General features: G+C 33.2%; 13 protein-coding genes across 18 annotated transcripts in view; 4 read left to right on the plus strand and 9 right to left on the minus strand.

Moving 5' to 3' along the window:
- LOC140825777 (ubiquitin C-terminal hydrolase 12-like) overlaps positions 1-6,405 on the minus strand; it is an 11,472-nt gene extending 5,067 nt beyond the window's left edge. Inside the window, exons 1-15 of one of the 3 annotated variants that reach the window (XM_073187731.1) lie at positions 6,244-6,405; positions 5,776-5,863; positions 5,407-5,554; positions 5,060-5,217; positions 4,278-4,543; positions 3,951-4,169; positions 3,747-3,855; positions 3,553-3,668; positions 2,960-3,058; positions 1,944-2,053; positions 1,500-1,574; positions 1,127-1,205; positions 903-1,049; positions 728-808; positions 524-643 (exon numbers count right to left, since the gene is read on the minus strand). In XM_073187731.1, the coding sequence (XP_073043832.1) occupies positions 524-643; positions 728-808; positions 903-1,049; positions 1,127-1,205; positions 1,500-1,574; positions 1,944-2,053; positions 2,960-3,058; positions 3,553-3,668; positions 3,747-3,855; positions 3,951-4,169; positions 4,278-4,543; positions 5,060-5,217; positions 5,407-5,554; positions 5,776-5,863; positions 6,244-6,273 (1,845 nt within the window). In that variant the 5' untranslated portion in view covers positions 6,274-6,405. Of the gene's footprint in view, positions 1-523; positions 644-727; positions 809-897; positions 1,050-1,126; positions 1,206-1,499; positions 1,575-1,943; positions 2,054-2,959; positions 3,059-3,552; positions 3,669-3,746; positions 3,856-3,950; positions 4,170-4,277; positions 4,544-5,059; positions 5,218-5,406; positions 5,555-5,775; positions 5,864-6,243 lie in introns of all 3 variants that reach the window. The other 2 variants (XM_073187732.1, XM_073187733.1) reach the window with 2 other exon arrangements.
- A 1,122-nt stretch (positions 6,406-7,527) lies between these two features.
- LOC140825779 (uncharacterized) lies at positions 7,528-10,712 on the minus strand. The gene is made up of 10 exons (XM_073187735.1): positions 10,569-10,712; positions 10,240-10,475; positions 9,795-9,999; positions 9,639-9,729; positions 9,418-9,563; positions 9,055-9,298; positions 8,858-8,962; positions 8,580-8,762; positions 8,262-8,463; positions 7,528-8,158 (listed from the first exon to the last, which is right to left on the minus strand). The coding sequence occupies exons 1-10, from the start codon at positions 10,640-10,642 to the stop codon at positions 7,668-7,670; spliced, it is 1,977 nt and encodes a 658-aa protein (XP_073043836.1). The 5' UTR covers positions 10,643-10,712; the 3' UTR covers positions 7,528-7,667.
- A 4,293-nt stretch (positions 10,713-15,005) lies between these two features.
- LOC140825778 (5-methyltetrahydropteroyltriglutamate--homocysteine methyltransferase) lies at positions 15,006-19,771 on the minus strand. Its single transcript, XM_073187734.1, has 12 exons — positions 19,623-19,771; positions 18,209-18,561; positions 18,036-18,123; positions 17,721-17,848; positions 17,227-17,618; positions 16,989-17,152; positions 16,740-16,820; positions 16,483-16,649; positions 16,301-16,406; positions 15,927-16,177; positions 15,654-15,855; positions 15,006-15,570 (listed from the first exon to the last, which is right to left on the minus strand). The coding sequence occupies exons 2-12, from the start codon at positions 18,556-18,558 to the stop codon at positions 15,202-15,204; spliced, it is 2,298 nt and encodes a 765-aa protein (XP_073043835.1). The 5' UTR covers positions 18,559-18,561; positions 19,623-19,771; the 3' UTR covers positions 15,006-15,201.
- Positions 19,772-23,531: 3,760 nt separating this feature from the next.
- Positions 23,532-26,482, plus strand: LOC140825781 (sm-like protein LSM8). The gene is made up of 6 exons (XM_073187736.1): positions 23,532-23,621; positions 24,407-24,509; positions 25,158-25,198; positions 25,283-25,357; positions 25,644-25,696; positions 26,088-26,482. Exons 2-6 carry the CDS (start codon positions 24,473-24,475, stop codon positions 26,176-26,178), a joined length of 297 nt encoding a protein of 98 aa, XP_073043837.1. The 5' UTR covers positions 23,532-23,621; positions 24,407-24,472; the 3' UTR covers positions 26,179-26,482.
- A 6,674-nt stretch (positions 26,483-33,156) lies between these two features.
- Positions 33,157-34,084, minus strand: LOC140825782 (uncharacterized). The gene is made up of 2 exons (XM_073187737.1): positions 33,548-34,084; positions 33,157-33,405 (listed from the first exon to the last, which is right to left on the minus strand). The coding sequence occupies exon 1, from the start codon at positions 34,019-34,021 to the stop codon at positions 33,578-33,580; it is 444 nt and encodes a 147-aa protein (XP_073043838.1). The 5' UTR covers positions 34,022-34,084; the 3' UTR covers positions 33,157-33,405; positions 33,548-33,577.
- Positions 34,085-37,021: 2,937 nt separating this feature from the next.
- LOC140825783 (plant intracellular Ras-group-related LRR protein 6-like) lies at positions 37,022-40,054 on the minus strand. The gene is made up of 3 exons (XM_073187738.1): positions 39,644-40,054; positions 38,921-39,090; positions 37,022-37,898 (listed from the first exon to the last, which is right to left on the minus strand). The coding sequence occupies exons 1-3, from the start codon at positions 39,863-39,865 to the stop codon at positions 37,226-37,228; spliced, it is 1,065 nt and encodes a 354-aa protein (XP_073043839.1). The 5' UTR covers positions 39,866-40,054; the 3' UTR covers positions 37,022-37,225.
- An 8,377-nt stretch (positions 40,055-48,431) lies between these two features.
- LOC140828118 (protein MANNAN SYNTHESIS-RELATED 2-like) lies at positions 48,432-51,491 on the plus strand. The gene is made up of 6 exons (XM_073191100.1): positions 48,432-49,001; positions 49,530-49,668; positions 49,798-49,868; positions 49,961-50,049; positions 50,348-50,927; positions 51,066-51,491. Exons 1-6 carry the CDS (start codon positions 48,897-48,899, stop codon positions 51,345-51,347), a joined length of 1,266 nt encoding a protein of 421 aa, XP_073047201.1. The 5' UTR covers positions 48,432-48,896; the 3' UTR covers positions 51,348-51,491.
- A 4,004-nt stretch (positions 51,492-55,495) lies between these two features.
- Positions 55,496-58,332, plus strand: LOC140825785 (protein MANNAN SYNTHESIS-RELATED 1-like). The gene is made up of 6 exons (XM_073187741.1): positions 55,496-55,702; positions 56,268-56,409; positions 56,525-56,595; positions 56,761-56,846; positions 57,148-57,727; positions 57,852-58,332. The coding sequence occupies exons 1-6, from the start codon at positions 55,598-55,600 to the stop codon at positions 58,131-58,133; spliced, it is 1,266 nt and encodes a 421-aa protein (XP_073043842.1). The 5' UTR covers positions 55,496-55,597; the 3' UTR covers positions 58,134-58,332.
- A 2,043-nt stretch (positions 58,333-60,375) lies between these two features.
- Positions 60,376-63,524, plus strand: LOC140825784 (wall-associated receptor kinase-like 8). The gene is given in 3 exon segments (XM_073187740.1): positions 60,376-60,657; positions 61,053-62,836; positions 62,838-63,524. Coding segments are annotated over 2 exon segments (2,178 nt in total). The 5' UTR covers positions 60,376-60,657; positions 61,053-61,123; the 3' UTR covers positions 63,303-63,524.
- Positions 63,525-65,047: 1,523 nt separating this feature from the next.
- LOC140825786 (calcium-transporting ATPase 8, plasma membrane-type) lies at positions 65,048-95,107 on the minus strand. Of its 4 annotated transcripts, none has more exons than XM_073187744.1 (35): positions 94,964-95,107; positions 87,624-87,805; positions 83,578-83,694; positions 83,461-83,500; positions 82,989-83,110; positions 82,735-82,866; positions 82,555-82,644; positions 81,118-81,187; positions 76,854-76,924; positions 76,682-76,765; positions 76,477-76,554; positions 75,700-75,774; positions 74,787-74,870; positions 74,620-74,702; positions 74,415-74,523; positions 74,276-74,331; positions 73,912-73,954; positions 73,727-73,810; positions 73,481-73,618; positions 72,748-72,813; positions 72,566-72,664; positions 72,346-72,456; positions 71,895-72,065; positions 71,212-71,271; positions 70,200-70,364; positions 69,982-70,098; positions 69,418-69,516; positions 68,587-68,724; positions 68,357-68,457; positions 66,628-66,673; positions 66,379-66,513; positions 65,837-65,944; positions 65,654-65,745; positions 65,402-65,502; positions 65,048-65,320 (listed from the first exon to the last, which is right to left on the minus strand). In XM_073187744.1, exons 2-35 carry the CDS (start codon positions 87,777-87,779, stop codon positions 65,316-65,318), a joined length of 3,246 nt encoding a protein of 1,081 aa, XP_073043845.1. In that variant the 5' UTR covers positions 87,780-87,805; positions 94,964-95,107; the 3' UTR covers positions 65,048-65,315. The 4 variants fall into 4 exon arrangements, with proteins under 4 accessions (XP_073043845.1, XP_073043844.1, XP_073043843.1 ...); XM_073187743.1 differs by lacking the exon at positions 94,964-95,107 and adding an exon at positions 88,004-88,141; XM_073187742.1 differs by lacking the exon at positions 94,964-95,107 and having other exon boundaries at positions 87,624-87,991.
- Positions 95,108-98,631: 3,524 nt separating this feature from the next.
- LOC140828119 (uncharacterized) lies at positions 98,632-99,083 on the minus strand. Its single transcript, XM_073191101.1, has one exon. The coding sequence runs from the start codon at positions 98,988-98,990 to the stop codon at positions 98,775-98,777; it is 216 nt and encodes a 71-aa protein (XP_073047202.1). The 5' UTR covers positions 98,991-99,083; the 3' UTR covers positions 98,632-98,774.
- A 9,119-nt stretch (positions 99,084-108,202) lies between these two features.
- LOC140828120 (scarecrow-like protein 32) lies at positions 108,203-109,738 on the minus strand. The gene has a single exon (XM_073191102.1). It carries the CDS (start codon positions 109,610-109,612, stop codon positions 108,230-108,232), a length of 1,383 nt encoding a protein of 460 aa, XP_073047203.1. The 5' UTR covers positions 109,613-109,738; the 3' UTR covers positions 108,203-108,229.
- Positions 109,739-111,915: 2,177 nt separating this feature from the next.
- On the minus strand, positions 111,916-114,554 carry LOC140825787 (probable inactive purple acid phosphatase 28). The gene is made up of 4 exons (XM_073187746.1): positions 114,318-114,554; positions 114,079-114,226; positions 112,870-113,300; positions 111,916-112,625 (listed from the first exon to the last, which is right to left on the minus strand). The coding sequence occupies exons 1-4, from the start codon at positions 114,504-114,506 to the stop codon at positions 112,149-112,151; spliced, it is 1,245 nt and encodes a 414-aa protein (XP_073043847.1). The 5' UTR covers positions 114,507-114,554; the 3' UTR covers positions 111,916-112,148.
- Positions 114,555-119,335: the final 4,781 nt, after the last annotated feature.

Here is a 119,335-nt window from a genome sequence, read left to right on the forward strand (position 1 = left end):
TCACAAATTTAAGTAGCATTAAACAAGAATAAGAAAAAGGAATAGAAATGCCTTAGTTTGTTATGATAAATAAAGTAAACAAGGACAATTGTGTAGTAAATCCTAAATACATGTGATGAAAGAAGGAAAAAACTTAAAAAACGAATTAATATTTTTTCAACCCCCTGTGCAGTGTCAGAAAATTTTGAAGCATTATAGAATACATATATTAACATTTTATGTAAGGATGCAACATTAGAAGTTAGAACAAAGATGCCTACATTAGAAGTAAGAACAAAATGCGTGAAGGCCCTAATACTCTATGCAGTTGCCTAAATAGAAATATCATTCAAAATATGGTGTTTTAACTATTGATTGACTGACTAGCCAAAATCACTTAAATTGTACTTTTGGTGAACCTAGAGGGTATTTATTGAACTGGGCAACAGGCTAACTTTCCCCCAAACACCAATATTTCAGTCATTGAAGAACTCATATCTCTCTAATTCTTTAATCAAAATAAATAAATGGGACAAGACAGTACCTTGAAAAGGTTGAAAGACATTTGTTTCCGAATTCGAAAGTTACGAACTTTATCGTGATCAACAAGATCAAAATATATATCCTTTCCAATCTGTTCCCTCAAGTCCTCATCTCGAGCAACCTGCAAACATCAATGCATACTCCTTCGGTGATCAATTTCAAGAAATGTGGTAATCAATTTTAAATGAGGGTAAGAAACAATAACCTTGATAATAGTATAAAGGTGAGCCTGAGCTTTATATCTTCGCTTGTCTTCTTTTTCTTCTTGTTCCTTTTTCAGTCTTATCTGAAATGAGCAGGTTCGTGATATTTAATGCCAAAATTATGTATAAAATAATATGTTTAGTGATGAGATCTGTAAGTACAAATGCAAACTTTACCCGAAGATGTTCTGCAATGTCCTTTTCATCCACATTGCAAATTATCTTATCCTTGTCACTCACACGTATATAGACAAGCATGTATGCATTTGAGTACTTGGTAAATTTAAATGGAGTGTTATTGTAGCCAGGATTTGTCTGTGGCAACTGCAGGATAAAGTGAAGGTGAGAAAACATACAAATTGAGGAATGCAGGAATGAAAATCGAAAGGCAAGAATATCACCTCTTCCTCGCCACCATACTGCTCCTCTAATGCCCTTTTCACGTCTTCTTTTGTGACCCTCTCATCATCAAATTTATACCTGTAAACGGAACCATAAAAAGATAAAATGACCCTCGAGCAGGTTTGTAAAGGTTCTAAGCAAACATAAAAGCACAATCTCATGATACAGCATATAAAGGTAGACAGATATATAGAATGGTGAAAAGGTGATTGGTCGCTGAGGAACCAAAAACAAGTGAACTGATAGATGATTTTCAAAAACAGCATATCTATTACTCTACAATGATTGAAATGGAAAATTCAATTAGATCAATCACATTCTCACAAGTAAAAGCATGTGTAAGTCAGTGCTCCGTGAAGAATTGACACATACCACTGATCAGAAAGCGTCGGCCTGATGAAAGCATAATAATGTCCACCATGCACACCACCACTATGAACCAAAACGCTGTTGGGATGAAAAGCACAAAGGTTAAGTAAAAGAACCGTGAAAAAGAAATACAGAGAAAGGGTTTACAGATTTCTAGTCTTCAAAGATCAATGAGCAGAAAACCTTCTGTCATCTCGATCTTGCTACTAGGATAGTGATATTTCACTCCAAACAATCAATCATGATATACCAGGATCACAACTCAAATATCATTGCAACTCGTACGTAACGTTAACCATCAACATCACGAAAATAATTGACAACGTGCTCATTGATAAATTAATCACAAGCAAGAAAAAAATGGTTTTAAGCACATAAATATTTTCACAAACCAAAATAGCTGAGAGAGAGAGAGAGAGATAGGTATGACCCAGGAGGTATAATAACCTGTGAAGCATGTAAATGTTTCGTACACTCTTATCTGCTTCTGGTGACAAATACTTGCCATTGTCTCTATCAAGATCAAGTTCCAAAGGAAATTCATATCGGTCATTTATCTGCAACCATGAATCACTTTTCAAATGATGCGCCAAAGGTAGACACCAAATTTTTTAAATATAATCAAGCTCCAAAGCTTTATAAAATCATCAGTAAAAAAGCATAAGCATATCACATCAGCACAACAATATTAAATGAATTCTAAGCAGCTTTTTCTCGAAGCAATCCAATTCAAAAGAAGGTATAAAAATGAAAATAATGAACACATGCTAAATCAACTTTCAAGTGGGAATTGGAGAAACATGAAATTCGACAGAATAAGAATTTAGACAGCATCATCAACAACAGATGTCAAAAGTGTCGGAGAAACATATTCTCACTATAAATTACTTTTAGGAGCTCCAGTAAACAAGAGCAACCAGCACAACAAAAAAATTGAAGGTAGAATGGAAATCAATTATTCTATTAAAAAAATACAGTGAGAACAGAATCAGGATTAGAGCACTACACTTATTGCTGAAAAAGACCAAGGGGATTTAATGAAAGACTAATAGATCAAAAGTCTCTCCAACAGAAGCACATAAGCAAAACCTAGAAAATACCTAGAAAGATATCTGTAAGTGTAACAGAAAAATATTAGAATAAGATAAACTTGAAAGAAGAACTAAAATCTGATGCTGTTATGAGTTCATTAATAGTGGCGAGCAAATTAATAAATAAACAAGTAAAAAAAATTACTACAAAACAGGAATTGACTCAAAATTGTCTGTAGCACTACAGAATTCATCAAATGGTTGCTGAAAATACCAAAAAGGGGCAAAGAGAATGTTAACGTGAGAAGAAAAAAAATACCAGTACATATTACCACTAAAACCATCAAACGTTGACCAAAATCGAGTAATAGCTACTAACTAGTGAACAGATCGACAGGGAGAGGAGAATAAAATGCATGCTATACATCTAACCTTAACCATTGTATCTCTCATAAAATCATACTCAAACCGCTTTAACTGCAGCTGGAGAACTGGAGGGAAGTCAATGAACAAGACACCCTTCTTGGCATCCTAAGATTCACACAATAATTTTCAGTAAAATGTCCATCAAAATAAAAGGTCATTCAGCATTAAGACAAATAAAATGTAAATTAAATTATTAATCAAGACAAGAATTATCATGAAACAAAAAGTGACAGTCATCTACAACTCTACAAGTAGTTCAAAACCTATGAATAGATCGCAACATAGGGAATTTTCTCTAAAAATATTAAGGGAGTGTTTGCAAACACTTTTTTTACGAGGTTGCAAACACTCCCAAAGTCAACAAATTCGATACATTTTATTAGAGTGTAGAAGTAATTGGCAAGCTATTGCTAGGCTTGTTCTGTTGATTTTACGATTTAGGGGTTCAGTTCTCAAAATACCAAACTTTGGACCCTGTGTGTCTTAATATCCTTCAGCTTCGCACATTTTTAATCATCATTAACCTACAGAGTACAGAAAGCATAAGCATTTGGCAACACTTGTGAATTAAATGGTTATCAATAAAAGTAGCAATATACCTGCAAACCATGGTCTTCAGCATGGTATTTGTTGTCTCCTTCAAGGCGTTCAACTTCCACATACTTGTCAAAGGAAGCGTAAACATCCTTACAGCCTTTCACATCAAGCTGAAGATCTGCCACATGGACACTTGTAAAAGATAAATTTCTCTTCCGATACTGAGAATTTAACTAGTCTGTGAAACAGCAAATACCGTAAAATGATTCTTTTCGCGTTGATTTAAAATCTACATTGATGCATTCAATGTAATTCATATGGTGCCCCTCAAACAGCTGTTGTATAGTCCCTTCAACAACAGTTCCCTGTCCAATAACACAAATGTCACTATTTTGCAAATTAAGTTGTATAACAACATCAACAACAAGAATATCAAAAGAAGGCAGGTCAGACGCATTACCTTCATCTTGTCTTCAAGCTTTTCACATAAAACTCTGTTAAGTTCTTGCACATCATGTTGCATAAAGGAATCATATGTGTCCCATCCAAATGATTTCGTCAATTCTTTTGTAGCTACGCTGGTGTCATTATATTGGAGCTTATAAAATAAACTTTGTAAAGCTAAAGGTATGCTCCCCGTTGGGTTATCGTTCTCAGTTGTTGGCATATGATATACAGCCTGATTCAACATTTTTCAACTGAGGCTACTTAGTTTACCCTTCTACAATAGCATATATTAAAAAACTTGATAAAAGGTGCAACTTATTTGACGAAAACCTACTGCTACCTTTCGGAAGTAAGGAATATGATATAAAGTTTGGAGAAGAGAGTTCATGTAACAAGTTGCTCCCTGGTTCTTAAGTCCAACATAGCCAGTCTCCTTCTTTGAGTCATACGCCCAATAATCAACAACCTTACGTACAGCAACATCAGCTTCCACAATACAAGTGTCGTTCACGAGGTACCCCTTGTTGGGGTCATAAAGCTCACTAAGGGGCATGAACGATGTGAAACCCCAATCACTCTCCCTTTGATTGAACTGGTGCTGTGTATCTGCGATACCCACAAACAGGATTAAAATCCTGACATCATGCTATTCGCAGCAAGTCATGCAATTGATGGTTCGTTCAAAAGGAGAAACAAATCATTTTGCTTTCCAGTAAGTAACTACCTAGTTTATAGTACAAAGTGAAAATCCAACCAACTTGTCAGTAATTACGCTACATTCTTCACATGAGAGGAAGTCCAACCCAAGTGGGGAATTCAACTAGTTTTTTGTCAAAAACAAAGGGATGAATCTAATGAAACAATAGAGAATCAGCAGAAAGAAATCTTTGGGAAGTTCGGCTTGTTTTCCATTTCCTTTTAAGACGGAACCTCATGTATTGTCAATCAGAACATCCGATCAACTAAAAAGTAAGCCTCATTAAATCGGTTAACAATCACGAAACATCAACACCCTTCCCACTGAAAGGCACAGACACATTTAAAGGCACCTGTCTGCGCGTAATCATAAACAGGGGCGGGCATACATGAGAGGAGAGCACACAGGTCAGCTCGAAGAGATACCTTTTTTAACTGTATACTTGTTATGCACATGATTAACTATAGCCAGGCTAAACTGTGCGTATCTATTCCACCCATATGGCAAGTTTGCTGAATCAGCAACATCTAAATACATCGACAAATAATCCACATTATTTCCCTTTGGGAAAATAAGTACACGCCTGCAAAGATCAATAAAGGTCAATAAGGAGTCAGGTCAATTTTTTAAACACGTGGCATAATAAAAACGAATCTAGTTTTCTAAAGAATGATTATTGTCCGATTAAGTTAAATTAACATGATAATTTCTCATAGGAAAAAACGCCAATCTAAATGAAAGGCATAAAGATACAGTTAGAACTCTCAATTACCATTTATAACCCCCAACAACAAAGATGTCAGAATAAAGCTTCTTCGTATTCATTCGGGAAAAGTTCTCTATGGCCCACGTGAAGCGTGATGCCTGAGGCTCATCACTCGCCTGGTTTTCCAAAGTTCCAGCATTGTCTGCTGTTGCCACTGGGAAATTGAAACCACTAAAGAAACTCAATACAGATACAGTAAAAGTTCAGAAAGTCAGTTATTTCCATCAAACCTATATTGCACCGAATTAGAAAAACCTAAAATATTGAGTGCCAAACGCAATGAATTGACGTGGAGAACTATAGTAGGTACAAAACACTCTCTGCCAAAGAAAAAAAAATAGAAAAAACTTCAAGCAATAGAGTACACAGGATCACCTTCCATTGGCTGAGGTCCTTCAACTAAAGGCTGAGGACCCTCTACTACATCCGAGTGTGGCACCAGCATCTCTTCATCTTCCCGCTGCTACAATTTCATGAGCCAAAAAAAATACATATAAAAAACCGATCTTGATCCAATAACACCCAATCTCAAACCTCAAACTTCAACAAGCACATTAAACTTGCACAATTACACTTGATAAAACCGAATTCAGTAACTTAAACCCCCCCTCGCAATCACTCAAAAACCCTAGTCGATCACAGACGGATCAGCTCAAACACACTTATACACGCCCCCACCAAGACAAAAATATTCTCAGCATCAAACACAATAAAGGGCAAAATTTACAACATATTACAGATTGAAACATGGAAGTATAACATAGATACACACGGCACAATAGTGAAAGGTGACAATGGGAGCAAAATGCGAGAAAGTGGCGAAGAAGGATAAAGTGGAGTTACATCCAACGGCTGAGGAGTCATCATCGTCATGGCTGGAGAGATTGCTATTGTCCGATCGATAAATCAGAGAAGAATTTATGGTATTTGAGAGAGAAAAGGGAGGAGAATAGAGGGAGAGTAAAGTAGAGAGAGAAGAATCCTGGGTTTTTATTAGAGGATTCATTGGGAAATTAAAAAAAGTTTAGGGGTGAAAGTAGGATTTCAATAAATAAAATGAAGTGTTCAACTAATTAACTAACTAGGTGCTGACACGTATTCTTAAATCGCTATGGCGTTTTTTCATATTTAGCCCTCGCTAATAATAATAGTAATAACTATATGTTAAAAAAATTTCAGATGAAGAGCATTCTAAAATTTGATTTAAATAAAAATGCTAAGATCGGTTTGTGAGTTTTAAAAGTGTATTACCGTTGGGTCAGCAACTAATTAACTATCTTTTGATGTGGATATTTGACAAAATTTATGAGGAGTAAATGATAAACACAAATCTTATACAGATTTTAGATATTTTATTTTGTCTTATTCGTGTTTACGTGGAGTTTTTAGTTCATATTTTTGCACTTATTTGATCTATTTTATATTATTTGTAGATGTGTCCAAAAAGTAAAACACTATCAAGAATCTCGATAATTTAGAAATGAATGGGTGAATTTTCTTTATATTTCAAAGTGATTTTACAAGACTATAAAGAGAACAAATTATTAAAGAAGGAAATAAAAAGAAAAATAATTGGAAAGGAGTTTTGGAAAAATTGTGTCCCAAGAATTTGAGAACGAGGAAGAAGGCGACTTCAAAAGAGAGTCGCAATTTCTTCCTATAGTTTTTTTTATGAATTAAAACATTGTTTTTATGAACATCTAAGCAAAAACTTGTGCGAGACGGTCTCACGGGTTGTAGTGAGACGGATCTTTTATTTGGACCACCCATGAAAAATATTACTTTTTATGCTAAGAATATTAAATTTTATTGTGAATATAAGTAGGATTGACCCGTCTCACAGATTATAATCCATGAGACGGTCTCACATGAGACTCACTCTTCTTTTTATATATCGCTCATATATGATGATATGTTGAACAAGGATATATGATACTGTCAACAAGCTAAGTAACACATATCTTCTAACTTGATGGAGATTCTTGCATTGCTGAAATATGACCCTCGATGATTATCAAGATGTACAATATTTGCAGGACCTCAAATTAAGCTAAAGATTACAATTCCAAATACTAGCCCAACATTAGATTTTCCAATATAGCAACTAATAGTTAAGAGCAGCAAGAGAATCAATTTATATAAAATAAACGTGGACATTTTATTACTTTTTTTCTCATTTCATCATCAATGAAATTAAATCAACAAATTAGCTCAACAACAATCCACACCAAATCATGTTCAAAAAAAGAATCCCACAGTACATCTATTCACTTCACGTTTATTATAGGTTCTGTGACAAGCCCGAATCCAAAAGGAAATAATGGATCATAATGTTCATCGCCAATGTTTATCGGAAGCTGGTCGACGGTTTTGAACCACGTACGAGGTAGTTTTCCTGTAAAACCAAATTCACCATATAAAACATCAGCAACACCTTGTCCTTCAGAGCCCGGAATCCATGCAGCTACAAGTGCGTCAATTTGATCAAGATATGGTTGAATCACTACCGGACGACCAGTTATCAGAATAACAACACATTTCACAGCAGCACAAACGTTTTTAATTATTCTTGGCCCCGGCTCAGGAAGTGTCAAGTTGAAGCTATCTCCAACTACCTCTGAATATGGTAGTTCTCCGACTACAACAATAGCGTATGAGAACTTATGCCTTTTCATGTAACCGGTATGAGGTTTTTCTTTGAAGATTATCTCGGTATCAGGATCAATAGTTTTCTTTATTGCTGAGAGAATTGTGGTTCCTGATCCATGTAAGCGATGGTTACACAATTTTGAAAATGATCCTAATCTCTGTTTCAGACACTGATACAAGTATGGTAGACTGAAGTTGAATTCCAGACTTACCAGTTGTTAGGTTGCCACTTTTTCCTTGCCATTTGATAGTCCAACCACCACATTGGTATCCAAGATTGTTGGCATGAGTTCCTGCAACAATTATCTTCGATGCCTTTTTAGGAAGTGGTATTAAAGGTTTGCCTGCAGATTCACCATTCTTTAGCAGCACAAGAGATTTCCTCACGGCTTCTCTTGCTAGTTCTCTATGCTCCTATTGAAGTTAGGCAACAATGAATGTACTCGAGTTATTATCTTGTATTAAAAGCTATAGACACAAGACCATGTGCTGCTTGTTCAGAATCCGGCTAAAATAAGTTTTGAACTAACCCGGCATCCCAAGTACTTGGCCATGCTATAATCGGCCAGTGGGTTTTCGAACAAACCCAGCGTAAACTTTACCCTTAAAATCCGTTTCACGGCATCATCTATTCGAGGGATGGGAATAAAGTTATTTTTAACCAAATATGTTACTCCATCAATGAATTCTGTATAATTAAATGGAACCATAACCTGTAAATGCCACCACCAAAAAAATTTCAGAATGGGGAATTAGTAGATTTATATGAAATTATTCATAAATAAATAAATAAATAAGCTCAACAAACCATGTCAATGCCAGCACCAACTCCTTCAAGAATTGAATATGTATAATTTGCATGAGGTGGAGAAGTAATTTGGTCAATACCCATATAATCAGATATCACAAATCCCTGAAATTTGCTTTCATGAAATCAAAACAAAAGGTACAAAAACCAGAAAAAAAATCTCGTTGAATCTTGAAGAAGAACATATTCATACTTACTCTGAAGTTTAGGGTATTCTTAAGAAATCCAGTGATAAGATCGCGGTTAGCGTGCATCTTTACCCCGTTCAAACTCGAGTAGGAAACCATAATAGTTGCCACTCCTTTAATAATTGAATCATAATACGGTGGCATATGAATGCTAAGCATTCCATGATTGCTAATCTCCGTATTGTTACCGTTTATGCCTTTAGTTGTTCCACCATCACCAACATAGTGTTTTGCACATGCTGCGACCTTTGCTCTATACCAAATACAAAGTTCCTTTACCGAGTATAAAAACTTATCCAATGAAACTATATTAGTGCATCAGCCGATCATGTAAAAAATTAATACTATCTACAGAAAATGTGGGGCACTTACTTTTCAGCAACATATGGAACACCCTTCCTAGAATTAGCCGGTATATCTCCTTGAAGTCCCGGTATAATCTCAGTCATTTCTCGAACAATCTTAGGATCCTCACTATAGCTCTCATAACACCTGCCCCATCTTGGATCTCTGCATACCTACTAGCATAAACCAGATAATTTTCCAAATTCAAAAGTTATTTTAGCTAAAATATATGCAAATACGCTTGTTACCGCAATGCAAGGAGCAAAAGTGTAAGGAATTCCTGTTGCTCTCATTTCAAGGGCAGTTGCAGCACCAATTTTCTTGACCAGTTCAGGATCTCTGTGAAGAAAGAAACAGATGATTTAGCAATTTTAATAAATTGAATCTAAGTTACATTCACTTGCCTGGTGGCTCCAAGGCCAACATTATGTGGGAAAATTGTGGCTTTATAGGCAGTGTTGTGGCCATGAACTGCATCAATCCCATAAATCATCGGTATTCTAAGGCGTGTTGACAACGATCCTTTCTGGATCTCGTTGACCATATCCACCCATCTTTCAGGAGATGCGCGTGGAGCTGGGGCGCTACCTCCACCACTTAACACACTCCCTGTTGCCAAATATAGACAAGGTATTAAACAATCATGAAACAACATAATTAATGAAATGTAAGCTAGAAATAACCGAGAATGTGGAATTAAAATAATCCAGGTGTTCTAGTAGGGCAGAGCAAGTTGAACAATTCTAACATTTTACATGCAACGTTTACAAAAATTCAAACTTTATCCATCTTGTCCCGTCTCGACTCCTCGACTAAATTTCCTATGTCCGCCTCTCGATTGATGCATACCTATGAAGTAATTCTTCATAACCTTAGCCGACGCCACGGTAAGTTCGATTTGCACCATTTGGCCAATCTTCTCCTCTAGGGTCATTCTTCCCAACAAATCCTCGATTCTTCGATTCAGAGGCCTTTTCGGGTCGGTGTATAATTCGTATTCTGCATCTACGATGATCCCCAAGCAATAAAAGACCAGAAGCAGAATCAAGAACACAGAGCTCTTCTTCATCTTGCCTCGATTCTGCCTAAATCGAGGAAATTTGCGAATGAGAAATTTATTCAAGTCCAGTTTCCACGTAAAATGTGAAGGAGCGTTACATAAATCAAGAAAAGCATACAAATTATTAAATGCAACCAATTTCAACAACTGCCCACAATTCACATGAACCATTAAACATTTAAATCTCCACATATGTTATGAACAACCCAAAAAAAAATACAACACTTCTTGCAAAAGCTAAAAAAACTGCTGGATTCCTTATCCAGTACTATACTAACATGTGGTGGGATTAATCAAAATCTTTGGCCCAAGAAAACACTATAGTGTTTATCCAAGATTGACCAAAAGTGGAGTTCACGCATCTAGGGTGGTTCTCCAAAATTTGAAGGAAACAACACTGAGGGAAGGCAGCATAATTTATCTGAAATGTCCTGAAAATGAAGAATTTAGAACGAGAAATTGGGAGGGGAAAGTTTAGTTAATTTGTTGTTTAGCTTCTACAATTTTTGTCTTGGTAATCGGTATTCGGTAGGCTCTGGATTCGCAACAAGTGGAAAGAATGTCATGTTTCGTATGTGGGAAAATGCACTTACTACAGCTAAACAACGGTCCATTCCAAAAATAACACATGGAAGTAATGTCCATTTAAAAAATGTTCGAGATTTTATATGGATGGATTTGCCTCAAAATCAAACTTACTTTTACATTCCATGTCTCTGCTTTTTTTAAAAAATAAAAATAAAAATTTGTTCACCTTAGTCATGTTTTTCATAGATAAAAAATGGATAAAAAATATTGAAAATATGATATTAATATATAAATATTATTATCAGTTGTTTTAGATCTAGTATACAATATAAGTTTTAAGTATAAAATTGTAACAAATTTATTGATATCAACAATTGCTACACATGTTTGAGTTTTCAAAAATCATATATCTATACTTCTATATTATATATTATTAAGCAAAAGACATCTAGAGTAACTACCTTTTGGTGTCATGGTCTGTTTTTCTAATTATATATGTTAATAAAGTGTTAAAAAATTAATACAAGTTACATGTAGTTTAGTGGATAAAGTCTATGTTTTTTAGATATGGTGTTGTAGGTTCAATTCCTACTTGGGTATTTTTTATTTTATTTTTATTTTTTTAGTTCATATATCAAAATTACATTGTAGCAACTCAATATTTTTTATTAATATATTTTGATCCTCATTCAATTATAAAAAAATATCGTACAAGCACGCAACGCGTGCGTCGGTGTACTAGTTAATATTATAATTGAAATATTTAGTATTCACATATCATATATGAGTACTATAATTTCAATTTTCTGTACCGATTTTCATCCGGAAAAACAAATATGTCATCAATATCAATATTTTCTGCACATGTTTGAGTACTCATTAATCATATATTATTATTAGATCTGATGGAGATTTAATACAAATTTAAGTTTGGATGTGGTTGTAATCTCATTTAAATTATTTAAGTTGGTAATAACCCATTTGATTTATCTAATTCACTCAATTAGATATAGGTCTTTTGTGATACGGTTTAACGAATCTTTATCTGTGAGATGGGACAACCCTACCGATATCACAATAAAAAGTAATATTTTTTCATGGGTGCCCCAAATAAGAGATTTGTCACACAAAATACGACTCGTGATACCGTTTCACACAAGTTTTTGTCGATTACTAAGCCCGACAAATACCACACATTATAAAAGCCCGACTAACTTTTCCTAACCTCTATAAATACGTAGCAAATCTTCATTACAAAACGTTATGTTCTCACATAATGCATATTTGGTGATTGATTTTCTAAAGATTAAAAAGTTATCTATGTAAATGAATCGACAAGTTCCCGCCGGATCACTAGGAGAGTAGTTGAGTCGATCGAGCTCTTCACATTCTGCCTACCATTTCGAAAACAATTGAAGTACCCATAATTATTACAACCACCACATTTATCACTACATCCTTAATGGAAGAATAATTGTGCCCGTCCAATATACAGTGACAATAATTAGATATTGTCGGTGACTTGTAACCCAATTTGATCAAGGTTTTGAGTTTGGAATTAAGTCTTGTGTTCAAGATCTAGTTAAAACAAACCATCAATTCTATTTTGAAATTAATACAATTTACATAATTTCAGGGATGACCTAATTCTTTATTTGCGTTGAAAACATCTTCTCACCCCACTTTCTTATGTACATCAAATACACCCAGAGACGAAGAAGAGCGTAGTAATCGACGAAATGCTTCGGGGATTCAGACAAAAAAATTAAATAAGAGAATGAATATATACTGTACATCTATCTATTCTATTTCACTAAGCCATAACACCCTATAAAAACTACCTTGGTGTGTATGATTACACTTCAATTTCGTTGTTTTTGTTTATGCGAATGTGTTGTGTTGCCAATTTCATAAATCCCGATTCTCCTTTTTGATGCGGTCATTTCAATCGATTGCCCCGAATTTCTCTTTTGATTGTAATGGGTGGTGACATTTGTGAGGTTGTTGGGTTATTTGCTGAATTGTGTTGGTTTTTTAGGTCGTTTTATGGTTAAATATTGATTCGTTGTTTTTTTCTTTTATATACAAACTATTATTTATTTATTGTATAGATGTTGCACGTGGATTCGAGTGACACAAAAACTCCTGTGAGATCATTTCACTGATTAATATTGCATCGTCCTGCTTTCTATTTCCAGATCTCATTGTAATTGTATTGTGAGTACAATTACAATGGGTGCTTAGAAATAGAAGATTTTTTTGTAGAATATTGAAGCTTAGATAAATTGTGGTTGTAACAAGTTTGATAAAATCCCTGCAGATTAATATAGGATTAGTCGCTCTTTTATCGCTTCTTTATGGCGATCTAAGTTTTGGGGTGGTTGAATTTTATTATGTTTTCAATAAAAATTGACAATTTTTCCTCATGCAGGGTCTTCGACCATCCCCATGTAACCTATAAGCAATCCAATATTTTAGCTTTCGATGTTCTTATTTTTGGTGCATCGAATTTGGCATAATACTAAAAACAAATGTGAGTGCTTCTATTTTCTTTGGGAAGATAAACCCAAGTTTTCAAATTCATATAGTTAATCATTTTATTTTTTATTTTTTTCATGGGCAAAAGGTGTTAATGGAGCGATTTCAATATGACAAATTATGTATATATAGCAATGTATTGAAATTTTTGTTTTTTTGATTGCTTAATTTTTGATTGCTTAATTGAGTACAAGTAATCATTTTTCCTTGTTTGGAAATATTTTTTTCCACCATCTTAAAACGCAAGACAGACATAAATTACCTACTTCATATCTTTTACTATTTATTAAGTTTAAGCATATTAGAATAACTGTTTTTGGTGTCTTTGGTCTGTTTTTTGGTTTCTCTATTTTGCCCTTATTTGATATCAAAATTATATTTTTGTTTTTTTTTTTAATTTCAAAAAACATTTTGTTTTTATTTTTTTTATTACAATTATTCAAATAGCACTTTAGTATCTCGATAATTTGTCAAATTTCATTTTAGTCCATAAATAATTATAAAAAAAATTGTACACACATGCACCGCGTGTGCAGAGTAACTAGTATGTTATAGAAAATGTGCCGATGTTATTCGCGAAATCTCACCAACAATTACCATTCGCTTTTTGCATTAAAGAATGCTGCTCCCGAAGTTTTAAAGTAATTATAGCAAAAAAAAAAAAAAAAAATATATATATATATATATATATATATATATATATATATATATATATAGTTATAGTAATTGATATGTATGCATAAAATAAAAATTATTACTGTACTGCATATATATTTTAATAAAAATATAATTAAAAATAATATTGTGATAAAATGATGATTAAAAAAGCAACAGAAATTGTGTATAATCACAATTTATTACTTAGTTATTATGTTTAGTTTTTTTAAAAAAAATTTGGTCGACGTTTTTCTGAAATTCAAGCTCGTCATAATTGTGTAAATACTGAAATTTAATTATTTTCTTTTTAAATATATATTAGTAACTATATATTTTCATAATATTAATATAAATAATATGTGAAATGTGGTATTCGGAATTTCATAAAACTAAAGGTAAATGATTAACTGGGTTAAATAAATTATCATTATCATTATTATTTTTATTAAAAGAGTTTTTATGGAAAAATTATGGGTGACACAAAAATTGGGTAGGCATATGATGGGATTTTGGGGTTAGTGGTTGAGGTCCTGAGGAGTGGGGTCGGGGGTTGGTTTAAGCTGATGGATTTTTAAAATAAATATAAGACCATCATACATCTTTAGTGAAATGGAGATAATCTTTTTAAATTTGAATTTGACCACGGTTACTCAGTTTAAGGCAGAAAATACCACTGGAGAAAATTGTCGATTTAAGACCAGAAACATCACAAAACGAAAATGAATATCGATGAGTTGGTGAATTAAAGCAATTTTTAAAATTTAATTCAAAAAGTTTTTATTTCAAAAATATGAAATTCGCTAAGGGTGATAAAAAAAAAACACCAAAAGAGTAGACTATAGAGAATATAATATAGAGTTCAATGACGTGAAAATTAAAAACAAAAATAAGAACAAGAAAATTTCCCAATGAGCGGGCTACAACTGCTAAACAATTTTTCATGGCATACAACAATTATTCAATGATTAGAAAGCATTTCCTTAAATTTAACAAAGAACGCATTCGAGAAGCGTGACACATCAAACACCTCATTTCGCGCTAGCAAGCTGAGTTCGGAGGAGCTTGGCAGCAGAAACCATATTTTCCAATGCAGGCTTCACTTCCCCGTACTTGCGAGTTTTGAGTCCACAATCAGGGTTCACCCACAAGATGTTGGTCTCGAGGACAGCAAGCATCTTGTTAATCCTGTCAGCAATTTCTTCGGTTGATGGTATCCTGGGGGAGTGAATGTCATACACGCCCGGTCCAATTCCAGCACCATATTTCACGCCTTCGCGGAAAACTGACAACAGCTTCTCATCAGATCGAGAGTTTTCGATGGTGATCACATCTGCATCCATGTCAATGATGGAGTGGATGATGTCGTTGAAGTTGGAGTAGCACATGTGGGTGTGGATCTGTTGATGAAACATTAGAAAACGGAATGTAGGAGCAAATTTTTATCGCTGACACAATGAATTGCAAAGACTAAAGAAAATACCTGGGTAGTGTCCTCAACACCACAGTTGGTGATTCTGAAAGAGTGGACGGCCCAATCCAAGTAGAAGGCATGCTCAGCCTTCCTTAGAGGTAAACCTTCTCTCAATGCTGCTTCATCAATCTGAATGACAGTGATGCCAGCTTTCTCAAGATCCTCGACTTCGTCTTTAATAGCCAAAGCAATCTGATAGCAGGTTTCAAACCTGAAACGTGGAATGTTAGTTAGAGTACATCTATTCTGATAAATTTGAGGGTCAGTTATTTATGTATATACCTCGGTTGGTCGTTTCGTACAAAAGACCAGTTGAGAATGGTTACAGGGCCAGTAAGCATTCCTTTCATTGGACGCTTGGTCATACTCTGGGCAGCAGTGGACCAGAAGACTGTCATTGGCTTGGGGCGACTCACATCACCATAAATGATCGGTGGCTTAACACAGCGAGATCCATAAGATTGTACCCATCCATTAGCGGTGAAGGCAAAACCAGACAATTGTTCTCCAAAGTACTCAACCATATCGTTCCTCTGGAATTTAAATAGTGAAAAAACATTAAAGGCAATATTAAAACAAATATTTCATCACAGATTCACTTGTTAAAAAGTGTGACATGACATTTAATTTACTTGTTACATTTCTATGGGGTTTACCTCTGGCTCTCCGTGAACAAGAACGTCAATGTCAAGATCTTCCTGAAGCTTGACAACTTTGTTGATCTCCTCTTTGATTGATTTAACATACTCCTCCTCCGAGATCCTAGAATGAAGAATTTTCACCTTTAAAATATGGGCCTTCAGAAAAAGCAGAATCACATAACCGAAAAATCACTCACTTCTTGGCTTTGTATTCTCGGCGGACTCTTCTGAGTTCTATGGTCTGAGGGAAAGAACCAATTGTGGTGGTTGGGAGGATCGGAAGGTTGAGCTTCTTCTGTTGAGCATCAAGCCTAGAACTGACATTTGTAGCACGGCGATGATCAGAACCTTTCAGAGCAGCAGCCTGGTAGACAACAAAGAGATTCCACAGGTAAGTGCAAACAATTTAGGAACACATCGAATCAAATAAAAAGTATGCAGATCAATCTCTTACAGCCTTTTGGACAGCTTCATTGGTGACCCTGGGGGATGATTTTCTGGAAGCCTGAGCTTCAGAATTTGCTGCGAAGAATGCCTGAAGGGTAAATAACAGCCAAATGTGCACATTAGTACTAGCATAGCCATTTTTAAAACCGACCTACCAAAAATGGCAAAAACTCGTATAGAAATATTGATGATGTAACATTTATACGAAATTAAAAACAACAGCCTCAATTTAAAGGATAGCAGTTATGACATAGACCTCATCCTTCTTTCCAGCCAATGCCTTCGCCAGAGCATCTACTTCAACCACTTTTTGTGCAGCAAATGCGAGCCAGGACTTAATTTCTTTATCCAGCTTAGATTCATTCACAAGATCAACAGCCGTGTGGAGAAGCGAGCAGGAGGTGGACACAATAAGCTTGTCTACAGCCAGAATTGAAAAAAATTGTTTATCACAGAAAATTTGTTACCTAATACACAGGAGTTAGTCAACATACCCTTTCCGACAATGCTTTCAAGAGATTGCAGGGTGATGAGAGACGCATTGAGATCATTAGCCCAAATGTTCCTTCCATCAACCGCCCCAGCAAAGAGGAATTTTCCATAAGGGAATCCACTCTTTATCAAATCAATTGTCTTGGTTCCACGTACCAAGTCAAAACCAAAACCTGCGACTCCGCTAAGTGAGGTAAGGGTTTTGAATGCAGCCGCAGGGACATCAGCAAAATACGTCTCCACTAGAACACTTAGTCCAGCTAAGCTTGATTCTAGTTCAGCATATGCTTTTGTGAATGCTTCCAATTGGTGAGCCTCGAGATCCAAAACAAGGGTAGGCTCATCAAATTGAACCCATGAAGCACCTGCTGCCTTCAACTCAGCAATAACTTCTCTGCAGGACGAGATACATATGAAAACCAGAAACGATCGGATAAAGTGAATAAGGAGAGACATCTTCTTGAGGTGACTTAAAATCTAAATATAGTTTTCTCACTTGTATATTGGAAGAATTTTGTCGAGCAGAGAAAGAAGAGGGAAAGTTTTTTCAACACCCTTGGCTGGCTTAGAAAGCAACAAGTAAGTAACAGGGCCAATAAGCACTGGAACAGTATCAATACCAAGCTGCATGAAAGTGAAGTTCATCAAGATGCAGAACGAAGCAAACCCATGATTAAGAAACAACAGACATCAATAGTTCAACTACATTTAGAGCACTAATGCACAAGACACAAAGACTTTAATTGTCATCATTTAGAAGAAAAGACACATATTCTATTCTATTCTAAAATTGGGGGAATCTATCTCATACCCCTTTAGCCTCTTTGTATTCATTCACTGCCTTGTGAGAAGCATAAGAAAATTTCACATCAGGTCCCAATTCTGGGACAATGAAGTGGCTGCATTAACATGCCGTCAGAATTAGTTAGATAATCAGTAGCAGGGGAAAAAAAGAAACCATTGGAAACTTGATCCATCACTTACTAGTTGGTGTCGAACCACTTGGTCATTTCCATGGCAGGAACAGAGGCATTTCCTCTAGCCATAGAAAAGTAGGTGGAGAAACCAATCTCACCACCATTCCAGTTGTATCTTGGAGGGACAGCACCAAGCATTGCAGTTGTATCAAGCACCTGATCATAGTAAGAGAATGTGTTGCTGGGAATGTACTTGATCCCAGCTTCAGACATCTGCTTCCAGATGGATGATCTGAGATCAGCAGCTACCTTCTCCAAATCCTCAGCACTGCTCTTGCCATCCCAGAAAGATTCTAGAGCAAACTTCAACTCTCTCTTAGGACCCATACGGGGATATCCAACAATGTGAGACGCCATGTTCTGGTTTAAAAAAATTCAATCAGATCGAAAATTATATTTTAGATGTAAATACACCAGTACGAAGGATTTGCAATGGACCACAAGCAAACTAGTCAATTCATACATTAATTCTGAAAGTAATCAACATCAAATGCTTTCAATAACCTTTTATATATTATTTTCATGATAGCGCCACATCAGATACTAATAACAAAAACGTTCTTGCAGCTCATTAGGCATGCCATCTATGTGCTAGTTTGCTGTCATTATCTCACAACTACGATGTAACAAATAAACAAATACAGCATTTACATGTACTACACTACTGATTGAAACCAAAATTATACAGAAGGAAAGGTTCTTAAGGTTAGCTTATGCATGCTTACAGCTTTTAACAGAATCTAGATCAATGAAAAAAGATAAAACAAGAAATGCAAACTACAATATAAGCCTCGTAACTGATAGTCATAAATAGTAAGATCAAATGCTATAAATTCTTAGATCCTCCAAGTGCCAAAAGGAAATTTTCCAGATCCAGTAACAGGATTCCAGTAATTGCTCGAAACTCGAGAGCCAGACACAATGCCGACGAATTTGATTGAACTATAGACACTCATTAACCACTTCGTGTGAGATCTAATCGGGAGGAAAAACTTCCAATCCAGATCTACAACTTCCACATCCCCCAAGACAAACAACAACCATTTATAGCATATCCACACAATTCTCATCACAAGTCCTCCCCCATGCCACGTCGCAACACATTCACCGCATCGCGATTTCATCATACACAAACCCGAGATCAAAACCAAACAATTCAACTCAATCACAACACAATCAAACGAAGATTAAAACATCGTAATCCATCACCAGATCACACAAAAACAATGACAACAAACTCTCACCGGTATCAGATCCAACCAAAAGTTCCAAATGCAGAAAACTATCCGAAAACAGGAAAACTACAAAATCAAATGCAGCAAACTATTCCTAGCCGGGAATTAGAAGAAAAATAAACGAAAAAGTGAAATATAAACATGAAATGAGTGGCGCGAACACCGCGAGGGACATAGAATTCGTACCTAATGCACAAGAAATGGATGGATACGGGCAACGGTTCCTTTGAATCGACGGGTGAGACTTGAGAGAGAGAAGGGGGCAAGACGCGAGTGTAGGGAGGGGAATGGCGGGGTTATTTATAGTAAAATATTTATCTGCTATGGTAGATCTAAGAAAGTGATATCTGCCCGTTTTCCGTGTAGCCAATCAATTAGTCTTTTTATTGGTTTTATTTTATGTAAAACTTTGACTGGGACGGATATAATGACGCGCGCTTTGAGCACGTGTTTCGCACCCGTGTCTTCCTCCGATAATTGCCAAACTCGTAGTTTGTACTCATGATTTCAAGTTTTAAGTTTTCAATGTTAAAAAAATTATAAAATTTAAGAATTCTAAATAGTAACGCAATTTCAATTATATTTATAGTAAATTTCAGTAAATTCAAGATGATTGTCATTTGAATTCCTCAAATCCTTATATAATAATGATCCAAAAATAACATATTTCCTTTGAATTTCAATTCAAATACTTTGATTCTTATCTTAAATTTACTCCGGGAAAAAAATGGATGTTCTAACAAAAAAAAAAATTAGTTGCACGCGCGTCATTGATGCGTGAACAAATTACGAATCGAGGAAGGGTAAAAGTTTCGGTTGAATTTATCTCAAGAGTTGGTGGCTGCGGTTGGTGGCTAACCAGTAACCATCTGGGACATTTCTATATTTCGGCCCTGTTGATTGCCGAAAATAGCCTCCGAGTTACTACAGGCGACTTAGATGTATGTGTCTAAAGAGTAGGTATTATGGTAACTGCGCCACCCTAGTTGCAATTTTTTTAGATTTATAATTATAATTAATACTACGGATTTTATATATATGTGTATACTAATTTGATTCAAAGATATACTTCAAATATTTTATCGTTACCACGACTCGGAAAATTATCTAAATATATTAATCATACTTTTATTTTTAATAGTTTAACGTCTTTAATACTCAAGTAATTATTCATTTTTAAAAACATAATCAAGTACTTATTATTATCAACAAAATATGTAACCAGTGTGCTTTTTTTTAAAAAAAAAACCCTAACCGGACTTAAAAAAATATTTTTTATAATTGAGTTTTGAATCCGTAATTCATATAAAATTTAAGATTTTATACAATAGGTGTATGAGTCATTTGTTTGAAAATATCATTTTACTTTTTATTGTATACATGAGCAGAACTGACGCGTCTCACGAATAAAGATCCGTCAGACCGTTTTATAAAAGACCTATTATTTTATTTATTATTGTAAAACTGTTGAAAATATGAGTTTTTTAGCAGTTGAGAAAAAAAAACTATATCTTTAATCGAATGGGAAAAAATAACTATGTCAAAATCTTCGAACATGCATGATATATAGAGACGGAGCCAATGAGACACAGGTGAACATGACTGCCCCTTAATTTTTACTTTTTTTTAACTAAAAATTTAAAAATAATTATATTTTTTCACTTTCTTCTATAATATTAGTTTTTGCCCCCTAAATTTTTTTAAAGTGAGTTTCTTGTGAGATACTATCACGAATCTTTATATATGAGACGGATCAACCTTTTTATCTGTGAGACGGGTCAATATATCGATATTCACAATAAAATGTAATATTCTTTCTTTGATTACCCAAATAAGATATTCGTCTCACAAATACGATCCGTGTGACCGTTTCACACGAGTTTTTGTCATTTTTTTAATCTTCGACCTCTATTTTATCGCTCCATCCTATATGTGTGTGACATGTCATATTTGACGAGAAACTGCGACCTAGCTTATGATAGACAAACAAAAATGTGGGTTGATTCGTATAGGAAAATAATCGGAAGTCGATAAAATATAAATTTTCTTTAAACAGACATAAATTTTGCATTAAATAGATAACAGACGCACACCTAAGCAAGTGAGGAAATTCAACCATGATTTATGCTGCTTTTAATTGATGTGATTAAGATATGATTATTAATCCTAACTCATTCAATGTTCACTTAAAAAAAAAGAACATTTTCTTAAACTGGCCCATTAATAAATAAATTTGCACATGGTTTTTATTTCTTAATTCGAGTAAAAATAATACCATTCTTTAACAATATTTGGTCTGAATAAAAGACAAGAAAATGATAAAATTGTGATTTTTCATTTAATTGAAAACTTAATCAATCAAATATAACATTTTATTATTTATCCATAATCATTCTATATCTATTTTAATAATCACATTACAAGTTAATCCCAAAAGTAAACGCAACCATAGAAAATTATTTTATTTAATTACTTTCTAAAAACACGGATAGAGTACCGACGGTTTTATGTAAACCGTCGCTATTAAATTACGCGACGGTTCAAAAACTGTCGCTACAATGGCGACGTGAATACGTAAACCGTCGCTAATTAAATTACGCGACGGTTCAAAAACTCTCGCTACAATTGCGACGGTCGGTGACTGTTTGGCAGAAACCGTCGCCCAAAATAAATCGGCGACGGTTATGCCAAAACTGTCGCCCATTGGTGACGATTGTGGTAAACCGTCGTAAATTCCGTCGCTATTTGCGACGGGTTAATTATGGCCGTCGCCATTAGCGATTGTATTTTCAAAGACCGTCGCTAGTATTCTATATATACCGAGATTCGCGAACATTTTCCGTCGGTATATTAATCGACGGATTTTTGAAAAAAACCGTCGATTAATAATAATTTAATACGTGGCATTCGAGTGTAAAGGAGTATTTACAACATCTTCTACTTTTAAATAAGTGATTAAATCTATAGATTACGAAGAAATGAAGAAAAATCTTAAATTCGTAATGTAATTTGAAAACAAAAGTGAAGAAATGGAAATTGAGTAGTGTTTGTCAAATAATTGATTCTACCAGAAACTTGTTAGTATAATCATTTTTATTGAAACATAATCAGCGTAACACAAGATTATGAATTTTAATTAAATTAATCTGAAGCAACTAATAATCTGAGTTTTAAATAAATAGAAAACCAATATTTTTTTAGCCAAAAACTAATAATAAATTTTTAGTGCAAACTGTCCCTAAATTTATTTTATGGATGAAAATTATCTATTATACAAACTAATAGTTGTAGGCATGATCGACTCTTATGTGAAATATATTTTCATTGAAATATTGTGAAAGTATGTATATGATGATTAATGTTTAATGTTCTCTCATTTAGATATCTGTCTATTCGTGCACATCTCTCGATCTATCTTCACGTATAGATCCAAAAACCTTGATCTCATATAAAAAAAATTTACTACCGTATAAACCTATTAAACAATACAATACGTACAACCTCGTCGAAATCCACTTGGTTTTACATCACGCACATTGGTTCCAAGACCCTCCTTTACATCATCTGACATTCTATGTGTACCTCGAACAATATTTTGTGCATTATGTATTTTATCTCAAACTTAAATAAAAATTCGGTAATGCAAAATTTGTATATCCCAATTTTTTTTTATATTTTTGTGAAAAAAATGATCAATATACTAAGCATATCCATGATATAAATAAATGAGTGAGTCTCATGTAAGACCGTCTCACGAATCTTAATCTGTGAGACGGATCAACCCTATCCATATTCACAATAAAAAGTAATATTCTTAGCGTAAAAAGTGATACTTTTTTATGGATGACTCAAATAAGAGATCCGTCTCACAGATACGACCCATGAGACCGTCTCACACAAATTTTTGCCTAAATAATATTATATGATCAATATAGCGAAATGAAAGGATGATTTACTTTGGGTGGATTTTTTTATTTGAAAATGGAATTATTATTATTATTATTATTATTTTTTTTTTATTCTTGTATGGAGTTATTTGTTTATTTCCGATTATATTTTATTTTATTTGTTTTAATACTTAAATTGACGTTTTTCTACCAGGAGAAGGCCGCGGACTCGCCTTTCGTAAAACCCTAATCGGCCATTTATCTGCTACCACTCTTCCGCAATACCGGTTTGATTACGGTAATCCGTGATGAAATTTTCTCAAATCTTCCATTTAGTACTCATGTTGCGCATTTTATTTCATTTTGGTTCTGTGGATGTATTATTTAGTTTTGCTGGTAAAAATGCTAACATACCGGATGTATGTATCAAGGGGCTGTTTCAGATGGCTAAATATTAACTTGTAGTTCTTGTTTATTTTGTTTTGGGGTGCAATTTGATATGAACCGTCAGAAAAATGTACAGCTTGTTTAAGAGGACAAAATTGTCGAATGTACTTATTTAGCTCATATTTGAGGTTGCATAATTATGAAGTCTGATGATGTAGAAAGATCATTGAATTTGTATTGAGCTAATGTCAAGAATAATTGCAAATATGTTAAATTTAACCTGTCTCTAAGTTTTCTGTGGTTTGAGTTAAAAAAAGGCAGTCATTTTTTTTTAACTGGCATATTACAGTGGTGCCGTTTGTAAAACTTTACGGTTCAAAATTTATGCGTAACGATACCCGTGGTCTGATAACTGAGTAGAAACACTCTGGAAGGGTATGGTATGGAACTGGGAATGAAAACTTGGTTTTTTAGCTTTTTTAAAAATTATATTTACTGCTGCTTTTAAAATTGTGATACTGTATTTCCTCCCTGTCGTGCAGCATCAGCATCTTAATCATACTGCAAAATAAAGGGGAATCTTGAGTTTTGTGTTTTCAATTTTTAAGTGGTCGATTTAGAAATACTTGTGCATGTTTTTTTCCTGGTAATATGTCTGGATGGCGGTTTAACTAAACCTTATTTAATTTGAAGCAGAATCTGGTGAAGATCCTGGTAGCAGTGGTGCAAAACGCCGAATTCCTTATTTATATCGGAGATAAGATGTCTCTTGGCCTCGGACTTGAGTCTCTTGTTGATCGTAAAACTTTTGAACCTTTTATTGGATAAAAAATAATTTTAATTATTTTGTGCTTAGTTTATGTGTATTGCGTTAGTAATTTCAGTATAATGATGCTGTATGATTGGAGTAAGTTTTTCTTCCCCTTTTTTGTCGTTGGAGCCCTTGTGCCAATTGTTTGACCTAGTATTGTTTCTATGGCATCTTGTCACCGAGTTCTATGAGTCAATTTATTAACCAAAAAAAGAAAAACAAATTATTGAATTGATTCTTGATATGATTGATGTGGTCTCTATAATTGATTCTAGATAATTCATATTTTTTTTGAAACAGTTCTATCAACTACCTACCCCATAGGCTAACATTTTTCTATAGGCTGCATTGGTTTTATCATCCGATCGAAGTTGAGAATAAGTGGTTGTGTTTTTTTTCCTGGGCATTAATCTTATCATTTTGTTGCAATGAATAGAATGGGACCTCTCTGCTTTTGATGAGTTTGTTTGGCTGTTCCTCTATCCTACTAGAAAAAGAAAGAACTTAATTATAGTTGTATTCTTCTCATAATTACCCAGAATATGTATTTTTCTCGTCATCATTCAAGTTCTGGACATTCTTGGGTTGCCTAATTTTATATTCATAACATCTTTTCCTTGTTCATTTTATTGTCAGAATTAATTTCGGTAATCACAAATGATGGGAGAAATATCGTGGTGAGTTCATGTTTAGAACTTAGAAGTGAGACACCTGCAGTGAAGGTTATATTATTTTATCAAATTTATGTATCCTTCATGCAGGGAATTTTAAAAGGTTTTGATCAAGCTACCAACATGATTCTTGATGAGTCTCATGAACGAGTATACTCGACCAAGGTTTGACATCTTGCGAACATTTTAACATGCAAGTGATAGCTTCTTTGACAACTAGTTGAATTTTTTTTCCAATGCATGTTGGAATCATGTGAATACAATTTTCACCATTTTCTATCTGTTTATTACTTAATTTGTTCTACCTGTTAATTTACTTACCCGAATTGCAAAAATACTCGAGTTTATATGGTCATTTTTACTCTACATTTTGTTTTGTTTTGTTTACCATCAACTCCAAAAGCTTTAATGGATTCTGACTTTTTTGATCTGCTGATCCTCTCATTTTTAGGAAGGTGTGCAGCAAATTGTGCTGGGTCTCTACATTATAAGGGGTGATAACATGTAAGTTCTTATTTTACAGTTATCATTTTAACATCATTATGTTTGGATAAAAGATTTGGTAAATAAAATGAGTGACTACACAGACAAATATTTTCCTTTTAACGAGATTATTAATGAAGAAAACTCAAGGAAATGCTTGTACCTCTATCGTTTATGATTTAGCTTAGGTGATTACGTTGTGAGTTATCCCTTTTTTAGTTACTAACAAAAAAAAAAATCAAAATATCTCAGTAAGTGGAATTGATTTTCTTGAAAGAACGATGAAATGGATATCAGTTTCATCACTTTTCCTTTTGCTCCACAAAATCCCAGATCCTGACCATCTTTTACATCTAATATCTGGGTCTTTTTTTCATTCACCAGTCCTTTTGTTTTTTATTGTACTCCATAGAAGCGTCGTTGGAGAATTAGACGAAGATCTGGAGGCTCGATTGGACTTGACGGAACTACGAGCTCATCCTCTTAAGCCGGTTGTCCATTAATTCTCTTGCAAGCATATGGAATGTTTGCTAGAATTAGTGGTGGAAGCAGCAAAACTTACCGGTTAAAAAGTGGGGAAGTCATGAGAACTTCTGGAACGTGTGTCTATGTTGCGATTCTCTGCTACCTAGTACAGTAGTACCTACTTTAGCCTGCCCCTGGCACGTTTCTTATCCTATGAGCAGTGATTAATTTGGTTTCCTTTATTTATCGTTGCCAGTGACTTGAACATGGCTACGATAGCTTGTGGGTGTCAGTCGTTTATCGACATGCTATATTTCGTTCTACACAGTTTATCGATCACAATTCTATTGCGACAGTTTCTAATATTTGATATGGTATGGATGGTGTAACCGTGTAAAGTGTGAATCATCGCTGCATTTTTTTGTCGGGTATCAGGTACACCCGATTGGGTCGGGTATTTTTTTGATAAATTCGGGTTCGGGTTAACTTGTAAAGTCGGGTCCTTGTTACGGTTCATCCTCCCCAACTGAATTAGTGCTTTAAAGTCGACCTTATTTGGCGTACCCTGAGTGCATATCCATTTTAATATTCGATGGAAGCGATTAATTTTGATTTAATCCATTGAATCATATTAATACCCAAAGCAACTCCTAGACAAAATCTGATGCCGAAGATTCTTAATTTAAAAGAAAATAAATTATTTGGAAATATGTGTGATGAATTTTGCACACTTAAATGTAGCAGGCAATAAAATATCTGGCATCATCGCAAATTCCATCGAACTTGTAAGTGGATTATTCGATGAAAAACTACTTGGGGTGGCTTGGGGAAAGCTTGCCTTTTTCTGAGGATTCTCATTTTAGGCTCGATCTTGCCTTTAGTATTACATAAAATATTCATTTATCTTTATTTTTAACAAGTTAAACAAAATTTATAAATATGAACAAAAACGTCTTTGTGAATATATATGTTGTCAAAGGTGACTATCTATTCTCAAAGATTGGAGATTACATCTTAGTTCAGCTAAGTTGGAGCAGCTCGAGTAACAAATCATTTAGGTTATAAACTCGAATTGATTGGAGCTCTAATGTATCGAAGTTGGAAGAATGGATGTTCAGAAATCAGAATAAATTAACGCACCATTTGCTTGTCCTTCAATGGAAATACACAAACAAACACCGAATCGCCTGAAAAATAAAATTTTAATCTTCTTTTTTATGCAACGGGCATATATCCTGGGAATGTGACACTCGTCTCAGAATGAAAGGGATTCTAAAATTGTGCAAATATGAGACTGTACAATTGAAGGAGACTTAAAAGATATCATTCATATCAATAAGATGCGTCTTCTTTTCGTGAGCTCATCATTTAAGAACTTCAAATTTAAGCGTTCTTAACTTGGATCTATGGAATGGATAACCTCATGGCAAGTTTCTTAGAATGTGTGTGAGTGAGGACACAAGATATGTGAAAAAAGCTGAGTTGGTATAGTAAAGACAATCATCGAATCGGAACGTACAAAGAAATACTTAGGTCATTACATAAACAAATAAAACGCATTCTAAGGTCTCGGTAAGCCATTTTTTTCCCCTCATAAGTCAAACCACATCAAATCTGTGAACCAATCCTTTAGTAGATTTAAGTTCACATAAAGTTTGACGAAAAATACAAGACCCAGTCATATGTTGCATCCCCATTTACATGAGTCCATATTTTATAAATTTGTAAATATTCTGAGTACTAATGCATTTCATCTATTCAACCCCTGAAGCATGGCTGCATAATAACCGGTGGGCAAATTTAAGAAAAAAAAGCAAGAACCATCCTTTACAGATTTCAAGCATCTTCTGGTATATCCCAATTGATTAATTCGAAATAGACAGCTACTCCATCCCGTATCCAAAGAGCTAGACGGGTCTCATATGATAATCTAAGGCCATCTCCAACTATAAAATCTATTTTGGTGCAAATTTCACACTAAAATAGTGCGATTTCTACACCAAATACAACATTCATCTCCAACCCATTTACTTCAAATCTTACACCAAAAAAATATTCTCGAAATATTCCTTTTATTTTATATATATTAATTATTATATTTTATTTAATATATTTTTAATTTTTTATTTGTATTCAATTATATTAATTAAAATCATAAATAATTAGTTTTTAAATATTATAATTAAAGTAAATAAATAAATATTTTAAAAAATGAACTATTATTATTTTATAATAGTTATAATTTCCCTGCGCCAAATTGGCGCAGGGGTCTCCTCCTGCGCCAAATTTGGCGCAGGAGGAAGGGGCTGCGCTATTTTGGATAAATACCGCAGCCCCGGTTGGAGATGTAATGCTGCACCAAAATGGTGCAAGCCTTGGAGATGGTCTAAGGAAAGAAAAATGACGATAAGACATTTTTTTTATATTCTGATATTTATGCTTGTGTGACACAAAAAAATAATGATATGACATTAAAAATACTGACTTATTAGATGTTACGTCAACAATTAGAACAAAACAGCTGAAAAGTAAAAATTAATGAATCAAAAACCAAACTATGAAAATATAATAAACAAAAACTCAAAATTGGACAAATCAATAGACTTAAAAAAATCAATTTTCTCCAAATGTAAATTACCCAATATTGGATAATTATATTTACACTTTACTCTCTATTTTTCATGAATTTTTTTAATAGATTTGTATTTTTATAAGATACCTATTATGTTTACTAGCGGAAGACGCATACACGTTGCATATATAAAATAACGATCACAATACACATAAATTAAATGATAATATAAACACAATTTTTTGTAATGTCATTATTTTTTAAGCTGATCAAATAATATTAAAAATTTAATACGAAATTGTGTCAAATTCAAAAGAGTTGTGTTCAATTTAGAAGAGAAGTTTATTTTAATATGTAAAATGCAGAGTGATTCGAGAAGAATTTTTTATTGGGACGTTGGATTTAAAGGATAATTATAAAATAAAATATTTTGACGTCCTCGAATAGTTTTTACTATGGTCTCGTTTTTATAAAATAGAATAGATATAGATGATTATTATGAACAATGGAGTCTACTTGTATCCCAAGAAGAAAGATCGAAAACACGCACACTTTGTATGAACAATAATAACTTTATTTCATCTCTGATAACGAATGGTAAAATATTAAATATTAAAACGTATTTCTGAGAACTAAATTTCTAGCGAAGACAAAACCTCAGACAAAACCTCCAGTATGCCACCACCAACTTCTGCCAAGTCCTCCAACGCACCGCCACCCTCCTCCGCTGCAGCGGCACCTTCTCCGGCCAAAAACGTCTCCAATACCCCACCGGATTCTCCTTCTTCTCCCACTTCTATGTCTTCACCTTCTTATTCCTCCTCTTCGCACTCTTCTTCACCATGATGATTTCCGCCATGCCCGCCTCCCAATAGCATCTTCTTCATTTTATGCATGAAATCCGTCAAAAGGCCGCTGCCATGCTCTTCTTTACTCTCGCTGCCGGAGTATTCTTCAGGTTTGCGGTCATCGGACTCCTCCTTGTGGCCATGGTGGAAGACATCCTCTACTTTGTCTTTAATTTTTGACTTGATCTTCTCTCGCATCCCCGACATTTTTTTCTTTTTAATTCACAGTAATATGTATACACTATATATATATATATATATATATATATATATATATATATATATATATATATATATATATATATATATATATATATATATATATATATATATATATATATACGATTTTGTTACCCTGCACACTCTGTGTAAGGTATAATGTGCACCACCTACGTGGCAGTGCATGATTAGTCAGCCATTTTTTAAAAAACAAAACAAAAAATTTTGTGTGGTTGTGGGTGTGCCACGTAGACAGACGCCCACAGGTGTGCAGGAGAAAAATGTACATGATATCAATTGGTTGGGAAAATAATATAATTCCTCCTAATTCCTCCCAATTTTATGGATAATTATTTGATTAATAAAATTGGATCTTAAACCGGGTCAAAATGATTATTAAAACAACTTAAAATTTTAACGATAAATATTGGACTATTAATCTATCCTTATTTAATCCACTCAACCAAACACACCCTATGGCTATAATTGTGTTTGGTTCATTTTTTATTTAGTCTTCAAGTTCTTGATTATGCTTGAAAGTCCTCACTAATCATATTATTTGTGTGATTAAATATCCCTCCTCAAAGGTGTGATAATCTTGAATAATGATCATGATAAGATTGTATATTGATCATAATACACTCGAATTGTCTTCTTCAATGTAATATGAAAATAAAATTAGTGAAAATTTAATAATTAGTATAATATTTAAATTTTTATTATATTTTTTTTATAAATTAATTTCATATATTTTTATTATTTTCAATTATTTAAAAAAACAATAATATTGTAATTATCACTAAAATTTATTTAACAAAAAAATTAATATTTAAAATATTATTACTATTTTAATTATTAAAGTAAATGCATATTTATACATTTATTTCTAATGAATATATTTAAATTAATTTTAATAAATATAAATTATAATTATAAATATTAATTATCTATCTAATTATTTTAAGAATATATATTTAATTAGCGTTTGGGACATTTTGGTCATTACAATAAAATTTATAAAATTAATCCATCATTTTAAAAATCATACCAAACACAATGTTATTTATCCCACCATACTATTAATCTATATATCTCATTTTTAAATCACTCTAGTTGGGTATGTATCATCTCAATTTTAACCCATTGAATTAATCGATCTAAAAAATAAATTTAAAAACATATTAATGGTTAAACTTTTCAAATTGTCTATAAGATACAAAAATTCGTGAAAAACCAGTCTATTTTATTATTAAATTTAGTTTTTACAATTCAAAAGCAAATGCGTTTTAAATCAGAACATACTAAATATATAACAATTAAACTTTTTGAAGCCACGACAACATCATTCATATTTTATCAACTTCTATCCCGCCTTCCACGTTAGTATATTCCAATATCACATCAGTGTTTTTCATTGTTACACAAACAAATAGACCAAAATAGCCGAAAAATCAAAGTTAGTATACTAAACTAAACATTGAAAATTTAGTGAACAAAAAAATTTATTTTATCTCTTAGAATATATATAATTTTAATTAAATAGGAAATGTCAAAAGAACAAAGCGTACAAAACCATTAATCAAAACAAAATATGATAAAAAAAATATAAACTCTATAATCGAAAAATATGCATGAATTCATTCTTGATCGCAAAAAGATACAATTCAATGGAATGATCGAAGAACAATGAATGCAAACAAACATTAAATCTGAAAAAATTCTGAATTTTGTAGAGAAAAGATGAAACAACAGATAATGAGATATGCAATATTAAAAAAATAAAAATTTTAAAACTCTTGATCTAAAAATTGTAATATATATTATATACACACACTTAATTTTCTAGTGTGGGCAAGTGCCAACACTGGGCCTTAGCTGGTCCCCCATGTGTATTATGAGAAAAATGGTCTTCTGATAGGTTGAACTCGACCGTCGATGTGAACGAGAGGCTGGAGACACGGCACGGGAATTCCAAGTGGAAAGAGACGTTAATATGGCAGTTGGGGGTACTGGACCATTATTTAAAGCCATGATCTTCTGAGGCATTCCGCATTCTTTCGAATTGTAAAAGCACTCGATCTCTAAACTTAGCTTGTTGACAGACTAGAGAATAATTACATGTTTTTTCACGTGACAACTCCCAACTATTTAGTTCCTAATTGGTTACTTGTATTCTTATTGCAATATTCTTGATCATCTCACCCAAGAATTGAATCGATAGTCTTCGAGACGAGGGAAGAAAACCAGAGCAGATCATCCCAACCAATGAAATACTTGCTTTCACAAATATCTCCTATGTAAAAAAATCAAATAACAAATATCTCCTATGTTATGTTTGTATATTAATCTTTTAACTTATAACTTCCCATCTTTTGGTTTGTTGTTTTTTTTAGTACCACTGTCACCAATAATTGTAAAAAAAAAACTAATATTATATATTAATTTATAAATATCTAGATGTAATTTATTTTCTAAAATTATATTTTATTTTAATAATAATAAATTACAATTTACTATTTAAAATTTATCAATAGTTATGCGTATATTGATATAGATAACGTGTATTAGTAGTATTTTAAAATACAAGTTTAGACATAAAATAGACCAAATCTGTACATCATTAGGTACCAATTCCAAATAAACATAAATGAAAGAAATGAAATAATTACCTTCAAATTACAATTAGAAAAAGGGACGGGTCCCCAATTACGACAATAAGATTATTGAAAAGTAACTGAGAATCTATGGAGTGCACACCGAATAAAACAAAAATTTGTTTAATTCCTAATTTTTTTTAATAAAAAAAATCTAATAAAAATAAATATGTCATCGGACCCATAGGAATAAGGGCTGACCCAGCTTTCATAAAATTTACACATAAATAGTTGGAGCCCCTAAATATACGTGTTGCCAGTACCCAAAATTTGGTTTTGTTATGTTAATTTGTATCAAAATAATAGTAAACTAAAAATTTTAATAACGAGATCAAAATTAACTTGGTCCATTATCTTGTATTTAAATAATTAAATTCGAAAAGTTTTAAGCATACGCCACATATATTCAACTCATTTTTTTAAAGTAGTTGTATAAGGAGTCATACAAACCTATATATATATATATATATATATATATATATATATATATATATATATATATATATATATATATATATATATATATGACCTATGAAGGAAAATCGTTTTATTACAATGGGAAATATAATCTCCGTTTCACTATGATTTTGACCTGCTATTCTATTTTTAATTTTATATATGTTTTTATAAGATGTGGGAAGGTTAATAGAAAAAAAAACAGAGAGAAAAAACTATTATCAAAATATTTATGTCATCTATATTTTGTTTCAGATTAACCCAATATAGTATAAAATTATAATATTTATGATTAATTAAGACGGAATCCCAAATTTAGCATAACAAAATCCAAAGCAAATACAACACCACAAATACCATATTAAAAGTTCAAATCACCAATACATTTACATAAAGTAAAGCGATACAATTTTTCACTTTTCTCGATTTCTTCATATGTTGTTCTTCAGTCTCCATTTATTTGCAACCATATATATAGTAGAAAAAGCCTCTGGACCACACCGATGACTCCACATCCTACATAGAAAATAAACCAAAAATGTAAAATAAAAGTTAGATTTTAATAAAGGGTACAAAGATCAAATAAGTGATAATATTATTCAAATTACAAGTTTATCAGTAAGTAAAATTAATTTAAATTTTCTAAGGAAGAGAATACCTTCATATATTGTGTAGCTGAAGATTTCATCTAATCGCTGTCGCTGCTGCTGCTGTCACCGTGTTCGTGTCCGTCCTCGTGTTTCTTCCTCTCTTTCTTCTTCTTCTTCTCCTCTCCCTTCTCATCATGGCCGCCCTCGCCATGGAACTTGTCCTTGATCTTATCAACCAAACCCTCCTTGTGCTCGCCGTACCCATGTTCGGGCTTGTGCTCGCCGTAACCATGTTCCGGCTTGAGCTCGCCGTACCCATGCTCGGGCCTGTGCTCGCCGTATCCGTGGTCGAGCTTGGGCTCGCCGTACCCATGTTCCGGCTTGAGCTCGCCGTACCCATGCTCCGGCTTGTGCTCGCCGTATCCGTGGTCGAGCTTGTGCTCCACTTCACATACACCAGCCTTGTGATCATCGTGTTTCTCTCCTTCCTTGTGGCCTCCCATGCCAAGTTTCTCCTCGATCTTGTGAATGATTCCTGCCATTTTCTTCCTTTGGTTTGCTTAACAAAATATCGTATGGACTGTATTTGGATCGATGAAGGATGGGTGTTAAATAAGGGACTCAAAACTATTTTAATTTTATTTTTATTGGAACTTTAATATATATAATATCAAGCTATGATTTGATTCGTTTATGCGCATGGACCCCCGCCGGAATGCACGCGGCGTTAGTGTACTCATGCCACCTACACTAGGATTAAAGACTTCCATCGAACAATAGAATAGGAAATTTCTTAGTAACCACGCTAACTCAATAATCTATTGTCTTTTATGGATTTTAGAATGATTTGTTTGATATATATTCTTGTTTTAAATGTTAAATAATTCCATTCCTTTGATTTATATAATCTTTTTAAAATTTTATTTTTTGACTTAAACGTTGAATAAAAAGGGTAAACAAAATTTAATAATTAAAAGAGTACGTAGTTGAAGTCCTAAAGACGGATGGTTATAGTGAAACGCTAAATACTATGATGGTTAATTAAAGCGTATATTTATAGCATTTATTGAGAGAGGTGCATGTCTATCTGTTAGTATTTTCACATATATCTTATATATTAGTTTTACAATTTCCTTACGGTCGGTATTGTGTACAACATATATAATATTATTTGTTAATATCTGATATTACTCTTTCATGATTCATCTAACAACAATATCAAGAAAAACGACGTGATATCAATAATTTAACACATGAAAACTTCTTAATATGTTAAATATCTCAGTATTATTCCACTAATGTCCCCATATTTAATTTTTTTTTATAAAAAAAAATTTCGTTATAGTAAAGAGAGCGACAGGGAGCGGTTGAACCGATGATGCCGACAATGCAATAATTTAATTGAGGCCCCGAAAGATTTATGAAACCAAGATGGAGCTTCCACGTGAATACTAAATGTGTCATAATATGATTCGATGAAAATATAATTTAATATTCAACATCGACACATCGTTGAATAGTCTTGAGCCATTCACGGAAATCGGAATCAAATGTTCTGTTACTTTAATAAATCAGTAAAGCGAAATTGTAATGTTTTTCCTAAAAACTTTGCTTTTGTTGGAAGGTTTTAACGAGATTAATTTAAGCTTAAGTGTAAAAAAAACACACATTTAATTTAAACTATAATTATAATTATCTGAAACATATAAATTGAATAATAATACACAAATATAATGCATTCATTATTTTTCGGATTATAATTAAATATATTATATTTTCATTTTTCATATAATCAAATACAAACTCAATTTAATTTAATTGGACAGCTCTAATATATTAGCATTAAAATCTTTTATACATTGTAAAATGTCAATATCTACCACATATTTACTTCAACATCGCTACACTTAATTATCTATTATTGTAAATTGCTAAAATTATGATTCAATTTTTTAAATCAATCTTATAATTTTACAAAAAGTAGCACTAAAACGTTATTAAACACGATTTTACATTGTTAACATCGTTAATTTGTGTTCTCTCGTCTACTTATTCATCATTTTTTTAAAAGTCTCACTTAAGGGTATTTAGTGAAGCTTAATGTGGTCAATCTATGTTTGAACGTTTTGGACAAAGAAAAGCATTTCAGGGAAATTTCACGCATAAACCCGATTAAGCCGAGCTTAGTTAATATTTTTAAACACTGATTGTATGATATATAATTTATATTTTATCCCCCACCCATTTATTTTAAATTATTAATGACCATTTATATCCAATTTATATAATCAAAATATTTTAAATTATTGATGACCATTTAAATCTTTTGAGAAGAATAAAGAGTTAACAATCTTTTGTCAGTGATAAAAGTCGAACGAATCGCCTTTTATAACAAGATATGAATGCAGTGGGTGTAATAGTAATATATCTTTAATTAAAGAGTCGGTAGCTTGTCGACAACTTGTAATATCTCAAAAATATAAAAGAATAAATAATATTAAAAGATTTCAAACCACATTATTTTTTAAATAGTAGTTATGATTGTTTCTTCTCACATTTTACTTGATCAGCCTCGGGAAAATTTAAAAATGGATGGTTAACCGACTGAATAAATTGAATTTAATAATCTTTTTTTAACCCATAACTTGGTGTAATTATTTTGGATAATTAAGCCATTTCTTGTACAAATTGGCTCAAATAGTTCATCCTACTTATTCAGTTCAAAAATAAATTTAATACGTTAAATATCTTTATAAGGGAAAATCAGCGAAACCAAAATCTTTTGACTGAAAACCAAAATCTTTTGACTGAAAGCCTTTGAGCAAGTAGCTAGAGCCACAACATTACCAGCAAAACTACCCTCACCGATTTAAAATATATGTTTGCTGTAATTTATAAGATATGGATAAAGTATAGATGCAGTAACAGGATGTGATGCTATGTTTTATATTTGGCGTGGATTATTAAAATGATGTGATAATATGTATTGTGTGGTGTAACCTGCATTATCCTTACAATTCCTTAACTATCGCTTGGTGCAATTGGTATCGGCATGGACTACGACTTATGTTGGACCAACTTAAAGATCTATAACAAATAGTTGTGCATGAGCATAGACTGAAGCTCATGTTGGGTCAGCACCATGGTCGTTACAAAATAGTTATAATCGAATAATGTAAAAGACCTATCATACTTGTACCTTAAAAATAATGAAAATCATGGAAGACTTTTCTCCAACTACGCAAATCAGGACATTTAACAATCTTGTGTGTGTGTGTCTAGGGGCTTATAATATTTTTGTTTCTGCTATTTTTTGAAATATTGCCACATGAAATGTTATATTGACGATGTTACTGAGAAATATTATGTGTTTAATTTCCTCCTAATAATTAGGTTGCAAATCGTTGATTGTAAACTCGTTATGAATGATATTTTGATTTTTTTGTGAAATATATAGTGTGAATTATGAATTTGAATCCTTATCTTCAAATCCATTCATCCAAATTCAACCTTAAATAAATAAAGTTATCGAAATTTGTGATAAAAATAATATTCTTACGGATCTCCTTTCATAAATTCCATACAGCACAAATATTTGGTTCTTATATGCATTTGGAAATTCGTTCATATAGTCTCACACTGTACATGAACAACTATTTTACATAAATAACATGAAAAACAATGATCTATATATGAAACCTTCGAAGGTTGAAAAATAACAACATAAACATTCAAACTTACGAAATTCATCTCGAAAAATAGGACTTAGGCGAGAAGAGACGTCTAGGAGAAAACATCCCCATGTATCTAGGTGAAGCGAGTCCATCAATGGACCTGTAATTAGGCATGATGTATCCTTGTCTATCCACATCCCTTACATTCACACCATCAAAAGTAGTACACTTGCCCAACTTTCTGAACCACCCTTTTTTCTTTGGAGAAGTTTTGTCCGACCCGTTAATTTTATCGCATAAATACTGCTTCACAACATGTAACCCTTGCTCGAAAAGCTCTATAGGGGGCGACACCAATGGATTGCCTTCAACGCTTAGTTTTTGAAGCTTCTTTAGACAGCCAATGGACTCGGGTAAGGTCGTTATCTTGTTGTAGCTAACGTCTAATTCGATTAAAGACAGTAGAAGGCCTATGGAGTATGGGATATCTGACAAGTATTGAAAGTTTTGGCTAACATTGAGGACTTGTAGATTAATTAGGTTTTCGAGGTCTTGTGGGAGCGAACGGAGACAGTTGAGACGTGCATCGAGGACTCGAAGATTGGTTAAATGGGATGTGGAGTGAGGGAGGAATATAAGCTTGTTGGAGTTGACGGAAAGCTTTTTAAGGTTAAGTAGCTCGAATCCAATGGTGTCTGGCAGTTGGCTCAACTTGTTGAAGTTTGCATTTAACTCTTCCAGAGATCTGAAAGTTTTATACATCAAACATGTGAATACATATATAGAAGAAAAATATAAAGAACGAAAACTTGAATGATCGACACACACACACACACACACACACACACTATATTTTTCGGGCTAAACTTTTGTACAATTTATATATCTCGAATATTTACTTGTCCTAGAAAATAATCAGTACGATGGATAATTTGTTTTTTCTACACCATTTGCACTACGATTTTTATTGTATTTCAGAATAAAAAATATATCTCGGTTTCAAAATTTGATATATAGAGTTTTCTAAATATAGCGATAATGTTCATAGTATATATTTTAATTTTGTTCAGTTAGAATGATGTGTGAACATTGTGACAAATACATAATTGAGTAAGGATCAAGACTTCGTAGGCCTCACGCAAATTGGCCCAACAAATTAAGGAGCGGTGGATAGAGTTTGCTAGAAAGGGTGACGATTCCGGATTTTTTTTTTTTGTTTTACGAATAAATAATTTCTGTCTTCTATATCATCATATATATTTTAATTTGGAACGCAACTCGAAGTTATCCCAAGGAAGAACCTCTCATGATCATGGTCCTTTCAAGAGCCCCCGTTTTGTAGCCTACGGTGCAGGGATTTCAGTAATTGAATAGATCTCTCATGATAAGATAAAACATCTATACTATTAACTCATAGCTCTAACTCTTAGCTACAGGAAAGGAAGATCATGTACTCGTAGGACTCGTTCAATTTGGTACGCAAACTAAAAAAAAAGTTTGTTATTAAATATATGTGAATTCTATTTTTCTCCTATATTACAAATTATATTAGACTAACGCATAAAGACACATGCGTCGCATGTGTACATAGAATTTTTTGCGATAAAATTAGATATAGTATTCTATATACTTCTTGATATATAATTATTTTTTCTAAATAAAATTTGCATCACAGAAATGATAAATTAACTAAAACAAGAAATGGCATAAACGGACCAAAAAAAAGTAAAATTTAAAATTGGTACTCCTGATATATATATGACAAACCTGCAATTCTCTATAGTTTTGGGAAGTGATTGAAGAAGATTGCCGGATACATTCAAAATCTTGAGCTTTGACAAACATCCAATTGAATTTGGAAGGAATTTGATCTGATTTGAATGCACGTCTAATACCACAACATTCAGCAGTCTTGCTGTCAGAGATTCTGGAATAATCTGTCCAAAAAGGAAAAAATTATAAAATTAAATTCCTATGTTAAATCTAAATATAAATTTCTTCAATTTTGAGATTATGATGCTTGGACAACCTTAAACTTGGGAGGCCATATCCATTTTTTCTCAACCATTTGTTAAAAGCTCAATCATTTCAAAGATTTTCTTTGGTATATTTGTCACGTAGTTTATAGATATAATACTTTTCTATATCTAAATATAACGTTTTATAGATCAAAATATGTTAGCTACATACCTTCATTACACGTAGTGTAATCTAAACCAAAAGTTGGAATTAGACTATCATAGGTTTAACTATATATATATATATATATATATATATATATATATATATATATATATATATATATATATCTGTGTGTGTGTGTGTGTGTGAGCTTCACAAATATTTTTTCAAACAAAAAATTTGTCACCCTTCAATCGAATCCAGTTTTCTTTCATTTTTTTCCCCGAAAAAAATAGTAAAAGTAACATAAAACTATTTCATCAAAGTTGTCAAAGTCGAGGCCGAGAAAAAACAGAAAGCAAAAAAAACCTGGAGATTGTTATTTGAGATGTCTAATTTGCAGATGGCAGCTAGATTAATGGTTGGATTAACAGGAAAAGAGTCCAAATTCATCCCTCTCAAATCCACTATTTCAAGCTTATCCATGGCTTCATCCTCTTCCTCCTTCACCATTCTCTGATTCCTTCTCATGTTCATCTTTCTGCTATTTCTGATATCACACCTCACCTGCTGCAGCTCTTCACACATCATCTTTGTATAATTTCACGCACAAACACACACTCCAATCTGTATGTATCTATATAATTCCGAGTAGTGTAAGAATGATACCTAGAGAACAAGTGTACGCAGAGCTATATATATATAGAGAGAGAGAGAGACGGATAAGATACGTGCATGAGGAAGAAAGTGGAGAGGACGTGAGTGCGGAAGAAGTGGGAGGCGCGTGGGGATGACGAATGGCAAGTCCAAGTTTCCGTGTACTGCGTATTAACGTTACCAGCTCCGAAAAAGTCAACTTTTCGGTTTTCTGTGCTTGGCCACCAGCTTGCCCGAGAAAACCGCTGGTCTTACCATTTATTATTCAACAATTATAATCATCATTATTTTTTTCATTAATAATGTTTTAAATGTAGAAGAGTCTGGCTTGATCCAACTAATATAGTAAATTAACTTAACGCATAGGAATTCAAAGGCATAAATCGGTTTAAATAAGATTTTGTTTATCTAATGACTCGGAAATTTGATCCTAATTATCCCGCCCCGCGAAAGCTAGTTGTGTTTCGCTTCTAAATAAAAAATTCAGAAAAAACAAATCTCGTGGTATATAAATAAATGAATTAAACACTGTATTATTCTATAAAAAGGAAGTTTGTTCTAACAACCAGAAATTGAAACATAAATGGTGCAAATATGTTCTAATAAAATACATCAGCTCAAGCCAAAAAATGTAAATAACAACATCAGCAGCAACGTCACCATCCCCAAAACTGCGTGTTTATTATGTCATATTTAATTTTCGAAAAAGCAATTTATTTAGGTGAATTTTTTTTAGTCCTATATATTTGTCATTTTGCGATTTTGATCTTTTATGTTGTTAAATTTCAATCTTAGTTATGTGTCTTCCGAATTTCGAAAAGTTCAGTCATTTTCATCAAGAATATTAATGTGACACTTAACACGTCAACGCCACATCGATATTACAATGACGCCACATCGGAAAAAGACAAAAATTGCTCAAAAAAACAAAGATAAAGGACTAAAGCTCAAACATTGAGAACCAAAATGACAAAGAGACAATCACAACTAACCAAACAAACAATTTCCCATTATTAGTTTAGAGTATGATACACCTCGAATTGAAATTCATGAATTTTGAAGTTACCAACCTGAATGAGATGACCCAATCGTATTGTTTATATCAAAGGACCACCATTAGGTCAATTACGTAAGATCCAATCTGATGTCATGAAAAGAAAATTTGAAATTTGTGATGGTTGTTTAATCTACTGTTAGAACAGGGTAACAACAGTCGAAAAGAAATGTATTTCAACGATAATAAATTACCAACGAGGTGGATGAAAAGGACAAAAGAGCAAAACTTAAGAAGTCAAAGGCAGTGGCAAATAATTTCTTTATATGCGACAAAAAAATTAATTTCTTTTTGTGTGTGGAATTTTATTTCCTTGTGATTCGTAAGGAATTGGATAAAGACTAGTATGATATATTAATATGATCACCATTTGGACTTTCTGTGTTGTTTTTAATTATTATTATCACATGTCCACATTTTATGTGCTACGTGTTCTTTTTATGAAGTCGACGTCTAAGCATCGCGGGGACGCCTTCCAACCGGGTTTCTGGAGGTTAAATAAATATCTAATTTTGGTCTTTTTTTTATTTGGTTCATTAAGTTTTTTTTTATATATGTCTTAAATTCACATATATTATATCCGCATTACTTAAAAGCCATAATAGAGACAAAATAGTGTAGACATATATTCTTTTTGGGTCACTCATAAAAAAAAGAGTGAATCGCTTGTGAGACGGTCTAACGAATCTTTATTTGTGAGTCGGGTCAACCTTACCGATATTCACAATAAAAAGTAATAATCTTAGAATAAAAAGTAATATTTTTTCGTGGATGACCCAAATAAGAGATCTGTCTCACAAAATACGACCAATAAGACCGTCTCACATAAATTTTTGTCTAAAAAAAATTATTATTTTTTATGCCAAAAATATTATTCTTATCGTAAATATTTCAAATAAGTTGGTTTAAGGGTGTGTAATCACTTATCCAAAAGTATTCACTATTTAAATATAATCAGCAGAGAAATAGGTGTACTTCGATGTAACGAATGATAACAATTGAATGGTACATTTATTTAATTTGAGATAATCCATAAAATATTTTCAACATGCAATTAAAATAAGAAGAACCAAAAATTCAAACAAGAGAGATATGGTGTGGGACATGCAATTGATTGTTTTTGAATTAAAAATGGGAAGTGATTCTTGCATGCATGTGATTATGAGTCATCAAATTCTTTAATGGCTTTTTAATTAGTTTTCAACCGCTCTGAATAATTCGGCAGCATGTGGTCACTTGCAAGACTACGTATAACTTAATTCCCTTTCCTTCAACGTATTTTAATTTTCCCCCCGCTTTGAATATAATACTGCAGCCACCATTGTATGCCCGTACAGTATCTTTGTCAATTATCTACGTAATGCATTATTGACATCCAGTCTCGACATTCTTAATGTTCGTTTTGAATCGGGGAATGGGTTTCATATCAAGTTTGAATATAATTTGTAATTAATTACCATCGAATTCGAGTGATTTATTAAATTCAATTTATTTCTGATTTATGGGCATCTCCAACATATATGATATTGTAACTTTAATCGAATTGAGTTACATTTGATGATAACAGACCGAGTTAAATATATATGGAGTCTATCTGATTTCTTTGATGGACAAAATTAAATCAAACAATTGAATTAGGTGAAGCAAATGATTTGGAGCGATTCGTTTGGTTGAAGATATACTTTTTTTTTTTTTTTTTAAATATATACCTATGATCTTATCTATATTTTATTTTAGATAAAAACTTGTGTGAGACGGTCTTATGTGTCGTATTTGTGAGACAGATATCTTATTTGGGTCACCCATGAAAAATTATTATTTTTTATGCTAAGAGTATTACTTTTTATTGTGAATATGGGTAGGGTTGACCCGTCTCACAGATTATGATCCGTGAGACGGTCTCACATGAGACTCACTCTTTATTTTATTACGATATAATCCACGACCGCATGTTCTAAATATGAATAAACTATCTTTCAAAAATTATTACGACATCATTAATTAAACAAATTGAAGTAATTATTCAGCAGTTATTTCAGAACTACCACATATCAGTATGAAACCACCAGACAGTTCAGTGTTTCCAATCCTAATTACGGTTGAGGTGTCGACTCGAGCTTCCGGCCGAACTCAAGAACGGATCCTCCAATCTCCATCGTCCGATGACGTGTCAAAACGAGCATGACAAGTAATCACAAAAATACTCCAGAGCCTCCGAACTACTCCTATAAATAAGTCATTCTGACTTCATTTTAAGACACATCGTAATCTATATATATAATATTCTATCTAATAGGACAAAAATTACTTAAGTATGTACTATTAAAATATTGTTGTACTTATGGTGTACCCGCATGATAACAATTCAACGATAAATTTATATATTTTCAATATCAACTTGTAATTAAAATATGAAGAACCGAAATTTTAGACGTAAGATGTGGAAATTTTAACCGATCACTTTATAGAATAAATAAATTTCCTAAAAAATAGAATTAATGACTTCTTGTTTAGCACTTGTACCGTTGTACGACTTAGGTACATATTTCCTTCTCGTTCAATGCATTTGAATTTTACCCTTGGAATAAAGCCACCGTATCATGTCCGTACATTTATTTTATCAATCAGTGGTCTACTATTTTCTTACCCGACTTTAAGATTTTTTTTATATATAAAATATACATTCGAATATTATATTTTTATTGGGGAATATCCCATTTAACATATTTTATTTAGTTTAAATTATCATTTAACGAACTGATTAATTTGGAGCCGTGTAATCACTTTAACTACTACGTCTATATGTCCCTGTCTCGTGGAACAACAACACAATCATCCCAAAAATAAGACGAGATATTAAATTTGAGACCCAACTTTATAAATACGAGAGCGAAAGTTTTCAAAACAAAACGTAACAAAAAATTGAGTGTGTTTCTTTATATCTAATCTAGCTACGGATTCTTAATGATCATTTTGAATTATATGAATTTAATTATACATGAAATATTGAGTGTGTTACTTTTTTCTTGACGCTTAACGTAACAAAAAATATCTCCACATATTAATCAGGCCAGATGGAGATACTGGTTGTAGGGGGTTAAAGGGAACAGTACTTATTTGAAAAATTATAAACCATAGTTCAAAATTGTAGAGATCATTTAGCAAAAAAAAAAAAACACACACACATAGTGAAAGACTTTAGATGCATTACTTGAATAAATAACCACATTTTATCTAATCTACAGAGACCATGAAAACCATCAGTTCATCAAACAAATTTTTTTTTTCGAAAAATAAGTGGTACCGTCTCCTTTGAAAAAAAAAACATTAAGTAAAAAAGCATCATCAACTGTATTTCCTGCTCAAATTTGATGTAGCCAAGTTGAAAATTCGAAGCTATGTGCTTCGAATAATTAGTAATCAAGATGAAATTCCACTCGTACTTCGTCATATTCACCTCAGGTTCATTTTAAAGCAAGAAGTGTGGGGTCCGTGCTCCTGATTAATATTTAATGATCAAACAACCATGATTTATTTATGTAAACAGCGAAAGCGATTAAAATTTTCTATTTTGGGCCTACAGAAATTTCGGCATTACCTATTCGTAAATGAGACATCCCAAAAATTTCCAAACAACACAAATATTTATATACTCGAAATAAAGTCATAACATCAATTCACAACCTATAGCCGCACTGGCCAGGACTAAACACATGCAGAGTCGGCAAGGCTCGATCACACAACTATCAATTCAAAACATCGTAAAAATAACAGTACAGCTACACGGGGCATCTCCCCGGTAAATGTATGACTCCATAATATAGTATATATGGGAACTCTCAACCATGACTCGACGACTGGGCACCACTACCTGACGCTCCACCAGACGCGTCAAATCCTCCTGGATAACCTGCTATGGCATAAAAAACAACCACATCATAAAAAGAAACGAGGGGTAAGGCCCCACTAAGACGAACTAGTAATATTACGACAAATATAACTGACATGAAATAAAACCAAGTAAAATGCGATGCAATGCAATGCGTGAAAGGTAACAACTGATAACGGAGTCCAAATGAATCGCATCAACAAACAGTAACAGTGGCCCCCCATGCCAGGAACGTAGCAACGTAACATCAAGTCGCCACCCATCCATGCACGTATCATCGAGGGTACGTGAGCTACCCGCTCAGCCCTCATGTAAGTTATCAGGAGTGCTAATCCTATCCATCCGCTCAATCGATGAGGCAACAACTTGATAGATCAATATCAATATCAATAGCAATCAAAGGAGTCAAGGATCGAAATGCTATGCACTAATAGTATCAACTAATAAAGAATGAATGCAACACGGATTCACAGAAGCACCATAAAGCACGCCACAATTCATACCACAATATTCAACGTCATCTCACGGTCAATAATAGACATCGTAATGAAAAACAGTCGTCGTACCTCAAATGACTTTAATTTATCACAAAATATCTTAAAATTTCTCGAAACTCCCATCATGTGGACAACAATTATTATGCACAATCAATTCCTATCTTAATTAAATAATAAAGGAATTTCAAAGTTAATTCCAAAATTCACACTAAATTTCTACGAATATAATTTCAATTCATAACATATTAACGGTGTCCGATTAGTGCATGTACAGCTCAAAAGTCAAAATATCCCAATTTATAAATCTGAAAATTCGAAATTCAGAAACTAATTCTGAAAAAATCGATAAATACCTCGAATCGACTCAATAATTCACCTAAAATCAATAATACAACATATATCAATTGTTGGAATTCGAAATTATTCAAAATACCCAAATTTCGAAACCCTAAATACGTCAAGGCTTCGAATTAAAGCCTAGGAAACTTAAACCGAGAGTTTCCTCACAAATTCCGGCGAAAACGAGCGATGGTTTCCGACTGGCTCAAAAATTATCGTGAGATTTCTGTGCAAAATGGATATCAATACGTAGCTCATGCATTATCTATGGAGTTCTGTATCATTGATATAGACTTGATATTGGTCAAATATTTACTCAAACTCAAGGCTCTAATCCAGCCCTCATTATTTTTAAATTTTCTTTCACTCAATCATAATTTTTTACCTTTATTTTGTCAACTACGTACTAGTTTTTACGACCAAGTTTAAAGAGAAAATACAAATTGGTTATGTTAACTGGCCTAAAATAGTGACTTTGGTTATCTAGTTAGTAACATTTAAGTCTTGGCATAATAACTTTTCTTTCTTTAATGGTACCGATACGATATTGGATATTGCTGATATGACATGAATAATTTTTGACATGGCGTTTGATGCTACTAAGGTGTCTTACTATGAAAAAGTTAAATTTACAGAAGAAAAACATTATTTCACGAAAAATGAAACTTAACTAATTAGCTAGAGGACGAAAACAACCATTTGGCCAACTTACAGGACCAATTTCACAATTTTCCCAAATATTAAATGATATTTTTCATCTTTGTACTAACAAGTAGTTCAAGCTCAAGCTCGACCGACGCTCCGGAAAATAGATTTGAGCTAAAATTACAGTCATTAGATTATTAATTTTTCGTTAGTCGTTACATTATATCATAGATTCATAGTTTGGGCCAGGTTGGACATATATTTGGAAAGTCATACAGTATATTTTCTGACTTGGAAGTTGATAGGTCATGTGCATCGGAGCAAGTTCATCTAGAAAAATGGTGGATGGAAGCAAGTTTATTTAGCTTTATGTATTTATTTATCTAAGCTCGTGAGCTTATTATAAGTTGTGGTTACTGCTTTTTTCCAAAAGGATTTTGGAAAACAAGCATTTAAGATAATACATGTTGCTTTTGCTAGTAAAGTTTGACATATATAGCTCATTTAATTGCTCTGAAAAATATCTGCGAACTGAATTATTAGGGAACAATAGACGCTTCACCACTGTTATATCAGGGTATTCCTTCTTGTAATGACCACAACGAAAGCATTTGTACTTTGGTTGACTTCTAGAGTTTGATATATACAGTATACTTATTACCTTTCTCTGCATCCAACTTGATTTCAATGTTCTATAGGTCATCCGAGATTTTAATCTCTCTCCGATCTTGAATGAGTACTGTTGTTGTTTCATACGGTGCCTATTGGCCAAGGATTTTGTCATGTGTAGATTTTCAAGTTTAAGCCAAATAACAGCAATTACTAGCTAGGATTGTTAATTAAACGATTTAAACAGGAAAACCGAACTGGACAGTAAATTTTGGTTTATATGGTTTGGTTTAAATAGTTTATCGATCGATTTCTATTTTGGTTTTTGATAATTTCAGTTTGATTTTCGGTTTTGATTGTTTGTACGTACCTCAAATTTAATCTAATTTTGAAGGTTTATTGTTTCCTTACGAATGTCTGTGTTGGTGGTGTAAAATATCGTTAAAAATAAATTATTATTTCTTTCTATTGTACATATTGCCAATAAATTTTTTATTAAAATATAATGATTTTTTTTCTTCATATATGCAGCATGATAATTTTGTTAAAAAAACTCATAACTGTATTTTTAAATCTTACGTAATTTCAAGATTGGAAATTATAAAATAAGAAAATAGTTTTAAACATGTTTTTTTAAAAACAAGTTCTTTTTTCAATTATATCATTAATTTTGGGTGCAATAATTATTCTTGTTCAATAAAGTAATCGAAACTTGATGCCATATTTCTTGCGTGTCTGTTCAACTATTTAAAAATAAAATGGTATCCAGCTTTTTCGATTTTTTATTATAATAATCGAATATTACAATTAGTTCTATATATAAATCATATATTAAAAATCATGAAATCAATTTCAAAATTCCCATTGCCAAAATTCTAAAAATTCAAATCTATGACTTTTTAAAATATCGCTTTTGATTAAAATTGTGAAAAGCTAATTAATCACCGAATTAGAACATATTTCTATCTGAATCGAATAAGAAACGATAAAAATGAAGAAGAAAAGAAACATTAACTAATATGTATATAGAAATTTGATTTGAAGGGAGAAGCGTACCTAAGTTGAAGGTAATGGATAGGGAGAAGAGTGGGAGACACATGATAAAGGGTTTAAAAGTCCACCCATTTTTTAGGTTAAACTATTGATAATTTTTGATATTTTATAATTGTAGCTTATGTTTTAATGTTTGGATTTTAAAGAATTTCATGGACCAATTAAAAGTCAATGGAAATATTGAATATCTTTTATAAAGTTTTCAAAAGTTAAGGTTGAAGTACTTGATTTTTGAAAATACCGTAAAATTTTATTTTAGATATCAATAGACTTCTGTAGAGATTATAAAAATCTAAACTGAATATATATTAACTTTTAAACTCCACACAACTCTATAAAAGTATTTAATTCTCCAACGTTGAATGGGAAATCCATTTTCATATATCTCTTTCTTATTATTAAGAACACTTTAAATTCAATTCTTTTAGTAATTTCTTAGATTGATCGAAATCAAAATTTCAGAAACCTAAAGAAAAGAGCAGCTGACAGAGTTCTTTATGAGCAGGAAAAGTAAGAAAGAAGGGAAAAAAAAGAAAAGTTTATTTATATGATTTGGATTTTATTTCCTTTGCTTGCATCATTGCATGCATTCTGCGAGCTGTCTCTTGGCTGTCTTCTCCACCCTAAATTTAAGCATTTTCTGGTGGTTTCTGCCTTTCGAAACTACTCTCAATCGGTGCAACTCGTGCGACTGTCACGTGTAGACGTCCCTCGACTATATTCCTCCATCCGTCCTACAAACTTCTTTAATTGATCAAACACACGCAGGCAAATTCATACAGATCCCTACTCTAACCCTGAGGTTCTTGTGTGTATTTAGAATTTATATATAAAGAGTTGTGTGTTTTAAGCAAGGGATTGCATAGAAAAAGAGAGAAAATGGTGATAATTGATTTGAGGCAAGTGATGGCTGCAATCCTTACGTTTTCAATGTTCATAATGCTGGGAAACATGATCAAGAGGGACCATATCGATCCACTTTTTGTAAGTTAAAGAAAACCTTTCCTAATCTGTTTTATCAATTAAATGTAGAGTTTATCATTGATATATATAGTTTGAGCTATATTGGTAAGTATAAAAGAATTTTAAACAATAATTTGGGCATGTATAATTTCCCTTTTTTGCATCTCCACTTTTGACTAAACCGCTTGAACACATATATATAAGTGGTAAAAGATCAGTTGACTTTTTGAAAAATAGTTTTGAGTTAATTTTTAAGGGCAGTTTTTTCATCATCAACAAGATTATCATGCTTAATTGAATTTTCTTTTCTTTTAATTCATATATCAAAGATTTTGTTGGTGTTGCCTTTTTTGAAAGTGATCTATGCATGAAACGGAAATATATTTACTAATTTCTGAAATTAATGACTTTCCAATTCATAGAAATTAAAATTAAGGAATTTTTTCATAGATTTTTAAAGATTGATAAGATGAGATAAAAATTTAGAAGTTGTCACGGTAAAAATTGCATGTATATGATGAATTAATCAATTTTCTACTATTTGTTAAGGAAACCGTGCAACCCAGAGCCTCCAATAACAAGTTCCAAGTTTCGAAAGCCACTGATGTTAGACTTGTTGAAGAGAGTTACGGCCCCTGGCAGGAACACTACAAACCCGCCAAACATTGCTGGAAAAAACCTGCAATCAGTAAGTTTGATCTCGGAATGTAGATATATTTATTCAGAAAACCAATTTTATGTAGAATCTGAGTTATATTTTCTTTAATAAGAGATTACTATTAAATTTTTAAAATAATTTTTTGTTTGTTATATGCAGAAGGAAAAGATCAGTCAAATTGCTATATCTTTTTCTCGTTGACTCAGGGCCCTGAATTTCATGCTTCTCAGGTTTTTCCTAAAATTCTTTTGCCCGTCTTTAAGAAATACATACTTAAATACACATACAAATATTAAAAAACATTATGTTGCTTGTATCTCAGGTTGCTAACGTTGTGGAAGTAGCAAGGCGTGTTGGTACTGCAACACTTGCACTTCCTGATATAAAAGGAACCAAATTCGGAGAAAAAAAGTGAGTCTCAACATGAAAATTATTCTAATCATAACTTCGATCAGATTTGTAAATACAAGGAAAACTTTCAAAAAGCATCCAATAAGTTGATCTAGATTAGGTTTGATAATTAGTCAAAATTTAATCTTAGGGTAATATATTGGCGTTTTTTCAATTTTTGGTTCGATTTCATAATAATACTGATGTATCAGCAATGATGTCAGTATGTGCTAATTTACAAAATTCTACAGCCACCTCTGGCGTATTGCATTAATTTTTTGTTGTCATAATAAACCTACTGCATGTAAGGTATTTTCAGGTCTTTTGGAGATGTCTACGATGTCAACAACTTCGTTACAACCTTGAAGGGATTAGTTCGAGTTGACAAGAATCCACCCATTGACCTATCAAACTCGAGCCTGCCCATTGTGAGGATCCCTGAAAGTGTTTCTGAAGATTTAATCGACTCAGAAATTGTCCCCATCTTTCGTGTCAAAAGAAACTTGAGGATTGTCACTAGCTTCGAGTCTTCACCAAGGACAAAGGCGAAAGAAAACAATTTAGCAAGTTCATACAGGTGCACTGCTATGTTTGAAAGCCTTAAACTTCAGGTGGAGTTGCAAGAACTTGTTGATTCTACTGTGGCATCGTTGCGGAGCCTGAGCCAGAAGTCTAAGGGACGTTTTGTTGCGGTCGACTTGAGGGCTGAAATGATGCAGAAAAAGGCTTGCCAGGAGGCTGATGCATCGAGTAAACGGTGCTATGATGGGAATGAAATGGCGGAGTTTTTGACGAGGATTGGATTTAAAGAACAGGTGATTGTGTATTTAACTCAGACAGGATGGCAGGGTGACTTTCTCAAAGAATTCAGGAATGCTTTTCCCAACACTTTTACTAAGGTCTGGTAACATAAGATAATCGAACTTCATATTTTCTTTTTTTAAAATAATTTTTTAGAAGATAATATATTATAGTTATTTTCAAATGTACAAATTAAACCTAAAATATTGACGACTATTAGTACTTTGCCATTCTAGGATGTAATAATGCCGGCTTATGCAAAGGCCAAGTTCTTGAATTCAGAAATACCTGAATATGAAAGATTCATCGACTTTCATATTTGCTCGCAAGGCGATGTGTTTGTGCCAGCGGTCATGGGAAGATTCTATGCCAGCGTCGTGGGGCAAAGGGTCGCCTCCGGCAGGACACAAGTGTTTGTTCCGGCCAAGAAAGTTGGTGCCTCCAATGATTCTGCCGATGATTACCTATCCCTTTACCTTCAGAAAAAGAACCATGACGCGCACTCATGTTTCTGCTGAAGTTATGTATGACACATGTCTGTCGTATCATCGTGCATAACTATAAATATTTGGTGTGTTCGGAACTTCATAAAGATCAGTTGTAACGTTTACATTGTAAAGTCGCTCGCAACTCATAATGAGTTGTGACTAAACATAATTAAATGTCGTATAATGTATGCTGAAGTTGTGTTGTTATTTTATTTTATAACTTAGCATGATCAAATAATGATGACGACGACGATGACATACTGATAAACACACTAGGGCTGCTGGAGATTTTTCTTCCATAACCTCTTCTATGCAATTAAGTTAGATATCACAATTACAAATAGCTGAAAAGTATTTTAGACAGGAAGAAGATCGTATCTCGACGATGTATGTCTTCCTTTGTTTATTGTGGAAGAATGCTAAAGTACATGAAATTCGAGTTTTACAAGGAAAGGCTCAATGTTAATTCACTACAAAAAAATGGGCATTAGGAGTGGTTTTTTTTACCATCAGGAGCAGTTTGTAGCAGCTTCGACGCTTTTACCATTCGTTTTGGGACCGGTCCTGTTGCCGGCGCTCCTGAAGTCCTATAGAGGCGGTATTAGTACTTGGAGAGATTATTAATACCGCTCTTAAAGCTAATGAATAGAACTGGTTTTCCTATTTAGTACAATTTTATAAACGGGTTATAGAACAGTTTCCAAAACCCTATTTTTTTAGTGTGGTTGCATGCATTACATGAAATTAAGGATTAATCATACTGTTAGTCGTGTTGTTGTGTCTAAATAAGAGATGCCGGCAGCTCATTAGAAATTTGTGTCATCTTTTGCATTGTAAGGCGTGGGACTAAACTTAGTATTCTTCAAATATTATAATAGTAACCACGACACTTATAATTTGTTATTATGATTAGAAAAAAGCATGTGCACTACACGTGCAACATGGCAAATTTTTTTAATTATTTGAAAGAGCACGTGAGGAGCACGTGCATAGCACGGAGGAAACCGTTGCAGTCGAACCATTGAATAATACATTTTATTATTCAATCTTTGAATAATGTACTTTGTTATCGTTCAAAATTTAACTCTCTGGTTTTTGCAATGACTTTTTAATATTAAGTACTTCCACATAGTTTTTTTTTCTAGATTATATTCGCTTAGGCAGTCAATATTTTTTTTATTATGGTTAACATTATATTGAAAAAAAAACCAACATAATTCGTGCAGTTATTCGATGATAATTATATAAAAAATTACATAACGTGTATTTACCATACCAAAATATGAAAAATTAATCGACTTCTACATGTGTGTGCAAGGCGACGTGTTTGAGCTAGCTGTCATGGGACAAATGATCGCCTCAGGCAGGACACAAGTGTTCGTTCCGGCAAAGAAAAGTGGCGCTGCTTCTAATGATTCTGCCACTGATCAGTGATTATATTACCTATCTCTTTATACACAAAAGAAGAACCATATGATGTGAACTGTTTTTGCTGAAATTTAGGATTAAGCATGTCTGTTTGTCGCGTTGTTGCGTCTAAATAAGAGATGCTCGTGGCTCATTAGGAGTTGTGAATTTTGTAAATGCTGCCTATTTTCTATCAATAACAATGACAATTATTATTTATTATTACTACTAGAAAAGAGCACGCGCTAAGCACGTGCGTTACACGTGTAGAACCCGTTGCAGTTGAATCACTAAATTATCTATATTATTGTCAAATCTTTGAATAATCTATTCTGTTTCAATTCCAAATTTGAAGCAAGTAGGTTCTGCATTAACTTCTTAATATCAGGTTCTTACACAGTTTCTTTTCCAGATTATATTCTCTTTGGCAATCAATATTAATTTTCTATTCGCTGGCATTCTTAGCACTTCATAGAAAGAAACCATCATAGTAACTGATTTAGATCCGTGTAATAATCGTGCATGTATTCCATGATATAATTTAATTTTTATAAATCCCTGATTTTTTTTTGTTTGTGAAAATGGCAAAAATATAGAAATGACGCAGTCATTTTATACAAGAGAAGTACCAATGCATGCAATCTTCTTTCATGCATATGATTAGTTTCTTTTATTATGAACACTATATTCGACAAATCGACGGAATTTTTTTTTTCTTTTTTAGAAAAGAGTTGATATTTTTTGTATTGGTACATTTTACCATCATACATTTATGATAATGATTTATTAGAAAATTTGTACATGTATCCTTTTTTTAATAAAAAAATTGGCTCGTCATTTAATTTTTTGATTTTTTTTTAAATATATCTGATTTTGTAATCGATTGGGTTTGTCACGTTTTTTTAAAAAACATCGTTCTATTCAGCTTTTTATAATAAGATTAATAGATCAGTTTGGTTAATAATTAACCCAATTTTTGCAAGGGGCAATTCTTCTTCTTTAAACATCGAGGAGGAGCGACATCAATGCCTCAGTTGACTGAATATACATATCCGTGTCTAGTCCTTTCTTTAAAGACTCATAGTTAGACCAAAAGAAATCCTTAAACTTTTTCCTAAAATTGGGATAACATAAGTGTAAATTCAAGAGAATATAAAAACGACACGATTACAGGCATTTTTCATACAACCATATATTCTTTATTAATAATGGTTGGAAACAACATCAAACAAAAACGATAATAAATGAGTTCAACGATGGATGAAAACCCAGATCGCCTCTTTACAATTTCCGTCTGCGAGTGTAATTTATCATCAATGTGTATATATATGGTTAAATTTAATTTAATGTGTTATACTCCGTTAAATTCTCTTCATGGGCATGTTTTCCGGTTCAGTCGACCCTACCCCTGCGGGCACTGCCCGCAAGGGTCGATCCAAGGACTCGGATTTTTCCGAGTCAATTTTTTTTTTTTACATGGAGGTGGGCCCGGAACACTCATGTGGAGTGATCTGGACCGTTCATTGTCTGTGCAGGCAGTAGGTTGAAACAAACCATGTTTTCCTGCCTTTTGTCATCTTTCACATTGAAGAATTTGCAATTATTTCTCTAAAGGATATGCTTCATTTTTGTCATGTAATTTGCAATTCTACCACTTTTGGTCATGTTACGGTTAATTTTAAATTAAAATCATGTAACATGTGTATTTTTTTTTTATATTTATGGTACTTTAACTTGTATGTTATTTTCATTTTTGCTCATTTTTTCTAGCACACACGATGAATTCTGATAAAAAAATGATAAAAAATGAAAAAAAAAAAACATACAAGTTATAAGACTAAAAATGAACATCCACCGTAATAGGACCAAAAATGGAAAAAATGCAAGTTAAATAACTAAAAACATAAATTCATTGTTAACACGATCAAAAGTGAAAAAAAAATTACAAGACCAAAAAGTAATGCTACTTTTGATTAATGTAATCAGTTGTGAGTCATCCATGACATGATAAAGAGACACAATAATAGATTATAATACGACACAATAGTGCTTTAATTGATATTCGAAAAAAACTTTCATTTTTTTTATTAAATCTTTTTTTTAATACAATTGCCTTGACAAATTTTAAAAAAGATAGTACAATAAATTATAGATAAATTTTATAAACAAAAATAATTGACATTAAATATTATCTATAAGAAGTATTAACCTACAATATTATTATATTATGATTATTGTAAAAATTATTAAAGTAAATTAATCACGATATTAACCAGTTCAACCTTACAAAAATAGCTTCATTTAATCATAATCGAATAATAGGATGAAAGTCACTATTTTCTTTTACTAAGACACTGCTAATTATTGTAAAAATCATAATTTAATTGTTGTAAAAATTATAAAGTAAATTATTTTCTTTTATATATAAGACACTGCCAATTAAATTTTTCCCCTAATTTCTTAGAGGATGAAAGTCAAAACTTCCTTTACCAGGGTTCTTTTTGAGTCCGAAGGCAAAAAAATAATAATAATAATAATAATTTATTCCTATAATTTGGATTTTATTTCCTTTGCTCACATCATTGCATGCATTGTGCGAGCTGTCTCTCTTGGCTGTCTTCTCTACTCTAAATTTAAGCGATTTTCTGGTGTTTTCTGCCTTTCGAAACTACTCTATATCGGTGCAACTCGTGCGACTGTCACGTGTAGACGTCCCTCGACTAATTTCATCCATCCGTCCTACCAACTTCTTTAATTGCTCAATACATGCAGACAAATTCATACAGATCCCTACTCTAACCCTGAGGTTCTTGTGTGTATTTAGCATTTATATATAAAGGGGTGTGTGTTTTAGGCAAGGAATTGCAGAGAAAATGGTGATAATTGATTTGAGGCAAGTGATGGCTGCAATCCTTACATTTTCCATGTTCATAATGCTGGGAAACATGATCAAGAGGGACCATATTGATCCATTTTTTGTAAGTTCAAAAAACCTTTCCTAATCTGTTGTATCGATTAACTAATATAATACAGCTTATTATTTAAGTATAGAAGAATTTAAAACGATGATTTGGGCGTGGTTTTATTTTCAAAGCAGCTTGAAGATCAACTAATGAGTGTATTGGTAAATCAGTTGATTTATTGAAAAATAGTTTTAAGTTAGTGTCACTTTGCATGCTTCACAAAAAAAGGAAAAAATTTAGTATATAGTTTAGAGTTATTTTTTTTGGGGGGGGGGGGGGGCACATTTTTCTTGATCATCAAGGTTATCATGCTTGATTTTTTTCTTTTTTCTTTTAGTTGAGACATGAAAATTTTATTTGGTGTCTCCTACTTTGAAGTGATCTATGTATGAAATGTAAATCTTTTACTATTTTCAGAATTTTTTCACACACATTTCATAGAAAAAATTTATGCCATTTTTTTCATAAATTTCCAAATAATTGTTAGAGCAGAAGAGATAGATAAAATTTCAACAATTGTAACTGCAATAAGTGCATATATAATTATGGATTCAAAAAAAGTTTCAATTGTTTAATGAAGGAAACCGCGCAAGAATCGCCCACAGTCGCTGAAAATGAGTTCAAAGTTTCGAAAACCGCCGAGGTTATTCTGGTTGAAGAGAGTTACGGCCCTTGGCAGGAACATTACAAACCCACCAAACGTTGTTGGAAACCAACATTCAGTAAGTTAGGTTTCCAGATATAAATATATTTTATTAGAAATCCAATTGTGTGTAGAATCTCAATTTTTAATAAGATTTATTATTAATATTTGTTACTAATTTGTTTGTTATGCAGAAGGAAAAGATCAGTCAAATGGTTACATCCTTTTCTCTTTGACTCATGGCCCTGAATTTCATGCTTCTCAGGTTTTAATAAATTTTAGGGTTAATTATATCTCTCTTCTAAAGTTTGTCAAATTAACAAAAACACCCAATTATATTTAAATATTGCTCATATACCTCTCTTAAGGTTTGTGAAAAATAACAATTAAATCCAATAACTTGTAAAACATTGTGTTTGTTGTATCTCAGGTAGCAAATGCCGTGGAAGTAGCAAGGCGTCTTGGTGCAACACTTGCACTTCCTGACATAAAAGGAACCAAATCTGCAGAAAAAAAGTAAGTCTCATCATGAAAAATCTTCTAGTCATAATTTTGATCAAAGTACGAAATACTATGAATAATTCCAAAAATCATCGATTAAATTGGTCTAGATGAGGTTTTTATAATCTAATTCGCCAAAAATTAATCTCCCTATAATAATTATGACCAAATTATAACTAGGCCATATTATAAATCCAATTTAGTGATTTTCCATAAATAGCTCTTTCGTGCTAATTTACAAAATTCTACCGCCACTTGAGGCGCATTTCAAGTTTTGTTTTCGTAATATACAAACTTGATACAACTTCTTTTCCAGGTCTTTCGGAGACATCTACGATGTCAAAAACTTCGTTAAAACCTTGAAGGTAGTAGTCCGAGTTGACGAGGATCCACCCATTGAACTATCCAACTCGAGGCTCCCCATCGTGAGGATCCCTGAAAGAGTTTCGGAGGGTTTCATCAGCTCAGAAATCGAGCCCGTTTTTCGTGCCAAAAGAAACTTGAGGATTGTCACTCACTTCAATTCTTCACCGATGACAGAGGCAAAAGAAAACAAGTTAGCAAGTACACACCAATGCCTGGCTATGTTTGAAAGCCTTAAACTTCAACCTGAGTTGCAAGGACTCGTCGATTCGATGGTGGGAGCAATGCGAAGCCTGAGCCAGAAATCTAAGGGACGTTTTGTCGCTGTCGACTTAAGGTCGGAAATGTTGCAGAAAAAGACCTGTCAGGAGTCTGATGCATGGGGTAAACGGTGCTACGACGAGGAGGAGATGGCGGAGTTCTTGACGAGGATTGGGTTTAAAGAACAGGCAACTGTGTATTTAACTCAGACAGGATGGCAGGGTGGTGGTCTCAAAAAATTCAGGAATGCTTTTCCCAACACTTTCACTAAGGTCTGGTAACATTATATAATTAAACTTCATAATATCTTTAAAAAAAATTGAAGATATTTTGATCTCATTTTCAAAACCACAAAATAAACCTCTAATCTTGACTATTAATACTTTGCCATACCAGGATGTAATAATGCCGGCTTATGGAAAGGCAAAGTTCTTAAACTCAGAAATTCCTGAATACGAAAGATTAATCGACTACTTCATATGCGTGCAAGGAGACGTGTTCGTTCCATCAGTCATCGGCAGGTTCTATTCCAGCGTCTTGGGGCAAAGGATTGCTTCCGGCAGGACACGAGTATTCGTTCCGACCAAGAGAGTTGGTGCCTCTAATGACTCTGTCGTCGATCACCTATCCCTCTACATACAAAAGAAGAACCATGATGCGCACTCATGTTTTTGTTAAAATTAAGGATTATGCATCGCTGTTTGTTGTGTTGTGTCGACCTATGAATAAGAGATCCTGGTAGCTTTATAAAGAGTTGTTGTAACTTTGCTTTTTAAACTCGCCCGCAGCTCATAAAGTGTAGCGACTATGCGTTGTACGTAATTGTCTTCGAATATCTACATATGTTTTTTGTGTTGATCTTTAATTTATGCCATATAACATGAGAATAATATTTTAAATTCTTAATTTGCTTAGGACTTAAAAATCAATCAAGCTAGATGCGGAATTAAGAAATAATAACGATTCATTAAAAACAAGATATTTACATTCTAATTCTCAATAAGAACATGAGAGAAAAACTGTATTGATAAGTTCGATATATTCAATAAAAACATGAGAGAAAACTCTCAAGTTTGTTAACAATAATTACCAACCTTCTACAAATTAAAATTGTTCCAAGATGCTATATACTTTTTTTTTTTTGAGGACCTATCACCATGATTCTTGTATTTTGTTTTCTCTTATAGTGAACCGTGAATTGTATATGATTCAAATGAGAGAATGTAAAATATATTTGAATTCGGTAAATCAAATAATATAATGACACATGTAAAATTATAAAGAAAAGAAGAAAAATTGAGCAGCTGACAATTTTTGGATGAAAAAAGACATGCATTGTCTCAACTTTAGAACATGCATACTCATCTCCGTTTTTAGGCTGCCTAATTTACTCATTCTGTGTGTATCCCTCTACGTTTCTAGAGCGAGAAAAACAAAATTACAATATATAAGTGAAAAAGAAAAATTATATTTGATTCTATTAAATTTTTTAAGAGTGAATAAGAGTATACATTTAATATACTAAATAATAAATAAAATTTACTCTCTTAGGGGATATTTTATGTTTTAAATTTTTTAGATACAAAAATAATCAGAGTACGAGTACTGAAAATGAATTTTTTTTTATTAAAAAAAAAGCCATTTGGTCCAGTCGACAATTATAATTTTTGGTCATCCAAAAATGTAATTCTTCTTTTAGTTGTAAATCAAGATTCAAATGCTTTTTTTAATATTAATATACTAGCTAGTGTCCTTTTGTAGTTTCAATTATTTCTAAAATTTAGCAAGTCTCCGAATATAATTGTGATGTTTTAATTCTTTAAGTTTGTGTTTTAGTTCTTTGAATTTTTATTTTTAAAAAAATTGCTTTGTTGAGCGGCCACGGCATAACTATGATGCCGTTAGATAATATATTGTACTAAGAAATTAAATATCTGTAATTTTAAATAAATTTAAATTTGTATAAATCAAAGAGAGGCCGACTTATTCGATGATATGTCACTTGATGATGTTCCAATTGTTAAATTCAATTACATGTCAATAATCAGAACTGAAAAAAAAATATAATAGTTATGAATACTCCCATGCATAACCCCAATTTTCAATAATGCAAATCAAGTCTTTGATTTAAATTTCTATAGTGTGGACATATTGTTTTTTTAATTGTTTTACAATTTCAAGAATTGAATCAAAGGCCGAGTTTTCCATAAAAAAGGACTGATTTTCCAAGTTTTAGGGTTGAAAAGTATGCACCGCGTAATATTTGTGGTATTGCCTTCCTTTAGGCAATCGTCATTCAAGATTCTAAGTCAACCATGGAAGTCATGATGAGCCATGCCCAGTAGACACTCCAAGCAAAGTAAAGCTATGATTAGAATCTATAAGTACACAAAATTCGATAATAATAATAACAATACATGATTATCATAAACTAGAAAAGAGGTATGTGCTTGAACTTATAAAATTAACTATCTATTTTGTGCATTGTTTTACTATAAAATTATCCCTAGTGATTTATTTGGTTTATTGAATTTACATGTTAGACTCTCAATATTTCGATTAATTTTTGGTTATCATTATATTTGGTCTAGTTATGAATGTAATGTATTACACCTGAGCGATTGATAAAACAAAATACAGGAAAAAATAATTAACAAAAATATATATCAAGAAGTTACGCGGTTCATTCAATATACGCTATATATTCACGGATACTATAAATTTTTTATATGGGGAGAAATCTTACTAGTGTATTCAGAATATTTCATTCCCTCACAAATTCAACACCGAGTATAACTGAGAAAAATAATTTATAAAAATCAAACAAGTGAAAACTCAAAACTCAAGAAACCCTTTTTCTTTTTCCCTCTCTTTTGATGTTGCTCTCTCATCTTGGAACATCTGCAATTGAGGCAAATCAGCTCCGCTTGTGCGCATACAAAGAAGACGTTTTGTTTAATCTTGCAGCCTCATTTCTTTTGTCAAATGGCGTTGCACGTCAATTGAATGAATTATGTGTTTTCATTCAAAACCATTAACCATACATTAACACATTTAAAATGACAACTTGTCAACTTTTCCAACAGGTCTATGATCGAATATCATCCACACTTTTGATTTACTCCAACATTTCCCGCACGAGCACTCGATTTTGTCTTCCTCAATATATATCATCTTTGCTTGGGAGATAAACAAGAAAAAGGTAACCGCGTGAAAACCCAAGAAATTTATCATCATGTATGTTTGATTTATCGCATGATTCATTTTCTTGAATTTAAGAAGTTTATCTATTATATGACGTTAAGTAGTTACGGCTGTTTACTTGAGTTATTGGTTAAAAAACAGTAATTACGATTGGTTGGGTTTTCATACACACTTAAAAATTAATAAATGCTATTTAGCTTCTAAAACTTAAAGAAAATAAGCTCATAGCAATTTGCAAACCCTATTTTGCTATGTTCTGCTAGGTAGTTTAAGTCAATCTTCACTTCATTGTATTATTTTAGTGCAGCTTTAACTTCAAAGTAACATAATTTATGCACCAAATACAAAGCTTTTCTCCAACTGATCAACATGACCATATCTGACATTTTATAGGTCTGAGACTAAATTATATCCAAATGCTATCTGCAGATCACTAATAAGTTTAAGCAACTGATCAGCCGGACATGGCCAAGAAGAAAATGGGGTTTCCTTTCTTACTAATCTCCTTACTACGCTGGGGTATAGTGTCTCAATCGGTATCTTTGTCGAAGCCCGGGTGCCCAGAAAAGTGTGGGAATATCACCATTCCCTATCCATTTGGGATTGGTTCGAAATGCAGTGAGAGTTCATCATTCACGGTAGTTTGCCAAAATTCTTCAATCCCATTCCTAAGCAGAATCAATTTGGAAATAGTCAATATTTCCTTGAAAGGCATGGTTAAAGTGAAACAGCATATCTCACCAATGGCATGTACTGTTGAACAGCGGACAATGTCTTTGATTAATTCATTACTGGGAAGTCCTTTTATTATTTCTGAATCCTACAATAAGTTGATTGTTTTAGGCTGCCGAAATGCGGGATGGTTGCGTGCTAATAAAACGTCGACCACTATCGGTGGATGCATGGCCATTTGTGATGCCAATACGACAGGACTCAACAGTTGCAATGGTGTTAACTGCTGCCAGATTTCAATCACACTAGGGCTTCAAGAACCTGATTTTACTTATCTAAGCGTTGAGCCATTAGGCAAAAATATTAATTCTTGCGGATATGCTTTTCTTGCTGAGGAGGCGTGGTTCCAAAGGGATTATAAGACGTTCAAAGGCTTTCAGCATGATTTGTTAAATCCATTTGATGAAGAATTTAGATTTGCAACTTTGGCACTCGAGTGGATACCAGAGAACCCCATCATTTCCGTTAATGCTCGTTGCGTTGATAGAGATCGTGAATACCATGATCATTTTGGTTATTATAAAAAGTACACTGACGTAGGACGTTTTAGATTATGCTCTTGCGTTGATGGATTTGAGGGAAATCCTTATCTACTGGAAGGTTGCCGCGACGTTGATGAATGTAGTGATACAATGCTTCATTTCTGCAACGGCACTTGTGTCAACACACCTGGGTCTCACAGATGTGATCTTGTGCATCAAAATGATCACGGATATCAGGAAGTGAAATTTGCAATGATCATAATCGGTAATTTGTTAAACGCCTTACTTTTGATCATTGCCGTGTGCACATTTTTTAATGTCGCGATTAAAAAAATCAGAGCTAATCGCAGATTGAAGAACTTCAGACGAAATGGTGGCTTATTGTTGGAACAACATGAGCTGTTTGCTTCTGAAAAAGGCGTAGAGAAAATCAAGCTGTTTAGCTCAAAAGATTTGGCACAAGCCACTGATCAATACAATGAAAATCGTGTGCTTGGCCGCGGCGGCCAAGGCACTGTCTACAAAGGAATGTTGGCAGATGGAAAGATTGTGGCAGTTAAGAAGTCCAAGAGTATAAATGAAGGTGATTTCGAAACATTTATTAACGAGGTTGTCATTTTATCACAAATAAACCATAGAAACATTGTCAAGCTGTTGGGATGTTGCCTAGAGACTAAAGTTCCACTTCTGGTGTACGAGTTCATCCCCAACGGCACACTATTTCAGCATATCCATGATCCTACTGATGAATTCCCGTTGACATGGGAGATGCGTTTACGCATCGCCACAGATGTAGCTAACTCTCTATCTTACTTACACTCGGCCACATCAGTTTCTATATATCACCGGGATATCAAGTCTCAGAACATTCTCTTGGATGAAAAATATCGGGCAAAAGTTTCCGACTTTGGAACATCAAAATCAGTTGCCATTGACCAAACTCATTTAACCACCAGAGTTCTGGGGCACTTTTGGTTACCTGGATCCAGAGTACTTCCGATCGAGCCATTTCACGGAGAAAAGTGATGTTTACAGTTTTGGTGTCGTCATGGTTGAGCTTTTGACTGGGGAGAAGGCAGTCTCAACGGTTAGAGCAGAAGAAGGAAAGAGTTTGGCCATACATTTCTTGCAGTCAATGGAGGAAGACAACTTGTTCGACATTCTTGATCCTCTGGTGCTCAAAGAAGGCCCAAAAGTAGAAATCGTGGCCATCGCAAAACTTGCGAGAAGGTGCCTCCACATGAATGGAAAGAAAAGGCCAACGATGAAGGAAGTAGCAGTTGAGTTGGAAGGAATTAAGATTTCGAAAGCTTTTCGGCATGAAGATCACGAGGAAGACGAAGCACTCCATTCAATTGATGCATGTTCCTCCTTCAATTCCACCACATCATCAGCCCATATTCATCCTATCTTCATGGAACAACCATAAAGAGTTCATTTATTGCATGTTTCTTAAATCAAGTTCTTGAAAGTTTAAAGTATGTCACTGCTAAGTGCACACTCGGTGTATGTCTCTAATACGTATCATTCGTTTTAGATCCATAAAGAATAGAGTTAAATGTCAAATGCATAAAGTATATAAACGCAAATAAACTGTTGATTCTATGAGTAAACGATGTTTTGTATATATTAATTAAGAAGAAAAAACTTACTCTCTTGGGGGCATTTTGTATTTTAGATATTTAATTTAATTTAATTTAATTTAATTTATTCTCTTAGATGTAATTAAATTGATGATTATTATAATAATTAATAAACAATATCCTTATATGTGGTGAACTTCAAGGACTTGAATAAGGCGTGTCCAAAAGTTGGGACTTAGGACTATATACCTTATGCTAACAGGAGCCAACCCGTCTGGAATTTTTATCATTTGCTTAACCTGCACCAAATTTCACTTATCGTATAATTCTTCTTCAATTTTAAAAGAAATTTCAAAACAGTGAAGACAAAAATTTGTGTGAGACGATTTCACAGGTCGTATTTTGTGAGACAGATATTTTATTTGGGTCATCTATGAAAAATTATTACCTTTTAAGTTAAGAAGCATTAATTTTTATTGTGAATATCGGTAGAATTGACTCGTCTCACAGATAAATATTTATGAAAATAAATATTTATGAGACTGTAGAGACTTACTCAACATTGAATCGACATTCTGAATTTCTGATAGTGAAGTTTTGTAATTATCAATAAAGATCACAGGAAAGACAAACTACAGAAATTTATTCAAAATTAAAAATTTTCATCATCGCATCACCAAATTTTGACTTGGTTCATGAATAGTTTCAGCAACTCACATTTCCAAACGAACAAGAAAATAAATTACTAATCGCCATGGCTGCCACAATGATGATGCAGAAATTCCCCGCTTTTCATCAATTCTCGCAAATTCTACATAAACCAGAAACTCATTTCGGATTTGTCCAACGAGATTTCTTCCGGCGCGACATTGATAATGGGGTTTCTCTGCGGCCTAACTGTGTCGAAGAAATTAATGATGTTCTTGGATCCCAGAATTCCGATAGAAGAAGCTTGGACCCCGCCAAGTTCTTGGTATACTGATCCTGATTTCTATGCTCTCGAGCTCGATCAAGTCTTCCACAAGGGATGGCACCCCGTTGTTTTACGTAATTTTTTTTAATTTTTTTGCGGTTAAATCAAAATTTTCGAGGCCAACTTATTAATATTTTAATGTCTACTAATTGATTTCGATATCACTCGAAATTTTAGCATAGCCCCAATTTCAAAAATATGAAAAACAAATCTCAAAACATAATTTAGATTGATAAAACATAAACTAACGTTTAGATTTAGAACGATGTTTTTGAAATTTTCATAATACCTAATTCATTGGTTTGTTTGAGTAAATTAATTTTAATAAATTTTAAATCTCAATTGCTATTTTTTTAATCATTTAGTCACATTTCAACTACACATCAATAAAAAGTTATTTTAAATCATTCCTTCAAATATTTCTTTAAATCAATTTTTTTTTAATTCAAATGCAACCAAAGTAAACCAATAGATAGTCCATATCAGTTGTAACTCTAATTTTCAAATATCTAATTGTATTTTAAAACCAACGAATCCATCCTCAAAACATTCATACAAAATCGTGAGGCACTGGATGAAATCTAATCAACAATGAATGTACGCACAACGTCCCGAAAATGGCGTAAAGTAATAACAATAAGCGATCCGTTCACTTCAACACATGAAATAAGTAAATCTCCAGACACAAAAACCAGCACTAAACTCAAATCATAAAGTACCTAGACATCTACTGATGTATTTTCAAATTTCACAATTAGATTATATATAATCACTTTTTCAAATTTCACAATTAGATTATATATAATCACCCAAATAGAAACGATTGTCGTAATGTTAGTCGAACTTTATATAATATTATCGCGCATGCTAGCTATACTGCAAGACACTAACCTGTGGAGATAAAAACAAAAGAATCAACCTTAAAATGGGATTTTCAAGAGGGTGCTTTCAGAGTAAAGAGAAGCTGCGTACCACCACTGGGAGTTCTTTGTTGATCACTTTTTTTCTTAAAGTATTCAAGGAAATGTTTATCCGGAACAGGAATCAATTTTCCAAGGATAGCAAGAGGCCAGCTGGTATAAAAATATGTCAAAAACACGATCAGCTAACACAAACGTCGTGAAGAAGCTAAGAAATCATATAGAAGGCCTGACTAAAGAGGAAATATTCGTTCATGGTACAGATTTTACGATCCATGACCAGTTTAGGCGACAGCACACCAACCTGACAAAACCAATGCCAATGGAAACAAGCCACAATTCCAAGCTGAGTCGAACTGTCGAAGCAAACTTTTGCAGAAAAAAGATTATGATAACCTGAACAGTAAGAGAGAATACATGAGAAAAGGGATGATAACACAACTTGGTGAAATACGGTTGTTACCACAGCTGCGAGAGGAAAAAATACCTGCAGAACCACTTCAAGGGCAATTATTCCCATGAAGAGATGGTTCTTAGTGAGTCCTTTCCATACATTCATCTCATCTGGCTTTCGAGCATTAAATTCATTGAATATCTACAATTATAAGCATAGAAAAGAATTGTTAGAATGGATACAGGGTTCTCATTAGTAGAAGATGAGTCATACAGAGCCATGAAGAACAATGTCTTTTCGCTAACACTTGTCACCGAACTAATATTCCTTCAACACTATAAAACAGGACTGATGATATGAATATGGAACTGACGTTAAAAATCAAATCAGGGCCATTCTTGTATCTCATAGAGTTACCAACTTAACGTTTACTCATGCCAATGAGATTTGCAAACCAATGTTTGCATGAATACCAGACACCATTAGGTTCAGGAGATCGATATATTTTGTAAAACAAAATAAATATTTTATCAGGCAGGTGCTTTTCCATGGAATTTTAGTTCGCCAAATTCCACAAGGCACAGCACACTAGCGCCTCTCATATTGCCTTCTTTACAAGAAATCAATAAACTAACCTGACAGAGAACAAATGCATTGAATATCAGCGTATTCTTAAGTTTGAAAGCACGGTCTTTCGTCTCATGATCCAGATTCAGGATACTTCTTCCCCGGAAGTTGAGGACTAGTAGAACAGTAACTTGGTATAGAGCCTACATAATAAACAAACAAAACATATTGCTCAAACAAAACTTAACAAGAAGAAGTCTAATTCATCCAGCATCTAAATTTCAATTTTTCATGGTCAACACAAAAGATAATGATACCTGTATTAACAGATTCCTCCACATGATATTCGTTATTAAAGGTTCCCTGAAACAGAGAATTTCTTAATCAAAATAAAATAATCAATGACCAAATAAGAGAACATGCGATTATCATACCATTTTCTATCAAACACTACTACGAAGGAGTAAAGGTTATGAAACATAAGTGATATGTACAGTAAGTAAAAAACACGAGTGATATCACAAACAAAGCGGTACTGCATGGAACAATTATGGAAATGATTAAAATACTTAATTATTTGGCATGTCCTCAGACTGCTATGCAAAATTGGAGGTCAAGTTTATGTTTCGTATCATCCATGTACACATTTTGGAGACTAGTTAATTATATTCCCCAACCAGATATAGGCGCAATATGGTTGTAAAATAAGGTACCGCTCATTCAAAGTAATGGCGTTATAGTTAGTGAAACTACGTTAAACTGCACGACATCAATTATCAGGAGCGCTTCAGACGAATACATGAATTGATGAACCCTTGAGGGTGTGAGGGAAATAAAAAAACAATTCCAACTCCCAAATAACAAAAAAATTTCCTCTTGAAAGATGTTGACAAGCATAGTATCAGAAGAAGAAACATGACAGATATATTGCCAGTTTAACTTGTCCAGAGTAAAGATGCTATTACCGCCAGAGGAAAAAAAACCAAGTAGTATCCCACATTAATCTCTCATCAATGTTTGCTCATAGATAGATAAAAGTATCCTAATCCCTTAGGTTGATATTATGTTCCAGCCCTGAGCTATGAATCATGTTATGCGACGATTAACCGGGTATCCTCAAGATCAGCAAGTATAGTTTCCTTTTATAAGCTCTGGCCTTTTCTTCCTACGTTGTTTAATGGAAGTTGAGGCTCGTTAAGAGAAATCCCTTCACTGTGTAGGAAAATATACTTGAGTTTTGAAAATCCATTTTATTTCACTCATCCCTATAATAAAGTGGCTTTTAGGGTGTGGGTGCATATAGTTGGATGGATGAGATTTTAAAAATAATAAATATTGTGATTATTAAAATATTTGAGCAGGATGTGGAATATTATTGAATAATTAATAATATTTTTGGGTTGATTGATTAAATTTCAGATAAGATGTTAAAATTACATTTTATCTTTTTCAATAATTAATGAATAGAAATAAAATAAAGATATAAAAGGTAATATTGTAATTTTAATTTAATGATTTGATTGATGAATCATAAATTATTAATGATTTTATTAACGTGAGATACGTAATAAATACACAAAACTTGCAACTAAAAATTTGATTGGAAACGCAACCTAAAACTAAAGTAAAAATCAAATCTTAAAAGAAAAATAGCTCCCCTAAATAGTAGGACTTATCCCATGTTTATAGGGACATGATAGGGACATGAATATTGGCAATGATTAATATTATCTTTTATTACAAAATTAATTAAATAAGTTAACTGCAGATATCATTAATATAAGTTCCGTTCTTCTACGTGAACTGTCTATGAGTAAATTGCTGAAATCCTTTTAGTGTCAGCAAATATATGATTATCTTCGTGGTGGTTCTGTGCTATAGCAGCATCAATTAAAATTGCATGTTAAGATCCAAATCTAAATTGCACAAGAAACCAAGTTTGCGATCACAAAAATGGAAGCATAGATCTAAAGCTAAATTGTATAAAAGACCAACTTTGCAATCACGGAAATGGTAGCATAAAATTCCTGGCATGCAAAGTCTAACCTTCTACCAACTGGTTTCATATGCATGAGATGATCTGTTGGAGCTTCAGTTGCTAGTGCGAGAGCTCCTAGCGTGTCCATGATAAGATTTACCCAAAGAAGCTGCATAAAAGTTAAGAGATTAGGGTATATAATATTAACTTGAAAACAGTACAAGAACCTTTTACAGTATAGAAAATGGACAGAGAGCACCCGTGCAACAAGTTGCTGAAAAGGAGTGAGATTACACACCTGAACAGCATTGAGTGGGACATTACCAGACGAGATTGCAGCCACAACATTGATTGTCAGAGCTGCAACATTGACCGTCAGTTGAAATTGTATAAATTTCTGAATATTGGCATAAACAGATCTACCCCACCTCACAACCTGCAATTGACATAAAAATTAATTTAACCCCCAATTCATGGAACTTGTTTCAATTCTTAACCGCATAACCAGGCATCTTATAAGAAAGAATATTGTTCCCCAACATGAACTTTTCATATCAACAAATCCTTGGTCAAAGTCACGAAAGAGCAGGCCTGCAGATAGATGACCTACTGAAATAACCTTTCAGCTATCCATTCATAAAACCATTAAGACCTTAGTCCTTCAGATGTCTATTAAAGCCCCAGCCATTCAGTTCGGAATATGGAAAAAAAATTATGATTGATGCTCGTTCCAACTGCAGAAAAATACTAACTGAACAACAGTTCATCAAACTGAAAAACTTTCTAACGGTGACCAGGAAAATTATGATAACCCTCGAAAATATTTTTCAACATGACCAAAAGATGTTATTTAATCCTCAAAACAATGAAGTCAATTGAGATAGATAGAAGAGAAACAGCCTGGTGGTAAATGGAAAAATGCACACCAAGTCACCACATCAGGGCAGCTCTGATAAAGATCTGCGTTTTATTTCATCTTATACAAATATACTGAGTGAAATTATCTGCATTGCATTTAGCTTCAAAAACATACATCAACAGGCTAGCTACAGATTCAACATAATGTGGAAAATCTGCACAAGAACAAAAATTCAAGTACATCTTTGTCCAATAATAAGCACAAACTAACCTTTACAACAGAAGCAAAATTATCATCCAAAATAATAATATCTGAACTCTCTTTGGCGACTTCTGTGCCTTGAATACCCATTGCAAGACCAATATCAGCCTACACCGTGATACATTTGCAAACTAGATCATATAAACTGAAAGGTGAAAAACAAAGATAATAGAAGTCCTTCCGGAAGAGCAACCCTCACATCTCCAAAATATCCCTATCAAGTACCATCTAGGACTACGAAATTTATGAAGCCGCTGCATCAATTAGAAGATAATGTGCCTAAACCCCAGCCAAGCCAGCCTAGTCACTTTCTTATTAGATATTAGATTTCCAGTCTAGTTGTTTCATCTTTTACAATTTTTCTTCATATGGTTCTTCCAGACAAAACTTTGAGATTGTCAGAGGGAAGCCACCCCCCCCCCCCCCCCACCTTTACATTGTGATTTTATTATATACGTAAGGGACGATTAACTTAAGCCCGACCTAATGAGTTCTGCATAAAAATACTGAGATTCCCCCTACCCAACTCACAAGAAAAAATTTACTCATGCACTAATAACTGAAGAATCATGCCTCATGCAGTGCAGGGGCATCATTAGTGCCATCTCCAGTCACAGCAACAACATGCCCCCTTTTCCTCAATGCTTGCACAAGCAGTAGTTTATCATTCGGAGATGACCTGCCCATCACCTATATGATGTGCAAAAATTTATCAGCACACCACCTCCACAACAATCAGAAGTATTAAACCACCAAAAAATTTAAGATTCAAATGAATTTGCAGCCAGTACCGAAATCTTATCAGCCATTTCTAGTCTTTGTGTCTCGGTCAAGTTACGAAAGTCCTTCCCTTCGATAATATTAGGTTCAGAAACATCTTTATTTGACCCTAATATCCCACACTCCAAAGCTATGGCTATAGCAGTTTGAAGATTGTCTCCAGTGACCATGCGTACCTTAACAGATCATCAACATTATCGCATTAGGTATGCTTCAAATTAGAAACAAGCAAATATAATGTAAAACCAACTTTTCAATATTAAACAGGGGCAAAACAAATAGTTGCACAAGGAGCATATCTGTACCCGAATGACAAAGCCATGAGTCAACTATTGCAGAAAGCTGTTAACCTATAGCTATGCAGCTCAGGAAAACAAATGTAGTTATAGACTGAAAGTTAATGAGATTCTATAGAGGGTAATGAGATTCTATAGAGGGGGTAGATCCAATGGCCACCATTAGCACAAAGACTTGAGGTACATACTTGACCCTACTTGGAAAAAAAAGAACCAATGGTTGTCTCACTGAATCTACCCCAAGGGTAATGTCCACAGAGTAGCAAAAACTCGACCATATACCCTCAACTCTCAAGGTAGCGGAACTCAACCATATAACCAACCACATTGAATCAAACAAGTAGTTAATCAAATGTCCTAACTTATCATTTTCCGCTTTATTAAACTTCTGGGATTGTTGATTCAAGAACTTCTGATCAGATGACAAGTTTTTCTAAATCATTTCATACTCAAGAGTCATAACCCTTATTCGAGCCATGAAAAATTCGTATATCAGATGGTTCATATTCTTTTATATTCAGCTAAGGATGTCTGGCTAGCTATATTGATGTCCACTAGAGCCAAAAGAGTATAAAAAGCTATAACACTGATAAAGAATTGAGTTCCTGAAGTAACGAAAGAGAGAGAACAAAAAACATGCCACCACTCTTTCCATGATAAAAATAGGATAGTTGATCCAAAATGGAGGAAAAGGGATGTGTTTATTTCCTGGAGAAATTTTACATACCTTAACACCGGCGTTAGAGCATAACTGAACCGCATCTCTCACCTTTGGTCGACAAGGATCCTAAATCAAACATGAGAAAAATGTCAATAACACGAGCTTTCACAATGAAAACAGTTGATGAGATATTTGATCTCCCAAGTAGAAAAGGAGAAGAACATGAGGGAGTTGTATAATTGAATGCATTAAACAAGTGCCTTTTATATAGGATTTATTGATGTAATGTTTAATAGTGAGATTGCAGAGGAATACAACAAAGAATAAAAGATTGGCATGATTCAGGAAAATAAGTAAATGAAATGGAAAAAAGAAGTATCAAGGCTACACTTCCATAGATAAAGTAGATTCATATTAAATGTCAGACGGTGATGGTGAGAAGCAAATCATGGACGAAAGATGGTGACTCATAGTCCAATTTATTCAATTTATGTTTAGTTAATGGCAAGTGGCAACAATGTCATCTTCTGATGTTTTAATTAGTTGTTAGAGATTCATCAGAGCTTTTTATCCTGATATGACAAATCTATAAATTTTCCCCACCACCATATGCATTTCAAAGTAAAAAACAACGAATCTCCACGTTACTGATTCATGAAGGGGAAATCAAGTCATGTTACGGAGTTCATGTTAAAACCATTAATCTTTACAAAACAATACATATCCAACACAAAACAAGTCAAGCGCACCTTGATCCCAACAATAGCTAGCAAAATTAGATCTCCTTCAGGTAACTGCCAATTTTCTAGTTCTTCATCACTAGTCGGAACCTTCTCCACCTCAAACAACCTATAGGTAATAGCAACACAACGCAAACTTCTTGCAGCCATATTATCGATAGCTTTCTTGAAATGTGACATCTGCAGGAAACAATGACTTTAATAGACAGATGATAGCAACTAAATTTTTTCTAAAGAATGCTACTCGATATATAAAGATGCGGAGTTCAACAATAAACATCTGATAGAGGTTAGCCACCATAGCTTTGTCAAATTTACTGGTCTCGTCATAACACATGTACTGCTCAATAAATATTATCTTGCCAGCTCTACAAAATAGAAGTCAATCTGACGAGGGTTTAAAACATGGGAATCAGCTATGGAAATATTAGTAACCAAGTAAAGCTATGATCTGAGAAACCTTATCTTCATCCATCTGTATCTCGCAATCATTTGCATCAATGTAACTTGAACAAGATTCAAGTAATATTTCTGCAGCTCCTTTCCAGTGCACATGGACTTCAGAATCCGACTGCCAAAAAAAAACACAATGAGTACATAAGAGAACACATGAATTTCAATTTAGGAGGCAGAATAAACACAAATTAGTATATGCACCACCAATAAATATCTCATATTACCAATTTCAGCGCAACGCCACCTCGCTTTTTCTCAGAGTTAAATGGACAAGTACGAATTATCACTGAATCCGACCGGGCAGCGCTGAAATCCATTCCAAGCTAAATGGCAAAACAACAAAGAAAATCAAGTAACAAGAAGAACAAAAGACTCCATGTAAAGTGTAGAGAGGGCTGGTCATCACATTTACTCCCCATTGCAGAATGGCCTTTTCCGTTGGTGATCCAGACACCTCCAGAGCACCGCCACCCTGTTAGATGCCAGCCAGAGAAAATATTTAAACATAAATTGAGTTATAGAACTACAAAAGTACAGCTAGTATTGTCAAAACAGTCTGTAACTAAATAGATGACAAGACATTAGGCCAACATGGATCCGCTACATGCTATTATGCTTCGAACTTTTTCTGTATACAGCGTTCAGTGTTTTACTCAACTCTTTTGCAAAATTAAGGTTCATTTTACACTTCTCCCCAAATATCATTGTATTGACACGATATATCAGGTTACGACGAGGCATAAACCATGCATAATCATGTGTTTTTAACACTGTATGAAATAGAACAGAACCCAAAACCATCCAAAAACATGTGTTTAATGCTGCATGAAACATAACAGAACCTAACATCTTTAAAAAATACTTTAAGCATTGATGGAACTTTTGAGATTTGAGATGTGTTACAATACTGATTGAATAAAACAGTCTTAACAGCTCACAAGGTGATACAATTTTTTTTGAAACAGGAACTGTAGAAGATCATAGAAAGCATCACAAACTTGGAGAAGAAAATAATGGATTATGTTATCCAATGCCACCATAATCTCAGAAGTCATAAGATATTACTGGAATTTGATTAAGATGTAATACAAAAAACAAAACCAATGGTCAGCTATACCCAATAGTCTTATATAACCTACCTCAGGAACAAATACACTTCCAGTTGTGTTCTGTGCAATGCCTTCAACAAGAAAAGAAATAACCCTAGGAGGAAACAGTGACTTATTGTCCGGAGCATCAATTTTCTTTCCACAGGCATGTGCCTCAACCACGGTCATCTGTACAAAGATTAAGAATATATATAATTTCGAACAATGTGCCTCAACCACATCTGGTGTCTGCCAACCAAAATAGAAGCAGAAACAAACAAAGCTGATTAGAAAAACCTGATTCAAAGTCAAAGTCCCAGTTTTATCACTGCAAATAGTAGTTGCAGAACCCATTGTTTCACAGGCTGACAACCTTCGAACCTGCAGTATAATAGTTTTAATACGATACTAAAAGATAATAGGATAACAGCTAAGAAAGAAGCGTGGTTAGTCATTTCCGTAAACTATTTAAATGTACTTACCAATGCCTTGTCAGCCATCATTTTTCTCATTGAATATGCAAGACTACAAGGCAACATTTATTAAGTGAGAGAACATGAAGAAATAAATGTCATATGCCATCAATTGAAAAGATTATTTAAAACAGATAATATTACATTATAAAACGAAATGAATCACAATGTTCTATCATAAAAGAAAGAAAAACGATACAGGACAATCTCAATATGCCTGCTCCATTTGTTCATAAAAGAAACAAGTTTTCTTTCCTGCACAAGCAGTCAACTTTCATCTAAGAAAAGAAGTGAATGTGGCACTGTTCGTCTTTATTATTTCGCAAAATCACCAATGTGGGAATCATCTGAGGTCGGTAACGAAAATACTTACGTTAGGGTAACAGCCAAGGGAAGGCCTTCTGGTACTGCAACAACTACAATGGTCACCTAGAGTTTTGTCAATAGTCAACAATCTGGAAATGAAAATACATTATAACAAATATCACATAATTATGAGAATGAACACGCACTGCAACTGTGAACATTTTTACGAATCCATTTATCGCATCACCAACACTGGTCTTCCCAGCTGTGAACTCAGCGTGGCCATCTGGATCTTTGGTTTGCCCTTTAAAGTATCTGCACAACCAAGAAAAACAAAATTTCAAAATACTATCTTCTGGAGAGCTAACAAGAGCAAAACAGATTGATGCATCATAGACATAATAAGAATACCTGATCAAAAGGACAAGTAGAACGACTATGGCTACTGAAAGACCAACAATTCCAATGAAAGTAGCAACACCATTTAAACGTACCTAGATATGGTAAGTTAATTTGTCAAAATTGGAATCTAAGCACAAAATATCCATAAAAATGTTCAACACATTCAACAAAATTACCTGTAATGGTGTTTCTTCACCGTTATCCTCTGATATGCTTGCCATAAGTAATCCCCACTCTGTATTTATACCCACGCTTGTTACCTAAGAAAGGAACAAAATTCCAGTACGCTATACGATTTCCAGAACAAGTGTCTATCGAAAATTTTTGAGATGATGATGCAATTATAATCATCTACAGAGGATATAGCCCACAAAATACATGCACAAAACTGCAAGAAATAAGGGAATGCTACCTTAAAATATAAAAATTTCCTTCATTATAATAATCCAATGGATTCCTACAAATCTTCGTAAACAATAAGCAGCATTCAACAGAGGTAAAGTTATCCATCCCCAGCCAAAGATGTGTGTTATAAACGGTAAGTTACATGAAACAGTAGCAGGTCAGTGAAGCAGTTTAGCATCTCATACTCCAGGATCTAACATGTGATTATCGACAAAAGAACTATCATTCACTGTCTGCTTTCGCTACCAACAGATCATACGTAAAACCACTTGTGTTAACTATTCAATAAGACTATTTACATTCAGTACCAACTGGAAGATGCAAACTCACCTAGTTTACCAACTTCACCACTCAAAGGATGTAAACAAAAAGAGCTTGCCCCCCCACCCTCTCGCGGTAAGAAACACAACAAAGCAAGCACATACAGACATCATTTAAGCATTATGATTGCTAACTCAGAAAACAAATTAAAAAATTGAAGAGGAGTCGCTGTCCAAGCATGCAGAACAGTGAAAGCCAGTAGGAAACAAGTAAATGTCATATAATCATTACTCCTTTGGCACATTAAATAAGCACATCTAATTCAGCATACCATTTAAATTCTTATGTTACTTGCGGAGAAATGCAAAATTCAGAAAATAAAAAATGCATAGAAATAAAATGGAGAAAAGTACACAATATTACCAGCATGGTGCCATAACCATCAGCGACCTTGCAACCAGACATAAGAAATGGCGCCCTTATCGGGTCCTTATGAGCCTGACACAAGCAACAATTGACAAATGGTAAACATTACTCACCGTGATTAAAATAAACTGTTACACCTCCAAAAACAGGGCCGTGCAACCACAATTGCACAAAAAGCTCCTTAAGCAACTATTTTGTATCCATCACATGGTTTATGAAAATGATTAACTAAGTTGCTATAAGAGTCCAGAGTAACTACTTATGACCATTTCAAATTAACTCGTTATAATCATTTCGGATATAAACTGATATGGGACAATGGTACTATAATCGCTGCTCCTTTAGAGCAAAACGTCATCTTCGCGGTCTGACACGTTGTTTACACAGGAAGTATAGAGGTGACTCCATGTTCAAGAGTGGTTCTTGACTTCTTATGCATGTCACACTTTGTCCCTCATATTAAAGAAGTTAGAGTGACTGTCACACACATAGCCATGTGCCCGGCATAGCATTGATCTTCCGATTTTCCCACCGATGATTGTCTTTAAGACAACTATGTCATGACTCGTGCCCCGGGTTAAGCCCACGTGAGCGCGATTGCACAATAAACCCCTTTTAAGAACTATTTAATATCGTCATTGCTCTATGAAAATTATTAGTCTAAGTTGCATAAGAGCCTTTGTAACTTCATACGAACCATTTAAATAAACATTTTAAACCGAGTAGGGATAGAGATATTGTATAAAGTACGATAGATTGTTTCCTTAAGCTTACAATTTTACTCTCCCCTGTCATACTGGATTCATCAATTGCAAGTGAGTGGCCAGTAATTACAAGGCCATCCGCAGGAACCTGTACACGTGAAAGCAATGAAAAAATAGATCATAATTCAAAATCTCCTACAATTTCTCTATAAAATACATGTAAAATAACATTTAAAGCCACTGTTCTACGGAGTGAGAGAGAGGGGTTCCCATACCTGATCTCCAATTTTGAGAGGCACAACATCACCAACAACCATCTCAAATATTGAAACTTTAATTCTTTGCCCACCCCTAATTACCTGTAATGAAATATAGAACTAAAATGGAAGAGAAAAAAGAGGAGGATAAGGTGCAAGAACAAAGTATATTTCACAACCTAACACCAACCTCCATCTGTATGTTTTGCTTCTCCTCATTCAAATTTTGAAATTGAAGAGATTGCTTGTAATCACTTACAGCTGAAAAAAATTACAAATATGTAATACCTTTCATCTGTTGAAGTCAACAACATCAGAGAAAATATGCATGCCAGTGAAACTTCCTATCATAGTTATTGGTTGATTATTACTGATATGAGCTAGTATAAGAAATTTAATTATAAGAGGAATCCTAAAATAAATCAAGGCTACTTTTAACTTTTTTATATTTGAGGTCTGCATATAGTCATATTTTAAGATTGAATTTTCATGGTTATAGCATAAAGAATATAAGATGTTACTTGCTATAAAGAAGTCCGTGCGAGCAATCGTTTTCTAATACAGAATTTTGACATGGTCAATAAGATCAACAGGTAAGTTCTTTCATATTCTTGCTGAAGTCATCGATATATTATTTTCACTTCATCTTTTCTAAGAATGATGACAAACTAGTGACTTGACATATCCACGACAAAGGCCCCAAAACTTTAATCAAGTTGAAGTTTCTGATCGTGATTTCTGCCAAGTCATGCTTTTTCTGTTCTAGCGAGAGCTATAACATATTGATAGATCAAAACAGCTTGTAGTAAATCTTATTTTATTCAATTGGTGAGAAATGAAAGTGCAGAAAAGTGATATGATGAGGTAGGAGAAAGGAACCAATGCATCAATGACTTTATAGCTGATTTGCCCATCAAATCTAATTAGAAAACTTGAAGCCGAGTCTAGTACGAGAGAGGTAAATGAGTTTCCCAACCAATCTTTGGCACCTCCTGCCTTAATTAGCGCTTTATCATCCTTAATTCTCAATTTTTGAATTGGGGTATGTAGGAATGTTAAAATTCAGAGTCTAAAATGTTTTATGATGGGTTACAATGGACTCATATTGCAACTTAGGTTAACCTTTTCGTAAAGTGAGAATGGATACGAAGTAGTTGCTATACGAGCTCATTGTGCAGTCGCATTTGTCCGAACTTGGGCCCGCGATGTGTCAAATGTTAGCCGGTTTACACTTAGTTGTCCAATTTTTTTCATATTCCTAATTTAGATTGAGATACGTGACTAGGGATGGGCATAGGTCGGGTACCCGATTTATCGAGTACTTATTATTGATACCTGACCCCAAATGAATTAGAACCGATATACCCAACTTGTTAAGTACCCAATCGGGTTTGATCGGGTTCTAATTTTCTGTTTTCTTTTGTATCAAAATACCAAGAAATGAAAAATATTGAACACAGATAAAGAAATTTCATCTTGATTTTAGGTGGGCACGAAAATTCATTAAATATAAAATATGTTGTATGGTAAAGACAATAGAAACAAATAAACCTACCCCTTAAAGTTAGAAGTTCTAAAATCTTAAAGGAATAACTAGACCGATACTGCACAAGTGCACGTACCAGAGAAAGTAACACTAAGTGTAATAAGAAAGACTTCGGGGGCCGGAGATGCGGCGGCCAGAGAAGTGAACTTCATGTGAACAGTGCAGAGCTTTGTTCTTTGGATGAAAGAAATTGGGCAACACTAAAAATTTTGGTCACCAATTTTAAAATTTTCACTTCTGAACCTAAAGCCTTAAATCGTATAAAAAAAAAAGCAAAAAAATAATCAGGTACCCGGCAGTGTGTTTTTGGTATAATTTTTCTACCTGAAACCCGGCCCAATTTAAATTAGTCGATCACCCAAACTACCCAATTAATCCTACCCGATCGGGTTTTAGTCGGATCGGGGAACTACTCAACCCGATTGCCCACCCTTAGTTGCCTCCATGCCAAGAAAGTTCTTAATATTTCCCAAATCTTTGATCTTGAATTATTTGGCTAGAAAACTTTTGAGCTCAAGTAACTCTTCATCATGATCTTCTGTTAAGATGATACTGTCAACATTAACAATGAGTGCTGCTTTTTTCCAAAATGATGTGTGTTTGACAAGCATAGTATGATCCGCTTAACAATGATCATACCCAAACTTCTTGAAATTCTTGAAAGTTCTAGTGAACCTATAGCAAAAGGCTCTTGGAGACTACTTGAGCCCGTATGCAGGCTCTAAGTTTGCACAGTTTGTTGGTGGTTGCCAGAGTATCAACTCCATAAGCTATATTTGTGTAGAGTGTTGGAATGATGTACTGATGGTAGAATATTAGTATATAACTCATTCCAACCACTTTTGAGTGGGATCCATCAGCTATTTAGAATAGTGTGGTATCTCCAGTCGTACCATACGATCCATGAACTTGTTTTTCTGAATTTACGAAGGACTCTAGTAACGAACTTTTTTTGCTAAAGATCCCACTCCAATAGTAGTATGAATTTTGTAGCACTTCAAGTTGTTCTTTTCTACATGGATGGGAGAATATATTCATGATTCATCGACATAGACATGGTTTCCTCCTCTTTCGTTGTCAGAGGCTTCAAACATACATGTTAGCCATGGATTTTCCAGCAACAATCGTGAATCATTGTCTTTCTTTCTCGTCAATTATCCTTGTTGATGTGCTGGATTCCTTGAGCAACTAAGGCTGAATTTCTATGACACAAACGTAGATTCTCCGTGCATTACCTTCTTCCCGCTCTCTTCACGGCACACCTCGGAGAAAACATCTTGGATACTCAGCAATGCCTTAACAATATTTACCCTCGAACCTCATCAAGGTTCTTTATTTAGAAATTTAAATTTTATTTTTTCAACAATTTCTCTAATATTTTTTGCATCATCTGGACAGCCCCATTGATTTTCTTAGATCACATCCAAATGTTGCCAATAACAACTCAGATGTTGTCATAATGATTGATAGAAAGATTTACAGCTCGAAGCTCATGGAGATCTGTTTCTATCTGAAAAAAATGTTTCTACCTAGAAATTTCAAAAGTATATTATTTGCTAAAGTGATTCTTTTGCTCCATCCCAAATTTCATGCATCGTGCTATAGAGCAAGAAACTCTAGCAACTTTCACTTGTGATGGAATTGACCAACCAAGTCATGGCCCTGCTATTTTCTATTTCCAGTTTTTGAATGGTCTTCAGCCTTTGGAGGGACGACTATATCGATGAGTTATCTTTTCCTTTCCCAAACATGTAAGTCGTGATGGAATGCGGCAATTAAACATAGTTGTTCATATTAAACTTATGCCCAATAATGGGAAGTTGAACACTAAATGACACGCCATGGCTTTTGTTTGAAGCCCAAAGTACTTCTGATGAGTTTGTTTTACCGTTGCATTGACGTACTCAGTCATCAGAAAGAGTACAGAGGCCTGGAAGAGTCTCTTACACCATGCAATTAACTGGGAATAAAATTTGTTTACTCTCATTGCTTTTTTGACTAAAATGTAGAAATATAATTAATAAGGATGGAAACTCCTCCTAAAATTTTGGATCTAAAAAAAGAAAAAAATAAATATGAAATTGACAATATAATACTTGTTAAATGTCGTCGATTGGATAATGTTATTGAGACTTGTATATACGGACTAAGACAATTCTCCTCCCTTGAGCTGACTTTTGGGGTTGAGTTATGTCTAAATCTATATTAACATGGCATCAGAACTCAAAGTCTCAAACCATGTGTGAAGTGTTAGACTGCCTTATAGGCCACCCGCTAATGTTTTATAAACTTCATACTCCAGTTATTCATTCACATGCGTGAGGAGAGTCTGTTAGATGTCCCACATCGGCTGTATTATGTTTTTGGAGAGTTGTACATATAGATTTGGACAATCTTTCCTTTTGAGCTAGCTTTCGGGGTTGAGTTAGGTCTAAGTCTCCATCTTAACAATACGCAAATCCCTTATTCTAGGAAACAAATCAAACCAAACCAACCACTTCCTTAGAATGACGATTTGGGCAAACATTATCTCCACGGATATTTTCAGTTTTCCAGTAAAATATTCCAAACCTATTTGCAGAAGTTACGAATAATGCAACTTATAGGCATCCATTAGTCTAAAGTCGATAAGAATTTAATCTGCATAAATTCAATTTCATTACTATTCTTGTAAGAAATGTTCCTACTATGTAGCTGGTTAACACAAATTTTCCTAAAGTCAAAAACCTGGCTCTACATGGCTATGCCACATAATATCAAGCTGCTACAGCAAACACCACAAGAGTTAAAATTTATTGCTCATAAAAATCATGCAAGTTGCAAGATGAAAAGTGAAGTAAGAATGCATACTAGCAATTAGAAAGAGCTGAATATGGCATGCTAAAATCATTTTTATGTACTGACATACCTGTGAATATAATGACTATAAGAACTGCCAAGGCAATGCTTCCTCCATCATACCAACCTTCTGTTATACCCTAAAAATGCACAAGGTTTTGACGAGTCGATAAAAATGAATCCAAGATAGAATTTTAGAAGGATCCTTACACTATTTCCCATAGTTGTCTAGAAACTACAAAGGTAAAATATTGCAAACCAATTAAATGGATAAAGAAAATGATAGTTCTAGTATTTGGTTTATGGCACCGCAAGAAAATGATTGGTGACATGTTACATCATTAGGCAATTTATTTCTATCTGCTAACCTAAAACAATCAAGTCTCTGGATGAACTGCTACAATATTAAAGATTTCTTATAAAAAATATATTTCTCAATGAAGAGTGATACTTTAACAAACGACAGAGAAAAATCTATTACAACAATCAAGCCTTTACTGCACTAAGTGGGGTCGGCTATATGAATACTCCTACGCCATTGCGCTCTTTTCCCTACTATATCCTCATTATATTTAAACGAATTTTATTATCGTTGTTAACCGAGTTTTCTTTGGTCTCCATCTTCCTCTGTTAATGTGAGTTAATGTCATGGTCTCACATCTTAATTGAGCCATCCATTTTCTTATCTTGTCCATTCTCCTATATTTGCGCATCCACCTTAACGTCATCATCACGGCGACTCATCTTTTGTTCATTTACTCGGTTCATAGCCCAATATTTCACTCCATATAACATAGCAAGTCTTACTACCTTTTTGTAAAACTTCTCCATAAGCTTTGGAGGCATTTTACAATCACAAAGAAAAACTAAGACATTCTTCCATTTCAACCATCCTGCTTGTGTTCTATGTAGTACATCTTTATCAAACCCCCATCCTTTGGCAAAAATGGTCCTAGATACTTAAAGCTCTCATTGAGAAACTTGTCATACCCCATCCTAACCATGTCTTACTACGTCTAATATTTTTCTTTACCCTACTATGCTTAGAACTTTTTGCTTCCAATGTTTCCCACCAAGGTTCGAGCATAGAATTTAATACTTCACGTGTCTCACCTACCAAGACAATGTCATCTGCAAACATGCACCTAGGTAATGTGTCCAATGAGTTCATTCATGACTATAATAAAAAAATAGGGACTTAGTTGGTTATAGATGTAATACAATCTTTATAGGAAACTCTTTGGTTATTCCACTTGTAGTCTTCACTCTTGTCATTGCGTCCTCGTACATATCATTAATTGCTTCAATATATGCTATTCTAGCACCATTTTTCCGACAATTCTCCACATAATTTCTCTTGGTACCAGTTCCCAAAAAGAAAAAAGGTTGCAAGGAATGTTGCAACAACTATGTACAAATCTTTAGATTCCAATAGAAACAGAACCAATATTCACTTAATCCAACAATCTTAGGTTAAGTAAAGAGCAAAGAGATTTATAAACTTTACCTCTGTTTTTATACCTAGAGCCAAGGAAGCAGCTGCAGCCACCATCAAGATGATAAGCGTAGTGTCACGACATGCTTCCCACACAAACCTCTGTAGGGGAAAGCAAACCAGAAAAGTAAGCCATCATCGAATGTACAAAATAATGTTATACTCTATTAACATTAGAATAAGCATTCCCACCCAGAAACTTCTTCCTTTCTTCCTTGGATACGTGTTTGATCCAAAAGCTTTCTTCCGGCTCACGAGGTCAGTCTCATCATTTGATAAGCCTTTCTCTGGATTGGATTTTAACTTCTCGACTGCTCCTTTAACCTGGTGTGAATGGGAAACGAGATATTAAATCAGGGTGTAACATAAAGCATCAACAAAAAAGATAACACTAAATAAACTGAATAATAAACAAGAAAGGGTAGATGCCATTGCAGGGAACTTGCCCCTCCAATATGCTGAAGAAGAGAAAGATCATGGTTCCTGGAAATCGCAACCATTTCCTCAGCACTGATACCAAAATCCCCAATCCGAGTGGGGCTTGAAGGTACTTTCGAAGTAACTTGAACTACAAAAGGCAGAAATACAACCGCATTAATATTAACGAGACAATACTATGATCGTCCAAGAAACAACAATCTGTGGAGATCACATATCAAGATAAAGTTCGTGTGAAAACTGCCCAAAAGAAACATGGAAATTAAATATTTAATATACTAAATTCATAAGCAAACCCAAATCAAATAAAGTGCCAGTAAAATGATAATGATGGGTCATCACAATGAACCATGCCATTTAAAACAGCGCCAATTTCATAGACATAATGTATTATTTACAATGTTGAAAGCATGTCCAATGGCATTATAGTATCCAAAGCAGATATTCACTATTAACGTGATGAATAACATAAAAAATTACCCTTTTTCCCTAGCCCTGCAGCTTGGAAAAGAACTGCTGCCTGGTCAAGCATTTATTGATTAACACTTACTCAGATGAGCATATATGTCTGAATTAAGAGTAAGAAACATAATTTACTCGAATGACTTGAGCATGCATTCTAATCTTAGCAATCAATTGCTTCTTCTCTTCTTCTTTCTTCAAGTCTAGTGTATACCGAAATCGTCGAGAAGCATTCAGTACAAGTGCAGCTTGCTGTAACAGAAACAATTGGTTTAGAAAAAAGAATAAAACTACCATCGTCTCAACTTTCAAAAGTTGGATTGATGGCTAATTTCCCAGATATAAATAAGCATACACCTAATGCAAATTCAAAGAATTCTAGACATGAAATACATATTAAATAAATTTAAGTTAGTAATTTAAAGTTTGAAAGTCGAATGTTTCTTGCTCATATTCTAGAGGGTACATCATAATATTTATACAAGTAAATGGTGCAAATCAGTCACAAGGAAAAAAAAGGATCAACCTTAGCTAACAGATCTCCTAGAACTAGGATTCCAAAATTAGCCTGATCTACTCCCTATACTTCCTCTTTATATATCTATAATAAAGTACTAGAGACAACCTTATCAAATCCTAAGTATACTCTACAATTCTGCACCCCCCTCGAGCGAGACACGGATATTTTACATCACAACTTGTGACCTAGTTCCTCAAAGTTAGTTCTTGGAAGAACGTTACCAAGTCTGGGATTGGGATCTTTTAGGAGTATGGACCAATTGTACAATTGCCTTCTCAAGTTTTTCTTAAATGAAATTCCGTTGTCTCAATGCATTTTGTCCTATCATGATGTACAAGGCTCTTTGCAGTACTTATGGCAGTTTGATTGTCACAAAAACATCTTAATAAGTCTCTCAATAGCTACTCCCAATTCATTCAGCGATCTTTGTATCTAAATTTTCACAGGTACCAAAAGCTAAAGATATACCCTCTGTTTCTTCACTACTCCTTGAGACTTGGACTGATTTTTATTTCTCCAAGTCACAAGATCTACCCCATACATAGGAACTGCATCTGAGAAAACTTCATGTTATTTGGCATTACTTTTTTCGTACAACATTCCTTTTTCGGTGGTCATTTTCAAATATCTCATAATTCTATTTACAGCTTCCATGTCATCTGCAGTTGGATTCTCCATCGATTGAATAACGTTTAAGTCTAATAAAGAATCAAATGTCATGTCTAGTACATTAGGTAAATAAGGCCTTCTAAAAGTCATTGGTATCTCCCTGTCAAATGGTGTATTGTCCTTTAATCTTATCTTCTTACTCGAACCCATCGGACTATCTGTTGGTTTACAACCGAGCGAAGTTGGCTCTTTTCGCAAGTCTAGAGCACGATCCTTGACTAAGTGTTGCTTTGTTCCTGATAGTCCCTCTTCATAATCACTTGTTAAGATGATATCGTCATCACCATACCAGGACTGGTTCTTTTCCTGAAGAGAACTTCACAAGGAGGAAATCATCTGCCTAACATTGAGTATATCCATGCTTCTTCACTAAACTTGCAAACCAACCAAACAACCCTCAGAGTGAAAGTTTGAACCCATACGAGCACTTCTGAAGCTTGCACACCCAATTGTTCTTGAAATATGTTTCCAACCTTGGGGATATCTCCATTCATACATTTTTTCCTCCGAGTTATCATTGAGAAATCCATTCTTAAGATCCGGTTAATATTCATGCCAATCTTGGTTCACCAGAATAGTCACAGTACGGTTTTCTCTCTTTCTCACGACTTTCATTACATTGTTCGATGGAGGCCCTCTTGCTATAAGAGCATATTCCACGAGTGATGGAGAGAAATTTTCCAGCTTTCCTCATGGCGAACTTCTGAGAATGCCTCTTTAATATTCAAAAGAGGTTTGATACCCATTACTCTCCCATGACTTCGCCTAGATTCTTGTTGAAAGTTAGGAATAACCTGAATGTGCGTTTATGCTCAACGAGTCCTCAATATAGCCCTGCATCAACAAGGCACTTCTAAGTGTGAACTTCAAGCAAGTCGAGTTGTTGCCTACGACTAGAAATAGTATTGAAATATTGAGTAAGAGAGAGATCTCCATGACGGAAGTCAGTGTAAGGCAACTTCAATCTCAAATGTTTCGAAGTGTTTTTGGAATTGGGTTTGTTTCCCATGCCACATCCCTTGTTACTTTTGCAATTCCGTAGAGTAAAAAATCTATCCAACGTCATTATTCATTGAATTAATTAGCCAAGACATCACCATATGGATTTCGATCTGCATAGTGCGAAGTTGGGATGTGTATCAGGAATAGTGACTTCACCTAGAAATATTCATTGTTGCCCTTTCCATGGACGTACATCATCACTGACTCAAACCACTGAAAAAAATTACGCTTGTTGAATTTGTGACATGTGATGATGAACAGGGGTTGACTCTGCATAGCTACTTCGGTCTACAAACTTGGTCCCAAACAACCAAGTGAGTAGTGAGTATAGTGATCCCCATCAGGTTCATCCCACAAAAAGTCTCTCATAATCTTATTCGTGGCTTCCGCCTCAAAATAAAAAAGCTTCCTCCGACTCGCTAACTTCTTTGACATCTTGAGAAGGACGGACTCCCAAAAAGCGACTTTTAATGGATTTTTCTGAATGAAACTCCCAAATATTTGATAGGCCAGGACTCTCTCCCACGACCAATCTCACAAGCTAACCTTTCAACTTCCTTTTCTTCACAATTAATCTCCAGTAAAGAACTTTTCTCCAAATTATCTTTAAACCAGATATTTCACAAAAAAGAGTGCAAAAATCTCCACCAAAAACCTCAAACGGTTATAGTACTTTACAAAAAAAAAAAAGTATCATCCACAATCTCCACCCTCTCTCTGACTACTGCCAAACCTTACAAAGTTCCATCAATTTTTCTTTATCAGCCAGTCTGCCCAGCATAACTACCACCAAGTTAAAAAAGAAGGGTGACAAATGATCTTCTTGCCTATGTCTTTTTCACCTTTAAATATACCCCAATGTCTACCATTGATAATTATCAAAAAAGACACAATCGTAAGGCACCCCTTGATCCATCTACTCCACTGACAAAATCCAAAAACTCCAATCGACATTGTTGTAGGCTATCTCTAAATCAACCTTAAATACCCATGTTTCTTTAACCTAACTTCCTCCACAATCTCATTTGCAATCAGACAACAATCTAGGGTCTATTTTCATACGATAAAAGCATTTTGAGAGTCTGCTATCGTCAGAGAAATTGTGATACTCTTGTCCCATATTGGTTGAAAATGAAATTTTAAAATGCGTTGTAAGGACCTACAATAGACTCTTATAGCAACTTTGGTTAACCATTTTCGTAAAACTGAGTGGCATACGAAGTAGCTTATAGAGCGCCGGCCTCTCTACGGTATTCTTTGAATAATGAACACAACTTATCTTCCTATTTTCCAGCTATTCTTCCAGAATAAATGGATTACAAGATTCCCTCATATTACACCTCCCCTACGTCGCATAGGCAATTTTGTGGACTTCAAAATAAGATTCTGTTACATAAATCGATTATGGGTTCTGCTTGTTATTTTTTACTATTGTGCCTGAACTGTTTCATGCTGTGTCAAAATTATTTCTGTGTACAGCTTATTTTCAAATTGGGATGAAAATTGTCCCTACTTGCTCCTAAGTTCCACGTCACTCATCTTCTTGCATATCCCTTGCAGACAAGGGTTAAAATCAGGTCGAGGAACCAGAAAACATGGAGTTTTGGGCCTGGTGAATTCTAAACATGACATTTCTATTCGCTGCTTCTTATTTAGGTTTTTCTGTTAGTTTGATGTTTTGAAATCCCGATTTCTCTCGTAACAACGAACAGTTTTATTTAACGGAATGAAAAAACGGATTCATGATATTTCCGTAATAGCATTGCCGCTGCTCACGTTCCAGTCTCGGGGTGTGACAGGAAGTACTAGGTTTTCTTGCGTTACACCAACAATTCAAATTAACCGCGCATTAAGAGCAACATAACCGCAAAGGTAAAATACAAAACTTGATTGATTAAACCACTACCAATGATTGACAGCCTTCAAAAAAAGATAAGCGAAATTACATAAAAGAACACCAAAAGTGTGAGAAAGAATGTGATAAACTTACTCTCCACCGACGCAACCGGTCGGCCGGAGCACTTTTCGTCCGGAAAACATCGAAGGGCCCTGAACCTTGTTCATCATCACGGGAATAGTCTCCACGTCCACGACCACTCCCTGCTTCCAGATCATCCTCCAAGTGACCTTTCAATTCATCCGCCATTCCTCGATTTTTGTAACCGCTTTAAACTGTACAATTGCTTAAACAACGCAAAGAAATGGACGAAAATCTTAAGATTCAAACAAATACAACAAAATTCCGGCTCTACCAGTAAACTTCCTTTGTCTCATTATTTTCGATTTTTTCAATTCGCGCAATAAAATGTTTCAAAATGACATTCAATGATGCGAAACAATGATACATAATGAGATTAAAACAAGAAAAACCTGGAATTCGGCAATGGGGAGCTGCAGTTGGTCAGTTCTTAGGGAGTGGAAACTAGATAGGAGGGAAACTACCACGAAACTTCATAACCGATTTATTCGATTTTATTGATTAATATACTTTTTTTTAATTTCCGTCCTCATAATTAAATAATTAAACTTGCCGGATAACTAACACAAAAAATATTTGTACACTATCATATTCGACATGTGTTTTTCCACATGAAATGCAATATAAAAAATTTTAAAATATAGAAGAAATATATGATATTTGATAAATAAATATTTTAGATCTGATACTAATATATGATTTTTTAGTGCTCAAACATGTATCACAAATTTTATTAATGACATATCTTTTTCATATGAAAATTCGGTACAAAATTTTGAAAATTTGTGTCAAATCTGACATTAATATATGATTTCTGAGTACCCAAACATGTATAACAAATTTTGGTATTGATGACACATCTTTTTCATATGAAACGTAGGTACAAAATATTGAAATTTTTGATAATGATATATTATATTTGATTATTAAAAGTTTAAGATATAAATGATTTTTTTAGTATTCTAACATGTGTAATAAATTTTGATATTAATGCTATCATCTTTTCCGAATAGAAGCATATAGTGTATATACATAACTACTAGTTAATTACTATTAAATAAAAATTATTTATTCAATCATACACAAATAATGATTTGTTAATTTCATTATTTAATTTAAAATTATGAAATGAACATAACTCAAAAAATTGAGACTATTGGCTTTGAATATTTGAATAATGCCTACATCAGAAAAATGGATTTAAAAATGAAATGAAGCGTCGGTGCAAATTAATTATAAAAATTTAAAAAATTTATATATTTAAAATGGCAAAAACTTGTGTGAGACGGTCTAACGGGTCGTATTTGTGAGACGGGTATCTTATTTGAGTTATCCATGAAAATGTATTACTTTTATGCTAATGGTGTGTTTGGTTGAGTGGATTAAATAAGGATATATTAATAATCAAATATTTATCGTTAAAATTTTAAGTTGTTTTAATAATCATTTTGACCTAGGTTTAAGATTCAATTTTATGGATAACTATTTGACTATTAATCTATCTTTATTTAATCCACTCAACCAAACACACCATTAGGGTGTGTTTGGTTGGGTGGATTAAATAAGGATAGATTAATAGTCCAATATTTATCGTTAAAATTTTAAGTTGTTTTAATAATCATTTTGACCCAAGTTTAAGATCTAATTTTATGGATAACTATTTGATTAATAAAATTGGATCTTAAACCGTGTCAAAATGATTATTAAAACATCTTAAAATTTTAACGATAAATATTAGGACTATTAATCTATCCTTATTTAATCAACCCAACCAAACACACCCTTAGAGTATTACTTTTTATTGTGAATATCGGTAGGGTTGATCCGTCTTACAGATTAAGATCCGTGAGACGGTCTCACATAAGACCCACTTATTTAAAATTACACTACAAATTGAGATACAATGCATATTGACTTTTAATAACGACAATGTTCATATCACATTTATGTATTTATTATATACTTATTAAAGATGTATTTACTTTAAATTCTTTCATCTTTATGTTTATAAACATTACATTAAATTTAAATCATGTGTACATTATAGAACTTGAACATGAATGATACAAGTTTATGTTTTTTGGATTAACAATTAAGATCTATTTACTCCAACCTTATTGTCGAGGTAAATAAGTCGAGTTTTTAAAATTTTCCAATTACGAACATTGATCAGTATACACTCAAGCTCGACTTAATTCAAATTTTCCATAGTATAAATAATATCGATTTCATATGATACTATAATTTAACGTCTTTCATTTGTTATTTTCAAAAAAAAAAAATTATATTTGTTACTTTTTTTCCTCGAAGGTGAGAAAGGAAGTGTATTTTATATTTCATTTAGAAAAAAATCTAGATTTTCCTTCTCTCTGTTGTTTTTTTACCCTGGATTTCCACCATGTTTGGTGGTAAAGAGAATCTTAAGAAAAACATTCTACCTCACCAAACAAGATTTTGACAGATTCAATTATTTTTATTTATTTTATTTCTTCTGTCATATTTATAAATTATTGCTGAAAAGACACTAATGGTCTATATCTTTTCTAGCACTTGGTTCTAAAAAAAAAAAAACTCAATTCGTCCACGACTCAAAAAATACAAACAATTAATGATAGGGCCTAAATCTTGGATGGTACAATAAATGTGTAGCACATCCCGACAATAAATAAATCGGGAATAAGTTGGCCGCAAGAAAAGTAAGTAAACACGCTTTTGAACGTGTGGTGATGCACATAGCTATAATTGAATCTAAGTGCATGAACGGCAGGTCTAGTTTCTATTAATGGCCAGGTCGATCACACGATGTATTATCGCCACAAAGAAAGTTGATATTATTGAAAAACGTTTTTAAGACAAAATATGTGCTAACTAATTTAATTAACGATGCCAAAAGTAGAAACAAAAATGCTGGCGTTCAAATATTATAGAAACAATAAGTTTTTATAATTTATAACAAACTTTTTGAGCCACGTGCTTGGTTCTCAGCCGTACATTATTTGAGACAAGTCAAGAATTATATATATAAAGAGAAAATTGAATGTACATTAGAGAGCTAGTATGATTGGTGCATGGGATATGGATTCGATATTTAATTTTGTGGTCATTAATAAAGGGTATTTTAAACATTAGTACAGATAGACGTCACCGGAATCATGGGACAAAAAATGTGAAAAATAATGATGCATGGGAATAAGTAGCTTATTAATGAAACGGACGGATCCCATGATTTTCGTGGCAAACTTCCTTCATTTGTCCCTTTAGTTGTCAGGTAGGGAATTTAAAGCACATTTCAAAATTATAAATAAGTATAAAAGTTTTTTATATGTCTCAAATATAAAAGTACATTTTCTTTATCATTCGTTTCAAATATATAGTTTGGTTTCTATATTTAATATTTTAAATTAATTTTTTTTGTCAATCCTACCATTATCATTGCATACATTAACTGATTTCAACAAGCTTAATTGTTATCATACTAAAACACTCATTAAATAAGACTAAAATGACAAATTTAATTTTAAAATTTATTTTTCATAATTTTTCTTAATATATGTGAAAACAGAAGCCTGTATATGGAGCAGAGAGAATATTCAGTAGAAAATTAGCTTCAAACAAACAAAAAGTTTTCACGCAAGCAACTTACTATAAGAGGAGAATTAGAATGTCGTACTCTTCGTTTTCTTATGTGTTTTCTTGTGATTTGACCATATTTGTATATGGTTAATTGTCTCACATCGATTGAATAAATAACTTTTGAATGTCATATATTGGCTTGGACAATCCTCCCCCCTTGAGCTAGTTTTTGGGGTTGAGTTAGGTCCAAGTTTCAATCGTAACATGGTATCAGAGCCCGGGTTCCACCGTTATGTGTTGTTGGACTGCCTATAATTAAGTCACCCGTTCTGCCCATAATTGGGTCATTTGTAAACTCCACACTCGAGATGTTCATTCCTGGGCGTGAGAGGGGTGTATTAATTGTCCCACATCGGTTGGATAAATAACCTTTGAGTGGCATATATTGCCTTGGACAATCCTCCCCCTTGAGCTAGCTTTTGGGGTTGAGTTAGGTCCAAGTTCCAATCTTAACACATATGCATGAAAAGTTTGAGAAAGCTAGCAGCTAGGAATATACATAGAAAGAAAAAGCATACAAGTAATGCAATCTTTTCTTTTAAATTAAATATAACAATCCAAGCAAAACCTTATCGATTTTGGATTAATCTATTTCTTATGTATTTCCTTTTAGGTTTTAAAAGTGGATGATGATGAAAGTCCATATAATCGTATCCAGCTAGCCCCAACGGTTTAATGAGAAATAAATAAATAAATAGTATGACTCCATCGTATGATCCAAAAGCAGAAGTTGGATTAGATCAGCAATTTTCTACTCTACTCATATAATTTAACTAAATTATTGGCCAAAAAACTATTTATAAAAAAACTAATATGAGCATCACTTATTTATAAAAAATAAAAAATAAAAAACCGGACCTTATAAAAAATTCAGATTTTCATTTTTATTTTCAAACAGTACCCACTTCTTATTTTTCTCACTTTTAACAAATGTTTTAATTTATTGCAAAAAAATTCCCTTAGACGAATGCAATCCATATTCTGAGTTTGTTCAAAGTTCATATTAGATCATGAATGAAAAATTAATGTAAGTTGTTACGCTTTGAAATTGTATATTGGAAATGCATGCATATTTCGTGGATAGACAGAAATTTGAATACTTGTGAAGGGGGAAGAAAACACAACTTGTCACGTAATTTAACATCTACGCAGAGTTTCGATCCTCTGATTAGTCAAAATATGATCTTAATATTTATTTGAACGGTGACATACATGAGATAGATATTGATTCGAAAAAGAAATGTAAAAGAAGAAAATTTATTAAACTAACCAATCAGATGACCAAAAGCATACGTACGTTACTCGTCGTTCTGCGGTTGCAAGTGCGATTATCTTTTGAATATAGTCGCATTAATTATTCCTCATGCAGTTTCAGTTAAAAAGGGCGATTAATTATATATTTTCTCGAATCTATTCTTGGATTGGGTTTTCGACCAAATAATATATGGGTGAGGGCCGGGTTTTTTTTTTCTTTTCTAAATCTTTGAAAACCGGGCTAGTTTTGTCGAAATGGCCCTATTTTTCATTCCGCCGAGTGGGCTGGTTGATTCTAATTCTTTGTTTGTTTTTGTAGTATTGTTGGTCGATCGGTTCAATTGGGATTTGGGAAGTAATTAAAAAAAAATTGATCATTTTCCACTATACATATTTGAATAACATATATTAAAGTAGAAACTAAAAAATAAATAACGTGAAGACAAAATAAGCCTTGATATTTGAAAATCAAGGCATAAATCACGTAGAATTTCGGGTATGCCACTTTTTTTGACACTTAAATTTAAGTGTGGTCAATTAACACTAATAATAAATGGGGTCTACGCTTCTTCTTTTTTTCAAGTCTGTTCTACACTTTTTATTTGGACTGACAATTTCTCAGATGCATGTATCATTTTATGTTTTTACATACCTCAAATACAACCTTCCTTGCTCATTCTCAGAATATACCTTTTTATATAAATTTTATTTTTAAAAAACCAAAGTTTAATATTTTTACACATTTAGTATTTAATTTTTTTAAATGAATATTTTTTTAAAAAAAATCAATAAAAGTCATAAAATTTTAAATTGAATTTCTAATTATATAACAAGAGTATCTAACAAAGAAAACAATTGCATGTAACATGCACGATGTACCCATTAGTCTTCAGTATCTATGTTTTTAATTTTATCTAAATGGTAAAAGTTCAGTTTTAATATGCTAACTTGGGATTTTTATTTTTCTTTTTTGACTTTGCCCGATTTTCGTAGGATTGCTTTATATGACGACGAATGTTTGCTAACTTGTCAAATATTATAACATTATAGCAAAAATTGGGTTGAAAATGCAAATATGGTTATGGTATCGCACTAAAACCCAATGTTGACCAATTAGAGAAACAAAAGCTTACCAAACCAATTTTGATATGAATAAACATTCATAATCTTTATTGACTGGTCACGTATCAGTTGAATATATGAAATCTAATTTGAAAACCCCTAGTTTCTTTTCTTTGAAGGAAATTAAGTTTAATTATATTTTGTGTTTTTTCTATTAGTGTTTGAAATCAAATTTAAATTTTAAATTATTTTCCATCTTATTTCATGCGACTAACTAAAGGATATAATTGTGAAAATAGCCATATACTCATCATCTTGTCTGTTTTGACTTTTGATATATTTTTTTGGTCCCGTTTTGCCAGTAAGTTGACGTGGAGTTATAAATTTAGAATTTTTGACAAATAACAGGATTGGGTCCATTTTCATAGATGACCAAAAGTCCAAAACACACAAATCAAAAAATCATTTTGACAAAATTCCCACCTAATTATCTATTAATGGAGAATTACGAGTTCAACCAAAAATTTGAACTTCATCTTAGACGAAGAAAATCGTGCAAGCTCACGACCTACCTACTAAATTTCTTTGTGAAACTATCCTTATAAATGATTCTGGATTAATAAATCAAAACAAGTCAGTCATTTTATCCTTTTTTTCACAATAACCTGAATACATATGGTCAATAATTTTATGTCGACGACTTATAAATTATTTGAACTTATAGCACAATTCACATCAAAATCCTAATTAGTTTGAGACGAATCCTCGAGTTCGAGACTCAATTATCTCCTCTAAACTAAAAAGGAAAAAGAAAAGTCGATAATTTTAGTTGGAAATTAAAGAAGCTACACTATATATAGTAATAAGGGTACATAGTCCGGTGCATTAAACTTTGACCGGTGGGCGTAATGGGACCGAATACATCAACTCATCAGTTTTCAAGGAGATCCATGGCAATTAATGTAAGATTTAGCCAATGAACAAGGCTCATCTTTTTTCCAATGATATATCAAATTTTAAGGCAAAATCAATGTTTAGGCTTCCGAATTTTTTTTAAAAAAAAATTTTAGTTATTTTTTATTTGGTAATAAGTGAACTTGTGAATATTTTGATATTTTTTTAGTTGTAAATTTTCCAGTTTGGGTAAAATAATTCAATTATATTCTCATCCTATACTTAAATAAACCTCTCTGCTACATCAGAACATATATAATCTCCCTCCTCAACTCTTTCAAACTCAAAGAATGAACCGTTTAGCCCAAGAACTAGCTTGAATTCAAGCGCTCGACTAATTATTTACAGTGCTAAATTAATTAGCCACGTTCGATTCGATCATGCAAAAACAAAATGCATCGAATTAAGATCATTGACAAATCATATAAACGTAAAGATGATGTTTTTACCTTGTATATGTATGTATCAAGTCGACTGGAACGGTCTCGGAACTTATGCAAACGCAAGCAAGTGAAGTGAGCAAGCACTGTGAGTGGAAATGGACTAAGAATTAATGCTGGATATATAATTACGCAAGACTTCAGTATATTATATCACTGGCTTTTCGGAAATTTCCTCGAAAAAACAGGCCATGCTTATATAATAAGAAAACATAATAATAATAATAATAATAATAGATAGTAATACGGCCTCTCAATCTTTCTATAGGCGTGAACAACACATGCATTGTTTCCTCGAAGTAGAGATCACGTCTGTTTTGTAAGTGGGGCTTCGTACAATTTGTTTCGAACGTAACTATTTTTATTGATTTTTTTGAAAATAATCGGATTTAGATTATATATATATCAGAGAAATTTATCGTGTTGTCTTGACAATTTTGTTAGTTATTCCACATCGATCGGATGAAATATCTAAGAGACGTTGCATTATGAGCTTAGACAATTCTCCCCTTTAGCTAGTTTTTGGGGTTGAGTTAAGTTCAAATTTCAATCTTAACATGATATCATAATACATGTTCCACAGTTATGTATTAGATTGTTCATAATTGGGTCACCCGTTCTGCCCATAGTTGGGTGATTTGTTAACTTCACGCTCCAGATGTTATTTTTGGGCGGGAGGGTGGTGTTTTAGTTGTCCCAAATCAGTTGGATAAAATACCTGAGAGTTGCCTATATGGGCTCGGATAATCTTCTCCCTTGACTTAGTTTTTGGGGTTGAATTAAGAACAAGTTCTAATCTTAACAAATTTTTAGGGTGGTATTTTTTCTAAAGATTTCTAGCTAAGGTATGGACCAATCATGCATTTCCCCACCAATTAGCAAGATCGTTCTCAACCGTCGGCATCGTTGCTAGATTTAACATCAAGACAGCTCGCATGACTAAACTATCTACTCCTTCGGAGCATTTTCGCATCTTCTACACCGAATGAATTTCACCTCGTGTAATATGGATAAATCAAGACCCTAGTATAAAAACGCGCCATAATCCAAGGGCCATATGGTGTAATTCACGAGGTAGAGAATAGAAATTTCCCGGGGATGTAAATATAAAGAAATTAAATATTATTTATAATTTCTTTTAGAAGAAAGGTCTAATTATTTCCCTCTACAGGTATACATAATTGTTTGCTGCGGAGCACGAAGTCATGGATCACTCCTTGCTGCTTCAAAGTCTTGCTTTCCGACAGGACATCTATGTCAATCATGGGATGAGAGTGGTATCTTGCTTTGCCATAAATTGTTTTGATTAATTAAAGGAAAATATATTTTTCGTGAAGTAAAGGACAACTGTTCTTGTCATGGTAAATTGAGGAGAAATTTCCGCCTGCTTTTAAAAACAGGTTTCATACGTATAGGAGGTTGGTTTCTTGACAGAATAGAGCAACAACTAGACAAAATATATGCCTTAATTTAAGAGCAACAACTAGGCAAAAATATATGGCTCAATTTATTATTTCACAAATTTTTTTATGAAACCATCTCACATCGTACGGGTCAATTTTGTGAGACAGATATCCGAACCAATCCAGTCCATGAAAAATATTATTGTTTTTTTTTTTCAAAAATATTAGTTTTAATGTAGATATGGATCAGGTAAACTCGTCCCGCGGATATATAATCGTGATACCATCTTACATTAGACTTACTCTTATAATATTTTTACCCTTTGAGGTGTTCGAGTTGGTGAAGTGAGTATCTGACTAATAGTCAGAAATTCGATTTCTCCTACCAAAAATATCTTGGACGATACATGGTTTGCCTAGTACTGTTTACGTGGCTAGAGTAATTTGCAGCTATTGTGTTAGCATGAAGATTTACCCACTACACACCAAATTAAAAGGTACTACGTGCAAATTTAACGTCATAAAAAAATTTATAGTAACTTTTTAAAAATTAATATAAATAGACTTCTCGATCAACGAATCACCTAATATTTTTGGACCTATATATCTTTTATTAGGAAACATGTTAAGATTAAAATTAGACTTAACTCAATCCCAAAAACTAGCTCAAGGAGGGAGGATTGTCCAAGATCATATATACAACTCTCAGGAATTTTATCTATCGATGTGGGACAATTAACACACCTTCTCACGCCCAAGAATGAATATCTAGAGTGTGAAGTTTACAAATGAACCAATTATGGACAGACTCAATTATTGGAGAAATCGAGGGTTTTTGTTTATAGAATGGAACATACATTATAAATTTCTGTAAATTACTTTCGATATCATGTTTCTGAAATCTGGATAGCATACGGGTGTTGAAAAATGCGAGATAATTTATGTGAATGATAAATATATAATAGAATGTACTACAATTTCAAGCCACGACGAATTTAGCTCCAACAATTTTCCTGTCAAGGAAAGAGCTGGACACACGAACAAACAAGTAACTCGTGAAGCTGAGAAATATAAAACATGGGGACTTGCGAAGGCTGTAATATATATACGTAAAAAAAGATACGAGTTGCTTTTACCTAGTTATATATACGAAATAATTAAACGCTTCATGCGGTAGTTTTGTTTTGGGACTCGGGAGTCTGATAGCAAGGAGGCACTCGAGGTTCCCATGTCGATCAGAGTCGAACAACGGTGTGAAAACTGGTAAGGTTTTTCGCTTTGCGTCGAATTAAACCAAATGCTCCACCATTTGTGCGCCCCCGTCAATTCCTTTGAGTAAGGATTTCATCCTAAGGTGTGGATCCAAATTCAATAATTATATTCCTACTCCATTTTAATCCAAGGTGTTGGTAGAGTGACCAGCATTCGATATATCAGCCGCCGTAGCCTTGCTAATATAGCTATCACCAATGATTCTTTTATGTGATTTCTTTCTTTCCAGCGACTTTGTTTATTTTTGGGCACATATTTTTTTCAAGAACGGTAGCCGAACTTTTGGCCTCTGTGTTCTTATCAAGATCATAATATATACATATATGTTTCTTTGTACGTATACATTAGTTATTTTATTTTGAAAATTTTATCTATAAATTTTGAACGTCAAATTAAATCGAGTCGAGTGGACAATTACCAAAATAATCAGTAAGATGCACTATTTTTCATTTGGTTGTTTAACTAATTAAAATTTTGTCTTACCGTAAGTGTATTTTGTTTTGGTTTTTTGCATTTAATCCCATAATTAACCAAAAATATTGATGTGACGTCAGACACATCAATAATATGTGGTGTTACCTGTTACGTAAGCAATATTCGGTGTCACATCAAAAATCTCCGACACCGCCTCACACTCGGTAATCCATCGGAATATTACTAAAAGCAAAATTAATAAAGCAAATTATTGAACTATTCGTCATTTACCCTTAATCGAGTCGAGTATCTAACACTCCATAGTCCATACAGCCGATTATATCCCATTCAACATATTTGAGTGAGATACTTTTTAACACCTGGCTTGACTTTTACCGGATCGGGTGTTTTGTCGGTGCAAAAGGTTAGCCGAAAACACATTTAAATAAAGTTTTTAAAATTTTTATATGCATATGCATAATAAATCAACAATAGCCTGTTTAAAATTTTTATTATATTTTAGGGATGATTAAAAAGGAAATATTTATCATATTTGTATGGAAGTGGTGATTTTAAAGCTCAAGATCATATTATTTTAAATATTTTATAAATCAAAATAAAATTATGAACAATTCTCAAGCAAGCCAGTTGCATGCTAATTCATGTACTGAAGTTGATTTTTTAGACACATGCACTCATTTGCAACACAATATATCAGATGAGATAATTAGTCATATAATTGCATGTGAATACAAAACCAAACGTTTAAAACACAAAGTGCACACATACTTCCTCTTGATCCTGAAACAAACGGTAAAGTAGCAAAATTTCCCTGTGCCTTCCACCTCCACTGCTTGCACTTTGCCTCCACAGTTTGGACATCTTCCAGGGGCTTGATGTCTCCCTATTTCCCTCTCCTCTTCTTCGCATACGTAGACTAACCTCATCGAGCCGATATTTTTGTGGGAGATATGGTTTTCAGGATGGATGACATTAATTGTAAGGATCGATACACTACATATAGATAGACAGATTTATATAGTGGTGGATTTAGGTTCTTGGGAAAATTCTTATCGGATTTATTATATTGGCGATTTTATATATATTTCCATGAAAATCACTGGTTTTTTTATTTATATAAATTTATGTATGCGGTGTTTTTGTCAAAATATCCACGCAGTCGATGATACATGAGGTGCACTAAAATTTATTGAGGGATTTTGTATGCTCCAGGAGTGCATGGGATAAAATTTCTTGTTCGATATGATCATGAGCAAAAATAAAATAATATAGATTCAAAGATGTAATTCATTGCGTTTGGTTGGACACGATTTTTGATACATGTGGACGTACTAATTTATTTTATCAGCCAGTTTTAAATATTCAACCATAAGCAAAACAAGAAATTCCTCAAATTTAGCACAAGCTATATATGATAAATCAACCAATTGTTAAGGTTGGTCTTAGTCCAATAAGTTGGCAATTTTTTGTTTCCTTTTCACTTTTTTTTTTCTGTCAAAATTTGACATCAAATATTGCTGATATAGCACCGGACATCACAAATATGATACCGAATATTATTGACGTCTTATACAAATTAAAGTAAGAACTTTGGCAAAGGACCAAAAGTTTTTTAAAAAAACACCACCTTATTAGTTTAATAATAAACTTTGACGATTTATTGGATTAAAAACAAAAATAGATCACCAAAAACTTTGCTAATTTTCATTTTCCCCTATATATTGATGTTAGACTCTTATAATTTTTCTTACACTTAATTTATTTATGGTAAACATTTTATGTTGCTCGGACCAAGATTCGCAAATCAAATCGACTCTTGACAACTTACAACTTGGTGTATTCATGAACTACAATACACTTTCCTTCAAGAAAAAAAAAACTACAATAAACTGAACACCACGAACCCTTTCCAAATCAATCCTATAATGAAACTAAGCAAGAAACAAGTGCAACAATATAAATCAAATATCTTCCCTCGATAGCAATCATGTCTCAAATCAAACATCATACACGAGTCCTAAATACTCACGATTGCCCCTTATAAATCGATCTCCACACGAATAAAAATCCCGAGTGGCCTTTCCAATCGACCGATATCGAACAAGAGAATATTGGATCATATCTCACGGAAGGTAACCTAGCATAGTATATTTGGATTTAAACATCCAAGCTAGCATGTACGCCCCAACAGCACAAAGTGATGCCAACAAACTTACTGTTTAAATGTAAGTTTTTGCAATCACGTTCTATGGTTATAATCCACAAATATGTAAAAGTTCCAAACAACTTTACAATTTTGTTGCTCTCGAGAACTGAATTTTAAGCAAATTTCATTTTCACAATGTGATTTTTTTCCTGGTTTGAACAATGGTTTCTTTTAGTCACACATGCTTTCCTTTATTACTTGTCTCTTCCTTCTCTATTATTGACGTGTGGAGAGCTAACTATACTATAATTAATTATGTGTTTGATTATAATTATTGGTGAGTAATCATATTAAATGTTTTGAGTGGGTCTCATATGAAACCGTCTCACGGATCTTAATTTGTGAGACGGGTCAACCCTACTGATATTCACAATAAAAAGTAACACTCTTCTTATAAAAAGTAGTTATACTTTTTCATGGATGACTAAAATAAGAGATCTGTCTCACAAATACGATCCGTGAGACTGTCTCACACAAGTTTTTGTCAAATGTTTTTGTTTCCTTTCGATAATTCTTAGTTAGAACTAACAGAAAATGAGACGTGCACCTCCAAAATGGGGTATGTTTCTAAACAGGATATATATTTATTTATTTTTATGTGAGACCAAAAGCATTGATGTCCCCATTATTCCGAAAGAAAACCATGTTGATCATTCTTTGTTAGTTTTTAATGACGAATTAATATCGAATGACGTGGGCCTGTATAATTAGGACAGAGTGATCAGCAGCAAACAAGGAGGGGGACCAGAACGGTTTTTATCCCAAATAATAGAGCAGTAAAAAGTAAATCATATCTGTTGATATGGTGGTTTGTTTTTTACCTAAACTTTTGGTCATCTTTTGTCAGTTTTTTTTTCACAAAATCTTGTTCTATAAACTTTGAAATATCAAGTGTGTATTGTGTATAATACACATACATATAAAACCATCGAATTGAAATTTAAAAAGTTGTTATGTTGATTTAATATCGATGTATGAACTCAATTAGGTTATTAATTTCGTGTGATTGAATCCAACTAAATTATCAACATCGATGGAAATACAATCATTGGACTGTGGTTAAAATTAACAATACTAGAATAAAAAATTGCTGCCCTATGGAACTAGGTACATAAATATTTTTTAATTTCATAGCTTTTGCTTATCATTTAATGTAAATTGTAGTTAATAATCTCGAAAATTGCTGTGTCAATTTTGAAATCTAATTGATGTTTTTGTGGATCATGAATGTACGTAAGAGCAACGCTGCATTTAAAGTAATTCCGTTGGTTATCAGCTATTTTGACGCATCAACCACTTGCTTTACTTTGACAAGAATTATTAAATGCATTGCATTTTAATTTTTCATAATACAAATTATAAACTTTTAACTCACTATTTCTGTAAATTATATTATTTTTGTTTCGACAAGAAATTATATTTGATTCTATCGTAAATAAAATGATTTATATCATGTGTGATAATAGTTTAGAGAGTGGACTTCTTTTATATATATAGTTTTGATATGCTGCACACCTAGGGTATGTTTGGTTGAGTGGATTAAATAAGGATAGATTAATAGTCAAATATTTATCGTTAAAATTTTAAGTTGTTTTAATAATCATTTTGACCCGATTTAAGATCCAATTTTATGGATAACTATTTGATTAATAAAATTGAATCTTAAACCGAGTCAAAATGATTATTAAAACATCTTAAAATTTTAACGATAAATATTTGACTATTAATCTATCCTTATTTAATCCACTCAACCAAACACACCTCTATCGTGCACACCTATTTGAGCACCGATGAGATATCACTCACCCATTGGATGCACAATTTTTCTATATTTCATCACATCCAATGGGTGAGTGACACCTCATCGATGCACCCACACACACACACACACACACACACACACACATATATATATATATATATATATATATATATATATATATATATTTTTAAAAGAATTGAATCGCTCTTAGCTCCATTCCTCTGTACAATGATCGGGAGAAAAATCAATCTGTTGCCATATCACGTATCCAAACTCTCCCCAAATCCAATGATCGCAAATTGAGTCAATGTTCTATCTAGACCCAGAGTGAGTCTCATGTGAGACCGTCTCACGGATCATAATCTGTGAGACGGGTCAACCCTACCCATATTCACAATAAAAAGTAATACTCTTAGCATAAAAAATGATACTTTTTCATGGGTGACCCAAATAAGAGACCCGTCTCACAAATAATACCCGTGAGACCGTCTCACACAAGTTTTTGTCCTAGATCCATTGCCATACTTAATTGGTCTAAGTTTTTCTTTCTTTTTTTTTCCTGATAATTTAATATTTGTTTCTATAAGAAATTATATATAAAAGAACAATTATTATTAAAAAATATTAAAAAAACTTGACCAGTTGGCTATTTGCTACAAGATTAGTCGATTATCTTTACAACAAACATCCGTCTCTCCATTACTTAGATAATCAAATCAAGCTGGTGTTGTACAACCAAGAATCGTACAAAACTAAATGCCTGGAACAGAGTGTGCAGAAGTACTTGAGCTTGAATCTCGAACAAATCGGGAGGCACCACAATCTCCACTGCTTCCCCATTTCCACTGCCTGCACCTTCCCGCCGCAGTAAGGGCACGACCCCGACGCCGGCCACCGTCCCAGCTCCATCTCCTCTTTACACCCCAGTAAACACATACTGTCACACTCACACTGCGTTGCGATTGTTTTATGTTGAATTATGTTCAAGTTTTTTTTAATATTCCGTTTCGACTTCGAATTTCTTAGTCGGGCTTCTCGAAATTGTCGAGAAAGGGAGGTTTTCGTTTATAGGAAGAAGGTGGAAGCTCGAGAATATTCGTCGCATGAATGGAACTTTCCAGAGATGCCGAGCTGACGAGCGCAAAGGCGTAGGGTCAAGTCCAAATGGACCCTCTTTCTCTTCTTCTTTTTTTTTTTTTAAATATCGGTTAAATTCGATGACCTAATACCTACCGAATTAAGTGGTTTTAATTTGTTTCGGTTTTGTTTTTTTTATATATAAAAAGAATCAATAAGTTGGAAATGGGAAAATTCGACCCTACCAGTGCCTGCAGGGGTAGATCTAAGGATCAGAAAAAATTCTGGCCCATTTTTTTTTATTTTTTATTTTTTATTTTCCCCCTCCCCATGAAGTGAATTTTGGGCCCTTGATATGGTGTGGGGCAGTGCCCCCACACCCAGCGTCGAATAAAGGAAATGTTACTGCATTAAGAACAAAGTTGGCGAGTTAGTTAACAAAAAAATAAATAAGTTAGTGAACTAAAAAATTTAGTTTCCTACATATAATATATTTTACCCATAAAAGTGAAAATTACGATATTTTAATTAATCGAAATTTTAAAATAATATATATGTATATATTTTTTGTATTTAAAAGCTGTAGTTTAAATATATTATTTTAGGAAAATAATGATGTTACATTGGAAAAATAAAAGACAATTTATATATATTTATTTAAGAAAATAACACGATTTAATGTTTTGAAAAGGGTTAATTTATATAATATATATTTGAGGAGGAAGATACTTACTAAAACACATATATCTTTAATTAATATCCATTCACCAAACAGATCAAATTTTGTCGGTCTGTTATGCTTGGCCTTAATATATAGTTATAAATAATTTAATATAATATGTAATTAGGGGTGAGCAAAATATCGGTCAAACCGTTAAAACCGAAAAAACCGAAAAAATTTAGAAATTCGGTTCGGTTTAATCGGTTTAATCGGGTTATTCGGTTTATAAATTCGGTTTAATCGGTTTATTCGGTTCGATTCGGTTTTTTGGGAAAAAAATCGGTTAGACCGATAAAACCGAATACATATATATATGAATACATATATATATATATATATATATATATATATATATATATATATATATATATATATATATATATATATATATGTTGGGCCTCAAATTTGGATAGGATGCATTTTTATTTCTACTGGGCTTTTTACATGATGGAAAGTTGGAAACCCAATTCTATTGAATAAACACAACTATTGGCTTCGTTTTCTTAATTGATCAAACTTAGGCTAGGTGAATTGATTATCTCTGTATATTTGAATCATGTATTAAATTCAGTTGTAGTTTTGTTTAAATATGTTTAAAAAGTTTATTTAATAAAAAATCGATTATTTCGGTCGAAAACCGAAATAACCGAATTTTTATCGGTTCGCTTTCCTCGGTTTTCTTTTCAAAATTCGGTCGGTTCGATTTTCCAAAAAAAAAATCGGTCGGTTCGGTTTTCGAAAAGTTCAGTTCGGTCGGTTCGGTTCTGACCGATTGCACACCCCTATATGTAATATCTTACATTATTATTCATTTATTTATATTTTATATTATTAAATGTGAGACTTATAGAGCAACTATCTTAGAGGACACCAAAATATTTAATTCCATAATTACCCTTCTTATCCTATTAAAAACCTCATCAAGTCACCTCATATTTTAGATAGAAAAAAATTAACAAAACTTCTTTTTTAAATCGAACAACTCTTCTAAATTGAAAATAATTTCGTGTTAATTGTTTAGTATTATTTGATCAAATTTTAAAAAAATATAATAATAATACATACAACACGTGTACATCTTTTACTAATATAGTAATATTATATTAAACAGGGGCACGTTATATGGTAACTGATAAACACTCGTAATTACAACCTCTTGATCATTTCTCTTGAAAAATATACTTTTACCTGGTCAAATTAAAAATCATCTCGACATTTTTCTCCAATGAGTTCTTCCATCAAACTTTCATATTTTATATCTTCAAATAATCACATAACTTTTGTGATTCCGTTTCATGTGTCATGATTGTGATACGTTTTTTCAAACATAGCTACCTAATTCATTAAAAAAATTATTTTTTTATGTCGAAAGAAATACCTTTTTTTTAGTAGATATGGATCAGGTCAACTCATCTCATGAATATAGGCTCGTGACACAATCTCACAAGAGATTTATTTTCAAATAATTATAACAAATCTTATACATATGATGCCATTAATACTAATATTTATAGATTAATTTGAGCTATATCATATACATTATAATTATTTCATATCAACATATAGTGTGCATGATACATTCATGCTTACTAGTATCAATTTTGTAAAAATTATATTTAATAATCATACCATGGCGTATTTCTCTTTTATTACTAATAAAAAATAGGAGATACGCTTTTTTTCCCCAATTCCTTGAGAAGCCGCAAGCATCTCTTTTTATTGGGTCAACTGCGAGTCCTAACTAGTAAGCTATTTTCCAACCTGTAGAAATGGGCCATACAGGGTGGTTAGATCCATTTTCCCAAAATACATGTTCACTCCCACATATTGATCCCAAATTTTATTTGTTTTAATTTAATTAATTGAGGATTATTTTGGAATCCATTGGTCATATATATATATACATGTATGTATGTATACCAACAATATGAGAGTGGCTTATCTAGATTACTCAGTCATAATAGATGTCATCTAATTGCCTCGTATTTTCGTCCCATGATTAATAAAAATATCGTTTTCGCGAATGAGATTCAGATTTTTTTTGCATGGTTTTGTTTCATTCTGGCTCTTCGTTTCATAGTGGGAAGACCAACGAGCGCGGATCTCATTGATGAAAACTAATAGACTATAAGTCTAGATCACGAGTGTCGAGTTGTGTGTATTTAGAGTATATTTCTCCTTACATAGTATATATACGTAAAATAAATATTTCAAATAGTTTTTTTTTTCTATTTAATTTGATCGAATGGTTTTTATATATAATCTTTATTTTTTAAAATTAAGTTTATTTTATTTTTAATTTGTTTTTTGGTGTTACATAAGCCATGCATTTTTTAGTTTTTTGTTAAAAAAAAAAAAACCAATGGTGAAGCCTCGGATTCGCGTTTAATAAAAAGTAAATATAATTTCAAAATAAGGAAGGGGACAATGTCAATATATTCTCCATGTAAAAGTTATGCAGCTTGCATAGGACGGAACCCTTGTTTCTTTCAACCAAGAGAAAACAACATTTACCAGATTCACTATGTGAAAAAAGGCTTTTTACTTCGGATATTATCTGAAGTAATAGGGTAGTTAAGTGCCGAAGTATATGGACGTGAAGTAATAGATGACCTTTTACTTCATACAATAACCGAAGTTGTATGATTGAAAATACTGAAGTCTTTGGTACTGAAGTCTTTGGCCGGTTTTCGTGTAACTAAATTACTAAATTTAGCGACGGAATTCATGTTACACACCGTCGCTAATTAGAGACGGAATTCATGTTAGAAACTGTCGCTACCTAGCGACGGTCTTTGTATGAATTCCGTCGCTAATTTGTTCGGTAATATAAAAAAAAATTAAATAATTTAATAAATCTGTTTTATTAATAAGTGCGGTAAAATAAAAAAATTTAATAATTTAATAAATCTGTGTTATTAATTGGTACAATCGTGTAAGAGATAAAAATTTTAAGTATTGTGAAGTGGTAAAATCGTGTCAGAAATTTAAATTTTAAGTGTTGTGAAGTTGTAAAATCGTGTAAGTGAGAAAAAATTTTAATTGTAGTGAAGTGAAGTGGAAGAAATTGGAGAGAATTTGTAAGTATTTATAGAGAGTGGTGGAAGAAAATGGAGGGAAAAATAGGCGGGAATGAATTTTTTTGAAACTGGCGACAATTTTATTAAAAACCGTCGCAAAAATTTGAATCGGCGACGGTTTAAATGGAGAGAAATATACGCGGTGTGTAATTTTTTTTAAAATGGCGACGGTTTTATTTAACCGTCGCCAAATTTTAAATCGGCGACAGTTTTTATTTGACCGTCGCTAAAATTAGCGACAGGTTAAAGTAAACTGTCGCCGATTTTAAATTTGGCGACGGTTGTTTAAACTGTCGCTACATTTAGCGACGGTTTATAAAAACCGTCGCATGGTTTAATCTTTTTACTTCGCTACAACGCATTTTCATTATTTTTTACTTCATCAAAATTGATATGCCGAAGTAAAATATAAAAAAAAAATATAGTGAAGCCCGTGTTTTTAAACATCCGAAGTAAAATATATTATTTTACTTCGCTTGTGTTATTAATGAAGTTATTGGTAACGTATTACTTCGTAATTTATATTTGCCGAAGTAACGTCTGGCGAAGTAAAATGTCATTTTTCACATAGTGACGTTGCTTCGAGCTGTGCTTCCATGTGACGAATTGGTCGAAAGAAAGCTCGAATACACAACGTACGCAGATGAAATTTGTTCTCCAAAAGTTGGACCTTTTCCTCCTTGTCTTGTGAAACTTGCAGACTTTTCAAACTCGGAAAAAGGAACAAATTTGTCTATGCTGTATGCCATCAAATGAAACCTAATTATCTCATGTCACCGTATCATCATGCTAGGGAAAATTTTAAAGTTGCCACATAAGTTGGCATTCTCTCAAAATTTAGTCATAAGTTGGATTTTTTTCCACTTTTAATAATTTTTCACGAGCGCTAACATGGCGCCGAATACATCAACCATATTCGGCGTCAATGTCATCAATATATGATATCATATATATCAATAATATATAATGTCATGTCATCAACGCGTACAACACCACGTCAGCTCATTGGTAAAAATGCTAAAAGTGAAAAAAGACCAATTCATTGGATTAAACTCAAAATTTAATAACTTATAGGATCAAAAACTAAAATAAGTTAACTTACATGACGAATTTTTAATTTCACATGACATTCTACTATAGTATTTCATCCTGCCATAGACTAACCATATTGATATTCGTCATATGTCTAATATGCATGTACTTCATCACTACATCGTCATATCAGAGATCAATCGTAGTAGAAGATTTGAAATGATCATCATGCTATACCGAGCAGTTGAATGGATTTTTATTAATTGTTCAGCTCCTAGTTAACATACTCAGTGTAACATAGAATTTTCCCATGGCTCAAGCTCGGTCAACCTTTGTGGGACCCATGCAGATGCATAGACCGAGTTATGGCCTTTCCACGTCAAGAGCAGCATGTCTCCATCTTTCTTCATTCCCCAACCACTTGCATGCTCATCTAACAGCAGTTTGATTTCCTTAATTGTATCTTCACAAAAAGCCACACTTGAAAAGCCATTGTTTACCATTCTTTGAGATAATTTGCTGGTTGATTCAAATATCTCTATCCTTTTAACACCCTCGAATCCGATAAAGTTCTCGATCTTCTGACCAAAATCAGATTCATATTCGATTCGTTGAAGGCTGTGCTTTGGCAAGAAAGTCTCTAATGCGTCAAAAGGAATCCAAAGATAGTTAAAACAAGTAGTTATTCTTGATGAAAGCCCACTCGATGCGCCTATATCGCAATCTTCATCGACCACTGTTACAATACAAGGATTTATGCTTTTTATCATATCCAAAAAACAATCCCTACATGAAGGGATCTCAGAAGAATTCCCCATTTTCCGATCATCTGGTATGTATCTTAACCAATTTTGACAATTTACCACTAGAGCTTCATCATCTCTAATTTTTAAAGTGGAAAGATCATTCATCAGTAGTCTTATGAGTAAATCATAATGAAGATGATCCGATGAAGATTGATCATGAGGTAGACCCGTTAGTTCAATTACGTTAAATTCAAAAGGGACGTCCTTAAATTTTGCGAAATTCGACAAACGCTGTCCGACTTCCTGGACTGGTGCATTCAACGAAGGAGGGACTCTAGGCCTCCACGAAAGAACAGATATCCTCAACGTTGGAACCCCTTCATTCAGTTTAGATAGTTCATCTATCAAAGTTGGCCATTGCATACAATGAGTGATACTAAAATCCAGCACATGAACTCTCGAAAACCCTTGAATTGCTTTGAGAATAGCACCATTTGATGCGCAGAACCCGAATCGATACCAAGGAATAAGGTCTACGTACCTGGCTAGCTCAGTCACAGACATTGGCCTCCTTTGAAACGATTCATCCCCTCCGGATGAATCATTGACATTTATGGAAGCTGGATAAACCCTAGAAGCCTTCAAAATGAGAGGCTTCAAGAAGTATGAAGCCAACCTCTGGTTCGGATCACCGGTGGAGGAGGCTACGTTGTTGAGTACCCACATCACTTGTTGAGCTAAGGTGACATCGTTTCTCTCAAGGGCATTCGCGCAATGAAGTAGAAGCCTCTCGATGCACGCTCCATCGATGCTACTAAGGCAACCTTGTAAAGCACCTGAAATGGAGCTTTGTGAAGTGGGAAAAAGATTAGGGTTTTGTAAAGAAACGGATGAAGAATTCCCGGCTTGTAACTCTGCTTTCATGTCTTCTATCAAGTCGTATAATCTCTTGGAAGCCTTCAAGAATTGGGATTATGTCTAAATTAACCAACCTTGTTCATATATTCATGAACAATTATTTGGAGCTCTAGAATTTCGGGAGAAGGTATAATTTGTCATTTTGTTTGGTATGGAGGAAATTGACATAATGTAGGGAAGAGATAGAGAAGGTGGTTATATATTTATAAACATAGGGATTGGTTATGTTTGGGAATTTGAATAAATAAATACAAGAGAGAATAAGAGGAGAAATGAAGAAAATGAATTCCATTCCTCCACGCTAAAATATAGGGCTTTTTTTTAGTCACCAATAAAATAATCTTTCTAATGGAATGAAATGGTGACAAGAATTTCAAGATCCCACAATTTTGATAGAGTATTTTGTTAGTTTTCACTTTTCCATTTGAGATTTAGTTAGGATATTTCCACATTCAATAGATACACGATAGTTCAATGAATGAGTCATTCCGAAGTCACAACGTCAAGCGACACCTAGTGGGAAAATGATCGCATGTAAGTTTCATCAAATAAAAATTATTAAAATTTTACGTTTAATTTTTCTTAAATCTTATTATCGGTGTTCAAAATATCATATCGAGATTTCCTTGATCCTCCCTTGGAACAATCCTTCTTGGATTCAAAACCAAATAATAAGATTTTAATGATATCGGTGCAACAATTCTGAAGAGGAAGACGTCATGATTTGGTTCATAAAATGTAATCAAATTGCTCTGGAGAGCTTTTGGAATTGATAAATTGGAAGGCAGCTTGATTCAGCTACTTTGGCTGAACTAAAATTTATTCTTGAACACTATTTGTGGATAAACATATTAACAAGTGATTAATGAAATAAAGATACGGGAAAAGTTAAGGGGGCTGTCTTAGCCGGCCATTTTCTTGTCTAATTTGAGTAAAGGAATGCAAATTAGGACAAATAATGTGTATTAGTTTAAGTGATTTAGATGTAACATTTTGTAAGAGTAGTAATTGATGGGTACATCACATTCCTGTCCTTGTTGCATTACATTTCATGTATATTTTAAAAATCATGTAATGCCACAAGAAAAGACAAAGTTGTACCCCTTGCATGCATTTTTGGTTTGGGAAATTGAAATTCCTTTATTTTCTCAAAATTCAATTAGTATTGGATTTAGAATGACTAATTGTAATTTCGTTAATTAACTAACGCCCTTTTTGGAAAAAAAAAAATTGAATATTTGAATTGCATGTTTGTATATATAAGAAAATTGATACAGCAAGTTGGTTCACATATACTTTCATTATCTAATTAGTCAAAATTTGGTCATAATACAATAAAATTTGTGTTTTTGTATATCTATTTCATGAGATTAGATATTGCTATATAGTACCTTATATTAGTTAGATATCGGGTTAAATGAGGACTCTGGTGTCAATTTGGATTAAATAAGCCATAAGAAACACTATTTACCAATTTGTACCAACTAATTAAAGACTAAAAGGTCTAAATAGGTCAAGGAACAACTTTTTTCACATTAATTTTTTTTAAATCAGATTAATTCGGCTGCTTGAAAAGGTAAAAAATAAATAAATGCGATTTTGTGTGAAATTTAATTTTAAATGGTCAAGTTGGCACTCTAATTAATGACAAACACTTCCCCCTCCGAATGAAGTGCTTTCCCTTTTTAATTCAAGTTATTGAAAGAACCGGATCCAACAACGGAAAATACATGCATTCACCCCCAAGAGGGAAAATTAAATGTTGTAATTTAAAATTTTTTAATTTATTTTTCCATATATTTACAATGTTCTTAACTAAATGGGAAAAATGATTTTTTTTTTCTATTAACTTCTTCATGTTTTTGTCGATTAAATTTTCAAAATTGTTTTGGTACATTAACTTTTAATTTCGATTATTTTGGTTTACATATTGACATAATATATAACAACTCAACAATTTTCGATGTCGTGTCGTCATTTTCCGGTGTCGTTGGTAATTTCGATGTTGCATCAGCAATTGGACCAAATTTGCTGAAAATGAAAAGTCTGTGTATCAAAACCAAAGTTTAAAATTTCAGTGGACCAAAATTCAAAATTAAACAAATTACAGACAAAAACTATTTTTCCTAACTAAATTTATAAATCCCACCCATATGATTAACACTGTACAAGGTTCTTTAATACAATAGTACGTAAGTATGCTGATCTATACCAAAATACTCAACTTCAACGCAGCCTGGTTATTTTTCAAGAACAACAAATAAATTATTATATCAGATCTCATCTTCTACAAACAAATTCCATCTGAATTCTGAAACTGGCAATAAAATGTATATATTGACTTAAAAAAGGTTTTTTGCATCAATGATATCGTTCATCCACTATTGAAGTATCCAAAACTGGGTTACACATTGTACAGAACAAGAAAATATAATGTAAAGTTTCGAACATCTTGCAGTACCTGATGAATCAAACTCTGTTCTCCGTGGAAGCACAGAATACAAGAAATAATGAGCTAAGATTAAGTGATACGAGACATCTGCTACGACTCTGATCTCTCCCAAAGAATTTGCTCGTCGATCCTGCTCAACGTCTCATCATCAAGTCGTTTCCATGTCCTGATCCTTTCTACTCCATTCCATTCCAGCTCCCCTCTCCCAAGTTCGGCCAAAATGATTCTTGCCCTCCTCGGCCACCCAGCTACACCATAGCCGTGGTATCCAAACCCTCCACCGTAACAAAACCATATGCCCTCAAGATTCCCACAGAAGTCATTGGTATGATCATGACCTACGAAAACAGCCTTCACATCTCTCATGGATACAAGAGTATTGAGCACTCCCGAGTTTACAATGGAACATGCTACATATTCTCGACTTGTTCCAGTCAAATTTTTAATGGGACCTTGTTTTATTTCAGGAATCGGTATGTGGAAGAATGCTAACGATAAGCTCGTGGTTGAATCGGAAGCAGTGAGAAATGATTTGTTGCTATTTTCGTTTCTTCCTGTTAGTGTGACCTGCAACATGTTCATAATTCTAAATCCACCATGTGGGATCTGTGAGAGTTAAAATGGTTGTTGTCTAATTTACGCGCATAAACAAGATTCTTGTGTACAACGGATGAACAAATTTAATCTCATGTATATTCATATATTTAGATAGTTCGGCATTCTGGTGTAACTCAGGGATGGCCTAAAATGAGGACGTACGTGCCTCTCAAAAAACTAATGAGGATATACTTCCACTTGGTTAAAGCTTTACCTGTAATTTCTTGGAAACACGACGAAGCCAATTAAGTTGGGATTCTTTAATCCATCCATATGTTTGGATACCATCAACAACGGCTCGGTCTCCACTGTCAAGAAAATAGAGATTAAGGACACTGTTGTTGGCAAAACTGGAACCTGGAGCACCCCATACTAGCAGGTTATAATTTCCGAACCCGTCAATTTTTGGCACAGTGTTCTGTTTCTTGGGATTAGAGGTGTTCTCTTCAGATGATGGAAAGGTTTGTGATATAGAAAAATCCATGAGGGAGATGAAATACATCAACTCTTCACGAGTCATGGTAGATTCCTGATCGTGGTTCCCTAAAACAGCTGCCCAAGGAATACCAGATTTTAAAACTGGGCCAAAAGCTTGAAATAGAGATTCTGCAGCATCAGTGGCACTTGATCCAAATATGCTATCACCTAGAATGCAAAACTCAGATAAACGAGAGGCAACAACCATTTTCACTTGACAGAGGCACAAACAAGATCGAAGACGCAATTATAAATGTAAAAAGTGTACAGGACAAACAGAAGGTACTTTTATGGCCAAAGCACACTAAAATATACTAGACTTTCCATCATTTGCAATAAACCAATAAAAATGAACTACAGAACTAAAATAAAAAGTGCCCTTCAAAGTCGGGATCTATTTGAATGAAGCATACGGCTTCCCAGTGCAATAGAACAGGTGAAAAAATAAAAGGTTTGCCTATGAGTACGTAGGCTTAGAAAGAGTTTTCGAAACTATAACAAAGTAAAAGTGAACCATTTTTTTCTTTACTTCCACTAGGACTCAGTAAAGCACTCTTTCTATCAATTCAGGCACAATCATCCAATCTAGTTTCCGTTGATACCTGCAAAAGCTTCATCTGATTCTAATAAGACTACCTACTTTTCAATGTTTCTTTTCTATTAAGACTACCTACTTTTCAATGTTTAAAAGAAAGCTAACTTAAAAAGGGATCAATTGAGGTAAGTAGCCAGATACATTTTCAATTACATGCTACATTGATTGCTCTCAACCAATATTTTTTAGCTTCATTTTGTGGAGTTTTATCTTTTTGTATGTATCGAAAGCATCCGAACAACCAAATATTAGAAATTAAAACGCTTTCAATTCACCCTCGGCTTCTCTTCCTGTGGAGAACTCCTATGAATAGAACATCACTGTATATTCAAAGAAACAACAGTTTAGTACCAGTAAACGCAATGAGATCAGGCTTTTCGAGTTGGATCATCTTCTCAAGAAACCGAGTGGTGTTAAGGTCTGAACAGTACTGGAACTCATTCTCCAACACATCGCGGCAGCGAGTCAACATCCCATTCCCGTAATGCATATCAGCCACCTGCATCATCAAAATTCATCTTCCTCAAAATAATCCAAAAAACCAACAAAGACCCACGATTTTTACAGTTTTACATAGAGATTTAAGGTACCTGGAGTATTTTGAAGGTCCCATCAGACCGAAAACGAAGGGGAAGAGACGCTGCTTTCTTAACTTTGACATGTTGAGGAGAAAATGGAAAGTTTTTGGAGATTAACAGCGTGTCTAGGAGGTAAATCGATGAATTTATGAGGATCAGGTAAAATAAAGCCGGGATCGATGTATTTTTACAAGATTCCATTACCAGCTTCGGGAGGGTGATGAGCAACACTTCATATATTCAATCATTTTCGTTTTCCATATTTTAATTAATATAACTTTATTTTATTTGGAATAGTGCATTAACATTTACCCATGGTCATGAATTATAAAGAAGTTTATTTTTAATTAATTATTTATCTATTTAATAATTTATCCAATGAAAATAGATGAAAACTGCTCACAAAATTAAGCAATATTATATAAACATTGGTTATTATCGGGAAGAATATGATATTGGTACTCCAACTTGATCCAATTATATTGCCATTTGGTTGTTTAACCAGTCGAATTTAAACTTTAATATGTGGATCGAATTAATTATTTTGCAATTTTAGTAATTTATTCTGAGATTTTAGTCATTATTCTACAAGAATACTGATATGTAACTGGACAAATCAACGATATCTAAAAACGACTTTACCAGTTGGTAGTACAACATCTGCATCACAATTAACCACTTTATTATAAGATCAAAATTTCATGTTATTTAAGCACTATATGATGATATATATATATATATATATGTGTGTGTGTGTGTGTGTGTGTGTGTTCATAACTTAATATGCACCCAAAGGACAAGTTCCATTCTTAAACAATTTAAAGTAAAAGTACAATTATTTCCCACACACAATTTCCTACGGACCCAGATCATGGATACTTTATTCAGTATTATAACATTAAAAATGTGGTTGGCGGAGATATCTGCTAATCATGCTCACTTTTGGACAAAAGTTTTACTCTGGAAAAGAAAAATTAATCTTAAGTAACTTAAACGTGGATTTGACTATATTAAAATTTTATATTCTCTTGCACCTTCGTATATCTAACTAGGTAGATCTTTATTCCAATATTCGATTCATAATCTGACAATTTGATCCCACAATATTTCATATTTTTGTGTTAAATAATTATTAAACAACTGACCAAATGAATAAAAATGGTCCATCAATATTTTTTTTTTACAAATAAATGAACATGTCAAACTTGTTACGGATCACAGTGAAAATCATATCCAGTTTCGTAACTATATTTCATAATAAGGTGGAACATAAATAATACGATTTTTGGTCTAAGTATAATATTTTTGTTATCCTTGTTTTTTTTGTTGCAAAATTAAAACATTTAGAGGTAAAATTATATCATTTTAGAAATTCTCTCTGACAACAACCTGTTGACTTAATCTATGTTACACCGAAATGGTTATCTTCTTATTCCAATATCGCTACATCATGTGAGTCCCTCATATTTTTTATGTAAGTTGACATATATATTGATGATCCGAAGCTAAATTTTGATCACATAAGAAGAGAAATAAGTCAGGTGTAACCAATGGCATAGCCAAGAATATGGCTCTACACAGGTTACGATTTTAAACTCTAAAATCATTTAATATTTTAAATTGATCTACCCGAATTAATATCAAATGAATCCAAAATTTACATATAATTTTTTGAAAAAAAATAAAAAAATTGGCCACCATGCTTGAATGTCGCTCCGCCACTGGGTGTAACATAGAATAATCTCAACCAGGTCTTGCCGAAGAAGATCAACGCCCGCCCTTGATCGTGTCACCACAAAATTTCTACAAATATTTCACGGAAATTTCGGTCTTAATTATGATTGGAAACAATTAATATTCAGTAATAATTTTGATTATCATTAATGATTTTAGCGATGGAAAATTTCCATCAATTGTCTAAATAAATTTTTAATTTTGATCAACTGTGAAGGGAGAAATATGTACGTCGCGACATGAGAGCTTCTCCCATAAAAAGGATCAACCAATCAAATTTTAAATTAATTTAAGATTTCGTAACTTGAGGATCCAAATTTCTACCTATACATACATACATTTTGATAATATATATATATATATAAATATATATATATATATATATATATATATACATATATATATATATTATAGGTTACTATCAAATGATATGCTGTTGATATTATAATCGTCGTATCGAATAAATCTTATAATTAATTTGATTTGATTAATTAAGTCACATGAAAGATCCTTATTTAATTAATACTGAGCTTCCTAATTATGAAACATGGTTAAAATATAACAACCACTCTGATTATCTTATTATGACTCGAACACCTAATTGTCGCATTAGCACATAAAATATAATTAGCTAGGGAATAAAAATTGTTAAATGCCAAATGATCGTTTTAAAAAAAAAAAAAGGACATGAAATCTTTCTGATTTTGACCATATTTTATGATACATGTAATCACACATATAATACGTAAATAATTGATTTTAAAAGCATAAATTATTTAAAAAGTTATTCATGATACATTATTGAACAATTATATGACAAGAAATATATTCTTTAATAAATCATTTTGTTATATACATACATATATCCATCCCTAGTGTAACATAAAACTAGTGCCCGAAAGTTTTCAATGCGAGTATTCACCATAAATATATATAATATAAACAAGTAAATAACTATTGTAGTAGAATCTCTTGTATTAGTTTTTTTTTAATAAAAATAAAGTATTTTATTGCTTTTGTGTCTGATGTCTTTTCTTATTAAATGAAATTGCAGGGGGTTGAATCAAGCACGCATGAATGAAACTAATATTAGGTTGAGTGACATGTCGTAAAGATATCGTACGTTAAGCTGTTCATGTTGCGCAGTTTGATCTGATTGATTATGTAGACAGTAAAAGAGTGATGAAACCTTAACATCTAATACTAGGTAATACTGTCTCTGATAGATACATGACCGACGGTAAGGAAATGATAAGACTGATTTCTAATAGATATAAGCCAGTGTCAACAGATAGACACGCTCCAGACTTATGATCTTAACAGTCCGACCAATTAGCACACATGTAGATGTACTATGCGCTTGTCACAAGTATACGAAAATAAAGTTGCGCATTGGTTAACAACTATAGCTTTTGACCTGGTGGTAAATGCTTGATCCTAACAATTGGTATCAGAACAAGGTCATATGTTCAAATCTCCCAAGAAACATATTTATATACCTCTTGGGAGGATGTTGGGTTAAGTGTGAATGAGTGAAAATACAGGGATGAGTGACCTCTTAGGAAGTTCTCGTACGTCAAGTTGCTGATATTGCTCCGCTTGATCTGGTTGGCTAGGTGGAGACGTAAAAAGTGACACGAGGTCTTGACGGGTAATAACTGTTTCCTCTTAGGATGTATAACCTCTTGGAAGTTTTCGTGAGTCAAACTACCGACGTTGATTTGGTCGGATATGTGGATCATAAAAAGTGACGCAAAAACTTAACGATTAATACTATCTCTATCAGGGACACGACCAACAATAAGGAAATGGTAAGACTGATCTTATGAGATATGAATCAGTACCAACAGATAGACACACACACCTCTCCAGACTCACAAGCTTAACAACCCGACCCATTAATATACAGATAAGTGCACTATGTGCTGTCATAAGTGTAAAAAAATAAAATTACATCTTGACTAACAACTATAACTTTTGGATTAATAATAAATGTTTTAGCTTAACAAATGTCAAGTCTTGCATTCGAACGGACAAGTCAAGTTCACCTAGTTCTTGTCTTGTACGCTATAATTACAACCCGCTTAATGGATGCATCTTTTTTGTTATGCAGTGCGTAGGCCATTTGCTCGTCGCCTTCCAGCACAAATACTATGACCACCGGCCAGATATCTCAATCTCAACGACTAAGATTCTATGCACACTTAATTCTTTTGGAATCCAAACTTACACACGTCCTAATGGACCCGAGATCCGGCTCATTAAAATTTCCGTTAAAATTTAAACTCATACGAACAGTTATATTTATAATATTTTTTATTTTAATTTTTAATAATACATTTATGACTAAAATTAAACTAAATAATTCAATTATAAGTTGAACAGTTATCTACAAGTAAACAGTGATATATCATTTTAAGTTATTATAGATTTCTTTAATTACATTTTTTTTTCAAATTTCTATAAGTTGCATTTTTCGGGAGATCTTGCGCTAATTCTGCACCTATAAGTTTCTTTTTATGTCTGGAATAAAATGGTCATGCCAAAATTAATAGAAAATTCTAATATTATATTTGGATTTATGGATTTCTAATCAATAGATTTCAATTTTTTTGTAGTTTTAGATAAACAAAATCATAAATTTCAAATTCACACATTTCATGTTTATATAATGAAGAGTAGATCTATTGTGAGACGGTCTCACGAATCTTTATCTATGAGACGGGTCAATCCTATTGATATTCACAATAAAAAGTGATACTCTTAGCATAAAAAATTATATTTTCTCATGGATAACCCAAATAAAAGATCTGTCTCACAAAATACGACACGTGAGACCGTCTCACACAAGTTTTTGACATAATATTTTATGTTAATTATAATTATTTTTAAGTTTATTTTAATTTGTGAAACTAATGTGTAAATAAATAATATATGAATTTAAAATTACGTCTATCATTTCATTGTTAACAATAAAAATATAATCGCCTTGTATGGATTTCCATACATCCGAATGCAACATAAGTCTTGCTGGATTGCTGGAGACATTTGTCTTTTTCAAAATAATTTTCTATTTGTTTTATTTATAATTTATTAAAAATTATGGACATTTTCTTAGAAATATTATACATGGCCCTTCTTCGACCCACTTCAGTCACGTTGTTTATGTCAAATAATTTTTTTTAGAACAAAAAAAAATAATTAAAATTCGAACCAAATATAAATGAGGAGCATATAGAAACCTCTTGTTTAAGTATTTTAGTTAAGGTAAAAACTTGTGTGAGATAGTCTTACGG

Source organism: Primulina eburnea, chromosome 3 (genome assembly GCF_022965805.1).
Source record: "Primulina eburnea isolate SZY01 chromosome 3, ASM2296580v1, whole genome shotgun sequence".
Lineage (NCBI taxonomy): Eukaryota > Viridiplantae > Streptophyta > Magnoliopsida > Lamiales > Gesneriaceae > Primulina > Primulina eburnea.

Excerpts from the sequence above, each read along its gene's own strand:
- LOC140828119 (XM_073191101.1), bottom strand. The coding sequence starts at position 98,990 with ATGAGGTTAGTCTACGTATGCGAAGAAGAGGAGAGGGAAATAGGGAGA.
- LOC140828118 (XM_073191100.1), top strand. The coding sequence starts at position 48,897 with ATGGTGATAATTGATTTGAGGCAAGTGATGGCTGCAATCCTTACGTTT. Across the intron at positions 49,669-49,797 it reads CTGGAAAAAACCTGCAATCA|AAGGAAAAGATCAGTCAAAT; the intron begins GTAAGTTTGATC and ends TGTTATATGCAG. Across the intron at positions 50,050-50,347 it reads ACCAAATTCGGAGAAAAAAA|GTCTTTTGGAGATGTCTACG; the intron begins GTGAGTCTCAAC and ends AGGTATTTTCAG.
- LOC140825782 (XM_073187737.1), bottom strand. The coding sequence starts at position 34,021 with ATGGCAGGAATCATTCACAAGATCGAGGAGAAACTTGGCATGGGAGGC.
- LOC140825781 (XM_073187736.1), top strand. The coding sequence starts at position 24,473 with ATGTCTCTTGGCCTCGGACTTGAGTCTCTTGTTGATC. Across the intron at positions 24,510-25,157 it reads ACTTGAGTCTCTTGTTGATC|AATTAATTTCGGTAATCACA; the intron begins GTAAAACTTTTG and ends TTTTATTGTCAG. Across the intron at positions 25,697-26,087 it reads ATTATAAGGGGTGATAACAT|AAGCGTCGTTGGAGAATTAG; the intron begins GTAAGTTCTTAT and ends TGTACTCCATAG.
- LOC140825779 (XM_073187735.1), bottom strand. The coding sequence starts at position 10,642 with ATGTGGAGATTTAAATGTTTAATGGTTCATGTGAATTGTGGGCAGTTG. Across the intron at positions 9,564-9,638 it reads CTTTTGCTCCTTGCATTGCG|GTATGCAGAGATCCAAGATG; the intron begins GTAACAAGCGTA and ends TTATGCTAGTAG. Across the intron at positions 8,159-8,261 it reads AAGTGGCAACCTAACAACTG|GAACCACAATTCTCTCAGCA; the intron begins GTAAGTCTGGAA and ends TACATGGATCAG.
- LOC140825783 (XM_073187738.1), bottom strand. The coding sequence starts at position 39,865 with ATGATGTGTGAAGAGCTGCAGCAGGTGAGGTGTGATATCAGAAATAGC. Across the intron at positions 39,091-39,643 it reads TCTCAAATAACAATCTCCAG|ATTATTCCAGAATCTCTGAC; the intron begins GTTTTTTTTGCT and ends CTTTTTGGACAG. Across the intron at positions 37,899-38,920 it reads AAAACTATAGAGAATTGCAG|ATCTCTGGAAGAGTTAAATG; the intron begins GTTTGTCATATA and ends TAAAACTTTCAG.
- LOC140825785 (XM_073187741.1), top strand. The coding sequence starts at position 55,598 with ATGGTGATAATTGATTTGAGGCAAGTGATGGCTGCAATCCTTACATTT. Across the intron at positions 56,596-56,760 it reads CTGAATTTCATGCTTCTCAG|GTAGCAAATGCCGTGGAAGT; the intron begins GTTTTAATAAAT and ends GTTGTATCTCAG. Across the intron at positions 57,728-57,851 it reads TTCCCAACACTTTCACTAAG|GATGTAATAATGCCGGCTTA; the intron begins GTCTGGTAACAT and ends TTGCCATACCAG.
- LOC140825786 (XM_073187744.1), bottom strand. The coding sequence starts at position 87,779 with ATGGCGGATGAATTGAAAGGTCACTTGGAGGATGATCTGGAAGCAGGG. Across the intron at positions 70,365-71,211 it reads GCTCTAACGCCGGTGTTAAG|GTACGCATGGTCACTGGAGA; the intron begins GTATGTAAAATT and ends TGATCTGTTAAG. Across the intron at positions 68,458-68,586 it reads TCCCACTCAATGCTGTTCAG|CTTCTTTGGGTAAATCTTAT; the intron begins GTGTGTAATCTC and ends ACTTTTATGCAG.
- LOC140828120 (XM_073191102.1), bottom strand. The coding sequence starts at position 109,612 with ATGAAAGCAGAGTTACAAGCCGGGAATTCTTCATCCGTTTCTTTACAA.
- LOC140825787 (XM_073187746.1), bottom strand. The coding sequence starts at position 114,506 with ATGGAATCTTGTAAAAATACATCGATCCCGGCTTTATTTTACCTGATC. Across the intron at positions 114,227-114,317 it reads GGACCTTCAAAATACTCCAG|GTGGCTGATATGCATTACGG; the intron begins GTACCTTAAATC and ends TTGATGATGCAG. Across the intron at positions 113,301-114,078 it reads TGATCTCATTGCGTTTACTG|GTGATAGCATATTTGGATCA; the intron begins GTACTAAACTGT and ends TTTGCATTCTAG.
- LOC140825778 (XM_073187734.1), bottom strand. The coding sequence starts at position 18,558 with ATGGCGTCTCACATTGTTGGATATCCCCGTATGGGTCCTAAGAGAGAG. Across the intron at positions 16,821-16,988 it reads TGGCTGGAAAGAAGGATGAG|GCATTCTTCGCAGCAAATTC; the intron begins GTCTATGTCATA and ends TTTACCCTTCAG. Across the intron at positions 15,856-15,926 it reads GTACGAAACGACCAACCGAG|GTTTGAAACCTGCTATCAGA; the intron begins GTATATACATAA and ends TCCACGTTTCAG.